This window comes from Hylobates moloch, unplaced genomic scaffold (genome assembly GCF_009828535.3).
Source record: "Hylobates moloch isolate HMO894 unplaced genomic scaffold, HMol_V3 SCAFFOLD_8, whole genome shotgun sequence".
Classification (NCBI taxonomy): Eukaryota; Metazoa; Chordata; class Mammalia; order Primates; family Hylobatidae; genus Hylobates; species Hylobates moloch.
This window is the reverse complement of record NW_026652283.1, coordinates 103,508,448-103,652,626: the sequence shown is the minus strand read 5'-3', so window position 1 is coordinate 103,652,626 and position 144,179 is coordinate 103,508,448. Positions and strand designations below refer to the sequence as shown.

General features: G+C 38.3%; 3 protein-coding genes and 1 pseudogene across 10 annotated transcripts; 3 read left to right on the top strand and 1 right to left on the bottom strand.

Annotated features, from left to right (window-relative positions):
- Window positions 1-22,745: 22,745 nt before the first annotated feature.
- On the bottom strand, window positions 22,746-90,293 carry NGLY1 (N-glycanase 1). 4 transcript variants are annotated; one of them, XM_032162268.2, is made up of 12 exons: window positions 90,103-90,292; window positions 85,425-85,539; window positions 70,797-71,042; window positions 57,444-57,609; window positions 43,955-44,177; window positions 41,689-41,810; window positions 40,371-40,516; window positions 38,238-38,348; window positions 36,756-36,920; window positions 33,253-33,438; window positions 23,825-24,002; window positions 22,746-23,440 (listed from the first exon to the last, which is right to left on the bottom strand). In XM_032162268.2, the coding sequence occupies exons 1-12, from the start codon at window positions 90,234-90,236 to the stop codon at window positions 23,265-23,267; spliced, it is 1,968 nt and encodes a 655-aa protein (XP_032018159.1). In that variant the 5' UTR covers window positions 90,237-90,292; the 3' UTR covers window positions 22,746-23,264. The 4 variants fall into 4 exon arrangements, 3 of the variants coding, with proteins under 3 accessions (XP_032018159.1, XP_032018161.1, XP_032018160.1); XR_009214455.1 differs by lacking the exon at window positions 22,746-23,440 and adding an exon at window positions 32,011-32,136 and having other exon boundaries at window positions 23,876-24,002; window positions 90,103-90,293; XM_032162270.2 differs by lacking the exon at window positions 23,825-24,002 and having other exon boundaries at window positions 90,103-90,293.
- Window positions 55,832-56,239, top strand: LOC116473734 (large ribosomal subunit protein eL32-like). The gene has a single exon (XM_032758383.1). It carries the CDS (start codon window positions 55,832-55,834, stop codon window positions 56,237-56,239), a length of 408 nt encoding a protein of 135 aa, XP_032614274.1.
- Window positions 60,396-62,052, top strand: LOC116473733 (transcription initiation factor TFIID subunit 9B-like; annotated as a pseudogene).
- A 261-nt stretch (window positions 90,294-90,554) lies between the features above and the next one.
- Window positions 90,555-101,162, top strand: OXSM (3-oxoacyl-ACP synthase, mitochondrial). 5 transcript variants are annotated; one of them, XM_058442310.1, is made up of 5 exons: window positions 90,555-91,534; window positions 92,211-92,262; window positions 96,554-96,791; window positions 97,639-98,649; window positions 100,720-101,162. In XM_058442310.1, the coding sequence occupies exons 4-5, from the start codon at window positions 97,670-97,672 to the stop codon at window positions 101,120-101,122; spliced, it is 1,383 nt and encodes a 460-aa protein (XP_058298293.1). In that variant the 5' UTR covers window positions 90,555-91,534; window positions 92,211-92,262; window positions 96,554-96,791; window positions 97,639-97,669; the 3' UTR covers window positions 101,123-101,162. The 5 variants fall into 5 exon arrangements, with proteins under 5 accessions (XP_058298293.1, XP_032018164.1, XP_032018163.1 ...); XM_032162273.2 differs by lacking the exon at window positions 92,211-92,262 and having other exon boundaries at window positions 90,555-91,140; XM_032162272.2 differs by lacking the exon at window positions 92,211-92,262.
- Window positions 101,163-144,179: the final 43,017 nt, after the last annotated feature.

The following is a 144,179-nucleotide window of genomic DNA, read 5'->3' as shown; positions in this document are numbered from 1 at the left end:
CTTTTTCCAGCTGCATGCCAGACCAACAATAACCAAACTATTACTACTCCCTCAGGAAAAGCAGGAATGTGAAAATAGAACAGAACTGAAATCTATTAAGATTCATATCCATAGGAGTTTCTTATGAGGCTAACAAAATACATTAGAAAAACTAAGACCAACTGTAGTGCAACCCCCAATCTTTAAATTGCTCAGAGGTTGAAAATTGCTTAGAGAAAAAGCCTTCCTTTTTCTCCACAACCTCGCCAGCATCTGTTGAATTAATTAGAATTTCCTTTTGGGTGAAGAGAACACAGTTTAACAAAAACTATTTGCTGTTTGGATTTTGGAAGAGAAACCCAGTAATCTATTAATATTATGCTTTGGAGAAAAGTAATAAAACCCATTCATGATTTGAATCCTTAAGATTTCAAAACCTCTTTTTATTTAATCAGGGGCTCTGTGCTTAAAATGCTGTGAATACTGCAAAGGAGGGAAAAGGTAAAGCTGCACTTCCTGCTCTTAAAAACTAAAACATCTATCCTAGACATGTTGTCTGTATGTTGTTTCAACCTCATGCTAGGGCTCTAAAAAACCGGAATGGAAAGTTGTTTTCTTTTAACTTTTAAGTTTAGGGTACAAGTACAGGTGCAGGATGTGCAGGCTTATTACATAGGTAAAGGTGTATCATGGGGTTGGTTGTACAGATTATTTCATCACCCTGGTATTACACACAGTATCCATTAGTTATTTTTCCTGCTTCCCTCCCTCCTCCCACCTTCTACCCTCTAATAGGACTCAGTGTGTGTTGTTCCCCTCTATGTGTTCTTGTGTTCTCATCATTTAGCTCCCACTTATAAGTGAGAACATATAGTATTTGGTTTTCTGTTCTTGCATTAGTTTGCTGAGGATAATGGCTTCCAGCTCCATCTATGTTCCTGCAAAGGACATGAGGACATGATCTCATTCTATTTTATGGCTGTATAGGATTCCATGGTGTAAATGTGCCACATTTTATTTATCCAGTCTATCATTAGTGGGTGTTTGGGTTGATTCCTTGTCTTTGCTATTGTGAATAGTGCTGCAATGAACACATGCATGCATATGTCTTAATAATGAAACGATTTGTATTCAATTGGGTATATACCCAGTAATGGGATTGCTGGGTTGAATGGTATTTCTGTCTTTAGGTCTTTGAGGAATCACCACACTGTCTTCCACAGTGGTTGAACTAATTTACACTCCCAGCAACAGTGTAAAAGTGTTCCCTTTTCTCCACAACCTCGCCAGCATCTGTTATTATTTTTTATTTTTTAATAACACCCATTCTGACTGATGTGAGACAGTATCTCATTGTGCTTTTGAATTGCATTTCTCTAGCGATCAGTGATGTTGAGCTTTTTTTCACACGATTGTTGGCTGCATGTATGTCTTCTTTTGAGAAGTCTCTGTTAATGTCCTTTGGCCACTTTTTAATCTTTTTTTTTCTTGTAAATTTGTTTAAGTTTCTTATGGATGCTGGATATTAGACCTTTGTCAGATGCATAGTTTGCAAAATTTTTCTCCCATTCTGTAGGTTGTCTGTTTACTCTGTTGGTAGTTTATTTTGCTGTGCAGAAACTGTTTAGTTTAATTAGACCCTATTTGTCAATTTTTGCTTTCATTAAAGTTGCTTTTGGCATCTTCGTCATAAAATCTTTGCCCGTGCCTATGTCCTGAATGGTATTGCCTAGGTTGTCTTCCAGGGTTTTTATAGTTTGGGGTTTTACATTTAAGTCTTTAATTCATCTTGAGTTAATTTTTGTATATGGTGTAAGGAAGGGGTCCAGTTTCAGTTTTCTGCATATGTCTAGCCAGTTATCCCAGCACCATTTATTGAATAGGAAGTCCTTTTCCCATTGCTCCTTTTTGTCAGGTTTGTTGAAGATCAGATAGTTGTAGATGTGCAGTCTTATTTCTGGGTTCTCTTTTCTGTTCCATTGATTTATGTGTCTATTCTTGTTCGAGTACCATGCTGGTTTGGTTACTGTAGCCCTGTAGTATTGTTTGAAGTTGGGTAGCATGTTGCCTCCAGCTTTTTTCTTTTTGTTTAGGATTGCCTTGGCTAGGCCAGGTGCGGTGGCTCCCACATGTAATCCCAACACTTTGGGAGGCTGAGGCAGGTGGATCACAAGATCAGGAGATCAAGACTATCCTGGCTAACACAATGAAACCCTGTCTCTACTAAAAATATAAACAATTAGCCAGGCATGGTGGCACACGGCTGTAGTCCCAGCTACTCTGGAGGCTGAGGCAGGAGAATCGCTTGAACCCGGGAAGTGGAGGTTGCAGTGAGCCAAGATTGCGCCACTCCACTCCAGCCTGGGTGACAGAGCGAGACTCCATGTCAAAAAAAAAAAAAAAAAAAAGTATTGCCTTGGCTATTTGGGATCGTTTTTTGTTCCATATGAATTTTAAAATAAATTTTTCTAATTCTGTGAAGAATGTCAGTGGTAGTTTAATGGGAATAACATTGAATCTATAATTTACTTTGGGCAGTATGGCCATTTTGATGATATTGATTCTTCCTATCCAGGAGCATGGAATGTTTTTCTATTTGTTTGTGTAATCTCTGATTTTGCAAAGTATTTTTCTTATCTTTAAAAATATTGATTGTAATCCCAGCACTCTGAGAGGCTGAGGCGGGCCTATCATTTGAGCCCAGGAGTTTGAGATCAGCCTGGGCAACATGGTGAAACCCCGTCACTACAAAAAATACAAAAATTAGCCGGTCATGGTGATGCATGCTTGTAGTCCCAGCTAATTGGGAGGCTGAGTTGGGAGGATGCTTTGGGCCCAAGAGGTGGAGGTTGCTGTGAGCTGTGATCGTGCTGCTGCACTCCAGCCTGGGCGATAGAGCCATATTTTGTCTCAAACAAACAAACAAAACATTGAAAAAACCTATTATGAGAGAATGATCATCATAGAATGTCGCTGAATTGTAGAAAATAAGATGCCTTAACTTTTGGTGCTTTGAGAGGTACTAGGTTGGCAGTTTAGGTGTCAGTGATGAACTATTATTAATACATATTTAACAACCAAAATACCCAAATGTGAGTGATGTAGATTTTCTGGAGGAATCCCAGTCCACTCTGCCTTGATGTAACAGAAAATCTCTCTGGTTCTGGGACCTTCAAAGGTATGTGTGCACACTTGGGGGAAGAGGGAACCTGTGGCCCCTGCCCAAGAGGCTTCTTGTTGAATGACAGACAACTAATGCCTTATTGGCATTGCCCAGGAATTGGCAAGCCCAGGGATAAAGTTCTGTTCTGGATTGCACAGCTCACCATTCTTTACTTGGCCCAAGCAGAGAGGAAAGTTAAAATCCTTACAGAGGAAGACCTAGATTGTGTTAGGTGTTGGCAGGAGGAAGTGGTAGAACATATATTTATTTTTATTTCCCCAGAATTGGCATGCACTCAGCAAATGTTTCCATAAATTAAATAAACTAATTTTAGTGCCCATTTTGCTGTTAACTTATTGTATGACTTCAAGCAAGTGATTTTTGCTTAAGCCTCAGTGTCTCTAACTTTACAGTTGGTATAACCCCTGAGATAACACCTATGAACAAATTTATAAATTCTAAAGCTCTATGCACATGAAAGGATGAAAAATAAGTTGACTGTTTTTTTGTTTGTTTGTTTTGTTTTGAGACAGGTTTTCACTCTGCCGCCTGGACTGGAGCGCAGTGGCGCAATCTCAACTCTGCAACTTCTGCCTCCTTGGCTCAAGCAATCCTCCCACCTCAGCCTCTGGAGTAGCTGGGACTACAGGCACACAGCCACCATGTCAAGCTAATTTTTGTATTTTTTTTGATAGAGACAGGGTTTCAACATGTTGCCCAGGCTCGTCTCAAACTTCTGAGCTCAAGCAATCCACCCACCTTTGCCTCCCAAAGTCCTGGGATTACAGGTATGAGCCACTGCACCCAACCAGTTGTCTCTGTTTTGCTTCTTCTCAAATACCGACAGTTATTAAACATTGTCAAAAACACAGTGCTAATATTTTCTATGACTTTCTTCCGATCTAAAAGCTTCTATAGCTTGTGAAAACACACGTTCTTGCTCATAGGCTAAAGCTAATTTCATTATAAAATTTTTAAAATGTGGCCTTAAGTGTCTTTGTTTTTTTCAGAGTTGAACGTTATAAAAATTTTTGTTCACCTTAGTTTTAATTAAGATGCATTTTCTAGGCTGCTCCGCAAAAACTCATTTAACACATAGTGTAGTCACCTACATTTCTGCTGTTAATTCTTAGTTCTGACAACTATAGCTGTATCTACTACTTATAGTCTATTACTGTTATAAATTGAATACTTATAACGTCCACAGCACTGTGCTTTGGGTTTTATATATATTCTCTACAATCTTCATAACAACTCAGTAAGGAAGATATTATTCTTTTTCTACACATGCAAAAAGAGACTCTGAAAGGTAAAGCGACTCAGCCCAGCTAAGAAATAATAGAGCCAGGATTCAGCCAAGTCTGGCGTACTTCAGTGTCCTTGGTCTTTCTGTTATGTCAGCTAACTGACTTCAAACATATTTATGGAACATAGCCCACTGGTAAATTAGAGTCTATATATATGAATGTCAGAACTACCAATTCATTTTTAAGAAGAAAAGGAAGAGGAGGGATGGGGGAGGAGGAGGAGGAGGAGGAGGAGAATGAACAGAAGGGGGAAGAATGAGGAAGATGAGGAGGAGGAAAACCACTGTAATATGTAACTTTTCCAAAAATCTTTACTAAATGTGCCTCAGATTACCACACTTAATGCCCTTCATTGTTTGGTACAATCAAATGAACAGTATACAATCATTCTTTTGACATTTTCTAATTCAAATAACAGCCTTGATAGTACTAAAATAAAGCAGGAAAAAGCTTCTACAGTGCTCCTTGTGTAAAAATAATCTTTAAAAGATTTTAAAGATAATTCCCACCATCAAGCATACAAAAGAGGTCCCTGAATCTTTCACCTATTACATCATCTATCTCTACTGATTCCACTTCAGCAGGGAATAGCTTGTTTAGTAACTATTGTTGGGTCTTTGCAGATTCTGCTACAGGTGTCTTGTGCTTAAGAATGAGTAACTTCTTCTAGTATTACCACACTGGCTGGAGGCAAAACTCTTAAGAAACGTGAAGTAGAACTTGGCTTGAAGCCCTTTGAACATATAATTACTCTCTAAATTTCCAGTCTACACAATAGCATTTTACAGTAGCAACATCAATCCAGCACCGTGAGAGAAATGTTAAACTTAGCTTATGGGTAAAAATAGTCTACATAGCTTAAAAAATTATGCACATTTTAAATAAGTTTGAAACATAAGCTAACTTCCTACATTTCTTTCCAGTCTTTGGAATATGGGCAATTTGACACTCAGCCTACAATTAGAAAATATAGAATGCGCAATCAGAAAAGCTAAAAAAGCTAACTATGAATCAAAGAAATATGTATATTACACTTAATTATTCAGAAGTTAATTATCCAGAATCATCCAATATTAGCCAGACCATTCAAATCTTCTTCATTTCCCTCATTTTCAGTCACTGATCAGCAAGCTGTGCACATTTCCAGGAGTACTTATAAAAATTAAGTTAAGAGACAAGGAGACTCTCTTATCAGCTAATATTTAGGGCCCTAAAACCTAGGTAAAGAAATAACAGCAATGGGCCTGGCGCGGTGGCTCACGCTTGTAATCCCAGCACTTTGGGAGGCCAAGGTGGGCGGATCACGAGGTCAGGAGATCGAGACTACGGTGAAACCCCGTCTCCACTAAAAATACAAAAAATCAGCCGGGCGTGATGGTGGGCGCCTGTAGTCCCAGCTACTTGGAGAGGCTGAGGCAGGAGAATGGCGTGAACCCGGGAGGCGGAGCTTGCAGTGAGCCGACATCGCGCCACTGCACTCCAGCCTGGGCGACAGAGCAAGACTCCGTCTCAAAAAAAAAAAAAAAGAAAAGAAATAACAGCAATGGTTATCAACTGGGGTAATTGAGAGGATGTGACACATCAGAGCACCCTAGGAATTGTCTCTACCAATTCATTTGTTTTGTTCAATTTGTAAATTTGATTATGTGAATCATTTTAATCTTGGCTACATAATTATTCTAAAGTAGATATTAAGTCTTGCTTAAATTTAATCACAATTTTTGGAAATCCTAAATGGGGGCAGTGGGGAAGAGGAGAAAATACTTTCAGTTCAAATGCAAACATTTAACATTTCATTTGAATTTTCTCTTCAATATAAAGTGATTAAACTGTATGCTCAATGTATTCAGCTGATTTACAAACATTTATGCTATAGCCATAAACCCTAACGTTACAATCCTGTTTAGTAATGGTCTTGTCCATGAGTAGCTCACAGACAGATGATTGGCAGGTCGGCTGGGTCTAAAAATAAAACAATGAGAAGAATAGTTGAGTATCCACAGGGAAGTAGAAAAATAACAAGACTGATTTTCCAGTGAGGGTTATGGAAATCAGTATCTTCAACTTAAAGACACACATTGTGAATGATTTAAGTTTTAATGAGGTGCAAGTTAGATTGTGACTCTGAATTACTTCATAAGACAGAAGTGTAGTTAAAGCTTTAATCACCTTAGTTTATTTCACTGCCAACAATCATTTTACAATACCACAGTGCATTTAATAGTGGAAATGAAAACAACCCAGAAGAAATACAGTACCAGAGTCATAAGTTCAAACTTAAGGACTCACATGAGTGAGCTAAAATAAAACTAAAATGTCACATTTTGAAAACCAATCAGTGAGTCTGCCCATCAGGCACTCAACATTTCTGGAAGACCTACTATGTGGTAAGAATTGAACCAAGATTTTTCTTGTGGAGAATGAAGGGGGAGTTTGAACTGAGGATGGATCTGATTAAATAAATATTTCTAGAAGATCACAGGTCACTTTGCAGTAACATGTAGAATATATTGGAAGAAGGAGATACTAGAGCACAGAAGCCAATTAGGAAGGGATGAAGGCTTGGGCCATGTTACAGAGTTAGAGAGGAATGAGTGGAAGAGAAATATTTTAAAAGAAGAATCAACAAGGTGGACCTCATAAGATTTCATGATGTAAGTTGGCATTATTGATAGAAATAGGAAAGATGGGAAAGGGAATCTCTTGCAGTTGAGCAGGTAGATTTTGGGTTGGTGTGGAATATCTTCCATTTAAGATGATGGTAGTTCATCTAAATGGTTGCTGGATCAATTTAATTTACCATAAGAACCCAAAGTATATGTGATTTCTTCATAATGTCACCTACTATAATTTTATGCAGTGATGAGGCTGAGTTCGAAAAGATGCAATCTATTAATTGTATTTTTACACATTTATTTTCTATTAATTAATACTAGTCAGATATAACACTCACTGCAGAAAGCTGAGATTTTACTGTATCTTTGAAACCTACTTTCTTATACAATGAATGTTGTCTACATCTTATCAATATATGAACTGTAAACAGATTCAAACTTTGCCTATGTTGAATCTGTTTGTCAGGAGATTGGGGTCTAAAACTATCTTGCACAATATTGAGTCAATCACAGCATGACACAATCTTTAAAACAGTTCACAGAGGCTAGTGTGTTCAGCTCATTGTGGATCTCTAAATTCTATGCTTTCATGTAAACAAGCTGTAGTCCAGAACCACCAGGCCTGCACTTAACCATCGGGCTCTATTTTAATCTCACTTCTCCTTCAAAATTACTGTCTTCCTGAAATGCCAAACGTATCTATCACAAATTACAGAAGTTCTTTCCAATTCTCCTGATACTCCTTTATCTTTATGGTACATGAAATTAAGCAATAGATTACTTTTTGTTATTTAAGCACACAACAAGTAGGAAACAAGGAGATCAGGAAATGGTATATTCAATGCTTTATATGTTTAGAATAGTTAACAAAATTGAGATTCAAATATAAAGAACATCTCGGCCGGGTGTGGTGGCTCATGCCTGTAATCCCAGCACTTTGGGAGGCTGAGGCGGGCGGATCACCTGAGGTTAGGAGTCCGAGACCAGCCTGGCCAACATGGTGAAAACTCTGTCTCTACTAAAAATACAAAGTTAGCCAGGTATGGTGTCACGCGCCTGTAGTTCCAGCCACTCAGGAAGCTGAGGCAGGAGACTCACTTGAACCAAGGAGGTGGAAGTTGCAGTGAGCCGAGATCGCACCATTGCTCTCCAGCCTGGGCGACAGAGCAAGACTCCGTCTCAAAAAAAAAAAAAAACAACAAACAAACAAACAATCTCTGTACTAATCATACATGAACCATAAAATCCAGCCAACTTAATTTATAGTAGTGTAATGCTGTTTAAAAACTCTTGCTTAAATATTTCACACCCTAAAAGTGTTAGTCCCATACCAAGAAGTAGAGTAGTTCCTTGAATGCTGGGGTTGCATCCTCAGTTTCCACTATAGTATTTGAAAATAGGAGGTATCCAGTAATAAAAGCAGCAGGGAGGGAAGAGTATAATGCCTTGGTGACAGTCACAACAAATTAGTGACTCTCTAAGATGTTATTAATGAATGGAAAACTGAACTGCAGCTATATCATCTCAGGACATGTTCTGGGTATTTTGATTTTTTAAAAAAATTGCAAATAGCTGATTATCTTGCCATTCATTGTTTCTCTTAAAAAAAACTTAGTAAAAACAAAACCACAAAGTAATAAAACCACTAAAAATCCAGCAGGCAATTGGTTTGCTTCCAATTATAATGCATCTAGATAGTTGATTACTATGCAGTCATAAAAAATAATGAAAAACATATTATGATTCACATTTAAATTACAGAACATTATGTATAATGCAATTTTATTTTTATTTTAAAAAAGATGTATTAATTTAAAAATTGTTCCTATCTTAAGATAAATATGTATTTTGGTAAAGATACATACCAGAATCCAATCAGTGATTATCTCTTAGCAATGGGATTACAGGTGATTTTTAAAGTTTTGCTTCTCTGTATGTTATTTTTTTCTATAGTGAACATGTATTATAAGAAAGATAATTATAAGAAAAAATAAAATAATTAAATTGTCTTAAAATTTATAAACCCCAGAGTCACAGATGCATAAAAATAAATTTTAATTGCTTTTAAGTTAATATTTACTGCATGTTATTTAGGATGAACAATTTCTTCAGAATCTGATTTTCTCGTTACATTTTTGGAAATAACTGCAAATTTACAAAGAGATGTTATGGCTGAAGCAAGTATGAATAAAAAGAAAGGCATCTACACCGGAGCAGCCAAGGCTGAATTTCGGGAAGGCGAGGTTTGACCAGGTCTGGCCCTCCAGGAAGAGAGAAGGTCAATCACAATGACCACTGCCATTCATTGAATCTTACTGTATCCAAGCATCATGCTAATGCTTTACATAAAATATCTCTAATCCTCACTACATTCTTGAAAAGTTGGAGTTATTATCTCATGTATCATATAACAAAACAGACTCAGAGAAGGAAATTACTTAAAGCTATACAACTATTTAACAAAGCAACTCCACTAGACTGACGGGACATTAGTGAGACCAAAGCAAGAAGGCAAATTAGTCCAGGTAAAGATGGAAAGATGCTGATAAGCCCTGAGTTTCATTTCAACATTCCTTTTAATCAATGTTTAGTACAATACTACTAGGCCAATGGTTGGTCCTTCAATAACCTCCAACAACAGGTAGGGCCACAGTTAAAATCATTGACACAACACATGGGAGAGCAAAGTATTTCATATGAAGAAAAGGTGCATTGGGTTTATCCTGATGACACAATGGTGGGAGGGCAACCAGTGAGGGAGAAAGGGGGATGCTTGCAGCTAGCTCAAGGAAGTGTGCAAAATGCATAGCCTGTCTAAATTATTCAATACTCACAGTGAGAGATGGTAATGAATGGTAATGTGTCCTCCTTGTAACCAACATCTGGCAGGTAGAGGTGAATGTAGACAATAAGGCTACACCAAATTGTCAATCATTTCACTGTTATTTTCTTTGGAATTAATCACTATCTAAACATCTATCTATCACTATCTAAATATGTGTATATTTTGTTTAAAAGTCATCTCTCTCTCTCTAAAATATAAATTATATGAGAACAGGGGGTTTTGTCTATTTTATTCATTGCTATATTCCTAGTACTTAGTTCCTGACACAGATTAGACTGTCAATAATAACTGAATGGTTGAATCAACTTTATGATGAATGTCGAGCTGGCTCCTACACATTCGTTAACAAGAAGCTTGTCATATGAAAGACTGGATTGTGTTGGAGAACAGCAGTCAAATATCTGCATAGAAATGAAACCCAGATGGCCAATATGTGAAACTCAGACATCACTGAGATATCTGCCTGCCTGAAGTCGAACTGTGGGAGTCCTTTAAGTCTAGGTTGATCAGTAAAACTATGAGATATATTCAGTTCTGTAAAAGGCATAGTGAAATTAGAACAAAGACTCAAAATTGAGCTTTGGTAAAAGACCTCAGTTAGGCAGGAAGAACTGAAAGATAGATAAGAATTGACCATGAAAAAAAAGTTTTAAGAAAGTTGTGGTATGTGCACTGCTGTCAAGCTATCCCAGTGATGATTTTAACCATACATTTTAATTTAAATAACATACATGGCAATTTCAATATAAGATGATCACTCGTTCAACTGATTAGGGTACAGAAAGCCAAGTTGAATTATGCTGATAGATTCAATCAGAAGAGGAACCAGAATGCAGGTTGAGAGATATAGTCCCCCTGACTGAGGGAGAATGAAGAAATATCCATGTATCTGAGACTACTACTTAAAGGCTAACATAAAGAAGAGCTCAAAAGTGGATCTTCAATAACATTTCACAAATTTGTACAATAATCTACAGCACAGTGGATGCAAAATTTTTAGAGTTTGTCCTGGAGCTAAACCATTAAATATACCCCAAAGGAGTCACAGTTTCCTGGAGAGGCAGGGAATCCACTTTGGATTATTTTAATTCTGTAGTTTATCTGCTTACTGTTTGCTGCCTCTTACTATGTCCCTCTTGGGTGCTGTGCTAAGTATAGTAGGGGCAACAAAAAAGAACAGAACACAGTCCGTAACGGGCTTGCCATCTTGTGTTTCAGCAGAATGAATGGGTAAAAGACAAACTATATTGGGTTCAAGATGAAATATGATGCAAAGAAATGGGCACAGTTAATCGAAGACACCATTTTTCTTTCTCCCTCCTTTCTTTTCTCCTCTTCTCCCTTTGGAGGTAACCCTCTGTTCTAAATCAGTTGAGAGAAGAGAACCAGAAAAAGCTGAAGCTACTCCTTTTTCAAGTTAAAAAAGCAACCAGCACATAATGACTCAAGGGAAATTACAATAAAATACAAAAAAAACCCCACATTAGTAAGATATTGGTAAAAATGAGAATGAGACAGGTTAGAAATTAGAGACTCTTCCAAATATTAAACACTGGTCAAGGAATTACTAACTTGTGTAACCTGTGCCAATGTGTTAACTCTCTGACCTTCAATTTCCTCATTGTAAAAATGTGAGCATTAGGTTAGAACAGCAGTTCTCAAATGTTTGTCCATTTAAGAATCAGGGAGTTGTTAATAAACTACATTCCCTAGCCTCAGCCAAGGATTCTGACTTGAAACCTCCTACATGAGACTCAGAAGACTGCATTTTAAACACACCGCTCATATGGTGTGATGCATAGTCCTTGCTCTGGAGAACACTGTCTGAGAGATCATGCACTGTGCAAAGCTCCATTAAAAAATGAAAATAGCAGAAATATTAACTACACATCTTGTAATTTCTTTTCTTCCTCTTTCTATTCATGTATTCCCATTGTAATACATTCACAAATAGTTTACAGGAGGAATTATTTCATAAATAGAAGTATAATTTAATCTGTATGCAATTTCTTCTGCAGTGAAATAAAAATTATACTTTTATCAGAAAATGAGGCTTAAACACAACACTGCATTCAAACTAAGAAAAATAATTAACTCACAGTCACAAAGCAAAATGAAGTTTCCAAAAGATTTCATGAGTTACAGTTTATGATGTGGAGAGGAGTTTGAGCTACCGAATGGAAAATGTTTTTATTCTCCCACTGAAAATGTGTTTTAGGAGTCATGGTTATTTAATATGTATATATTAGGCATTCATGCAGCTCCTGTGTGCATCCAGGGACTGGCATGGAAGTTTCCTACAGAGAAGTGGAAGGAGAACAGGAAGTGAAGCATCCTGATCCTCAGGAACCTTGTGACTGCTTCAATGTAGACACATAACTCCCATACGTGGAAAAAGTGGTACTTGAGTTTGTGCTTTATCCTTTGGGTAACTTCTCTGCTACCTGGTATTTTCAGGCTAATAGTATTTTATTTTGAAAAATACCATATTTTCCTTTAGTGGCAAAGATACCTGGCTTGATTGCATGACCATTCAGTGCTAACACTCCTCATACTGTCAGATAATTTGGATCCAAGTGAAATTACCATCCTCATTTCCTCAACTATGAATTTTTTGAAATTCAGCTACTTAATGATTCATTTCAAAAAGCTCTCCTGCTATCATTCCCCCTCAGCATTTAATCTGTTTCAAATTTAAGTTTACAAGGAGTTCAAGAGCTTTGATGTTTCCATATTTATTAAGTGAAAATCAAAGACTCTCTTTGCTTTTTTGAATTTTTTGTGTCTGAAAGGGATGACATAACATTTCAGATGATAGTCTTTCTGACCAAGGAATTCAGCATGAAAATGCCTTCCTTTTCAAGCATTTACTTCTCTCTAAGCCTAAACATTCTCCAAATTATAAGCACATTGCCACCAAACATAAAATTTTATTCAGTGTTGTATTTCAAGGACTCCAGGAATTTAGCACACTTTTTTTTTTGCTACCAGAAACCACTGTCCCTTTTCTTCTCACAAAGCCCTTTTTCTAGTTAGATTGGCTTCAGTGCTTATAAAGAGGTAAAAGTCAAAAGTTATCTTTCTAAATAGATCTTGTAGAGAATATGGCTTTGTTGTGTTGTTTCTAACAGAAAATAATTAATGAATTTAAAAGATGGATCATATATGGAGAAAATATTATAGAAATATATAACAGACAAAAGATTAATGTCCAGAGTACATAAGGACCTCCTAAAAACCAGCAAGAAGGACAAAGAAGAGAAAAGAAAAGAAAGCAAAATATTTGATCACAGAACAGAATGCCCAAATGATCAATAAATGTGAAAAGATACTCAAACTCACCCATAATCAGAAAAAAAAACAAAGCAAGTAACAAAATACTATTTTACACAGATCATACTGGCAAAGATTATAACGTTTAACAAAATACTGCATATGGCCAGGATGTAGAGAAGCAGGATTTGAGTAAATTAGCATTAAACATTTTATAGAACAATTGGCAATACATTTGAAAATATACATATCCTATGACCCATCAGTTATATTTCTAGGAATATATCCTAGAGAAACTTTGCACTTATCCACAAGGAGATAAAGCATTAGCTGTGATACTAACAACTGCTTGTAATAAACACTAAGAATATCTTAAGTGTCCATCAAGTCGATAAGGGAGAAATAAACTGGGGTACTGTTAAATGATGGAATCTATGCAGCAGTTAAAAGGAGTTATCAAGACCTATATGTATCAACATGGACATAGAAAATGAATAAAAAAGCAAGTTGCAGAACCTTATGTACTATATATACTATTTATGTAGACTTAAAACTATACGAATCAACATTGTATATTATTAATATATGTATATAGCGAAAGATCACAGAATAAACAGAATTCCTGATTACAAGTGCCTCTGTGGAAGGTAGAAGAAATGGGACTGAAAGAGGGTCCGGCCGGGCGCAGTGGCTCATGCCTGTAATCACAGCACTTTTGGGAGGTTCAAGACCAGCCTGGGCAACATGGTGAAACCCTATCTCTACAGAAAAATAAAAAATTCGCTGAGCCTGGTGGCGCGTGCCTGTAGTCCCAGCTGCCTGGGGGGCTGAGGCAGGCAGATCACTTGAACCCAGAAGGTTGAGGCTGCAGTGAGTCCAGATTGTGCCACTGCACTCTAGCCTGGGTGACAAAGTGAGACCCTGCCTAAAAAAAAAAAAAAAAGGAAGAGGGTTGATATGGTTAAGCTTTGTTCCCCCACCCAAATCTCATCTTGAATTGTATTCCTCAGGTGTTGAGGGAGAGACCTGGTGGGAGGTGATTGGATCAGGGGTGCAGTTTCCTCATGCTGTTCTTGTGATAGTGTGGGAGTTCTCACGAGATCTGATAGTTTTATAAACGGTAGTTTCCGTTGGGCTTTCTCTTTTTTTGAAGCAGTCTCACTATGTCACCCTGGCTGGAGTGCAGTGGCGACATTTTGGCTCACTGTAACCTCTGCCTCCTGGGTTCGAGAGATTCTCCTGCCTCAGCCTCTGGAGTATCTGGGACTACAGGCGCGCGCCACCATGCCGGGCTAATTTTTGTATTTTTAGTAGAGATGGGGTTGACCAGGCTGGTCTCAAACTCCTGGCCTCAGGTGATCCGCCCGCCTCGGTCTCCCAAAGTACTGGGATTACAGGTGAGAGCCACCGTACCCAGCCTCCCTTGGGCTTTTTACACTCTCGACTGCCGCCAGGTAAGGTATGCCTGGTTCCCCTTTTGCCATGATTGTAAGTTTCCTGAGGCCTCCCCAGCCATACAGAACTGTGAGTCAATTAAACCTCTTTTCCTTATAAATCATCCAGTATCAGGTAATATCTTTATAGCAGTGTGAGAACCGACTAATACAAGGTTCCATAGGAGATTTCATCTTTATATGTGCTGTATTTCATTTTTCATTAGAAGATGAAGCAAATAAAACAATGCTAATATATATTACTTGAGTGGAGAGTGCACTGGTGTATGTCATATTATTCTTTGTACTTCTTTGTATTTTAGTTATTAAAACTAAAATAAATAATAGCAGGAAATAACTGAGGGAAAAAACAAAAATACTAATGACAATTCTTTTAAACCATGAGAGTGCTATGGTGGAGCTAGCCAGCTCTGCAGAGCTAGTTTCACAAAATGCAGTGATGATATTTACAAAGCATTCTGAGAATTACTCACTGCAAGAATCCAAAGACAACTACAAAGATTGGGAATATTTGTTTCACAGAAAATTGAAAGTTGAGAAAAGGTACAAGTTATATAAATTAAGACATACAAATTGGTGAGTCTCCTATATTTTGTATTTGATAAGAGTAATGATTCTTACAATCTTATGTAGCTTATTGATGGAGTCTAAGTTTCTACCAATTCAAAGACAACAACCTCCCCAAAAGCTAATCAACATGTCGAATCATCTTAAGAATTTGTAATATGAAACAATTATGTTAAACTTGACTAAAATATATACAAAACAGTACATTCCTTTAGAGGCAGTCACAAACTCTAACATGTACAGGCAGGTAACTTTCATGAGTAAAGTGATTACAGGTGAAAATGAATGAATATGTAAATAAATTCAACCAATTTAGTCCATCTTGGATTTTATAACGTTGGTAAACAAGGGAACAGAGGAGTATTTCTCTAGGAACACTGGTGTAAGTCTTGGGGTAAATGGTGACTGACGCTAGGCTTCAGCACTGGAGCCAGAGACAGGGATGTGGGGTTTATGGTGAACAGGAAGTACAGGTCCTATACTGGTCCTGTCTTAAAGGGGGCATGGGTACTAGCCAACTGCTTCCATACAGGAATTATGAACCACAGTGTTGCTACATAATCTGATTTTTCGATATTAGCTAAAAAATCCAGATTTTATATTAATCTACCAATTTTTAAATGTTAAAAAAACTGGAGATAAGTCAAACTGTGAATTACATATTGAAAGAAATATTACACAGATGTACAAAGAATGAGGAAGCTCCTAAAATACTGAGGTAGCATGACTTCCATGAAATGCTAAGTAAAAAAGGCAAAGTGCAAAACAGTGTCTGAGTATAGAGTAGTGTCTACAGTGATGGAAAGAGGGAGAAATGCTTTTTTATTTTATTTTCAAAATGGGAAAGATGGAAGAATAAATCCAAGCTAATAAATATGGTTACCCATGAGGGTGGGATGGGTGGAAGAAGGAAACGCAGAAGGAAGAAAACAGAGTTGGAAGCAAACTTCTGTGCTTTGATATACAGTTTTCACTTTGGAATTGTGTGTGTGCTTTATATAAGAAAGAAGTAAAAAAAGAAAATCACTGAAACAAATGAACCTAAGTATTGAGCAGGGAGTGAGGGTCTGAGGGTCTGCATACCTGATGCCCAGGAACCCCATGGTAAAGCTCATGGTTGGCATGCCATGCCCACCACTTATACTGTCCTGCAGTCAGCCCTCCCACCCAAGGGAAGGGTCTGGCAAAAAAATACGTCATCAGTGAGAAAACCCAGGCCAGTTACCTGTTATTATCAGTTTAGACCTTAATTATAAATATGGTGGATCAAACATTTAAGGAAAACATAAAAGAGAACCAAGGTGAACAATGTGATATAATTCAAGAGAAAACAGAAATATTTCAGTAACAAGAGACTTCTAGAATAGTTCTAATTAGTAATCTCAAGAGATAGAGAAGATAATACAATCATCAAGTGCAACCTGATGTTTAGAAAAGCAATCATAAAGAGTTGGATACTAGCCAGGCGCGGTGGCTCAAGCCTGCAATCCCAGCACTTTGGGAGGCCGAGGCGGGCGGATCATGAGGTCAGGAGATTGAGACCATCCTGGCTAACACGGTGAAACCCCGTCTCTACTAAAAATACAAAAAAAAAAATTAGCCAAGCATGGTGGCGGGCACCTGTAGTCGCAGCTGCTTGGGAAGCTGAGGCAGGAGAATGGCGTGAATCCAGGAGGCGGAGCTTGCAGTGAGCCGAGATCACGCCACTGCACTCCAGGCTGGGCGACAGAGCGAGACTCCTTCTTAAAAAAAGAAAAAAAAGAGTTGGATATTAAATATGATTATCAAAACAAAGAACCCATCCAATAGAAAAAGGTATGAGTGTGCTTATACATAAATTCAATTTTGCATATTGTAAACATATTAACATATAATTATATATAATACATATACATAGACAATTTAAATACAAAACAAAAATGGCCAATGAATATTTAAAAACTGTTTAACCTCACAAGTCAACAGGGAAATGTAAGTTAAAACTAGATACTTTTCACAGTTCAGAATGGCAAAAGTAACATTGCTATTTGGAAATCTAATGATGTATAAACAAATCACTCAGAAACAATGTCTTTAAAAAATCATTTATTATCTCTCATGGTTGCTGTGCATGTATGAGGAATTCATCAGTGGTTTGGCTGGGCAGTTGTGACTTGGGGTGTCTCATTCCCTTGAAGCTACAGTTTTTAAGGCTTGACTGGGGCAGGAGAAACCACTTCCATGACTGGCAATTTGGTGCTTGTGATTGGAGGCAGGCCTCGGTTCTGCTCCACAGATCTTCTGGAGTGTCCTAGTGGCATGGCAACTGGCTTCTTCTGAGAGACCAGTTCAAGAAAGCCAAGGCTTTTACGTCCTAGCCTCGGAAACACCACATGATTACTCACTATATTCTATTGGACACATGGGCTAGCTCTAGTTTAGTATAAAAGGGACAACCCAAAGGGTATGGAAGCTAAGAAGCGGGGATCTCTGGTGGATGGCTACCACAACTGCAATATTCAGTTTTGGTAAGAATGGAAGGAAATCGGTGTCCTCAACCACTACTGCTGGGTGTGTAAATTATCTTTAGAGGGCAATTTGACAGTAGCTAGTGAGATTTAAAATGCACATATCTTTGCATGTATTTTATGTAAAAGAAATGTGTATAAGGATGCTCATTGTAGCAGGGCTTTTAATAACCAAAAAAAGGGAAAAATCTAAATATCTGTAAATAATAGAATGGATAAATTACGGAATTCTGTGAAGCAGTTAAAAATAAATGTAGCATATCCATGACTGACCAAGGAATGATTTCTAAGACACACTGTTAAAAAAACAAGCGGGGAAAGGATATACCTTCATTTACATAAAAAAGCAAAGACATGAAAACTGTGTGTCTATATATGTTTGTGTGTATACATATACAGACATGAAAATCCACAGGAAACCTTTGGAAGGACACATGTAAAATTTTTGGCAGTTAACCTGGAAAATAATATAGAGCATGGGAAGTGGAGGCAGCACTTTTACTTTATAATGTTTTGTTATATCATTATAAAACAATTTTGTTATGCCCAGAGCAAGTCTTCAGAAAACTAAGAGAGAAGAGAGCAAGGTCACAACTTCTGAGTCTGTTTTCACTGTGGCTTAAGAAATAGGAAAGGGATGTTGGATACACAGCCATTAAAATACTGGCTCCCACTTAATTCTTCAGTTTCATCACCTATAAAATGGGGATAAGATACAGTATCTACTGTACAATGCCATCATGATCAAATGAGACAATGAAAGTCACTGGCACTTATGAAAAACTCAAAAAGTGGTGACTATTGGTTTAGGTCTATTCTAAATCTCTTATCAGAAATAAAACTGTTTTGGTCAATATGTAGAATGTAACTGAATATATGCTAAGAGAAATAAAACCAATCATGACCTGTATTGGCTTCCTCTTCTTCTTCTCCCAAAAGTATTTAAGGAAGGTGTGCTACCTGGATCTGTTACTAGTTTATGAAGAGTGTATCTGCTGGTACTATAAAATCAAAACACATCTTATTGTTGTAGAGGAAAAAAAGTCTTTAGAAAAGCTTAACTATGGTTAGAAAAATCAATTTCAATTATAACACCTTCTCAACTTGAACATTTCTATTAAAGTTTCTATATTTCAATAACTTCTAATTTCAATTGTAATACCTTCTCAACTTCAACATTTCTATTAAAGTGTCTATATTCACATAACACCTATTAAAACAGCAACCTACTTACAGGTCTCTGATTCTATAAACTTGCAACTTGATAGATGTAGAAATGAATCTTGCCTACACCACTGATACATTGAATTGTCAGGACAGGTCATTTCCCTTCTCTGGGCTTGAGTTTTCCTCATTGAAAAGTAAGAAATCTGGGTTAAATTATCTCTAACAACCCTTTCTATCTCAAAAGTGTTCTATGACGAAGTGTTCTCTGGCCCTCCTTTAATCAGAAGCACTATTTTCCTTGTGAATTGATCAAAGCATCAGATGTACTTCTCGTTCACCATGAGAATGTGGTTTCCAGCAAAGGACTTTCTTAAAAATAAAACACTGCAACAACAAGCAGTGTCTGTGGAATTCATCATGCTGGGATCTGACCTGAAACCAGGTTATAGATTGTTTTTAAATCATGTGCAACGGCAGTGGAAAGCTTATTAATCAAAGATCCTAAATAAAATGTACCTTAATATTGGTCGCTTACTGAGGGGTTTGTACTATCTGCCATTCTTTGCCTAAGTTACTTTTCCCTTACCAGTTTACTGTCACTTAACTTTTCACATTATCAAAAACTGTGTTGCCCCATACCTTCTGTACCATTTCCAAACTTTTCTGTATAATTAAATATCTACTAACATATATTGGGTAGGCTCAGGGTTGAAAATCTCACGAAATATATTTAAGAAAAGTGTTTTTGGCCAGGCGCAGTGGCTCACGCCTGTAAATCCCAGCACTTTGGGAGGCCGAGGCGGGCGGATCACGAGGTCAGGAGATGGAGACCATCCTGGCTAACACGGTGAAACCCCGTCTCTACTAAAAATACAAAAAATTAGCCGGGCGTGGTGGTGGGTGCCTGTAGTCCCAGGTACTTGGGAGGCTGAGGCAGGAGAATGGCATGAACTCGGGAGGCAAAGCTTGCAGTGAGCCAAGATTGTGCCACTGCACTCCAGCCTGGGTGACAGAGTGAGACTTGGTCTCAAAAAAAAAAAAAAAAAAAAAAGAAAAAGAAAAAAAGTGTTTTACTTTTAGGTCTTTAATCCATCTTAATTTTTGTATAAGGAAGGGGACCAGTTTCAGTTTTCTGCAAATGACTAGGCAGTTTTCCCAGGACCATTTATTAAATATGGAATCCCTTCCCCATTGCTTGTTTTTGTCAGGCTTGTCGCAATGGTTGTAGATGTGTATTTTTCTGAGGTCTCTGTTCTGTTCCATTGGTTTATATGTCTGTTTTAGTACCAGTACCATGCTGTTTTGATTACTCTAGCCTTGTAGTATAGTTTGAAGTCAGGGAACATGATGCCTCCAGCTTTGTTCTCTTTGCTTAGGATTGTCATGGCTATATGGGCTCTTTTGTGGTTCCATATGAAATTTAATTTTTTCTAATTCTGTGAAGAATGTTAATGGTAGTTTGATGGGACTAGCATTGAGTCTATAAATTACTCTGGGCAGTATGGCCATTTTCATGGTATTAATTCTTCCTATCCATGAGGATGTTAGGTTTTTCCATTTGTTTGTGTCCTCTCATTTCCTTGAGCAGTGGTTTGTAGTTCTCCTTGAAGCAGTCTTCCACATCCCTTGTTAGCTGTATTCCTAGGTATTTTATACTCTTTGTAGCAATTATGAATGTGAGTTCACTCATGATCTGGCTCTCTGCTTGTCTATTGTTGGTGTATAGGAATGCTTGTGATTTCTGCACACTGATTAAACCTAGGCAATACCATTCAGGACATAGGCATGGGCAAAGACTTCATGACGAAAATGCCAAAAGCAATTGCAATAAAAGCAAAAATTGACAAATAGGATCTAATTAAACTACAGAGTTTCTGCACAGCAAAAGAAATTATCATAGAGTGAACAGGCAACCTACAGAATGGGAGAAAATTTTTTCAATCTATCCATCTGACAAAGATCTAATATCCAGAATCTACAAGGAACTTAAACAAATTTACAAGAGAAAACAACCCCATCAAAAAGTGGGCAAAGGATATGGACAGACACTTCTCAAGACATTTATGTGGCCAATAAACATATGAAAAAAAGGTCAACATCACTGATCATTCGAGAAATGCAAATCAAAACCACAATGAGATACTATCTCATCCCAGTCAGAATGGTGATTATTAAAAAGTCAAGAAACAATAGATGCTGGTGAGGCTGTGGAGAAACAGGAATGCTTTTACACTGTTGGTAGGAATGTAAATTAATTCAACCATTGTGGAAGACAGTGTGGTGACTTCTCAAGGATCCAGAACTAGAAATACCATTTGACCCAGCAATCCCATTGCTGGGTATATATACCCAAAGGAATATACATCACTCTACTATTAAGGCACGTGCACATGTATGTTTACTGCAGCATTATTTATAATAGCAAAGACATGGAACCAGCCCAAATGCCCATCAATGACAGACTGGATAAAGAAAATGTGGTACATATACACCATGGAATACTATGCAGCCATAGAAAGGAATGAAATCATGTCCTTTGCAGGGACATGGATGAAGCTGGAAGCCATCATCCTTAGCAAACACAGGAACAGAAAACCAAACACTGCATGTTCTCACTCATAAGTGGGAGTTGAACAATGAGAACACATGGACACAGGGAAGGAAACAACACACACTGGGGCCAGGCGGGGGGTGGGGTACAAGGGGAGGGAGAGCATTGGAACAAACAGCTTATGCATGCAGGGCTTAAAACTTAGAAGACGGGTTGATAGGTGCAGCAAATCACCATGGCACACATATACCTATGTAACAAACCTATACGTTCTGCACTTGTATCCCAGAACTTAAAGTAAAATGAAAAATATGTATATATATTGAAAAGTATTCCAAAAAAAAAGGGTGCAACTACCTTTTCTCTTTGACAGTTCAACTCTATAGCAACATAAAACATTTGAACTCGAATACTTTTTTCTGCTTAAAGCCACAGTAAAAGTTGGAATGCATCCATTCAGTTGAGCTCCTACATTCTATTACCATCTTTATAAAATTGCTTGAAAACTTCTAGGTTTTTTCATGCTGGTTAACAGATTAGTCCATATGATCATCAAAATACTCACTGTGCCAATAGCAGACACCACAAGACAAGTGTCAAGTCCTTCCAATCTTAAGTACTTGGCCACTATAAGTTAAAATTTCGAGTCTGAGAGTTCCAGAAAACTTTCTTATGGCTCATGCCTGTAGTCCCAGCTACTTGGAAGGCTGAGGTGAGAGGATCGCTTAAGCCCAGGAGTTCCAAGCAGCTTAGGCAACATAGCAAGATCTCATCTCTCAAAAGAAAAAAAGAATAAATATAAGACCTTTGTTTCAGGATCTTATTATATATTTTATAATACATGTCATGTTCTATTGAGTGGCACAGGGTGAGACTCTGAGTATGCCTTTTTCTTCTATAAAGAGTTGAGAACTCACTTTGCAGAATATCACAAAGGAATCTGGGAGGCTTGGGGCTACGTCTTTTTCACCACTGCTTCCTCCACAGTGCTATCACAATGCTTTGTACATAAATGCTTAATAAATGTTCACTAAACTCGAGACTGTTATAGAGAATATACACAAACCTCTTGATATATAGATACTGTATAATATAGTTACATAGTTTCAAAATCAAGAATATTTTATTCAATGAGGTAGATAAAAATATAACTCAAAGGTTAAGGCATTTTCAAAATGTCCACATATTATGGAATTTAAAATGTATCCTAGTTTATGTTGTCAATGTTAAATGTTTTCATAACTCATATCTATTCAAGTATTTTTCAATGTTTAGAAAAAAGACTTTTATTTAGCCAAAATAACCACTAAAAAGATGTAAGGCAAAATAATTCATTTTATTTCTTAAATGCCTGCATATTTATAATCATATAAATTTTCATGCATTATATAACTTGATACTGTACTTTCACATTAATTAAAAATTAAAAATATTAGGAGACTCTAATTCAACCACTTCTGAAGAAATGAATGGCTGATCAGAAAATGTCAAATTACTATCATAAGCCCAAGATTTTACCATAATCATGAATCGCATTTAATCATGATTATCATTATTTAACTTTTAAAACTATACTTACAGTTTTTAGATTAAAATCCCATATTGGGTCAACAAGACTTTACTCCAAATTATAGTCACATATGGAAGAAAGTTTTTTATTCAATATTTTATTATAGTCCACGTACAAAGATATTTTCATGAGGGTTACATGATGGATAGCTAGCAAAAGAAATATGCTAGCACGGGGTGGTAACTGCCAACTAAGCATGCACTGAACCAACAGACTACTTTAGTAAGTCCTTGATTATTGCCAGCTTTTCTATAATGTTCAGGTTCTCAAAAGTCACTGAATTTTATAATTATCTCCAAACAACTTTCTTCATGGTCATTTAAGCTTTGTCTAAACAGCTGAGTGTGTTGCCAAGCGACATCACCATCTCCTCTGCTTAATTCTGCTTCCAAAATAACTTCAGTGGCACCAGAAAAATCAGCATAGGAGTGAAGATTGTTATCTGTTAGAGGGGAAAAAAAAAATTAACATTTTGCTTTTGGTAATTTAAAGGGCATAGATTGTTTTGAAATGTATTTTATATAGGCTGATGTATAAGTTAAAATAAACCCTTAAAAATAAATACAAATTATTCTTTATGGAAGAAATGCGTCCTTTGAAACAAAGAAATGATTTTTTTCCTTGCATTTGTATTTCACAACAGAAAACATCAGCCTTTCTGTTACAATGGGATCACACACGTTTTATTAAAAAAATTTTTTTTTTTTTACTGAAATAGTATCAATAACTCTTAGGTGCAAAAAAGAGCTACATCTCAAATAAGTACAATTGGTCTTCAGAGTGGTATATATATATTTCGTGACTAATTCTCCAGGCAAATGCTTACCGCCTGTCAGTTCTACTCGTGCTGTATCAGATCGCAATTTCCATTCTATTGTTCCGGTCTGAAAAGTTTGACTACTTGTTCTAATAGAAATGCTATCTACTTTTAGGCCAACTGACCCACACTCAAATTTCCAGGAAATATAAGCAAAAGATGATCCTTCCTTTCGGGCCAAATATACCTATAAGGAGTAGGGATGGGGAGAAAGGAACTGTCAGAAAAAATGAAATAGTACAGAAAACAAACTTAGTGAAGAATATTACTGTCATAGGGTAGTATGTACAAATGGTTATTTAAAAACTAACTTTTCTCTGTTGAAAAGGTCCTTACTGCTAACATTTTTTTTGGCAATTTTTCCCATAGCATCTTTTACCCTAGAAGACAGGTATTATTTGAATGCAGATGTCCCCAAAAAGTGCAATTCTAAAGGACTGCATACTAACCAAATTTTGGTAAATCATGTACTTTTATATTAAGAAGTTCAACTCTTTAAAATGAAGAATCCTTTTAAATGCAACTACTCCTTAATTTTTATTTCTTTTCTAAGTCTGGATTTTCATATACGCTTTCCTAGCGTGACGTGGTATGCTATAGCCTCTAAATCGAGAAAAAGCTGAGCAATTGCTAACTAATGGTTTAAAAGGTGATATCCATGCTCACTTCTCTAAATAGCATGCTCCCTGTTCCTTCATCAACGCCCTCTAGCACATTAAATATATACTATTTAAGGCATCTAAGCCTACTGGCTGCTTCCAGCTCATCCCCTCTCATACTTTTATCTACACTCCTCAAAACATTGCCATGAAAACTGACATCCACAGCCTTGGTCTTTCACAGGTCACTCTATTCAACCATGCTCAAACTCTTAAGACTGACTCTTCAGTCATTCATCCCTTACGTCTGAATTCCCACAAAATTCTATGTATTTGTTTGAAATAATTGTTGGAAAGAAACCCCTTCCTCACTAATACTGCACTTACTACTACAGTTTGGACTTTACACTCATCTTAATGCAACTGACTACTGTTGTGCAATTCCAATTGCTCTGATCATATGTTTATTTTCAAGTGTATTATTTTAGACACAGGGTCTCACTCTGTCACCCAGGCTGGAATGCAGTGGTGTGATCATAGCTCACTGCAGCCTTGAACTCCTGGGTTAAAATGACCTTGTTGTCTCAGCCTCCAACTACCATGCCTGGCTAATTAAAAAAATGTTTTTAGAGGCAGGGTCTCATTATGTTGCCCAGGCTGGTCTGGAACGCTTGCCTCAGTCTCCTGAGTTGCTGAGATTATAGGTGTGAGCTACCATGCCTGGCTCTGATCAGATTAATGTTTTAAAATCCCACTCTCTTTACGTCATCTGCCTGGTCTGAAATGTACATACAGCAAGTACTTGGTTCTTACATTAAGTCTAATCTATTAGCTTTAAAAATCCTCCACAATTAGGCTGGGCGCAGTGGCTCAGGCCTGTAATCTTAGCACTTTGGGAGGCCGAGGCAGGTGGATCACGAGGTCAGGACATCGAGACCATCCTAACACAGTGAAACCCTGTCTCTACTAAAAATACAAAATATTAGCCGGGCTTGGTGGCGGGGCCTGTAGTCCCAGCTACTCAGGAGGCTGAGGCAGGAGAATGGTGTGAACCCAGGAGGCAGAGCTTGCAGTGAGCCGAGATTGCGCCATTGCACTCCAGCCTGGGCGACAGAGCAAGACTCCGTCTCAAACAAACAAACAAACAAAAAAAAAAAAAAAAAAAAAGAAAATCTTCCACAATTTCATCCCACCTTGAATTGCCAATGCTCCTTTTAATTTTTTTATACTATACTCCTTTATACTGCCCATACTCTGACCTACCTTCATCAAATCATAAGCTCTCTGGGGGCACAGTTTCTGGATTCATAAAAGCATTTAGCGCCAGACGTGATCACTCACACCGGTAATCCCAGCACTTTGGGAGGCTGAGGCAGTTGGATCACTTGAGGTTAGGAGTTCAAGAGCAGCCTAGCCAACATGGTGGAACCCCATCTCTACTAAAAATACAAAAATTAGCCGGGCATGTTAGTGCACACCCGTAATCCCAGCTACTCAGGAGGCTGATACATGAATATTGCTTGAACAAGGGAGGCAGAGGTTGCAGTGAGCGAGATGGTGCCACTGCACTCCAGCCCAGGTGACAGAGCGAGACTCTGTCTAAAAAAAATAAATAAATAAAAACATTTAGTAAATATTAAGTATTTAAGATCTGTATACAAATATATATATATATATATATTCATGTTAGACTTGATCTTTTTAGAAACATCTAACTCATACTCTAGCTCAGGGGCAAATAGTTGAAAGTACCATATAAAACACATCTGCCATGGAATATCCTATTACACGTACTATTCTGTATTCTGATCTTTACTCATCAAGTAAAAATATCAATCGCCGATAGTATTCTCATCACCATCTATTTGACAACCAACCTATAGCTATTTTTCTTCCAGGTATGCCCATTAATTTAATCTGAAAATTTTTAGAATCAGTGAGTTAGAGATTATATAACAACTGAACAATCACTCTCCAAAGAAAATGATCTTAAACTACTCAGAGTAGGTATGTATAGCCAACTGTTCTTTGTTGTTGACAAACCTAGATGTGGAACTGTCAATTGCTCCACTCAAGTTTGGACAACGTCACTATAACATCCTCCGATGTTCATATATATTCCTACTGCATGCTCCTCTTACAGCCATTTGTAAGGAGGACGTGGGACTCAGAACTCCACCGGTGTTCCCCGGGAGTCATTAGTTTCACCCATCCTAAACTATTAGGCATCTGGGTTACACACAGGTTAATTGCTCCTTTAAAGTAATGGCTAGCAAAGGGGGATATCTGGGAAAGAAGAGCCAAACAGAGAGGTTACTGGAAGAAAGGTGAATTAAAAGAACTAAAAGAATTGAGGAGAGTAATCTTAAGACATAAATATTAACAGACATACTCAAATTTATGTCTCAATATGCATTTCTGTATCTTGTATCTTTTCAGAGCTCACTAGATTCAAATGTCCCTCAAAAGTGTGGGTATAAAATATGATAGGCTGAAATTAGGTTAACTTCAAATCTAGCTTACTCCAATAACTGCCTTAATTATATTGTGTGGGTCTGGGTCAGAACTGTGCTTTTAACTGTTTAAGAGAAGGTTTATAGTAGCTGTTGAACATGCCTGACAACATTTATTAAAGCCTTAAAATTTTCAGTCCTAAAGGCATCATCAGCTTTTAAGACTCTAAAGAATAAGATAGAGTTAATGATTTAATACTTAAACGTTTCAACATTCAAACATACTATGAGCAAAATAAAAAAGGTCTCTTATGTTAAAGAAACAGTATATGGAGATAAAACACCCTATTTATATAGAAAATTCCTATCATCTTTTTTGCAAAATATATTCTGTCAAAGACTCATTTTTAGAGGTGGTAGAAAGTTACCAAGAATATGTATACTCAGTTTGGTAAATTAAAATGTACTAAAACAACAGAATTTATAAAAAACCTCCAACTCTGGTCCTGTCTATGTTATAATACGAACACAATCAGTAACTATAATTTATTTAAAAGGAAAAAAAACCAAATATTCACTTGTTTAGTGTAGAGAAAAAAATTTTTGTTTACAACTGTTGTTTGTTCCTAACATCATGAGTTATTTGATAGACATATTTTTGCCTGTTGGCTTTAAAAAAGTTTTTTTAAATTTATTGTGTGCATTCTATAAGCTCGGTTTTGTAATTTGTAGGTCTTGAAAAGGTGAGTGTTGCTATCCTACTTTAGCAGGAGTGCTAGTAAAGTCAGAAATCATGGAGGTTTTCTCCTGTATTCTATATATACCACCCAACCCCTCCTCCCACCAGTGACCCATCCTTGGTCCTTGTTGATGTCTGTAAGCACATATGGGCATATACAACCTTTGGGTGAGAACAAGACCTGTGTGTCTAGGGTTTAGGCATAAGCCATACTATTCACAATGTATAAAAATAGAACATGTCCTTTAGGTTGTGGCTGTGACCACTATTTTCAGGACTGAGAACAATTTGCATGTTGGCTTTATGTAACTAATATTCTACAGAAGATCTTTGCTCAAAGATTTTTTGATTACCACATGTCAGGCTGCTATGGCTCCCTAGAGGTTCAGTTTGTACTATATTGTTTAAAGCTCTTCTTTAATACACTCTTAAAATTATTGTTCTACTTAGGCTGCTAAAATTCACTCAAATTAAGTTCACCATACAGCAGGCACCCTGAAGTCCATCATTCCCACAGATACCCAGCAAAGCAGTTGTATTTCAAGGGATCTTAACTTGTTGCTGGTAAACTGGTACTTGCAATGAGTCTTATTTTTGGTTATTCCATTTTAACTTGAAAATCAAACATGAATCCACTCCTAGTTCCCACTGTATTTAAATATTTCTGTGTATATTTCCAATTTATTCCATTTGTAGAATCTGGATAGAATTTTTAAGATTTCCATGTATACTACCAATTTATTCCATTTGTAATAGGAAACTTTCATGGTTTCCTATTACACAATTGCAAGGTAATCAAAGTATCTGGGACCTGACAATTATTTACCTCTCTAGTCTCATTTCTCACTATTCTCCTCCATATTCTCTACTTCTCACTCTTTCCTGAATATACCAGATGTCTCTCACCTCAGTGCTTTGGAAGACACTATTTCTCATGTCCCCAAACAACCTCCCCTTCCATATCCTGTCCTCATACTAAGAAACTCTCCCTCTTCCTCCTCTCCAAAAGCCAACTCAGATATTACTTCTTCTGCAAGGCCTTCTCTGACTCATTGTGATATTATGATATGTGTATATGTATCTCCAGATTTTCATTCATGGTTCCTGGCTCATAACTCCCGTAGCCTTTATTACTTCTAAGGCAGGCCATGGAAACAAAATATACTCTCATCTCCCCACAACTTGCTTTCTTGGAGCTGACCATAAATAACTTATCTGACCTACCTTGTCTGATTGTGGGTCATAAAACCCCTATTTCCGAAAATGTCCTGTTCCATACCCTGGAGGTAGAAATGCTGCACAGAGAGACCAAGAAGAATCTGAACAGACAGGCTTTGCTGGGTTTTGTCAGGCTGTTAGTATCAGATCACACCCTTTTTGTCCAATCATATTTCTACATTGTTTTTATGGTTATGAAAATCCAATGAAGACTCCATAAAAGGCCTATGAGGACAGGGTTTGGAGAACTTCTGGAGAGCTGATCACATGGAGGTTCCTGGAGGGTGGCGCACCCAGGGAGGGCAGAGGGGCTCCATGTGCCTTCCTATACCTTGCCCTGTGCATCTCTTCATCTACATCCTTTGTAATATTCTTTATAATAAACCAGTAAACATGTTTACCTGAGTTCTATGAGTCACTCTAGCAAAATTAATTGACTCCAAGGACAGAGTCATAGGAATCTGATTTATAGCCAGTTGGTCAGAAGCACAGGTAAAACAAACTAGAGCTTGTGATTGGCATCTGAAGTGGGGAGGGGACAGTCTTGGGGACTAGGTTCTCAACATTTGGGATCTAATGTTATCTCCAGGAAGATCATGTTGGAATTGATTGCATTAGAGGTCACTCAGCTGGTTCTGCTGCAGAATTGCTTGCTTGCTTATTTGGGGGAACCCACCCCTCCACATATTTGGTCAGAGGTCTGAGTTGATTGTTGTAGAGAGAACAGAAAAAAACAAAACAAAATACTTGTAGAGTGAACAAAACAAAACAAAATACTTGGGAGTATGAGGTTTTTTTTCACGCAGATTCGGGGTGATAGTGGCTCTTGTTTCTGTCTTCTTTCTCTCAGTATCATAAACACATACTCTTCTAACCAATCCCATTAATCCAAACAGTTGACCCACGTCTTTCACTTTACCAGCTGATATGCACCTTGAGGCTTGCCTCTTAATTCATCATTACATCTGACTGCCAAGCACAGTATTTGACAATGTGCGTATTTGCTGAGTGCTGAATGAATTCTTGACATAATGCCATGCACCCGCCCCCCACCCCACCAAAATGCTAAAATGACTGTAGTGACAAAGAGAAGGATAAAAGTCATCAAAATCAAAAAGTATTCTAAGACCATCCAAAGGACACTCAACAAAGTGAAGTTTTTACAGTATTCTACATAGCCCTAGGGTGATGCAGAATTTATGCCACATACATTTTTACATTCACCAATCTTTACTAAACACTTACTATGTATCGGGTACTATGCCAGATACATGAATACTGAGAGTACAAAAGTGAGTAGAAAAAGAAAAAGTCTCCTCGAGAATTGTTTACAATCTAATGTAAACATTATTAGAGAAAGAGACAAATAATTTATTTTCATATCTATTTGTTGAATACACGTCATGAAAGAGAGGTATATGGTACAATGAATCTATAAAGAGGGAAATGGATTCAGTTTGCTGGGACCTGAGGGAGTAAGGCTTGGGCCAAGTGGTAAGGTTAAGAATAAATTAATCAAAAAAGAGAAGTATAGGAGGTTCTGTGAAGAAGGGAGAAGGGGCAATATATCTGCAATGCAGAGAGCAAGGGGTAGCACAGTGCAAGGCAAAGCCAGAGAAGAAGGCAAGGACCAGATTTGGAAAAGACGTGGAGCTATGTCTTACTCTAAGAGCACTCAGTTAAGGATTAAGTTTTTGTAAATGTTTCTTTAGTGATAGCATGGATCACAGCTTTGAAAAGATTAGGACAGATGGAGATTAGTTAGAAAGCTATTAATACTGCTTTTATCAAGGTGTTATCACTTGCCTCCCAAAAAGCATACTGGTCTTCTTGATTTAGTTTTATATTCTTTTCAATTCAGATATTATTGAACAATGTTATTTGCTAAATAGCAAATTTTAATCTTTGTGCTCCTGGGAGGATACCTCTTTGAGAGGTAAAGAATCTATTCTAAAACTCTGAAAGCAGGCTGCATGTGATCTGCCATGATACCTGGTTGGAGATTACTGAGAAAAAGTGTGGTGAGAAATAGGTTTACTATTCAACAGAGCTAGAAAATCCCTAATTGGGGGCGTGCTAGTACAGAACCAGAAATGCTGATTTAGATGGAATACCCAAGTTATAATGACAATTGTTACTTCTGAGTTATCACTCTCTACAAGTAAAGATTCTAGTATTTTTCTTCGTTTGATACTAAATATATGTAGCTAGAAAGAAATTCATTCAACTTAAAAAAAAATGGTACCCTTCATAAAAGTATATTAACGCATATGCTTTACTTGAATAGGGGTGTGTTTTCCATTTAATGGCCTTTGTCTATCGTTTACATTATTTAAATCTTTCTCATACTATAGCCCCTCTCTGGCTAAAATGTTCTATTTGGAGATCTTGAAACATGCCACGTACTCCATGCCTTTTTTTTTGTTTGTTTCCTTGCGTGATGAACACCTACTCAACCTTCAGCGTCCAGCTCAAATGTCGTCTGCTCAGTGGAGCTTTGCCCAACTCCTACAGCCAAAGCTAATTACTTCCACCTCGCTGTTTCCATAGCAATGTGTTGATATCCTTATTACAGCACCCTGCATCATGGTTAAGACGGCAGTTTATGCTTTGGCTTCTGCTTTTAGATCGTGAGGTCAGGAATCATCTTTTTGTTCATGTAGCTGAGAATAATGCCTGGCACAACAGTACAAGTTTGCTGATGAACAAATGAGTGTATAAAACAAAGAAGAAATACTCCATACAGTAGTTCTGTTTCTTGGCATATCACATCTTCTGTAACACATCGCTATTTTCCCCATCATTACTACTTTACTAACATTGCTGGTTAGGAGGAAACACATGATTTTTCTCCATTTTAGCAAGTATAGACTAGTCATTGGATAAAAAACACTTTTATTCTACCTTGCTTTCTGTTCAGAGAAATTCTTAGGCTAAGGATAGTCTTCTAGAAGATGTTCATCCTCTCTCATCAACTGTACAACTAATTACAGATATCTTGAAATTTTAAATTTTATCTCTATTTTTATGCATTTCTTTAGCTAAAGAAGAAAATTCCAAAATTTAGAATAATCCTTTAAGTTATTAATACAAAAATACCTCAACTTTTTTAGTATTAGACAATGTGATATAAATGGAGTATTTCTATGTTTAAGCAGCAAGATAAGTTTTTGAATAAAAACTTACGATTGCAAAAGAGAAAAGTAAAGGCCGGGCACGGTGGCTCACGCTTGTAATCCCAGCACTTTGGGAGGCCGAGGCGGGCGGATCACGAGGTCAGCAGATCGAGACCACGGTGAAACCCCGTCTCTACTAAAAATACAAACAAAAATTAGCCGGGCGTGGTGGCGGGCACCTGTAGTCCCAGCTACTCGGAGAGGCTGAGGCAGGAGAATGGCGGGAACCCGGGAGGCGGAGCTTGCAGTGAGCCGAGACCGCGCCACTGTGCTCCAGCCTAGGAGACAGAGCGAGACTCCGTCTCAAAAAAAAAAAAAAAAAAGAAAAAGAGAAAAGCAAAGACCTTATCTCTGTATGTCTGGTAATTTGATTAATGCCTAGTACAGTGACAGCATATAACAGATGCTCATAAACACTAGCAGCTGTTTATATGTGACTCACTTTTTTCATCTATCCAATATATTTTATAAGTGAACAACTTCCCACTCAAGTATCTTGGTAAATTAACTTTAAAAGCTTCCTATAAGTTAATTAATTCCTATGAAAATCTATCAATAATATGATCAGATCTCCTGAGGTCATGTGAATAGCTTTAAGTTTATTTTGGTGTGTTTCTAAGGAGCAGGCAGTTTTAAAGCAAAGTCTCTTATTTGTTACTGATAGCATGTGACAATAATATGCAACTTGGTATAAATGAACTGCTACAGTCCTAACCTCTACTTAATTATTTTTTTAAGATATAGAGAATAACCAATATTGCTGCTCAACCATCCACATTCTTTGAAGTGAATGCCTGTTAGATGTTTAGCTTTCTGAAATTTTGAACTAAATCTATTATACTCCCTAAATAGCCTGTATTTAATGGGCAATCAATACACATCTGTGAAGGAATTAATTCACCATATACTATATGTGTATATATATATATATATATATAGTATCAAATAGAATATATATGTATATACATCCATGCAAAAATCAGTCACATGGATTGATCATATTTATTTTTCCCTATGAAATAACTAAATTCATCCTCTTTGATGAAAACAGATACTTTCTTGATATAAATGCAAGAATTTCTAGTGGACTTTTGATTACACATTGGGGACAGAATTTTCTTTTCCAGGTTATAGGATTACTAAAAATAAGTTTGATATATCAGTTTTCATATTTTACACAACTGAAAAATGAAGCCAATCTGTATTTGTTTAAACAATGACAAAAGTTTTACGGTTTTATGCATTAAGTTACCATGTGCCAGTCTGTTTCAACTTTTCTGAATATAGATTCCATTTTCCACACACCATTCTCCCATCCAGAAATGGTTTGATTGTTATTTGAAACTCGAACATAACGATCTTTCACAATATTATAACAAAGGTGGAGCTGTTTAGAAATCTTCTCATTTTCACAGGGAATAAACAAGGTTTCTTTTCTCTTAAAAAGAAAGCAGAATTAGTTTTTCAACATTATGAAAGATGTAAAAAAGAAAAAAGAGAAATTAGTAAGCAGAGTGGAAAGAGAATCCTTCAAAACTGAAAAGAAAAAATTGGTGCCATTGGAAAATTTGTAAATTGTTTTATAAATTAAATATAATCAGTATGATGTTATTATAACTCTAAACATTACTAGAGACAAAAACAAGAAGTATGAGCTCTGACTTATATTTTTGTGATTTTGCATTCAATGAATTCATTCATTTTTATTGTTTTCTACCACCACCACTATCCCCTACTTGGACTTCTACAATTGTCTCCTGAAGCTGACTCCCAGCTTTCAACTCTTACCTCTCCTATCCATGCTCCACATAGCAATGAAAATGGTTTTTGAAAAAATGTAAACTAGGATATGTCACTTTCCTGCTTAACTCACTTCAGTGACTTAAACTCCAAGCTCTTTACCAAGGCTACCAGGACCTTATGTGATGGTTCACCTTGTTTGCTTCTCCAACCAGATCTCCTGTTACTCTTCCTTTTCATTTCTATACTCACATCACATTACTTTTCCTTTAGTTCCTCAAAAAGGTCCAGCTCATTTTGCCTCACGGCTTTGACACATGCTGCTTCCTTTGTCTAGGATGCTTTTCTTTCTACTCTCCATATACTTGATTCTTTCTCATCCTCAGTCCTCAACCATTTCCTTACTGTCCTTTCCTAATTCTGTAAGCTAGGAGAGCAGCTGAGAGGTATAGCACGAAATAGTCTTCTGCATGTGTAAAATTATTACAAAAGCTCGTATTTTAACCTTAAAATCCCAGGCAATCTTTGCATTCTAGTCCAAAATAGCATTAATATTTTATAAAATATTTTAATTCTAAGATTAAAATAAAACTTTTCTTTCTGGAAATGATAGCACCAATGTTCCTTCTGTTTCCAATTGATTGCGAGGTTAATTCCAAAAGTATTTAGGATTAATGTTTTTCTATTTACTTTTAAAACAAACATCCATTTCTAAAGGAAAAAATGATTTCTTTTTAAATCCATGGCCCTAAAATGGTCTCCAGCAATTAAGAAACTTAAAAAAAAATTTCAAAAGGGAAAACAATGTGGTATGCAACCCAATTCATATTTTTAAAGTTAATCAACTTCCATGCCATGCAAGAGGTAGCACACCCATGCATAAAAAGAAATGAAGACCTAAATAATATCCATGTTTTAAATTGAATACAGCTGTGAATTAAATTAGCTCTTTTTAACTGGCTGTATTTAGATTTATACTTGTAACACACTGCACTGGCAGTGATTTGAATTATTTGTTGAATTTGGATCTTGCAATCCTATGGCTGAACCAACACTTTTAACTGCCTGATACAGACGATGGGATAAATTAAAAAGCAAACATAAAATTTATTAGTGATAATTCACTCCTTTAAAACATATTCTGTTACTAGAGAAATAAGCTGCAACAATGGCAAATTTAGAAAAAGTAGACAAATAAAATTTTAATTTGTTTGGAAATGCTTGATATTGATATTGTGAAGAGTTATTTTTCTTTCAAGCATTTTTCATTGCAAATTTCCTAAACATTTATATTAAATGCTCTCCAGTGACTCAACTTTAGCTCCCTAAGGGCAAAGGACAGTCTATTATACTGTCCTAATACCCGTTACAAAGTCTAGCACACTGATTTTTATCTAGTCCCTTAACTTTAGGACCTACCTATGAAAATTATATTTCCAGTGTTATTTAATTTTGGAAGGTTATCATGTGATATCTTAAAATAAGTTTTAATGTAACAGTAATCATGCCACCAACAATTTCTAGCCAATATCAGATATATGCAAGCATATACCAAGAAATAAACACTTTCATCAGCTGAATTCCCCAAATTCTGTATTTTCCCCACTCCATAAAGTTTTCATCTGGAAAGGAAAAAAGTAAAACAGCATTCTTTTAAGTGCATTAGAATCTCATTTTAGGCTGGGCGCGGTGGCTCACGCTTGTAATCCCAGCACTTTGGGAGGCCGAGGCGGGTGGATCACGAGGTCAGGAGATCGAGACCATGGTGAAACCCCGTCTCTACTAAAAATACAAAAAATTAGCCGGGCGTGGTGGCGGGCACCTGTAGTCCCAGCTACTCGGAGAGGCTGAGGCAGGAGAATGGCGTGAACCCGGGAGACGGAGCTTGCAGTGAGCCGAGATTGCACCACTGCACTCTAGCCTGGGCAACAGAGCGAGACTCCCTCAAAAAAAAAAAAAAAAAAAAAAAAAAAGAATCTCATTTTAAAAGACCTAAATAAGCACTTCACAAAAGAGAATGAGGATATCCAAAAGTTTAAAGAAAAGGCATTCAACATAATTAGTCATCACCAAAATGCAAATTAAAATCACGATACTACTATATGCCACCAGAACTGCTAAAATGAAAAAGGTAGACAATACCAAGTGTACACAAAGATGTCGAAAAATTTCATATACTGCTGGTGAGAGTATAAGCTGGCATAACCATTTTGAAAAATTGTTTGGCAATATCTACTAAAGCTGAATATACTCATACTCTATTACCTAGCAATTCTACTCCTAGGTATACATCCAACAAAATGCCTAAACATATTCACTGAAAACACGAATATAAATGTTCAGAGCAGCACCATTTATATCAGCCAAAACTAGAAATAACCCAAATAGCCATCAACAGTGAAAAATTACATTCATACAATGAATTACACAGCAATGAGAATAAACATACCATACATGTCCCAACATGTATCTCACTGACACAAAGTTGCACAAAGAAGCTATATACAAAACAGTATGTGCTATATGATTCCATTTATATAAAGCACAACAACAGGCAAAACTAATATATGATGTTAGAAGCCAGAATAATGATTACTTTCAAGGGTGTAAGGCAGTGGGCAAAGAAACTCACGCTTGCTTCTACGGTTCCAGCGATCTATTTCTTATTCTGGTTGGCGATTACATGGGTGTTAAATTTGTAAACATTCATTAAGCTGTACATTTATAATTTGTGCATTTTCTTGTATATTCTTCAGTAAAAGTTATACTGCACTAAAAATTTACATAAAGTAAAAAAAATTTTCAGTCCCATTTTAAAAATGCTTTGCTAACTCTTACACATGATTATGCTATGTAAATCAATTACTGGTTCTCTTCAAATGTTTGCATTTTAAAATAATTACTCTCAAGTTAACTAAAAGGTCATAGTCAATGCAGTTGGAGCATAGTATAGTAAGAGCATAGTATAGGAAGCAGGAAAGTAAAAGGATCATCATGCTAGAATGAATTAAATACCTGTAGACCCATTTCACCTCGGGCTACTCTCCAAGCCACTGACCCAGATATTCTTCCCCCAAGTTCTCCAGGTTTAGGGGTTTTGGGAGATATAAATTCAACAAGCTCCACAATTATCCTCTGGAGAAGTTCTTTCCTTCTGTTTTCTGACAAAAACAGTTGCCTCTGTAATTCATGTTTTTTAAAAAAGTTGTTAAGATTAGGGGAATGTATAGGTCCGTCTCTAAGCAAGAATATACTTAAAACACTTGCATTTTAAGAGGTCTTGAAACAACTATTGAATTTTATTTTCAAACATATATTATTCAGAAAATAAAAAGGACACTGTGGAAAACTTAAATAATCTTATAAATTTTATGTTGGGAAATCATTTAACACCTATTTCCAACTCTCCATGAGCTCTACTGTCCTAGATTTATTTATAATGAAGGTAGCAACTTCTGATAGACTGGCTTGTGTCAGAATGTCTTGCTGAGAAAAGCTAGAAAAGGCAGTGGAAACACACACACAGAACACTCACATATAAACACCTGTTTGAATCCAACAGAAAGCTGCAAAGGCAGCCAAAACTTCAGAAGTCAAGATTCCAAGAGAAGAAAAGAATTGAGGTGAAGGGCACATACTGCACCTGTTTTCCCTTCTAGTCATTTGTCAATTATTAAGTGGCATGAGAAGAGGCTGAGAAGCCAAGGACAAAATAGTGACTAAAGTGCTGGAAATCAAAGCACAATTTTTAGCAGAATCACAGTGCTGGGGTAAAAATAAACTGAGGGTCAGAGTCTTCTACTGCAAGGGGGTCTAGCAAATACTCCAGGTTTTCAGGTAGAGATCTCTGAAGGGCTACACATTAGGAGTAAGTGCAGATTCAAAATAGACTGAAACCTCACCTGGAATCATAATCACTGATTAGATTAATGTGCTCTGCCCTGTTCTGCCTGCTCCAGCAAAACTCATTGCTTATTTTTTAATTTATGAAAAAACCCACATGTATAGAGTTAAAATTTTAACACTATCAAACGGGTATAAAATAAAAATTGAACCTTTCATCTTGGAACCCCAGTTCCTCTCCTCAGAAGTAGTCATTGTTAATTTCCTGTGCCTTGCTTCAGATATTTCCTCACATGGACGTGGGTGTGTGTGTGTGTGTGTCTGTGTATGTACACACATACTACATAAATATGAGTCTGTGTCATATCCAAGGCACAGTTATATTGATAAATAAGACAACACACTTTTTGTCAGGTACTATCAATATCAAAATTTTGTTTCATACAACTTTGAGATGAGACAGTTTAATCCAAAATAACTCATAATATTTAAAATGGTCCTCAAAATTTTCAATGAACAAAAATAACATATTAAAATATTCTTGCTTATAAAACAATGCTACTACTTTAAGAATTTCAATAGGCTAATAAATGGCTATTCTTGATTACATAAAAAATGTCAACTCTTCTTTCAAAAAAGATAGCCACCCCATACCTGCTTATTAAGCCCATTAATAGTTTCTCGAAGTAATGCTTCTTTAACCTTAGTTCTTCTGGCAATCACCTCTTCATGTTTACAGGAATATCGCCAAGTGACATCAACTACCTGAAACAACAGAACACAAATACTTAACAAGATTACAACCATCAACCTTTATTTACTAAATACCTAGAATGCATGTAATTTTTAAATGCAATTTTTTTTTTTTTTTTGGAGACGAAGTCTCGCTCTGTTGTCCAGGCTAGAGTGCAGTGGCGTGATCTCAGCTCACTGCAGTCTCACTTCCCAGGGTCAAGCGATTCTAGTATCTCAGCCTCCCGAGTAGCTGGGACTACAGGCATGCACCATCACGCCTGGCTAATTTTTGTATTAAGCACAGACGAGGTTTCACCATGTTGGTCAGGCTGGTCTCGAACTCCTGACCTCAGGTGATCCACCCACCTTGGCCTCCCAAAGTGCTGGGATTACAGGCATGAGCCACCACGCCCAGCCTTAAATGCAATTTTTAGAATACTATCCTTTGTTTACAATTTAAAAGCCATGGGGCTGGGTGCAGTGGCTCATGCCTGTAATCTCAGCACTTCGGGAGGCTGCGGTGAGCAGATCACCTGAGGTCAGGAGTTTGAGACCAGCCTGGCCAACATGGTGAAACCCGTCTCTACTAAAAAAAAAAAATCCAAAAATATTAGCCAGGTGTAGTGGCATGCACTTGTAATCCCAGCTACTCAGGAGGCTGAGGCAGGAGAATTGCTTGAACCTGGGAGGCAGAGGTTGCAGTGAGCTGGGATCATGCAACTGCACTACAGCCTGGGCAACAGGGTGAGACTCTGTCTCAAAAAATTAAAATAAAATAAAACTTAAAAGCCTGTAAAATAAACTGAAGAGAATACATCACTTATTCATTCCTAAACAGTTGATAAGTTTAACCAGAAATGCTATGATAAAAAAGTGAAAATTTCAGACCATTACCTTTTAAAATTTATCTGCAAAGCTGAATCCACAAAATTCAACAAATAAAAATTTTATCCATTTTTATTGTATTAAATTTATATTATAGAACTGATTTTTCATACAAGTGGAAAGACAATTCAATGGAGAAAAAATAATCTTTTCAATAAATGTTGCTAGAACAATTCATTATCCATATGTAAAAAAAAACTTCATACCTTGGATCATATAAAAAAATTAACTCAAAATGGATCGCAGACATAAGTGTAAAACTGAAAATACAAAACTTCTAAAACAAAATATAGGAGAAAATTATTGTGACCAAGGGTTAGGCAAAATTTCTTAAATATAACATCAAAAGGCACAATCCATAAAACAACAAATTGGTAAACTGAACACCAGTTTCTTCTCTTCAAAAGTTATTAAGAGCATGAAAAGACAAACTACAGATAGGGAGAAAAACCTTTGCAAAGCACATATCTGATAATGGACTTATATAAGAATACATAAAGAACTCTCAAAACCCAACAGTAAGAAAACATAATACCCAATTAAAAAAAATAAGCAAAGGGGACATATGGATGGTAAGCAAACACATAAAAAGATGCTCAATATTATTTGTCATTAGGGAAGTACAAATAAAAACCATAATGAAATGCCACTACACACCTATTAAAGGGGATAAAATTAAAAAGTCAGATCATACTAAATGTTAGCAAGGACATGGAGAAACTGGAAACTCTCACATACTGCTGGCGAAAATGTAAAATGGCACAATCACGTTGAAAAACAGTTTAGCGGTTTCTTAAAAAGTTATATGTATATCTACCATATAATGCAGCCATTCTACTCCTAGGCATTAAGCAAAGAGAAAAGGCAGCATATGCCCATATAAAGACTCGTGTGCCTGAATGTTCATGGCAGCTTAATTTGAAATTGTGAAAAAAACTGGGAACTACCCAAATAGCCATCAACAGGTGAAATGGTAAACTATGGCACATCCATACAATGAATACTGATTTGCAGTGATGATTTCAGTGTATACAAATAAAACTTATCAAACTGTACAATTTAAATATATGCGGGTTATTGTATGTTAATTATACGTTCATAAAACTGTTAAAAAAGAAAAAAATATATTTTATTTTTGGAAAAAAGTTTTTTTCTTTTATGCCCTACCTCATCTTTTGAAAATGCTATGACATAGGAAAGCTTCTTGCCCCATCCTATTTCATAGAGGAGTGGCTTGTCACAGACATCTTCACATGCATCACAGTGTAGCCACCGCTGCTGAGAAGGAGAATAGACTTCTGTCCAGACATGATCTACTCAAATAAAAGAGAGCAATGGAAAAAAGACAATGAAATCAGAATGACTTCCAATAACTATATACAAACTCCTAAGGATCATAAAGTAATGCGTAATACTCTGAATTTCAGTTAATAAGTGCATTTTGTGGCACATGGAATTTTAGAATACCTGTATTAATTTCTGTCTCTTTGAAATCCTTAAAAATGTTTTTCCAATCTCCTTTAACGTGGTCAGTTTTAGGCTTAATGTGCGTTATAACTCTTAAGAAGGTAGACATATTAAACAGCAGCATAAAAAATATCATTCTGAGTTTACCACCATGAAGGAGTTAATGCCACTTTTGAAACTACAGTCTCTCTCTCTCTGGACTTTAAGGCCCAGAACCAGCAGGGAGTCTAATAGAATCTCTGGTCAATATACACTTTATATTTGATTTTAAGAGAACACTAACTATTAAATGGAAGGTTTCATTTAATTATTTAGAAAATGGAAACACAAGGAAAACAACTTTTTAACATGTAGACCACACAAGTCATTTCTAAATAGGGACAACACAAATATCACATGACTTTTATTATTTTTGTATACTGTGCTTTAAGTTTACAGTTTACTAATTTTTTTATAGTAATCCCTATAGCAATGAAGATTTCTATGGCACATTATTACATGTTTTTATCCATATATAAATAGCATCACTATAAATGCCATGGTAAATTGCTAATAAAAGAAATAAGACCTAGTGTTTGATAGATCAATAGAGTGTTTACAATAATCTACTGCATATTTCATAATAGCTAGAAGAGAGTAATTCAAATGTTTCCAGCATAAAGACAAAGATTTAAGATCACAGGTATCCCAGTAACACTGATTTGCTCTGTACAATTTATATAAATGCATTAAATTATTACAAGTATCCTCCAAATATGTACATCTATTATGCATCAATAAAAATAAAATAAAGGGGAAAAAAGGAATATTTATAGTGCAAAGCACCAGGCACAGTGCTAGGTGTTTTATAAAACTCTCGTGATCCCTTCGAAAAAACCTGGAAGGTTGGTATTATCACTGTTTTACACGGCAGACTGAGAAGGCCAAAAAGTAACAGAGAATGATGGGCTCAGAATGTAAACCCAAACCTGTAAGCCTGCAAAGCCCTAGTACCCTCTGCTCATTCCACATTCTGTACCTGTGTAATCCCAAACATAGCGAGCTTCAAACCCTAAAGCTCGGCAGCACAGTGTAAAACAATTGGCCCACTCGCCACACCGTCCACATCTTGTTTCCAAAAGTTTCTCAGGGTTATTATATCTGGTTTAAAAAGAAAAAAAAACTTTGATTTATTATCAAAATCAAGATTTTTAAGAGAATTTACATTATCTCTATGCTAAACATAAATGTTTCTTTCTTTTTTTTTTTTTTTTTGAGATGGAGTCTCGCTCTGTCACCCAGGCTGGAGTGCAGTAGCGCGATCTCAGCTCACTGCAACCTCCGCCTCCTGGGTTCAAGCGATTCTCCTGCCTCAGCCTCCAGAGTAGCTGGGACTACAGGCACGTGACACCAGGTCTGGCTAATTTTGTTTGTATTTTTAGTACAGACGGGGTTTCACCGTGTTAGCCAGGATAGTCTCGATCTCCTGACCTTGTGATCTGCCTGCCTCAGCCTCCCAAAGTGCTGAGATTACAGGCGTGAGCCACTGCGCCTGTCCTTTAATTTGTTTTTAAATATTTATTTAGAAATCTAGACCATATGAGGCACAATGTTAGAATATTTGGTGAAAAATAATTAAACAGTAGTACTGCTTTCAAGGTATTCACAATACTGAGGAAAGGAATGAACACAAATAATTTAAATATATGGCAGAATGTGATCAAACAATACAACAGGTCAGATTTAGTGTTTAATATATGGCAGAATGTGATCAAACAATACAACAGGTCAGAAAGTGGCTGGGGAGGAAAGCTTTTATTTGATCTGTGTTTTGAATAATGTAAGATTTGGACAAGCAATTCTCTAGGAAATTTGCCTAAGGCATTAACACTAAAGTGGTATAACTAGCTCACTGTATTTAAAAAGTAAACAACTTTAACCAATTACTCAACAAAAATTTTAGCTTAGTTTAATTCAATTTTACCTAAAATATTATCTTTCTAATAATCATTTTGATTAAAATTTTACTCTTTTGAAGTATTTAAAGGTGCCTGCTAATTTGGAAGTTGTTTTTTGGGATCTATTTGTAACATTCTTTGCAGAAGTTACTCCAATTATAAAATTATCAGACAATTCGAGAACACTAAATTTTGCATTTTGTGTTGAGATGGGTTTTGAACTGATAGAGCTGAGCAGGAAAAGTGCTGCAGCTGAGCAGAGAGGTCAGCCACGTGCTTTGGAAGGAAAGGAAACAGTGACATAAATGAATGGGTTCTGTGATGACAAGTCTGTTAAGCAAATGCTTAACAAAGCATTTCTTAGACTAAATAAATGAATTTAGAACTTAGGTAATTAAATTTTTGTGTGTTTTTTTTTTTGAGAAAAACTCTCACTCTGTCGCCCAGGCTGGAGCGCAGTGGCACAATCTTGGATCACTACAACCTCTGCCTCCCAGGTTCAGGCAATCCTCCTGCCTCAGCCTCCCCATATAGAGAACAGCTAGAGGTTAAAACAAGCACATAATTAGAAACTATGTCCTAAGCTAAAAAAATTAGATATTTTTAAAACGTGGTATCTTCTCTTGACTGATAACACAACCAAACTTTATAAGCATTGCCAATTCAGAAAATCTGAAAACAGGCTTATAAATTGAAGAATGGAAATAAATTTAAAATTTAAAATGTCCTCAGTTTAAAATTTAGAGATATGAGGAGTAGGTTAGGTTGGGCAGGGGAAGCACCTAACTAAAACAAACTTCTGCTATTAATACTGATAATAACAATGCTGACTATTGTGAGAGTAAATACAATTATGTGTTTAAAATAATCATCCGATGATAATATGGAAGGTAAAAGTATACTTCAGCATTATTATCAGTATTATTAGTTATCAGACAGTTAAAAATTAGGAATTAAAAGAGTAATACAAGATTTATAGTATTAAACATGTTATGATTATACTCAAGTTATACTTTAGAACAAGAGTCAACAAATTTCCTATAAAAGATAGATGGTGAATATTTCAGACTTGTGGGTCGTATCATTTCTGTCACCATTATTCAACTCTGCTTGTTGCAGCATAAAAACAGACAATAAGCAAATGAATCAGCATGGTTATGTTCTAATAAAATCTTACTTACAAAAACAGAATGTCAGCTGGATTTAGCCTGCCAGCCACAGTTTGCTCACCTGTGTTTTAGAGGAATATATTTCTGATAATTAAATATTAAAAAGTTTATTTAGTAAAAACTCTCTTCTAACTATTTCATTAGAGATTATTTTGACTTTACCGTCCAGGGCACCCACCTTGGGAATCGATTGCTGAACTGGCAGGCATCACAGTAATGATCTTCCACTTTCTTTGCACCCCACTTCAGCTCATCATCATTGGGCAGTAAAGATCTATCTCTAGACCTAGTCTGTCCACCACATTTGCTGCACAAAATGTTATTCACCCAGTGAAAAAATTCTTCCTTAAACCAGTGCAAAAGCTCCAGCAAAAGAAAATCCTCATCACTTATATTAGTACCTGAGAAATTAAGGGAGAACCAAGTAAGAGCTAAAGCTGACAAAATTTAAACTATCCACACATATTTATTCTCCAATACGAACCTGAAAAACATGAAAACATAAGATGATTTTAAAGGTTTTCACTAGTAAGAGGAAAGAAGAAACTGTCATTTATTATGCACAAGGCTGAAATACAATGACACGTATAACTGCACATTAAAAACAGCAGAACATTTACCATTTTATATCCTCTAACTGACACTATGCATTAACAAATGAGCTGAACACAATGACCTCTTAGGGAACTACAGTCAGTTAGGAATTGATCCTGAAGTACAAGGGAGGTAGAAAAATAAATTTGATTTTGAAAAACATTTAAAAATGGGATACATTAAATTTGTTATCAGGTATATACACAAGTAAACATGAAACAATCACAAAAGGCAGAAATCACAGAATTCCAGACATTTAAAAAATCATCCTATTAGCCTATTAGGGCTTCAACTGTACAATATAATCCATCCATGGATACTCATCCCCAAAGACATAAAAACACAACCATATCTCTAGTATATGTAACAACCCTAGTAAGTTATAACATGACAGATAATATACCCACTTTTCCATAAACAGATCTCTCTTGATCACATTCAAGACAATGGTATCTCTGGCAAGAAGGGAAGGAGAGGGAAAATCAATCTTAAAAACACATATAGGGGGTTCTCTTCTCTATCTTTAATGTTTTATGATTAAAATAGAGTGATAATAAAACATAAATATGAAGGACACATATAGCAAAACGATAAAATCTAATAAAGCTTGATGTTGGTCATAGGTGTATATTATACTTTGTTCTTATATTTATGTTTGATGTATTTCAAAATAAAAAACTACAGAGAATGTAAAAAGGCCAGAAATATTTATGTTCCTGGAGGGAAAACTCAATATTTCTAAAGTTGATAACCTTCCACAAATTAATCTATGATTTAATACAATCCCAATTAAGATTATAAAATATTTTTTCATAAAATTTGACAAGCTAGCCAGGCGTGATAGCTCACACCTCTAATCCCAGCACTTTGGGAGGCCAAGGTAGGCAGATCACCTGAGGTCAGGAGTTCAAGACCAGCCTGGCCAACATGGTGAAACTTCGTCTCTACTAAAAACTACAAAAATTTTCTGGGTTTGGTGGTAGGCGCCTGTGATCCCAGCTACTCGGGAGGCTGAGGCAAGAGAATCACCTGAACCTGGGATGCAGAGGTTGCAGTGAGCCAAGATCATGCCATTGCACTCCAGCCTGAGTGACAGAGCAAAACTCTGTCTCACTAAAAAAAAAAAATTGACAAGCTAACTACAAAATCCCATGGGAAAGAGAAAATGCACAAAATAGCCAACACAACTTTGAATAAGAATCATGAGGTAAATTTGCCTACCATGTATCAATACATATTATAAAACTCTAATAATTAAAACATTGTGATATTAGTGAAGAATAAACAAACAGATCAATGAAACAAAAGAAAGGGTCCTGAAAGACAGATTTCTAAGCAAATGCACAGTACTGAATAAAGGTAGCATTTTAAAGCAGCTCTAACAGGATGGACTGGTTCAATAAATGATATTAGGACAAATACCTATCTAAGTATCAGATCCCTACTATAGTTCATTAAAAAAAAAACTCTTTCTCTGGAATACTATAAAAGTAATAATAGAAGTTTATAGGTGAATATGTTTATGTTTATGACTTTGGGTTAGGGAAGGTCTTAATAAGCAAGATACAAACTGTAAAATCAATAATGAAAAAAATTAAATTTTCTTATGTTACAAATAAAAACTTTCGAATTTCAAAAGCTACACTAAAGAACCCTGTTTGGAAAAAACTGTAACATGTCTAACAAAGAAAAGATAAATTTCTGGCCAGGCACAGTGGCTCACGCCTGTAATCCCAGCACTTTGGGAGAATGAGGCGGGCGGATCACCTGAGGTCAGGAGTTGGAGAACAGCCTGCCCAACATGGTAAAACCCTGTCTCTACTAAAAATACGAAAGAAAAAAAAAAAATTAGCCGTGCGTGGTGGTGGGTGCCTGTAATCCCAGTACTCAGGAGGCTGAGGCAGGAGAATCACTTGAACCTGGGAGGCGGAGGTTGCAATAAGCCAAGATCGCGCCACTGCACTCCAACCTGGGCAACAAGAGCAAAACTCCGTCTCAGAAAAAAAAAAAAAAAAAGATAAATTTATAAATACATAAAGAACTTCTATAAATCAGTAAGAACATTAAGAAACCCATTAGAAAAATTCACAAAGTCCATAAAATAAATTCAATACTTTAAGTGGAAACAAATATTCTTAGACACTTCTAGTATAAACTGGAAGGCAATTTGTCAGGATCCATTATAATATAAAAGTATTACACACACTTGACATTTCAGTATCTATCCAAGAGAAATACTTGTGCATGTGTGGCAGGAGACATGCTTTACAAGAATTCCACTGTGGTGGCATTTAGAACAGAGAAAATGGAAACAATCTCTATGTCCATCAATAGGGAATTGTATAAATAACAGTATATGTACAATCAAACACTATGGATTGTGTTTGATTGTCCAATACATATTTGTAAATGAAAAACACCAAGGAGCTGAATATATATGAGATGATAAATTTTACATAAACCCCACACAACTTAAACTATTTTTACAGATAATTATTTACAGGTATAAATATCCAGGACAAGACCACGAAAAGGAACAGAATTGAATGGCAGGGAGAGTTTGGCGTTTCCCATATAATATGAAAGCTTTCCAACAGGAAGATATTCATGAATTAGTTACATTAAAAACAAAGTTTTAGAAACAGAGGACTGTCATTCTCCTTCTCAGTCTAGTGCCTACCATCCAGCAGCTACAGTAATCTTTTTAAAAGTACAGGCCAGATTATATGACTTAAAAAACCCTCCAATGGGTTTCCGTCTCATTTAGAATAAAATTCAAAGTTCCAACTCTTGTTCTTTCAGCTGGCCCCCTGTCGTAGGCTAAAAAATGGTCCTCAGAGGATATCTATGTCCTAATCACTGTAGCCTATGAATGTAGTTACCTTCTGTGGCAAAAAAAAAAAAAAAAAAAAAAGAAAGGTCTTTGCAGATGTTATAAAGTTAAGGATCTTTAGATGGGGAGATTATCCTGGATTATGTGGATAAATCCAAACACAAGTAACCTCGTAAGAAGCAAGTAAACGGAGATTTTACACACAGAGAAAGCAAAGTGAAAATGGTACAGCAAGAGATTTGAAGATGCTGGCCTTAAGACCGGACTGTTGCAGCCACAAACCAAGGACTGCTAGTAGCAACCAAAAGCTGGAAGAGGCAAAAAACAGATTCTCCCCTCCAAAAGGAGCGTGGCTCTGGGGATATTTTGATTTCCCCCTGCGATAATGATTTTGGATTTCTGCCTTCTGGAACTGTAAAAATAAATTTCTTTTTATTTCACCAAGTTTGTGGTAATTTGTTATAGTAGCCCCAGGAAATTTAAATACCCTCTTACCTCTGACCTCAAACCCTATCTCCTCCTGTCTTGTTCACTGGCTACAGCCACCATGCTCTCCCTGCCATCTCTTAAACTTGCCAACCTCACTTCCACCTCAGGAGGCCTTTACAGTTGCTCATGCCTTCTACCTAAAAGGGAAATCACTGCTTTTTAGAGAAGCCATCCCTGAAAATCTTATATCAAACAGCATCTTACTAGTCGTCACTCACTCTGTTCTCCCACTGGTCTTCCTAGCACTTTTCACTAGTGTGTGTGTGTGTGTGTGTGTGTGTGTGTGTGTCTCTTACCATAATGGTAGGTACTTAAATTTTGTTCACTGCTATATCCCCAACACTTAGTGTTCTGCTTGCTATACACTAGATGCTTAATAAATATTCGAATGATGAAGGGATGAACAAACATGCCTCAAAATATTACTTAGAATTGTAATTGTTCACCAAACAGTCATTATCAAGACCAAGAAGAAAGGAAAGGAAAACAGCATATTTGTACTTCTGTTACATACTCCAGGTATAAATCAGCACGTTTCCAGCTCAAAGTATGACCATTAAATAGTAACACCCAATTAAGGGTCAGTGTTCCTCATTTAAGCAATATCCTTAACTAGTGGCTCAGAGAAATAAAAGTAGATTCCTGTATGATGAAAGCTCAGAAATCTCAGAGATAAGGGAAGCCTGATTTACATGCTAAATTCTGTGAATACTGGGTTTATTTCAAAAATATAATTAAGATTTCAAATTTCTAAAGTTACTATCTTCAAAAATACCATATAAACATAGATTTCTAGTAACTTATCAGTGACAAAATAAAATCAACAGGTTTAGGCCCTAATTCCATTCTCTGAAAACCCCTTCAATGTACAAAAGAGAATGAGAAAATGGGTAAAAACATCAGTAGAGGTAGCCTCATCCATGTTCTCCATCTCGTATCTTATATACAATTTAGTAGGTCAAGATATATTTTGTTACCACTTTTCAAAAATGGGTTCTTCCTCCTCTAAAAAGGTGTTTTACCTGTATCTGGAACATGCAATCATGACAAACCTTCAGTCTACCAGGCCAAAGCTATCAAACCATGCTTCCCTATCTCATTTGGCAGTGCCACAAGGTCCCCATTTCTGCATCAAACCAAAACACTTTCCGCAGTCCATAGACCCAGAATATGATTTTGTCTGGAAAGGAAAAAATAGTCCACTGCACTAATGAAAGAAAATCACCAACTTGGCCAGTGGGGGCTTCATCATCATCTCAGTGCCATTCACTCACTGGGGCAGAGACTGATGGTGGCCATATAATATCCACTTGACATTTCTTCCTCATTTATAGCATTTCAATTTTGGAGGGATGACAATGCACCAGCTAAAAAACTACAGATCCCAACTTCCCTTGCAGCTAAGCGTGGCTAAATGACTAAGCTTCATGTGACTCCAAGGAAGACTACTTTAAGAGAAAAAGCTCAAATTAGAGATAAAACCTTTATGCTTTTTCTCCGTTTCTTCTTCCTGATGTTTGGTCTGGAAATGTTAATGGCTGGAGCTGCAGCAACCATTTTGGACTACGAGGTGATGTGAAGGATGGAAAACATGTACATGCGAGCCGAAAAACCGAAGGCACCTAGGTCTTTGATGATTAGCTCCAGACTGACTACCTCCATATTTTCTTACATGAGAAAATAATCTGTAAGCCACCAGTCATTTTACTCATAGCACAACCTAATCCTGATTGATATACTCATTATGCCTACCTTACCACTTATTTCACTATATGTTTAAGATTCCTTCACTTGTTACTCTTCCTCTTCCCATATCCTGTTGTGTTTCTAAAATATCGCCATCCAATAGAATTTTCAGCAATAATGGAAATAATTCCTATTCCTACTGTCCAGTAGGGTTGTCACTAGCCACTTGTGGTTATTGAGTAGCTGAAATGTGCTGAATGTGACTGAAGAACTTGATTTTTCATCTCACTTAATTTAAATGTAAATATCCACATGTGGCTAGTGCAACACTGTTTTCTAGAACCTTTGTAATCCTACCTCTCCACCCTGTCCTCTCAATTTTAGCAATCTCATTTACCTGCATGGCTTTACCTATCATCCTTAAGTGTATTTCAAGGCTTGACTTCTTATCGAATTTCCAGGCCTATGGTTTCACTTTGCAGTCCAGATAGTAGGCACCTCAACTCACTCTTCCTTTCCCTTCAAAACCTGTTTCTACTGACTCCTTTAATTTCCTAGTTGCCTAGATTCAAAGTTACCCAGTCATCTTTGACATCTTCCTTATATATACATGATGCCTTATCCTATCGACTGCAAATTCCACATATTCTATAACCCCAACAACTTTCACATCCATCTTCTCCCTTGTAATCTCAACCCTTTGTTCACCCTCTTATCGCTTACGTATATTAGATTACCATTGTGTTTTAATTTTTCTCTCCTTGTACTCTTTTGATTTTAATCATTTCACATACTAGATTAATCTTCCTTAAATACAGTCTGGTGTCACTCACGCAAAGTTTTGATAGTCAATCCTGCTGAATTACCTATTCAAGAATACCTGAGAAATCATTTTCTGCTTTCTGATGAATAAGGTTATGTAACATTTCTGCTATATGTTCAATTATAGTCACAATATAACACTAGTCTTTTGGCCAAGACATGTGTTTCCTTTGAATTTCTTTGGTCTTTACTATTTCAAACCTTATTAGAAATATGCTTTGTTTCATTTTACTGCTAATTTCTTTTGAAAACATTAAAAATGAACTTGGTATACACTGCTCTGTCTGAAATTCAATGTCCACCAAAATATGGTTTCGCCTACTTGATATTCCACTGCTTTATATACACCCTACCCTACACACAGTCTAACTGTATTATTCATTGTTCCCAAATAGAGGCTGTCCTTCTCTGCCTCTATGCATGTTGATCACTACACTTGCAAGAAAATCCCCAATCCCTTAGTATGTATTTTGACATATTTTATAAATCCCACTCATCCTTCGTGATCTTAAAAAAAAAAAGCCCAATCTTTTACTGATTTTGCTGTCATTTCTTTCCTATTTTAATTAAAACTTTTTAAGTGTGAAAGAATATATACATAGATCTTAAATACACATACTCCAATGTGATGAAGTTACTGATAGTTTATCTTCTCCCTATTTCCCAAATTTTCTACAACCCCTGTACTATATAATTAGAAAGAAAAAGTGCTGGAGCAAATGTTAGCAGGGAACATCAGTAGATTTTTATGGGAAGTGAACTTTAAGTCTTAGCTAATGGACTTGAAGGATTCTTGGTCCACTGATAAGACCATTCCCACTGTGAGGACAGATGGACAAATGCATCAGGATAAACATAACATTCACCTAACTAATGCTCTTTATTGTCGATTTTTGCTCCTTGAGCAATTTCCTGGTTGTTATTTGCCTAGAGAGAGAAAATATGATGGACACAAACAGGAACATTCTGTCTCTATGCTATTTCTCACTGAAGTTTATTCATTTAGCAACATAATGGTTTTTTTTTATTTTTTGAGACAGAGTTTCGCTCTTTTGCCCAGGCTGGAGTGCAGTGGCACTGTCTCCACTCACTGCAACCTCCGCCTACCGGTTTCAAGTGATTCTCCTGCCTCAGGCTCCCGAGTAGCTGGGATTACAGGCATCTGCAATCGCAAATTAGCCCAGCTAATTTCTGTATTTTTGGTAGAGATGGGGTTTCACCATGTTGACCAGGCTGGTCTACAACATAATGTTTTAAAAATTATACATTACATTTGTTGGACTCTGCTTTACACTCAGTTGATCTGTATATTTGAATTCTCATCTTCTATTCAGCTGCTTCTTAAGGCAAGGCTATATTATTATACTGTCTCTCCCCTGCAGGGCCCAGCCCAATGACTCAAACACAAAACATGTTCAGTAAGTACCTGATAAACAGGCATTTCTATAAGCCATCATATAAAGGACCACAGTACTCTGAAGCTGGACAGGGCCTGTATAATCACATATTAATAAGCATTCTTATTGTACACACAGGAAAAAAACTGTTAATACAAGAACAGAACAACTGTCTTAAGGTTAGCAGGCCTGTAACAGAAGTAAATCTAAGGCCCATGCCAGTCATCAAAAATTTAAAAATGGCATAGTGTAATATTTTTAAAAAGACAAAAATTACCAAAATACAATGGGTAGCAAAACATAAAAATGACATATGTGAAAATTGATCAAATGGTCAAAAAAGGAAGAGACACACATAGTTAAGCCTTCAGAGGGATTTCTGGTTTCAGCTTCCAGTTTCTACCAAGCAGAGATTAATACTCCCACCTTTAAAACAATAAAAAGCTCAACTGAAATCAGTGACTTTTCTTGAACCCATTAGAGAACTGAGGTCACAGAGTGAACTATCACCCCAAGATCCAAAAAGATAGACAAATATAGAGAATCACAGCCAAAATCTGCTTACATGGAACAGAAGTCACTAGAGCCATAAACTGGTAAGGACATTTAAATAGCAATTTTGACAAACTGCTGGAAGCTGAGTATGGACTAGCTTGGTAAGAAATTCAGTCTTGGGAGAGGTCCCCACACTTTTGTGCATTTTGTCTGCAGGAAGCCCACCAGGTTTTCACAATGAAGAACCAAGAAAAATCCTTTGTGGCCCTAGAAAAGACAGGAAGAGTAAGAATTGTGATGTATACCCAGAGTGTTCTTCACAATTAAGGCCTACTCTCCAGGGAAACAGATTTTACCAGAGTCTTCTCTGAACTGGGGGAAGGACATATATTTCCCTGACTCCAGCCCCTTGTAGCCTTCTTGTCTCACCTATGGGGGTAAAAAGGCTAACAAACACTTGTGAAAGGCACAGGCCCAGAGATATAGGCCCACTAAAATAACTGAGATTTAATCAAAAGATTACAGAACCTTCTCCTTGATACCTTACCATCACACCAATAGGGCTCCAGTATAATAACAATGGATTACAACTAAATGAACACCAGGCAGGACAAATGCAGACTCTAGGGAGGAGTTCTTAGGGAAGCCTAAAGACAATTGGGGAGATGACAAGAACACTGGAAGAATTTGAAGCCTCTGACATCTACGGCTATAGCAAACATGAAAACAATTCTAGTTAGATTAATTCCTAGCTAGATTAGCATAAAACCTTACATGAAAGGCCTGTTTACCTCAGTTCCTATTATCCAGTACATCATGCCCAGCTTTTACATGTTACTATTTCATTTATTTTTAAAAATTATCATTCTTATTTCTACATGAAGAAACTGAGTCATAGAGATTAAATTACTTGCTGAATGATGCACAGGAAGCAGCAGAGCTGAATTTATACAAAGACAGTTGACTCCAAAACCTACTCTTAATCAATAAATAATGTCTCTCTACTAATAAAATTGAGTCAATGGCCTATTCATATGAATTAATTCTGAATATGGTTTCTGTTAGATTCACATTAAAATTCACTAATTTAAATTCACTAATGATGCTATCATATATTCTGTGGGCTAAAGTTCTACTTTACCTAAAAATATTCACACACCAATAATTAAACTGCAAATACATATTCAGGTTAAAAAAAAGTTTTTAAAAAGAATGTTCAAAAGACTTGAATAAACATTTCTCCTTTGCCCACTTTTTGATGGGGTTGTTTGTTTTTTTCTTGTAAATTTGTTTGAGTTCATTGTAGATTCTGGATATTAGCCCTTTGTCAGATGAGTAGGTTGCAAAAATTTTCTCCCATTCTGTAGGTTGCCTGTTCACTCTGATGGTAGTTTCTTTTGCTGTGCAGAAGCTCTTTAGTTTAATGAGATCCCATTTGTCAATTTTGGCTTTTGTTGCCATTGCTTTTGGTGTTTTAGACATGAAGTCCTTGCCCACGCCTATGGCCTGAATGGTATTGCCTAGGTTTTCTTGTAGGATTTTAATGGTTTTAGGTCTAACATTTAAGTCTTTAATCCATCTTGAATTAATTTTTGTATAAGGTGTAAGGAAGGGATCCAGTTTCAGCTTTCTACATATGGCTAGCCAGTTTTCCCAGCACCATTTATTAAATAGGGAATCCTTTCCCCATTTCTTGCTTTTGTCAGGTTTGTCAAAGATCAAATAGTTGTAGATATGCGGCATCATTTCTGAGGGCTCTGTTCTGTTCCATTGATCTATATCTCTGTTGTGGTACCAGTACCATGCTGTTTTGGTTACTGTAGCCTTGTAGTATAGTTTGAAGTCAGGTAGCGTGATGCCTCCAGCTTTGTTCTTTTGGCTTAGGATTGACTTGGCAATGCGGGCTCTTTTTTGGTTCCATATGAACTTTAAAGTAGTTTTTTCCAATTCTGTGAAGAAAGTCATTGGTAGCTTGATGGGGATGGCATTGAATCTATAAATTACTTTGGGCAGTATGGCCATTTTCACGATATTGATTCTTCCAACCCATGAGCATGGAATGTTCTTCCATTTGTTTGTATCCTCTTTGATTTCATTGAGCAGTGGTTTGTAGTTCTCCTTGAAGAGGTCCTTCACATCCCTTGTAAGTTGGATTCCTAGGTATTTTATTCTCTTTGAAGCAATTGTGAATGGGAGTTCACTCATGATTTGGCTCTCTGTCTGTGATTGGTGTACAAGAATGCTTGTGATTTTTGTACATTGATTTTGTATCCTGAGACTTTGCTGAAGTTGCTAATCAGCTTAAGGAGATTTTGGGCTGAGACAATGGGATTTTCTAGATATACAATCATGTCATCTGCAAACAGGGACTGAACAGACACTTCTCAAAAGAAGACATTTATACAGCCAGAAAACACATGAAGAAATGCTCATCATCACTGGCCATCAGAGAAATGCAAATCAAAACCACAGTGAGATACCATCTCACACCAGTTAGAATGGCCATCATTAAAAAATCAGGAAACAACAGGTGCTGGAGAGGATGTGGAGAAATAGGAACACTTTTACACTGTTGGTGGGACTGTAAACTAGTTCAACCATTGTGGAAGTCAGTGTGGCGATTCCTCAGGGATCTAGAACTAGAAATACCATTTGACCCAGCCATCCCATTACTGGGTATATACCCAAAGGAGTATAAATCATGCTGCTATAAAGACACATGCACACGTATGTTTATTGCGGCACTATTCACAATAGCAAAGACTTGGAACCAACCCAAATGTCCAACAACAATAGACCGGATTAAGAAAATGTGGCACATATACACCATGGAATACTATGCAGCCATAAAAAATGATGAGTTCGTGTCCTTTGTAGGGACATGGATGAAACTGGAAAACATCATTCTCAATAAACTATCGCAAGGACAAAAAACCAAACACCGCATGTTCTCACTCATAGGTGGGAATTGAACAATGAGAACTCATGGACACAGGAAGGGGAACATCACATTCCGGGTACTGTTGTGGGGTGGGGGGTGGGGGGGGCGGGGACAGCATTAGGAGATATACCTAATGCTAAATGACGAGCTAATGGGTGCAGGAAATCAACATGGCACATGGATACATATGTAACAAACCTGCACATTGTGCACATGTACCCTAAAACCTAAAGTATAATAAAAAAAAAAAAAAAAAAAACATTTCTCCAAAGAAGATATTCAAATGACCAATAAGCACATTAAAAAAATGCTCAATATCATGAATTAGGAAAATGCAAATCAAAACTACAGTGACATACCACTTCATCCCCATTAGCATGGCTACTATTGAAAAATCAGAAAATATTAAGTGTTGGTAAAAACGGGAAATTAGAACACTTGTGCACTGTTAGCAGGAATGTAAAATGATACAGTCACTGTGGAAAACAGTATGGTGGTTCCTCAAAAAATTAAAAATAGAATTGCAAAAAGATCCAGCAGTTTCACTTGTGGGTGTATACCAAAAATAAGTGAAACCCGGATTTCAGACTAAAGTATTTAAACAGCCATGTTCATAGCAACATTATTCAAGATAGCCACAATATTGAAACAACCCAAGTATCCATGAATGAATGAATAAATGGATATGCAAAATGTGATATATACATACAACAGGATATTATTCACCTTAAAAAGGAAGGAAGCTCTCTCCTCCTCAGCACTGCCTACACAGGTGGCAGCCATCTCCTCTTCAGCATCATGGCCACCCTCAGACCCCTTGTGAAGCCCCAGATCATCAAAAAGAGAACCAAGAAGTTCATCCAGCACCAGTCTAACCGATATGTCAAAATTAAGTGTAAGTGGCGGAAACCCAGAGGTATTGACAACAGGGTTCATAGAAGATTCAAGGGCCAGATCTTGATGCCCAACATTAGTTATGGGAGCAACAAAAACATAAAGCACATGCTGCCCAGTGGCTTCCAGAAGTTCCTGGTCCACAACGTCAAGGAGCTTGAAGTGCTGCTGATGTGCAACAAATCTTACTGTGCTGAGATTGCTCACAGTGTTTCCTCCAAGAACTGCAAAGCCATCATGAAAAGAGCCACCCAGCTGGCCATCAGAGTCACCAACCCCAATGCCAGGCTGCACAGCGAAGAAAATGAGTAGACAGCTCATGTGCATGTTTTGTGTTTAAATAAAACTGTAAAAACTGCCAAAAAAAAAAAAGAAGAAGGAAATCCTGCAACCTGTTACAACCTAGATGTATTAGTTTGTTCTTATGCTGCTATGACGAAATACCTGCAACTGGGTAATTTATAAAGAAGAGGTTTAATTGACTCACAGTTCTGCATGGCTGGGGAGGCCTCCCAAAACTTACAATCATGGCAGAAGGCAACTTTTCACAGGGCAGCAGGAGAGAGAATGAGTGCAAGCAGGGGAAATGCCAGATGCTTATAAAACCAACAGATCTCCTGAGACTCACTCATTATCATGAGAGCAGCATCAGGGAAACCACCCCCATGATTCAATTACCTCCAACTGGTCCCACCCTTGACTCATGGGGATTATAAGGATTACAATTCAAGGTGAGATTTGGGTGGGGACACAGAGCCAAACCATATCACTGGATGAACCCTGAGATTCATTATGTTCAGTGAAATAAACCAGTCACCAAAAGACAAATACTGTATGATTCTACTCATATAAGATAGAATAGTCAAAATCACAGCGACAAAGTAGAATAGTCGCTGCTGGAAGCTGGGGAAGGATTACTATTTAATGAGTATAGTTTCGGTTTTACAAGATAAAAAAAGCTATAGATGGTGGTAATGGCTGAACAACATTATGACTATGTTTAATAACACTGAATTGTACACTTAAAAATGGGTAAGATGGTAAATTTTGTTATATGTATTTTACCTCAATTAAAAAGTTGAAAAAAAAGGTGATATGTGCCCATGAGGTATATGCAATAAAATTATACTATTATTGTACTTCTTAAAAAATTCAAATTGAAATAGGTAAAATATTTATAATGTATAACACTGTAAAACAATGTATAACAGCAAAAGGCACTACAACTGTCCCTCAGTATATGCTGGGGATTGGTTCCAGAACCCCCACCTATACCAGAATCCACACATACTCATGTCTCACAGTCAGCCCTGCAGAATCCATGTATATAAAGAGTTGACCCTCCGTATATGGGTTTTGCATCCTGTGAATCCACATTAGGTTTAAAAGAATCCACATATAAGTGGACCCATGCAGTTCAAACCCATGTTGTTCAAGGGTCAGTTGTATTTCACTATTTTCTGTTTATTTAGCAATGATCTACATTTAGCAATAAATGATTATGTAAAGCTACTACCTTTATCCAATTTTCTAGCTCTTGATAACTTTTCTTGTGATTTCCTGTTTAGTTCTTGGACTGGAATACAAGCCAATGCTTTCTCCTGAAGAGCAGGATTTTCATAGACCAGCACATGCTGAATGTTGGACTGAAGAACTTCTAGAATGGCTGAATCAGCAGTAACCTAATAGGAAAAAAAAACTGAAATTAACTTTTCACTATATGCTACAAAAATAATATATAATAAAAAACACTGTGGTTTTATGATTTTACAGATAGAAGGGAATGTATGGATTCACTTAAATACAATAATTATACCCATAAACTTCATAACATCAGTATTAGGAGACAGCCACATTTGTGTCAGAGCCTAAGATCTATTTTTTTCCCTTTGTAAATACTATTAAGGATATATTTAAAAAAGGATATGCAGAATTCTTGAATACAAGCGTGGATCAATACAGAGCTCTGACCTATGCATCTAATGGCCCCTTCCACTTTAAATCCCTGTAATGTACAGCAGTAGCAAAAGAGGTGTGCTTTTAAAGAATCAGGAATTTTGAGAAATTCCTGAAAGAGAAAAGGCAAATATGAAAGGGCTAAAGGAAGAAACCTCCAGAGAGGATGGTGATGAAATGTAAAAAAACTTTCCAAAATAATCCCAAGAGCAGAGAAGCCACAGGATCTACAGAATAGGAAGTGTCCTCAGAGCAAGCATTAGGGAGAGTGGCTGGAGTCTGGAGGAACAGCTAATTATTTTGGCTTCTCCCTCCTTGTCACCTCATCAACAAAGAGGTCTGCTTCTGAGCAGTGAGTGTGCATGCTTAGAGTCACAAAAGGAAAGGGGAGTAACCAAGCTCAGAACTGTTGCCACTGGTACATCCCATTGTGCAGCATGTACTGCCCTTCTCCACAGCTGTTAGAAGCAAATGCAGTATTCACAGACAAGCTGGCAGGACCTCCCAAATACATATGGATCTATAACAACTGTGGGGGAGATGCATGAGAATCAGTATCAGAAGAACTAATCCTGTAGCAATGACAGCAAATACAGAAAAAACTTCAAAAACTTTTAATAGTATACTATATTCAGAGAAAGACTCAACTATAGATCTTGGATATAAAAATTTTATTTATTTATTATTATTTTTTTGAGACAGAGTCTCACTGTGTTGCCCAGGCTGGAGTGCAGTGGTGAGATCCTGGCTCGGTGCAACCTCTGCCTCCTGGGTTCAAGTGATTCTCCTGCCTCAGCCTCCCGAGTAGCTGGGAGCACAGGTGCCGCCACCATGCCCAGCTAGTTTTTGTATTTTTAGTAGAGACGGGGTTTCACCATACTGGCCAGGCTGGTCTCGAACACCTGACCTTGTGATCCGCCCGCCTCAGCCTCCCAAAGTGCTGGGATTATGGGCGTGAGCCACTGCGCCTGGTTAGATATAAAAATTTAAACATTAAAATAAAGAAGAAGCCAGGCACTTTGGGAGGCCAAGGTGGAAGGATTACTTGAGTCGGGAGTTCTAGGCCAACCTGGGTAAATACAGCAAGATCCTATCTTTAAAAAAAAAAAAAAAAAAAAAATTAAGTAGTCACGCGTAGTGTTGTGTGCCTGTAGTCCCAGCTACTCAGGAGGCTAAGGTGGGAAGATCGCTTGAGCCCAGGTCAAGACTGCAGTGAGCTGTGATTGCCCTACTGCACTCAAGCCTGGACAATGTAGTCTCAAAAATAAAGTAATAAGTAATAGAAAATAAATCATATAAAATAAAGAAGAAAGCATCCCTCTTTCTTCTTATTCATGTAGAATAAACACGGCTAAAGAGTGATCAGTCAATTAGTAACCAAAGGCATTTTCTGAGAATGAGGATAAAAAGAACAAATAGACATTGAGGATAAATCCAAAACTTCTCACATCCAGTTAAGGGAAATTTCAGAAAGACAGTAAAAACAATGGAAGAAGGCAACTGCTCAAAAAAATAACAGAAATAAATTTCTCATAGCTGAAGAGCTAGTATGTATGGAAAACAAAACAAAAACAAATACTAGGCATATAATGGTGACATTTTATGATAGCAAGGCTAAAAACAAAATCCTAAGAGTCTTCAAGTAAGAAGAAACATTACACGCAAAGAAAAAATTATTTGATATCAAATATTTCATTGGAAACAATAAAGCAATTTTTTTTTTGAAAATCTGAGGGAAAATGATTAGGAACACAGAATTCATTCCCAGTCAAACTAATCACGTACAGGGGCAAAATAAATACATTTTCTGATATGTAACAATACAGAAAGAATATCACTCTCAAATCCTATCTAAAAGAATTATTAGGAAAGTTACTATAGCCAAAAAATATATATAGCCTACATAAATTTTTAAAAATAAATACATACTTGGGAGTAGGATCTAAATAAAAGCACCAGTACAAGTTTCGATTGATATAGATAATCACAATTGGAAAGCAAAATCTCAATTTTTTTCATAAAAAAGGTAGCGAGGAAGGGAGCAGAACAGAGGTTCTTGTCTTATGGTAAGATGTTGGCAGAAAAATATAAAATTAAAAACTTGCATTACAGATTTCAGGTCAACAATTAAAAGACTAAAAAGATTATATTTAACTTCCTAACTCTTAAAGGAATAAACCTATTATAGAAAAAAACTTGATCTAAACAAAACAGGGTGAAAAGAAAAAAAAGCAAGAACATAGACAACACAAAATAAGATATCAGAAATAAGTTTAAACATATTAGCAATTAGAATAAATGTGAATGGGTTAAATGTGCATATTGCAAAGTAGAGACAGGTCGATAACAACAAAAAACCAATACCAAATACTTACATGTCAGGCACTGTATTAAGCACTGGAATGTGTGCACAAGACAGACATGATCAATTTAAGGTCTATGGGGAAAAGGTATTAAACAAATAATAACAGAACCACCACAGTAACTCAAAAATATTTGTCTGTGTGTGAATGTGTTAGATACTGGAAAAATAATGGAGACCAAAATAGATATGGCTATTACCCTCAAAAAGCAAGTAGTCTATGGATACAAAAACAAGCAAGTACTGATAAACAATGTTCATTTACTCAAATATTTATTTATCCTTTATTTGCTAGGTGCTGGGGATATAATGGTTAAAAATTAATCATAGGGATAAATATTATTAAGCCAATATATAGCATAAAATGAGACTTTACAACAAGGTCCTTGAACCTGAACTTCTTTGTGGCAGAATAGGAAGGATGAGAAGAAGCTAACAAAAAGGGAAGGAAAAGACCATTCCTGTCAGAAGGAACAGCACAAAGGTAGCTGGGGATTGCTTAGCATATTTTGAAGGATCAGAGAGATCAGTATTTAGTACCCAGGGAACTAAGGGGAAAGTGGTGGAGAGATAAAGATCTTTCTGGTCACTTTTCATTGCAATGATAAGCCATTAAAGAGACTTAAGCAAGAAGAGTAAAACGATCTGATCTGTTTTCAGAATATCACTTTAGCCACTATGTAGAGAAAGCAGGTATCAGAAGACCCCATGGGGGACTACTGCAGAACTCCAAGATCGCTGGTGGTTTAAATTAGGACAGTTTTACAACCGGTAGGAAAAAAAAGCAAATGGATATGAAAAGAACTTAGGAAATAAAATCTGTAAGTTTTGGTGACTGTACTATGAAGTCAAGAGTATTTGGAAAAGGAAAAAAACACATTAGAGATGATTCATTTCACAGGTGTTTTTTGTTTGTTTGTTTGTTTTTTTAATATGAGCAACTGGGTCAGCACTTGAACCACTTGCAGCAGGAGAAAAACCATGAACTGACCAACTAAGTTAAAGACTACCAATAGGCTCTCTCTCTGGATAACGAGTGGCTGGATAACATGGAATCGGGCAAGATGGCACTTCTCAAGAACGCTCCTAGGGATGCCTTGGTGATGGCACAGATCTTGAAAGATATGGGAATCAAAGACTACAAACCAAAGGTTATAAATCAAATTTTGGAATTTGCTTTCCGAAATGTGACTACAATTCTGGATGATGCAAAAATTTATTCAAGCCATGCTAAGAAACCTAATGTTGATGCAGATGATGTGAGACTGGCAATCCAGTGTCGTGCTGACCAATCTTTTACCTCTCTTCCCCCAAGACGTTTCTTACTGGATATTCCAAGGCAGAAAAATCAAACCCCTTTGCCACTGATTAAGCCATATGCAAGACCTAGACTCCCACCTGATAGATACTGCTTAACGGCTCCAAACTATAGGCTGAAGTCCTTAATTAAAAAGGGGCCTAACCAAGGGAGACTAGTTCCACGATTAACTATTGGTGCTGTTAGTAGCAAACCTACCACTCCTACTATAGCGACCCCACAAACAGTGTCTGTCCCAAATAAAGTTTCAACTCCAATGTCAGTGACAAGCCAAAGATTTAACAGTACAGATTCCACCTTCTCAGTCCACACCTGTCAAACCAGTTCCTGCAACAACTGCAGTTCAAAATGTTCCAACCAATCCCTCAATGATTGGGCCCAAAAACATACTTATTACCACCAACATGGTTTCGTCATAGAACACAGCCAATGAAGCAAACCCACTGAAGAGAAAAACATGAAGAGGATGAAGACAATGATACTATGTAAGGAATTATAGTCTAGTCTAGATGCATTTCAAAAGGAAACCTGGTTTTGAGCCCAATATACTTAACTAGAATATTCTAGATCTTCTCATTTTACCTTAAAAGACTGCAGTATTTTTCATATTAGTTAAAACTGTTAGATCTCTTTAGTAAACATACAAATTATGTTTTTCATTAGGCTTCAGTTACAAACAGTTAAGTACTTGTTTCTTAATAGTTTCATTAATGTTGAGTTCTTATATGGCAATTCTGTTTTTGAGACACTTTTCTGCCTTCTATCACTGACAGCAGTACCTAAGTTTCAGGTTCCGCAGCCTGGTCAGCAGATTTATCTTTTACAGCATAATTTCTAATCTACATTTAAATATTTTATTTTATAAGGTAATGTAGCCACTTTTATTGTCACTAGCTTTTTTATTTTTACCAAATCTCTCAATTTATGAAACATTTTTGGAAAGGGTGGATTTAGAGGACAGATTCTAAATCCATTTTGAATATATTTGTTTCTTGGCCTTCCTTAATTCCCCAGCTGAACTGCCTTTTTTTTTTTTTTTTTTGAGACAGAGTCTCGCTCTGTCGCCCAGGCTGGAGTGCAGTGGCGCAATCTCGGCTCACTGCAAGCTCCGCCTCCCGGGTTCACACCATTCTCCTGCCTCAGCCTCTCTGAGTAGCTGGGACTACAGGCGCCCGCCACCACACCTGGCTAATTTTTTGTATTTTTTAGTAGAGACGGGGTTTCACTGTGGTCTCGATCTCCTGACCTCATGATCCGCCCGCCTTGGCCTCCCAAAGTGCTGGGATTACAAGCGTGAGCCACCGCGCCCGGCCTGAACTGCCTTTCTAAATCCCATTCATTTTCTGCACCTACCCCATAGGCTTGTTTCTCTCCATTGTTCTTAAATGTAAAAGACCATACTTGGAATTTAAAAAATATCATTCCTGGTAATACAGCTCAGTGTCATTTTCACATTTTTGAAACATTCGCTACATGCCTAATGTTTTGTGATTCACTTTAACCTGATGGTTTGCATTTGCTGTTTTTCACTCTGTGCCAGAACAGTTGGGTTTTACTCCTTAGTTTTTATGCCTGTTGAGCTTTCTGTGCTTTTGACAGGTAGTTTTGGGTCAGTTACAGTTTTAGTCTTGTATTCCAAGTTGATAACTCTACCATATTTCACATTTCTAAATTTAACAGAGATGCCATAGGTTAAAATTTGTTTTGATAAGTAATTACACCGGACCTAGGCAAAACCACTGAAGAACAAGTGTTTTCTTCCTTTTTACCACATACATATATGTTTTGATCACTGCTGCTTGAGTCCTCCAATTGGTATAATTCAGATCACGTTTTTAGCTAGTTGCTGAGGATATCACATATAAGATGGGATCAAACGTGAAAGTAAGACACTAATGGTTCTCCATCCTCTAAAAGGCCAACAAAGAAAACAAACTAGTGTGATGTGATGTGACTTGCATTTATGTGCACTCTGCATTGGTTTCCCAACAACACTGTAATATTACTGAACACTTTCCTTGTTTTCCTCTTACACACATCTTAAAGTCATATTTGGAAAGATGGCAAAACTTTTGAGAATATAAACAGACCTGTTTTGTTTTTCTTAAGTTCCACATCTATTTGCAGAATTTTGTAAAATAAATGTTCATATCATAATTTAGAATTTATAGCCAAGGATCCTCAAAACAGAAGTTTCATCTTAGGATAGTGTTTGATATATCTAAGAAAAAGTCCAGTAACAGAGAAGAAATGTCTCAAATGTCTCATCAGTTTTAGAGTTTTTTGATATTAGGGAAAGATAATAGAAAAACAGGTAAAATGTATAAAAATAGACCTGATCAACATCATAGGAGATAAATATTTGTTATATAGCATAGGATATCATTACTTGAATGTTCTGAGGAGGCAGCAAGTCAAAAGGCCTAGGTTCTAGTCCTAGCTCCATCATTCACCAACTATGTGACCTTACTTCACCTCTTAGCCTTGCTCTCAATAGTAGTAGGAAAGTAACACCTACCCTGCCTACCTCACAGGGCTCTTGTAAGGGTTCGATTGGTATACATGAAAGTTCTTTCAAAACTATATAATACTATATGACTATAAGGAAATATTAATGTATTTGTTCCAAGGTTATTAATAAAAATTTGAGATTAAAAGAAAAAAGACTACCAAATGGTAAAAACCAACTGAAAAAAGTCAATTAAATTTGGCAACATGGAAATCACTGATCATAGTAAGAATACAGTCTAACAATAGCATTAATAAGGAAAACAATTTGCAAGAGACTGAGTCATACAACTGATGTGCAACAGTGGGCTGGCTAATCTGTACCAAACGAGCTGTACGAGATGGTCCACGAGGATGTGGATAGAAAGTATGAGAATTTCTATTTATATTTTGTCCGACAAGTAAAACAATTAAGTTATAATAATATTTACTATCTGAATTAACAGTGCCTCCCTCACAAACTGGAGAAGCTACCCTGAGGTAAGAGAAAAAAATGTCATAAAGTCAAAGGGTTAACAGTGGCACCCGCACTCCTACTTCTGCAGCTGTCATGTGACAAAGTTGTGCAGTTCAAATGTGCTGGGTTAAGTGGAATTACAGATTATATCGTTTTAACTAAATTAACCCTCAATCTAGCTTAAAAAGATTACAAAGAACTCTAGGCCCTGAGGCTAATACTAATAATAAAAGCACACATTAACAAAGAGAAAATGGCTGGGCAAACACATCATCTGCTTTTTTAGCATAAGCACTTCAACAGCTACATTTTAGTGCAAAAAAGAAAATCACTAACAGTCTAATGCGACCTAACAAAGCCCCTTAAATTCAAAATTATCAAGACTATTTTAAATATGGATTTGTATACATTCATTAGATAATATAGTATTAATAAATTTTTTGGTGGGGTATGGTGGCTTATGGCTATAACCCTAGCACTTTGGGCAGCTGAGGCAGGCGGATTGCTTGAGACCAGGAGTTCCAGACCACCCTGAGCAACATGGCAAGGTGGCAAGACCCTCATCTCTACAAAAAAATAAAGAAAAATTAGCTGGGCTTGGGGCACACACCTGTAGTCCCAGCTACTGGGAAAGCTGAAGTGGGAGGATCATTTGAGCCTAGGAGGTCAAAGCTGCAGTGAGCTGTGATCATGCCACTGCGTTCCAGCCTGAGCGAAAAAGCGAGACCCTGTCTCAAAATAAATAAATAAATTTTTTTGAATTAAACATATTATTTACTATTTAGATCCTCTTTACATTGTTTTATAATGTGTACAGTATATTGTCATAGTAGTACATGTATATAACATATAACAAATGAACAAAAAAATATATTGACAATATGTGTTCAAAAATATTTTTACTGATAGAGCGTGTAATTAAAGTATGGAGACCCACTAGAAAAGTATGTAAGAAATAAAGATGCAACAATGAGTACTGGAAAGAGGAAGTGAGAAAGACAGGGCATGGAGGACTAGGGATATTTGTATGTCGCCTTGTTTCTAAGATAGGAGAGCTTAAATGTAAAGCTCTTAAACATTAACCTGCTTGTTAAAAACGTAGATTCCAAACTTCACCCCTCTTCCATTTTGATTCAGCCAGCCTGGAATTATGTTCGGAAATTTGCATGTGATGCCAGTGGAACAACCTTAAATGAAAACTGGCCTAAAACAAGGTTTAAATGCCACTAGGAAGATTCCCCAAAAAAGAACAGGTCCAAGATGGGGCACCAAGATTCCATGGTGAACAGAGGAGAAGGGATACAGGGAGAGAGGAGCAACTGGCCTTTATTAAGAGCAGACATGTTGCCTCCACTACAGAAGAGATGGGTGCAACAGCTGACAAAAGAAATGTAGAGTTGGTGGTGACAAGTCCGGGGAATTCGCCATGGAAACAAATATGCTCCTTTACTAGGATTAGTATAGAAACAGAAAAAAAAAAAAAAAAGAAATGTCTCCATTTTTATTTGAAAGAATTCATATTAAAATGAAGCACTTACAGTGTCTCATTTTATTTTTCTTAAATGCAGACATTCATTTACCAAGAAGGTAAGAATTCATCCAGAGTATTTTTATTTTCAATTTAATTCTTTTCAATCTGGAAATTACCTCATTCATTGTAGTTTTAATGGCACTAAAAATATTTTAAACAATAAAGTTTATTTTCTTGCCTTATTTCTTTACATATTCATTGGCACAACTCTGAAAAAACTAAGTCATAAAAATAGAAGGTTGCTGATTACATGGTGATTACAGCAGCTGGGTAACCATGTACTAATGCTACATAAGGCAGCAGTTAATTGAGAGACTAAAGTTACTTAGAGTACAAATGGAAGTTTAAAATGTGAAATCTTTTGGTTTTAGATCAAAGAGATTTTTCCTTCACTAGTCATACTTCCAATTATTTTGATTTCTGATATGAGACATATTTAAGACTTCATAAGAAAAAAAGTACAATGTGTATAATTTTGTCAAATCATGGGAATTAATCAGTGGAAGTTAGATTAGCAAATTCACTTCTTTAGTTAAAAAATAAAAAACAAAACAAAACACACACACACACAACAAATCAAGGCTTGAGCCTACTTGCCCTCTCTTTAATTTTATGCAACGCTTTATTTTGAGGCTTTAAAATTTAGAACCTGTTTCTAGACAAAAAAGTTTTGTTATTTTAAATGTTTTAAACAACTTGTGACTTCAATAAACTTATTTATTTTTTTAATTTTTTTTAAATTTTATTATTATTATACTTTAAGTTTTAGGGTACATGTGCACAATGTGCAGGTTTGTTACATATGTATACATATGTAACTTATTCATTTAAAGAAAAACTTTTCTATTTACAAAGGTAATACATGTTGCTTCAAAAATATTTCAGAAAATACTGAATAGTATAAATAATATGAAAGCACCCATAATTTCATCACTCAGAGTACATTATGGTTAAGATGTCTGTGTATGGCCTACCAAACCTTTAAAAAAATGAACATATATATATGTATGTGTGTGTGTCTATTTCTAATAAGAAAAATCAAAATATTACACATATACAGACAACATATGTTGTTTAATTTTGGAATTCTCAGTTTACCTTTTTTCCATATAATAATGTTATTCATGTCAAAACAGACCACATCTTCATTTTTAACAGACGCTAAGTATGCTGATATAAGGCTACAATGTAATCCCCTATCAAAGGGCATGTAGGTATTAGTTAACTTTTAAGAGTGGTAGGTTCATGAAAAAGAAAGTGGATGTTTAAATTTTATGCTCAAATAGGTTTCTTCTCTTACAAAGCTAGCACATAGGCCGGGCGCAGTGGCTCACGCCTGTAACCCAGCACTCTGGGAGGCCAAGGTGGGTGGATCACCTGAGGTCGGGAGTTCGAGACCAGCCTGAACAACATGGTGAAACCCTGTTTTACTAAAAATACAAAAATTAGCCAAACATGGTAGCCTGTAATCCCAGCTACTAGGGAGGCTGAGGCAGGAGAATCACTTGAACCCAGGAGGCAGAGGTTGCGGTGAGCTGAGATTACGCCATTGCACTCCAGCCTGGGCAACAAGAGTGAAACTCCATCTCAAAAAAGAAGCTTGCACACAGATCTAGACTAAGACTAAGAGGTTGCCTTATTGTTGGTTTATGAGATAAAATTAGTTTTAAAATTAACTAGCTTGTTTTATTATTTATCATTATCTGATAATATATGACTTATAATTTCAATGAAATAATCACAAATTATGATAATTGGTTTAAACACATACCCATATATAAATTGGCAGTAATTTCTAGAGTGATAAAGAGTTGATGAAAAGTTCCTAACAATTTCATATACATACTCAAAGTAGTCATGTGCTAAATAAAAGCATACATTTAGATTAGCTGAGTAAAAAGTACTGAATGTATATTTTAAGCATATTAAACTTCAGAATCACATTTTCAACCTAAATAAAGTTGCAAAGCTGGAAACATAATGCTTCTAACATTCTGAGGTACCATGTCGTTGAAAAACTGTCCTTGCTGTTTTGAATCTGCTTTTGGAAGGCAATGGGTATAAAAATAAAGGATTATCAGAAAGTTACTCCCATTAGGAACACTAAACACTTAGCATGTACAACCAGCAAGTTTGAAAATCAATTAAGTCATTAGGGAAATAAAAATTAAAACCAAAATGAAATACTACTTAACAACCACTAAAATGGGTATACTAAAAAAGACAGTAACAATGGTTGGTGAGGATACTAAGAAATGGGAAGCCTCACGTATTTCTGATGATAAAGTAAAATGATATAATTTTGGAAAACAGCTTGGTAATTTCTTAAAAACATAAATATAAACTTACCATACAACCCAGTGGTTCCACTCCTAGGAATCTACTCAAGAGAAATAAAAACATATGTCTACACAAAAATTTGTATGGGAATGTTCACAGCAGCATTATTCATAATAGGCAAACATGGGAAACAACCCAAATGTCTATCAACTGATGAATGGAAACAATATGTGGCATATCCTTAAAATGAAATATTATTCAACAATAAAAAGGAACAAAATACTGATATATCCTACAATACGAAGAACTTCAAAAATGTCACACAAAGAGCCAGAAACAAAAGATTACATACTATATAATTCTATTAACATAAAATGTCCAGAAAAAGTAGCAAGATTAACTTTCCAACAATCACCACCACTATCATCATTTATTGAATATCAATATATTCCAGTATTTTGTCTCTTAAAAGCTTACAGGCAAACGTCAACATCAGTGACTATCATCTTGACTCATACATCAACATTTTACTTGATACAGTTTAAACCAAAAAAAAAAAAAAAACAGTTATAAGTTCACTAGGACTTATCTAGTTTATACACAGGTTAAATGCTTTAAAAAATATCTCTCTGGCTCCCTGACTTTAGTACATTTTAATTCTCAGTATCTCCACTCAAAATGGGCAATGTAGAAGAAAACTGTCAAATTCTGTAGTATAACAACCAATGATTAAAGCATAATTAACAAAATACTTTAAACAAATATATATATTCCAGTGACCCACAAATAATCAAGAGTTGTCTATGAAAAACAAGATTCATTCTAATTTCTCTCAACTTCTTTAATACAGAAATGTTTTGTCTGAAGGACTAGAGTAGTAAGAATTGATATATACTAGCCTACTAATAGCATATATCTTTGAGAAAGTTTATTTTCTTCTACACTAGAATGTGTTTTGACAATAGAATGACATTCCGTTTTTAGTGTAGTGTTTAGAGGCTTTCTGGTGACTGACAGGATTTTAAATACCTGGAACTATATCTGAATTGTAAGGTTAAGAACTAAAAGTGAGTGTGGTGGTTCACACCTGTAATCCAGCACTTTGGGAGGCCAAGGCAGGTGGATCACTTGAGGTCAGGAGTTTGAGACCAGCCTGGCACACATGGAGAAACCCCGTCTCTACAAAAATACAAAAAATTAGCCAGGTGTGGTGGAGGGTGCCTGTAATCCCAGCTACTCGGGAGGCACAGGCTATAGAATCTCCTGAACCCGGGAGGCAGCAGTTGCAGTGAGCCAAGATCACGCCATTGCATTCTAGACTGGGCAACAAGAATGAAACTCCATCTCATAAAGAAGAAAAAAGAAAAAATTAGCCAGGAGTGATGGTGCGTGCCTTTATTTCCAGCAACTCAGGAGGCTGAGGCACGAGAATCACTTGAACCTGGGAGGCAGAGGTTGCAGTGAGCCAAGATTTTGCCACTGCACTACAGCCTGGACAGAATGAGACTCTGTCTCAAAAAAAGAAAAAAAAAAAAAAAAAGAAAGAAAAGGAGTTTAAACAAGATTCAGAAAATGTGAATGGCTTTCCTGAGTCAGGACACTAACAAAACACTACTTAGCCCAGGAAAGAGATATTTTGTCAAATAAAATGTTTGCAAGCTTTTTTGCATTAACTATGTGCATTTTAAACTGTAATACTGCAATTAAAAAGATAAAGTACGAAATCTTAAAAGATATATTCTAACACTGTAATTGGAAAATTCCTAAGAAAAGGTGTTAAAAGCCAAGAAAGATGTTAAGTGAGCTTCTGCAACTGTACCAACCTTAACTGCAAAACTGATGAAGACCTAAGGTATTCAAAATGGAATGCACATGATCTCAGGGAGAGGCATAAAAATCCGTTGAGGTGCTTGTTAGACTTACAGAAATATCAGAAGAATTTTTCTGACAGTAAAAACTTAGGAGAAGAATACGTAAGGACCTTGGTCAAAAGAGATTTTTGTAAACAGGATAATTTCCTATCAAATGGAATCATTTCAGTTTATCAAGAATGCCTGTAAGTTTGACTTTAGATCTTCACAAGTATATATGGTGTATACCAATAACAAAATTTCACTAATTTGCTAGCATCCACTATCATTAAATTAATGCATTCTTAATTACCTTAAACCTAAAGAAGCTTTTTTATTGAATTAAGGTATTGATAATGGTTGTGCTGTTGGAAATAACCCCCACAGTGAATGACAGCAGGTACAATTTAGATCAGAAGTATTAATGCAGCAGAGGAAATTTGACAATTTTTTAAAGAGTTGAAGAAATTTGGATGTTTTAGAATTATAAGAACCAAGAATAAAATATGGGGCATAAATTCAGGAATAAATCATAACACATTCCAAAGCTTTTGCTGTTTCAACACTTTGAAAGAAACAGTTAAAGAATGTTTAATTCTAATATTACCGTTGAAGCAGATGGTGGATCTGATGACTGCCCTTGACGGTTCCTTGTGTGCTGGTTTAACCCACTGGGATTTGAAGTTGGTGTTGTAGGAAGCTGGGTACTGGCTGCAGGTTGCTGAGATGACTCTACTTTGTGGCTCTTATTTGAGCCATCCAATCTGCTACTTCTCTCTATGGCAATCAGGTCACGAATTTTTTGCAGCTGCTCCACTGAAGCTTTTTTAGGAAAGATGAGATGTGTTTCTCCCTGGAATTTATAAAATTAGAAAAAATGTGAACCTTTGCTTTATGTAGTCATTCTTTTGTGTGTGCACACACACACACACACACACACACAGAAACATATAATGAAACCAACAGTATAGAATGCATGCTTCTAAAATCATACTGTATTCTTACCATTATGGTTCTTTTTAAATACAGCCTAAGGTAAATAATGCCTAAACATAAACCAGAAAATTAAAAAAAAATTCATCTCCTTTTTGGCATTTAATCCTTAGCCTATTTAATGTGGTTCAAAGGACTTTCAGGAAAAAGTATTTGATCTTCTAGAAACAGTAAGTCAGAAGGCCTCATAACGGTTGCAAAAATGCATATTCCTATCCTCTCTGCAATAGTATATGATACTACTATTCTCTATGAAATTCCCTGTGAAATAATAATGACAGCAGAGATACAGCCATAGAAAAGAATTCAGGGTCACACAAAACCAACAAGAAGTTATCTAACAACCTCTGAATCTTGTTAATCTGAGTCTTTAAAGAATAGCTACATGATTAGAATTCTGTGTATGCGGTCCACCAATTTTTCCAAGATAACAAAAAGTACACCCTGATAGTCAATCCAAAACTATGGATGGTTAACAGTCACAGGAAGGTAATCCAAACAAAACAGAAGAAATAAAAATCATGTATTTGAGTAGTGATTCATTTAAAGAATACCTATAAATATGCTAAGAATGCTTTAAAATAAAATGCTACAACAAATTCTATAATGTAAAACAGTAAATTACAAAACAAGAAAAAAGGTGAAATGAAATGACAACGTATTTGATCAAATTTCCATGTATTGAAAAGAAACAATGTTAAAAACAGTAATTTCTCCAACCGCAAACGAGATAAAAAGTTGTAGCTGGGCATAGTGGTGCACGCCTGTAATCCCAGCACTTTGGGAGGCCCACATGGGCAGATTACCTGAGGTCAGGGGTTCGAGACCAGCCTGGTCAACATGGCAAAACCCTGTCTCTACCAAAAATACAAAAATGAGCCCGGCGTGGTGGCAGGTGCCTGTAATCCCAGCTACTTGGGAGGCTGAGGCAGGAGAATTGCTTGAACCCGGGAGGCAGAGGTTGCAATGAGCCAAGATAGCGCCACTGCACTCCAGCCTAGGCAACAGAGCAGGACTCAGTCTCAAAAAAAAAAAAAAAAAAAAAAAGAGTTGCAACAGCATGCAGTACACAGACCTGCAGATCATGAGCATTTAAATTAAACTCTAAAATTGACAATATTACTGTATTTCCCTGGTGATGGCAGACCTACAGGAATCACCTGAACAAGACATTATTCAATGACATGAAGGTCAATTCCATCTGAATCCTTTTTAAGAAGCTGGATTAGACCAGCAAGCTCCATGTACGATTCATAATTGCTATAAAAAAGACAACTACAATGTATTGTCTTTGTGTGTTCTAAGTACTGTGCTAGCCATTTTTTTCTTTGAGGCAGGGTCTCCCTCTGTCACCCAGGCTGGAGTGCAGCAGAGTGATCAAAGCTATATCCTCAAACTCTTGGGCTCAAGCGATCTTCCATCCTCAGCCTCCCGGTAGCTAGGACTACAGGTGCATGCCACCACACCTGGATGATTTTTTTTTTATTTTTTGGAGAGACAGGGGTCTCAATCTTTTGCCCAGGCTGGTCTCAAACTCCTAACCTCAAATGATCCTCCCACCTTAGCCTCCCAAAGCAAAATGCTAGGCATTTTAAATACATTATGTCAAGTAATACAACTACCCTGAAAAGTAGGTATTAGATTAATACTCACTGTTTTTTTTTTTTTTTTTTTTTTTGGAGATGGAGTTTTGCTCTTGTTGCCCAGTCTGGAGTGCAGTGGTGTGATCTCAGCTCACTGCAACCTCTGCCTCCTAGGTTCAAGGAATTCTCCTGCCTCAGCCTCCCGAGTAGCTGGGATTACAGGCATGCGCCACCACGCCTGGCTAATTTTTGTATTTTTTAGTAGAGACAGGGTTTCACTACGTTGGTCAGGCTGGTCTCAAACTCCTGACCTCAGGTAATCCACCCACCACAGCCTCCCAAAGTGCTGGGATTATAGGCATGAGCCACCACGCCCGGCCAATACTCACTTATTATATGAAAATACAAAGGCTCAGGGAAGTTAAACAACCTGCTTGAAGCCACAGAACAACTGGCAGAGCAGGGATTCAGACTCCACGACCTTAATTGTTATGCTATAAATGACTCCATCTTCAACTGAACAGAGACCGAAACCCATGAGCTTGCACAAATAGTTGAAGGCAATGAGCAAAGAACATTTGTACAACTGTAATGATTAGATGACTGGCACAAATTGTAACACAACGACTTTTTCAACATTAGAAAGAATCTTCTCATATCTAGGAGGAGGCCTAGGAAGAGAAACCAGACATCTGGTTTAAAACCAAATATGAAGGCATCTGATCTCAAACTATTACTGGAACAGCACTGAGAAAGGCAAACAACTCCATGGACAGAGAAGGAAAAAAAGCATGACAGGTTATTTAGATGTAGGTCTCAGTCCACAACTCAGAGAGGGCCCCAGTAGGACAGATATGCTGCTCATGCCATGCTCCCTTCCCTTCAGTCTCTTTACAACCAGTTCTAAAAGAAGATACAATTATGGCCAAAGTGTCTATATCAAAAAATTTAACCAACAGCACTGTTATTATCATAAATGGACAAAATTATAAGCTTAATGCACTAGATGTAATAATATTTTAAGAAATCAAAAAGAGGCCAAGTGCGGTGGCTCACGCCTGTAATCCCAGCACTTTGGGAGACCAAGGCGGGCAAATCATGAGGTCAGGAGTTTGAGATGAGCCTGACCACCACGGTGAAACCCCGTCTCTACTAAAAATACAAAAATTGGCTGGGCGCAGAGGTAGGCGCCTATAATCCCAACTACTCGGGAGGCTGAGGCAGGAGAATCGCTTGAACCCAGGAGGCAGAGGTTGCAGTGAGCCAAGATCATGCTACTGCACTCCGGCCTGGGCGACAGAACTAGACGCCGTCTCAAAAAAAAAAAAAAAAAAAAGAAATCAAAAAGAATTCTAGTATTTAACAAATTTGTTTCTCAAGGCATTTTTGTTGAGACAATTCTTATTACAGGATATGTAGCAAACCTGACCCTGACCACTAAATGCTGAAAATATCGTCCAGTCAATAAAACAACCCAATTGCCCTAGCAAATTTCCTATGCTCATCTTTAACAGGCTGAAGAAAGAGGTGCAGGTGGAGGGGGCAGATATGGCTCCTGGTGGAAAACTACTCCACTGAGATAAACTGTAGGGTCACATATCCATTTGGATCCTAATCGTTTTCATTTCAACGTCACTCTCAGAAACTGTCATAAAAAAGAATGCAGCCTCAGAGACAAGTGGGCCTAAAAATATCCAGAATTTTAATATACAGCTGAAAATTTTGGGATAGGTCTTAGGGTCATACTCCATTTTCAAAAGCCCACCATGCTGGGAAAATTAGATATCCATAGGCAGGGGAATGAAACCAGACCCCATCTGTATCTTACCACATATAAAAATCAAATCAAGATGGATTAGAGGCTGCGCGCGGTGGCTCACGCCTGTAATCCCAGCACTTTGAGGGGCTGAGGCAGGTGGATTGCTTGAGGTAGTGAGTTCGAGACCAGCCTGGCCAACATGGCGAAACCCTGTCTCTACTAAAAATATAAAAATTAGCCGGACGTGGTGGCAGGTGCCTATAATCCCAGCTACTCGGGAGGCTGAGGCAAGAGAATCACTTGAACCTCACTGGTTGCAGTGAGCCAGGATCGCACCACTACACTCCAGCCTGGGCGACAGAGCAAGACTCCATCTCAAAAAAAAAAAAAAAAAAAAAAAAGATGGGCCAGGTGCGGTGGCTCAGGCCTGTAATCCCAGAACTTTGGGAGGCCGAGGTGGGTGGATCACCTGAGGTCAGGAGTACAATACCAGCCTGGCCAACACGGTGAAACCCCGTCTCTACTAAAAATACAAAAAAAATTAGCTGGGCATGGTGGCGGACACCTGTAATCCCAGTTATTTGGGACACTGAGGCAGGAGAATCACTTGAACCCGGCAGAGGCTGCAGCGAGCAGTGACTGTGCCACTGCACTCCAGCCTGGGCAACAACAGGCGAAACTCCATCTAAAAAAAAAAAAAGATGGATTACAGAATACAGACTTAAGTGTAAGACCTTAAAGTATAACCTTAAACTATAAGACTACTAGAAGAAAATATTGGGAAAACACTTCAGGAAATTGGTCTGGGCAAAGATTTCATGAGTAAGACTTTTTTTTTTTTTTTTTTTTTTTGAAGCAGAGTCTCACTCTGTTGCCCAGGCTGGAGCACAGTGGTGTGATCTTGGCTCACTGTAACCTCCATTCTGCCTCAGCCTCCCAAGTAGCTGGGACTACAGGCGCCCGCCACCACCCCGGCTAATTTTTTGTATTTTTAGTAGAGATGGGGTTTCACCGTGTTAGACGTGGTCTCGATCTCTTGACCTTGTGATCCGCCCACCTTGGCCTCCCAAAGTGCTGGGATTACAGGCATGAGCCACGGCGCCCGGCCTCATGAGTAAGACTTTAAGAACACAGGCAACTAAAGCAAAAATTGACAAAAGATATCACATCAAATTAAAAAGCTTATGCACAGCAAAGGAAAGAACAAACAATGTGAAGAGACAAACTAGAAAGTGAAAGAAAATATGCGCAAACTATTCAAATGACAAGGGATTAAGAACCAGACTATAAAAGGAACTGAAACAACTTAATAGCAAAAAACAAATCTCATTTAAAAATGAGCAAAAGAGGTCGGCGCAGTGGCTCACGACTGTAATCCCAGCACTTTGGGAGACCAAGGTGGGCGGATCACTTGAGGTCAGGAGTTCCAGACCAGTCTGGTCAACATGGTGAAACCCCATCTCTACTAAAAATACAAAAGAATTAGCTGGGCATGGTGGCGTGCACCTGCAGTCCCAGCTACTCAGGAGGCTGAGGCAGGAGAATCACTTGAACTTGAGAGGTGAAAGCTGCAGTAAGCTGAGATTGTGTCACTACACTCCAGCCTGGGCAATGAAGTGGGACTCCATTTCAAAAAATAATAAATAAAAATAAAAATAAAAATGAGCAGAAGATCTGAATAGACATTTCTCAAAGGAAGACATACAATTGGCTAACAGGTGTATGAAAAAATGCTCAACATCACTAATTATCAGAGAAATGAAAATCAAAACCACAATGAGATATTATCCTACTCCAGTTAAAATAGCTATTATCAAACAGACAGAAAATAAATGCTGGCAAGGATGCAAAGAGTCTTTATACATTGTTAGTGGGAATACAAATTAGTATGTAAACTAAGAAAATGAGTATAAAGGTTCCTCAAAAAAACTAAAAATAGAACTACCATATGATCCAGTAATCCTACCACTAGGCACATATCCAAAAAAAGGTAATCATTTTTAAATGATCTTTAATTTTTTTAAAAAAATTCTTGTGCTAAATGTTTAAGCATTTTAAAATTTCTTTTATTTAATTCTATTTTTTTATTTCAATAGGTTTTTGGGGAAGGGGTTGGTGTCTGGTTACATGGATAAGCTCTTTAGTGGTGATTTCTGAGGTTTTGATGCACTTATCACCTGACTAAATGTATAGTCTTTTATCCCTCGCACCCTTCCCACTCTCTTCCCCGCTCCAAGTCCCCACAGTCCACTGTATGATTCTTAGGTCTTTGCATCCACATAGCTTAGCTCCCACTTACAAGTGAGAACATATAATGTTTGGTTTTCCATTCTTGAGTTACCTCACTTAGAATAATGGTCTCCAATCCTATCCACGTTGCTGCAAATGCCATTATTTCATTCTTTTTTATAGCTGAGTAGTATTCATAGTATTCCACTTTTTTGTTTGAGACAGAGTTTTGCTTGTCACACAAGCTGGAGTGCAATGGCATGATCTCAGCTCACTGCAACCTCCGCCTCTCGGGTTCTAGTGATTCTCCCCTCAGCCTCCTGAGTAGCTGGGACTACAAGTGCCCACCACCATGCCCAGCAAATTTTTGTATTTTTAGTAGAGATGGGGTTTCACCATGTTGGCCAGGGTGGTCTTCAACTCCTGACCTCAGGTGATCCACCCACATCAGCCTCTCAAAGAGCTAGGATTACAGCCATGAGCCACTACCACCTGGCCTCCACATTTTCTTCATCCACTTGTTGACTGATAGATTCCATATTTTTGCAATTGCAAACTGTGCTACTATAAACATGCGTGTGCAAGTATCTTCTTCATGTAATGACTTCTTTTCCTCTGGGTAGATATCCAGTACAGGAATTCCTAGATCAAATGGCAGATCTACTTTTAGTTCTTTAAGGACCCTCCATGCTGTTTTCCATAGGGGTCATACTAGTTTATGTTCCCACCAACAGTGTAAAAGTGTTCCCTTTTCACCAACATGTTATTTTTTTATTTTTTAATCATGGCCATTCTTGCAGGAGTAAGGTTGTGTCACACTGTGGTTTTGATTTGCATTTCCTTGATAGAGATGTTGAACATTTTTTCATGTTTATTGGTCATTTGTATATCTTCTTTCGAGAACTGTCTATTCATGTCCTTAGCCAACTTTTTGATGGGATTTTTTTTTCTTGCTGATTTGTTTGAGTTCCTTCTAGATTCTAGATATCAGTCCTTTGTTGGATGCCTAGTTTTGTGAAGATTTTCTCCCATTCTGTGGGTTGTCTGTTAACTCTGCTGATTATTTCTTTTGCTGTGCAGAAGCTTTTCAGTATAAGCTCCATCTAGTTATCTTTGTTTTTATTGCATTTGCTTTTGGATTCTTGGTCATGAAGTCTTCATCTAAGCCAATGTCTAGACCGGTTTTTCTGATGTTATCTTCTAGAATTTTTTATGATTCCAGGTCTTAGATTTAAGTCTTTCATACAGCTCCAGTTGATTTTTGTATAAGAGATGAGGATCCAGTTTCAATCTTCTACATGTGGCTTGCCAATTATCCTAGCACCACTGAATAGGTGTCCTATTCCCACTATGTTTTGTTTGCTTTGTTGAAGATCAGTTGGTTGTAAGTATTTGGCTGTAATTTCTGAGTTATTTATTCTATTCTATTGGTCTATGTGCCTATTTTTATGCCAGTACCACACTGTTTTGTTGACTATAGTCTTGTAGTATAGTTTGAGGTCAAGTAATGTGATTTCTCCAGATTTGATTTTTGGTTAGTCTTGTTTTGGCGATGTAATCTGCTTTTAAAAATTTTAGGACCGTTTTTTCTAGTTCTGTGGAGAATGATGATGGTATTTTGATGGGAATTGCATTGAATTTGGAGATTGCTTTTGGTAGTATGGTCATTTTCACAATATTGATTCTACCCTTCCATGAGTATGGGATGTGTTTCCATTTGTTTGTGTTGTCTATGATTTCCTTCAGCAATGTTTTGTAGTTTTCCTTATAGAGGTCTTTCATGTGGTTGGTTAGGTATACTCGTAAGTATTTTATTTTATTTATTTATTTTATTTTATTTTATTTTATTGCAGCGATTGTAAAAGGAGTTGAGTTCTTGATTCTTAGCTTGGTCGCTGTTGGTGTACAAATAGTGCTACTGATTTGGGTACATTAATTTTGTATCCTGAAACTTTACCGAATTCATTTATCAGCTCTAGGAGCTTTCTGGATGAATCTTTAGGGTTTTCCAGGTATATGATCATGTCTTCAGCAAACAGCAACAGTTTATTCCTCTTTACCAACTTTGATGTTCTTTATTTCTTTCTCTTGTCTGACTGCTGTGGCTAGGACTTCCAGTACTATGTTGAATAGAAGTGGTGAAAGTGGGCATCCTTGTCTTGTTCCAGTTCTCGGGGGAATGCTTTCTACTTTTCCCTGTTCAGTACACTGTTGGCTGTGAGTGTGTCATACACAGCTTTCACTACCTTAAGGTATGTCCCTTCTATGCCAATTTTGCAGACCTGTCTAGTGCTGTCAGTGAGTACTGAAGTCTCCACTATTATTGTGTTATTGTCTATCTCATTTCTTAGGTCTAGTAGCAATTGTTTTATAAATTTGGGAGCTCCAGTGTTAGGTACATACATATTTAGGACTGTAATATTTTCCTGTTGGACTAGCCCTTTTATCATTAAATAATGCCCCTCTGTCTTTTTTTAATTGTTGCTCTGAAGTCTGTTTTGTCTAACAATAGCTACTCCTGCTGGCTTGTGGTTTTCATTTGCATGGAATATCTTTTTTCACCCCTTTACCTTAAGCTTATGTTAGTCTTTATGTATTAAGTGAGTCTCTTAGAGACAGAGAATACATGGTTGGCAAATTCTTCTTCATTCTGACATTCTGTGGAGCATTTAGGCCACTGACATTCAATGTTAGTACTGAGATGTGAGGTACTATTCTAGTGATCATGCTAGTTGTTGTGTGAATACTTTGTTTTTTCCATTATGTTATTTATTGTTTTATAGGTTCTGTGAGATTTATGCTTTAAGGAGGTTATAATTTGGTGTATTTCGAGGTTTTAGTCCAAGATTTAGAGCTCCTTTTTAGCAGTTCTTGTAGCGCTAGCTTGGTAGTGGCAAATTCTCTTGGCATTTGTTTGTCTGAAAGACTATCTTTCCTTCATTTATAAAGCTTAGTTTTGCTGGATGCAAAATTCTTGGTTGACAATTATTTTGTTTAAGGAAGCTAAAGATAGGACCCCAATCCCTTCTGGCTTGTAGGGTTTCTACTGAGAAATCTGCTGTTAATCTGATAGGTGTTCCTTTTTAGGTTATCTGATGCTTTTGCCTAAGGGCTTGTAAGATTATTTCCTTTGTCCTGACTTTAGACAACCTGAGGACTATGTGCCTAGGTGATGATCTTTTTGAGATGAATTTCCCAGGTGTTCTTTGAGCTTCTTGTATTTGGATATGTAGATCTCTAGGAAGGCCAGAGAAGTTTTCCTCAATTATTCCGTCAAATATGTTTTCCAAACTTTTAGATGTATTTTCTTCCTCTGGAACACTAATTATTCTTGGGCTTGGTCGTTTAACATAATCCCAAACTTCCTTGGGGCTTTGATCATTTTTAAAATTCTTTTTTGTCTTTGTTGGATTGGGTTAATATGAAAGCCTTGTCTTTGAGCTCTGAAGTTCTCTTCTACTTGTTCAATTCCATTATTGAAATTTTCCAATGTATTTTGCATTTCCCTAGGTGTGTTCTTCACTTCCAGAAGTTGTAATTGTTTTTTATTAGTATTATTTATTTCTCTGGAGATTTTTTTTCATCCATATCCTGTATCACTCTTTAAATTTCTTTAAGTTGGTATTCATCTTTCTCTGGTGTCTCCTTGAGTAACCTAATAACTGACCTTCTGAATTCTTTTTCTGGCAATTCAGAGATTTCTTCTTGGTTTGGATCCATTGCTACTATGCTAGTGGGATCTTTTGGGGATGTTAAAGAACCCTGTTTTGTCATATTACCAGAATTGTTTTTCTGGTTCCTCCTCATTTAGGTATAGACTATGTCAGAGGAAGGATCTGGGGCTCAAGGGCTGCTGTTCATTCTTTGGCCCCATGGGGTGCTCCCTTGATGTGGTGCTCTTCCCTTCCTCTAGGAATGGGGCTTCCTGAGAGCTGGACTGCAGTGATTGTTATTGCTCTTCTGGGTCTAGCAACCCAGTAGAGCTACTGGGCTCTGAACTGGTATTAGAGAGTATCTGCAAAGAGTCCTGTGATGTGATCTGTCTTCAAGTCTCAGCCATAGATACCAGTACCAACTCTGATGGAGGTGGCAGGGGAGTGAAGTGGACTCTGTGTGGGACCTTGGTTGTAGTTTTGTTTAGTGTGTTGGTTTTCTTGAATTCCAGGTGTGCTGGCAGTAAAGCTGTCATGCAGTCGGACTCAGGACTTCTGGTTAGCCAGGATGTTACAGGTGGTGGATTAGCTGTTGTTTTCTCCTTTCTTGGGGCAGAGTTGTTCTTTAAGGAGTTGCTGTAATGGTTTCAGTTGGTTGGCCTCCAGCCAGAAGGTGATGCTTTCAAGACAGCATCAGCTGCGGTAGTATCAAGAAGATATAAGCTTGCCCTAGGGTTGCCTGGATAAGTATTTGGGTTTCTCAGGCAGTGGGCAGGGCCATAGAGTTCCCAAGAGATTATGTCTTTTCTCTTCAGTTGCCAGGATGGGTTGAGAAAGACCATCAGGTGAAGGCAGCGTTATCAGGCATGTCTGAGCGCAGACGCAGACTCTCTTTGGGTTGGGCTTGTTGTGGCCGCTGTGGGGGATGGGGGTGTGGTTCTCAGGCCAATGGAGTTATGTTTCCAGGGGGGATTACAGCTGTCTCTGCTGCGTCATACAGGTCACCAGGGAAGTGGGGGAAAGCCAGCAATAACAGGCCTTACCCAGCTCCCACGCAGCCAGAAGGGCCAGTCTCACTCCCACCATGCCCCACCAATAGCACCACGTTTATATCCAGGCAGTGTATGCAGGGCTGAGATTTTGCCCCAGGCTACAAGTCTCCCCACTGAGAAAGCAATCAGGGTTTTCAGGCTTCACCCCTCTCCGTCTGCCTTGGCTTCTGTGCTTGTATCTGCAGTATCTGCATTTCCCATGTGCCACCTCCCCTCCACATGGAACAGGAAAATCCGTGTTCAGCTGCAAGTTTCTTTCTCCCTGTGGTCTTTCCCCAATTCCACTGGCAGCCCTCCCCAAGGACCCCTGTGAGATAAAGTCAGAAATGGCTTCCTTGGTGGCCAGGAGTGCCTGCAGGCTCTTCTCGCTGCTTGTTCTACTTTTATATTTCGCTCAGCTCTCTAAATTCATTTCAGCTCTAAGTAAGGTTAAATCCTTCTCCCGTGATCTGGATTTTCAAGTTCCCCAGTGGACTTTCCCTCTCTCACACTTCGGGCACTCACAGGTTTTCCTCTGTCTCATGGAATTTGCAGCAGCAAGCTGCTTTTTTCAAAGGGTCTGTGAATTCTTTTGGTTTTCCTGGTATGTTCCTGTGGTCGTTCTCAGAGCAAAAGTTCACGATGTGAGTTTCCAGGCACTGTTCTGTCAGTCCAATTGGGAGCTGTAAGTTAGTCCTGGCTCCTATCCACCATTTTCCAAAATCAGCATATTGAAGAGGTATCTGCATTCCTATGTTTACTGCAGCATTATTCACAATAGCCAAGATATGGAATTAACCTAATTGTCCATCAATAGATGAATGGATAAAGAATATGTGGTATCTATACACAATGGAATATCATTCCACCATAAAAAAAGAACAAAACCCTGTCATTTGCATCAACATGGATGGAAATGGAGGGACATTATGTCAAGCAAAATAAGCCAGAATTCAGAAAGACAAATAACACGTGTTCTCATTCATATGTGGGAGCTAAAACAACTGATCCCATAGAAGAAAAGAGTGACTGTAAAAAGATATTACAAAATTAAATAAAAATTTTAAAAAATAAAGAAGAGTGGAATGGCAGTTACCAAAGGCTTGGAGGGATAGAAAGGACTGGGCAATAGAAAGAGATTGGTTAATGGGTACAAAATTATAGTTAAATAGGAGGAATAATTTCTCATGTTCTATAGCACAATACGGTGACTATGGTTAAGAACAATTCATTGTACATTTCAAAATAGCTAGAAGACAGAATTTTGAAAGTTTCTAACACAAAGAGATGATAAATGTTTGAGATCATGGATATTCCAATTACTCACATATGTTCATTACACATTTGTATGCTTGCATCAAAATATCACCTGTACCCCATACTGTACAACTATTATGTATCCATATAATTATTCTTTAAAAAGTCCACCAACTTTCTTTTTGGTGGTAGAGTTCAAGTCCCGAGGTGCAATGTCTAAGGCCGAACAGAAACTTTAAGTATAAATTAGTCATATCAAAACCTGTTAATCTTTTCTGAAATTGTGACTCCATTTGCATCAAATACTTCTACAAGTCTCAGTGAGGCCTGTTATTTGGCACTGGAGTGACCAGTACTGGTTTGCCTGAGACTGAGGGGTTTTCTGGGATGTGGGACTTTCATTGCTAAAACCACGACAGTACTGAGCAAACTGGAATGGCTGGCTACCCTACTTGGCACTCAAATATTTGGTGAATGAAAGACAAATCTAATTCTATTGAATATGTGACACTTCGACACGAGAAATGGGTAGAGTCTTCAGTTGTCATTTACTCAATTTTCCCAACCAATCTGAATCTTGAAAATTGGCATTTCCTTGAAAAAGGAATCTTAAATTCTTTATGTTCAGATACCTGTGTATCATCTATAATCAGATGACACCATAATTTATACCCCCCGCCTAATCTCTCCTTTGGGGTTGTAAACTCATATATCCAACTGCTTACTTGACATCTTTACTTGAATATTTAACAGCAAATTGGTCACAATTGTCCAAAGATAGGTGTTGGTTTCTCCCCTAAAACCTGCTACTCTCCAAGGCTTCTCTATCTCAATTAATGATCCTCCCATCCAATTAGTTGCTTAAACCAAAACATAGGTAAGTCCCTGATTCCTTCCTTTCCCTTATATCTTACATCTAATTTACCAGTAAGTCCTGTTGATTCTGCCACAAAAAGAAATCCTGGATCCATCTACTTCTCTCCATTTCCACCATCAGTACTTAATTCAACAAATCTTTATTGAGTACCTAACAGTTGTAATGCATCAGCATTATTCCAGGAGCTGGCAACACAGGGAACAGAAATGACAAAAAGCCCTGCCTTCATGGACTTTATACAGACCACTACCATTTCTTATTTAGACTAATGTAATAAGCTTTCTAACCGGTCTCCCTGCTTCATCCCTTGTCCCCATCCCACCACCTCCAGGAATTCTCTTTACAGCAAGCTAGAATAATCTTCAAAACTATTTTTCCCTACTTAAAACTTTCCAGGCTGGGCACGGCGGCTCACGCCTGTAATCCCAATACTTTGGGAGGCCAAGGCGGGCGGATCACCTGAGGTCAGGAGTTCGAGACCAACCTGACCAACATGGAGAAACCCTATCTCTACCAAAAATAGAAAATTGGCCAGGCATGGTGGCGCATGCCTAGAATCCCAGCTACTTGGTAGGCTGAGGCAGGAGAATCGCTTGAACCCAGGAGGCGAAGGTTGTGGTGAGCCAAGATTGCATCGTTGCACTCCAGCCTGGGCAACAAGAGTGAAATTCCATCTCAAAAAAAAAAAAAAAAAAAAAAATTCCCAATGGCTTCTCATCTCACTTAGAATAAAGTCTAAGTCTTTGCCGCAGTCCTTAAGACCCCACGTGTCCTGGTCTCTGCCTCCCTATGCAGCTTATTTCTGTTTCAAGGTTACTTCTGCTGGAAATCCTTCACACACATTAATACTTCTGCCTGAAATACTCTTACCTGAGAGTTTCAGGTACCTGACATGTTTCAAGTCACAGCTCAAATGTCATCTCCTCAGAGAGGCCTTCCCTGACCACTGCCTGCCATGCAAAGTACTTTTTATTCTATTACCTGGTCTTATTTTCTTCTTTGCACTCATCTTGTTTTCACATCTACTGGCTGTTTAATCTACTAGAATGTAAGCTCCATGTGAGATGGGATTATATCTACTACTTTGTTCACTACTGTTACTTCAGGGCCTGAAATGGAACCTGGGGAGGGAAGCAGAGAGGCATGAAGGAAAGTGAATCTTACATAGCGGCTCAGCCTACCTCTTTAACAATTTCTACGACTGCCTACTCTGACGACCACTGACTACTGAGTCTCTGTAACTTGTTCAAGTTCTTTCAATGCTCTACAAAGGAGAACTAGTTAAGGATATAAACATAAGGAAAATTCAGAATCTTAATAACTACTTTCGATGTGTCATAAAATTAAACTACACCACAAGATTCCAAAAGATAACACCAAAATATTCATTTGAAGTAAAAACAAAAAAAAAACATACTGAGACTCCTCTCCTGTCACAGAAGAAACCCCTTCTGTGTGGCAGCTGAACTCAGTTTTTCTGTTTACTTCAGACTCTTTTCATTTCCTACTACAGACAGGTAGCTAGACTCTATTAGTATTCATGTGTGCTCACAAATCATGTTTCAGCTAAAAGCCTAAAGTGAACCACATTTGGTCCTTGGGTTGCATGTTTGACCCTTATTCCAAAGAATTGAGACTCGTAAGAATTTCTCTGTGGAGCGTTGTTATATTTTACTGAAATTTTAAACTATACTTGCTGTGATTTTTAAATGTCCAATCAGTGAAGAAATAACTACTTCTACTGATTCCTAAAATGATAAATTAAAAAACATTATCTTATTCAATTATTCACCAACATGATAATGACTGCTTTGTGCGTGAACAGGGGAGAGGAAATCCTTGAACATACTTACCTCTTCAAAGCCCATTTCAAATAAACATTCAACAGCTCCTCTGACAGGCAAGAGTCTAGTAGAAAAGGCTGTGTTTCCAATCCGGATAGATCTATATTTTTCATCATTAGGGTTTCTGACAAAAAACAAAAGTTTGATTATATATTAAAAAACCAGGTCATAGTTCTTCAAAGACTTTACTTTCGACAAACATGACCTAGGTATACCTTTATAGTCACTTGATTTTCTTTCTTCCCTAAACCAATGGTTGTTTTTACTATAAGTAAAAACAGTAAATTACATTCTGTGCTGCTAAGTTTAAGGTATATATTTTTTTGAGATGGGGGGGTTTCTCTTCAGTTTAAGATACATTCTTTTTTTTTTTTTTTTTGAGAGAGGGGTCTTGCTCTGTTTCCCAAGCTGGAGTGCAGTGGCGTGACCTAGGCTCACTACAGCCTCCGCCTCCCACGTTCAAGCAATTCTCCCACCTTAGCCTCCCAAGTAGCTGGGATTACAGGGGTGTGCCACCACTCCCGGCTAATTTTGCATTTTTTAAGTAGAGACAGGGTTTCACCATGTCGACCAGGCTGGTCTCGAACTCTTGACCTCAGGTAATCCACCTGCCTCAGCCTCCCAAAGTGCTGGGGATTACAGGTGTGAGCCACCGCACCTGGCCCAAGACACATTCTTGACACAGACAGTATGGCAATAAAAGGAAGACACAAATTTCTTTTACCATAATTAAGATTTTGAATACTACACTTGGGACAAGTAACCAGCACATGAAAAGTTTTGGTTTGAGATTTTTAATTACTTTGATAAATCAGAATTGTTTAAAAAAACATTAAAAGCATGTAAGGTTAAGATAATCATAGTATTATATTCAAAAGACCCTCAGAACATAGTTTAGGATGATAAGTTTCATATCTGACACCAACTGCCTTAAAGTGATAGTGAGTTCTTTAAGTACTATGTTAAGAAGAATTCTGAGGCAGTATCTAGGATCCATAGGAAGATGTACTTCCATAAGAAGCCATCTGCCTGGGGTATGGTATGGTTAGTAGGCAAATGCTAGCAAATGACTTATCAACTTTGTCCTCTCTACACATGTTCTCTAGGTATTCTGACGTAAAAACAAAAGCAAAACCCAAATATTTTAATTTTATAAGTTTTAACAGATTTTGCATTTGTTTTTCACCAGTCAATTGCCTACTGGCCAAAGTGTCATAAATACTAAATGAATGTTTTTAAACTTTTCCCTAATTTCAAAAATCATAGAAGTTTATTACAGAATATTCAGAGACAAAAGCTCTATTTATTTGCTATTCAAAATGTCCACAGATTGGTGCTAATCTACAAATTATTTGCTACCCATACACAAGTAGTACAGAAATTTTTTGTTTGTTTACAAGGGCATAAAAATGAAGCCAGGAGAACAGAAATTGAATGTTCGGTATATAGCAATTTGATATTGCCATGAAATTTTCAGTGTATTTTACAAAAGTTATAGGTCCATAAGGGATTGGAAATTAAAACAAAAACATTGTTCGTTACTATATGTAATTTGAGAATCACAGATGGTTGTGAAATAAAAAGAAAATTTTATTCTCAACTCTTTATTCTGTGTATTAGATTAAGGTTTCTCAGTCTTAGCACCATTAACATGTGGGGCGTTTTCTCAGTGGAGTTTCCTTGTGCACTGCAGAACATTCAGCATTCCTGGCTTCCATGCTACACTGTCTCACAAGTGAGCCTCTCTATCACTTAAGAAAACTGAACTATAAAATAATCCTACATTTATCAAACCTAGTTTTAGATAAATGAGGCATCTTTTCCTGACACTCAATGTATTTCACAGGTTGATAAACATGTCAGTACCACCAGGATGATATATCCTGCAGGTTCAAAACTGCTTGAGCTATTTTAATCTATTCTTTTCCTCACAGCTTTCAGATCTCTACATGCTTGGTCTTTCTCTGGGCTAATTTTCTAGTTTCTTCCTTCTTTCACAATTGTTTAAAAATTCTTATACACATCAGTTCTCATATAGTTTGTTTTTGTTTTGTTTTTTAAAAAACAAAGTCTTGCTCTGTCACTCCGGCTAGAGTGCAATGGCGCCATCAAAGCTCATTGCGCCATCAAAGCTCATTGCTGCTTAGAACTCCTGGGCTCAGCAATCCTCCTGCCTCAGCCTCTGAAGTAGCTAGGACGACAGGTGAGCCACCAAGCATGGCTAATTTTTTTTTTTAAGAGATGGGGTCTCACTGTGTTGCCCTGGCTGCAATCCTTCTACCTGGGGTGTCCTAAAGCCCTGGTATTACAGGTGGGAGAGCCACTTTGACTGGTCTTTATTATTTTGATACACGTTGTTTCCATTTAACTACTGATATACAATATAGATTTTCTTCTTTAGTTTCTAGCGAGCATTTTTTTTTTTCTTTTTTGAGAAAGGTCTCACTTTGCCATCAAGGCTAGAATGCAGTGGCATGATCATGGGCTCAAGCCAGCCTCCCACCTCTGCCCTCCAAGTAGCTGGAACTACAGGTGTCTGCCACCACGCTTAGCTAATTTTTTAATTTTTTTGTAGAGATGGGGTTTAGCCATGTTGCCCAGGCTGGTCTCAAACTCCTAACCTCAAGCAATCCGCCCACCTTGGCCTCCCACAGTGCTGGGGTTACAGGCGTGAGCCACCGTGCCCAGTGAGCAATTTTATTTTTATATCATCTCTGGACCTCACATTAATCTATTTTTCTCAGTAAAATAATACTGCAAACAGGCTCCAGCAATGACAGTCACATCCAGTTCCTCAAATTCTTTTTCTTATTAAGTATGTTGAGTAAACTGACCGTGGTTTTGTGCACAGACTGATACCAAAGGCCTGACCCTGAAGCCCTCAAAGACTTAAAGGGCTGTAGGGACATTAGACTTCAAACCCATCATATCCTCTTTCCTATCCTTGGAAAAGCAACGCACGAAGGCTTTCTTAAACTCTTAACTTCCCAGCATTATTCCAGTGTGTCCACTATTCTTTGTGCTCATTGCCACACCCCTCATCTTTCAGAATCTTGAACCCGGGAGGCGGAGGTTGCAGTGAGTCAAGATAGCGCCACTGAACTCCAGCCTTATCAAAAAGAGCAAACTCCGTCTCAAAAATGAAAATCAGAAACAAGCCATTAGTAAACACTCATAATGAAGATTATGATGCTAAATGTCATTATTTGCATGCAAAGGTTTCCTCCTCATACTAAACTTCAGCATTTTGGGGTTCACTAGATTTAAAGCAGAAGTGAGTCTCTCTTTTCTGACTAGTGGGGTTTTAAATAGCCTGGTGGCTTTCCAGGTGGTCTCAGCTAATGGGCTCTGGAGAATCCAGCCTATCAGTTCATTTATGGAGTCCCTTGGCATCCTTGTACTGTGAAGAGCTGTAAGGCCTCAAAGAGTAGAAAAGGTGAGTTGAGAAGGTGTCACAGAGCAGGAAGGTGGTCCCCACACAGGTCACAATTACGTAGCTGTGAACAGGCTACATGTTGCATCTTTCATAGTATCTGCCACAAAATAAGGGCTCAATATATTTTCCCTTCAATTTACTTTAAAAATCATTACCATTGCCTAAATGAAATATTACTGACATGGATTTTAAAAACTGCACACGTAACTAATGTCTAAAATTGGGTCACATGAAACCTATAACCTTGAAACTGAGAAGAATTTCCTTTTAGACTTCATGACAATATACCTAACACTTAATACACCAGGGGCTGAGGGGAACAGAGAACCTAATTAATCACGGTGACCTGATAAATGAGGTAACACCACTAAAGCAAGCGGCGCTCCTTTAACCTCAGTTCCATTTCCCTCCCCCCTACACCATGTCCCTCCGTTAAGACACATCATTTGATCTGAAGAGTTGAGGTGGGTACTTATTCAAAATGAATAATCAAACTTGCCTCCCAATTCCCAAAATCTACACGGTCCCTTAGACCTCTAGAAGTGCAATTTTGCTGAAAGGAGAATGAAGCAAATTACTCTCATCCAAGGCGATTACTTCCACGAATTCTTAAAGGGTTATGTTATATAGTACAATCCAGGTATTAATATAAAAACTGTAACTTCAAAATACTATAATGTTTCAATCAACAAAAGTGGGCGGAAAAAAACATTAAAAATTTTAAAACCCACCACTTCAGAAGCATATGCTTTAGTACTCGGATAGTCTCAACATGGGACGAAAACATCACTTTGTCAGTGAGTAACTTCTGATAAGTATGTGGAAATGTAAGCCACTCCGCTCGAAAAATGCACGCAGGGGGAATGACACGCGCGGTGCGGTTACCGCTGTGTCCTGATACCTGAGGCCGTTAAACGACGAGAAGAGCGGCAGTGTCTGCAGCACGCCTTCCTACCTCTCCTCCGCCCACCCCGCTTCCGGGACTCCAATTCACACGCAGCACCCCGACTGCAGGTGCCAAGTCACAACTGCAAAGAAACTTCCTTTTCTAGAGCGGGGATGGGACTTGGCCGGGTCCCGAGGCCCCTGGCCGGCGGGCTCGGACATTAGGAGCAGAACCAGCTCCAGGTCCCGGTCTGTCCGGGCGTCGCTGCCCTCTGAAGCTCAGGCCGGACGCCCCAGTCCCTGGCCGAACAAGGCGCCGCGGCCCACCCACCCCGGTACCCGCCGTCCGACCCCGTTGCCCTGCACCTGAGGATGTTGTCAGCATAGGTGAGCAGCAGCTTGGAGGCCTCCAGAAAGGTCTCCGGAGTGTTCTGGCACAGCTCGGCCACGGCCGGGGACGCCGAGCCTGAGGAGCTGCCCAACGCCGCCGTCGCCGCCATGCTTGAGCGCCAGCGGCCGCCGCCGCCCCTCGCGCTCCGCGTCCCACACTGAGCAGGCGCCTCAGCGCGCAGCGGCTACCGCAGCCACCGGGAGGGGCGGGGTCCTCGGCCGGCAGGGGCGGGGTCAGGGACCTGGGTCAGCAGCCTGGGAGCTCGGCTGGGAGCTACGGCTGCCCCTTCGGGAGGGGCGAGGGGCTGTTCGGAAGAAGGTGGGGGGCCTCGGCCGGCAGGGAAGAGGTACTTCGACCCAGAGTTGGGGCCTGGTCGTACAGCTTGGGAAGGGGTTCTGCAGGGAGAGGCGGGGCCTAGGCGCCGAGGCTGAGGGGTGTGGGCCTGGAGGAGGGGGATGTCCAGTCCTTTAGGAAGGAAGAGCTCGGCTGGAGGGGAGGCCGGCTTTGGTCTGGAGGTATCGGGCGAATGGTGCTGGCACGTGCCTCTCAGAAACTCGGATCCCTCTGCGCCCCGGGGCCAGCCTAATTGATCCAGCTATTAAGGTGGAGAGACCGCATGTACCTCCCTCCTTTACCCACAAATAAAACGACCTTAGAGACTTCTCTTCGCAGATTGTCAGAACGTTCTACATAGATGTAGACGAAAGACCCCAGAAGGAAGGAGCAACAAACGTCAAAAACAAAACCATGGCTGTAAACTGCTGGGTTTGTTACATGGATTCTTTTCAGAATTTGGCTAATGACTGAAAATCTAAGTTCCAGCTCAACTAGTATATGATTCCTCTGTAAGGAAGTGTATTTTTAAACCATAGGTTGCAACATAATAATGGGTTGTGGATTCGGTTTACGGCGTGGTGACCAGCGTAAAACACATGCATAATATTTGCGCAATATTATAGAATGTCGGGGGCGGGAAGGGAAGAGAATAAAAATTTGCATCCCACACAGTAAGGGTAAGTATTATTTTGTGACTTGTTTTTTAGGTAGATCATGTGATCAAGGTATTTTATTCCTCTTAGAAGATGCATCCCTAACTATTTTAATCCAGTCTGCCCCACCATGTCCTTGAAAGTGTACTGTACCAGTGGCTTCCTTCTCTGCAGAAATTCCTTTTCAACCTCACCAAGTATTTTTCTTGACTTTATTTCTTAAGATAAGTGATTTGCCTGAATAACCTCTTTTAAATTTCTTGATGTTTCATTTGTTTGCTTTTAAGACTTGAAATTTTCTTCCAGAATCTACGAACAAGACCCTAAGCTGTGCCATCCACTTCAATGACTATTCGTCTCCCAGACATAGGCACGCTTTTAATAAATATGTAGATCTTTGGACCAGCTTCCAAGTACGGTGTGTTCAACAAATAGTAGTATGTTGCTAGCTTCTGTAACTAAAATTTTCAGTGGCTTAACACAAGAATAATTTCTTTCTGGCTCATGTAACAGTTTAATAATGCAGGTGTCATAATGTCAGTGGACCCAGTCTCCTTCCATTCCTTAGAACAGGGGTCAAGAAACATTTTCTGTAAAGGGCCACATAGTAAGTGTTTTAGGCTTTGTGCTATTTAACTCTGCCTCTGCAGTTGTAGCTCACAGACAATACTTGAAAATAAATGGGCATGGTTGTGTTCTAGTGAAATTTTATTTACAAATCCAGGCAGCCTGCTTGGACAAAAAAAAAAAAAAAAGTCACACCTACTTTTAACCACATGAGCCCATATAGCATTTTCTCTACCATATCATTGCTAAGAGTGAGGCCTCATCAAGGAAAAAAAAAAAATCGCATAAAAAGATAAAAGGGGAGAGTCTGGGAAATGTAGTCTCCTACAACTACACAATGGATTGGGGGCTTGGGTCTGGGGATATAGCTATCACAAAATTTATTCCTCTTAATCTGGGTTTCTTTTTTCCATTGATACATTTATTTATCCTTTACTAATTATATGAGAATAATATATATTATACAGTATTTGTAACTTTTAAAAATGCAACAGAACTTTTTTTTTTTTTTTCAAATAAAATTTTAGGGGCTGGACATGGTGGCTCACACCTGTAATCCCAATACTTTGGGAGACCAAGGTAGGTGGATCGCTTGAGCCCAGGAGTTCAAGACCAGCCTGGGCAACATGGCAAGACCCCATCTCTACAAAAAAAAAAAAAAAAAAAAAAAATCACAGGAAGATTGTCTATATACAAAACACCAAAGTGGAAATGCTCTGGTATTGAAGCAGAGGTGTCAAGTGAAGGGCAGAAAGCTGTCAGCTCAGGCTTCCCCCTGACAGATAGAATGGTCATAGGGGTACTTTTATGGGGGAACAAAATGACTTTTTTCTCTTCATAATAGTTTGTTTCCTCAACTAAAACGCTATCTCACTGTAAGTTATCAATAGTTTTGTCTTCCCTATTTGATTAAAAGTCTCTCGTGCCATCTGTCTCAGACTGCTTTGCACACGGCAGGTACTGAATAAAGAGTTGTTGGTTAATCACTTAATGTAGTCACACAATAGTGAATCACTCTACAAATTCCTGAAAGACTTCAACTCCTCTCCTTGCTAATGGTTTTTATGGAGGTTAACTTTTTAATATCACCAAACTAATTGTGGGAAAAATTTAGAGAGTTCTTTCTTTTTTCTGTTTTATTAAAGAATAGTGTTAGCCAGGTGTGGTAGTGCACGCCTAGAGTCCCAGCTACTTGGGAGGCTGCGAGGCAGGAGAATTGCTTGAACCCAGGATGCGGAGGTTGCAGTGAGCTGAGATCGCCCCACTGTACTCCAGCCTGGGTGACAGAGCGGGACTCTATCTCAAAAAAAGAAAAAGAAAAGAATAGTGCCATGATATGTCAACTCTAAAAATGATGTTCTTATCTTAATAAAGGTGAAATCCTGAAAATAAAATCTTCATTTTGGAACAAAAATGAATAAATAAATAAAAGAACAAGAATTTCAATGCTGATTTAGTACTAGACCATTCTTTGCTTGTTTGAAACAACGATGGGTATAAAAGTTAGGGTAGCTTATTCAGCTTTTCTAAAGGAAATGGAAGAATTAGAATATCTGCAACTTGACTGAAGTGGAGGAAGCATCCAAGAAAATGAGAGACAAAGTCCTTATTATAATGGATTCCCTTAATAGCTTTATAAATGGTGGTATTCAAAAGAGATTATAGTTACTCAAGAACTTTAACAGAAGTGTTGCTGAAGAGTTATTTGGAAGGACTTAAATTTCAGATGATTTTTTTAAAATGGTGATTTCTATTACTTTATGGACTGTACATTGTTGTCACAATATTAAGGCTATGGCATTGGTTTTTGCAAAAGTCATTTGGTGAGAAATGCACAAAAAGTGCATTCGTACTATCAAATGTAAGGATAAATGTTGATTTATTCATTCATTCATTCATTCTTCATATATTTATGAAGGGACTAGTAGTTGCTCAACACTGTGAAGGAGACAAGTATGATCCCTACTTTCATAGAAGTCATAAGTTTAGAGCAGTGGTTGGACAAGCAACAGCAGCATCAGCAGGAAACTTGTCAGGAAAACAAATTCTGAAGCTCCATATTTAAAGATGGGACCCAGCAATCTGTGTGGTAACAAGCCCTTCAGGTGATTTTGATACACAGTAAACTTTGAGAACTACTAGTTTAGAGGGAGGAAAATTTCACTGTGGGCTGCAGTTTCAGTGAGGGGGGACAATTTGAACAGAAGCCTTAAATTGAGAGGTTGAGGTGAGAAAGGAGAGGACTTGCTAGCTGTGAGAGACTCCCCACCCTCCTTAAATCATGTACAATATCCTAGTAATGTTTCCTTCTCAACATCTTCTGCATCTCTCCTCGCCATTGCCTTCAGAGCCTCCTCGTGTTTCATCCATTCTTAACTTTCTTCCCTGTGTCCATTTTCATATCCTTCCAACCCACCCTGCTCATTTGTGCAACAGTGATCTTTCTAAAGCACCCATCTGATCATGTTGTTCTCCTGGTAGAAAGTTTTCTGTGGCTCCCTCTATCCACATTCTAAAGTCAAATGGTGTCAGGAACCAGTCTGATAACTTAAATATTTTAACTGGCTTAGTTCAAGACAAAGAGGAGTAAGAGAGACTCCGGTGAAGGGAATGAGAGAGTTTACCATGTCCTTTCTAGAGGAGTTTAGAATCAATAAAAGAATGTTGCACTCCAAATTATACCATGAAGGCTAGCATATGCTCTCTGAACTATGGGATTAAACCCAAAGTCCTCAGTATGATACCCCAGGCTTTTGTGATCTGGGCCCTGCCTTACCCTCATGCTTTTACTGTTGCTTTGTCCCATACTTCAAATTTGACATGGGCCACATACTTAGCTGTTTGTGGAAGATACCATGACACTTCATTTCTCCAGGCCTTTGTTCTACTCCTCCTGCTAGGATGCCCTTTCCCACCCAATTTACTAGACAAACATTCATTTCCAAGATGCAGTTCAAGGATCCTTTCTCTGAAGACTTTTCTGACTTTACGAGGTAGCACGGACCTCATTGTCCCTTTGGTATTATAATAATTCCACTATAGCACCTGTTTAAATAGTTTGTACTTACTTGTTTCTATGGGTGTCTCCCTTTACTAGACCATGAACTTCTTGAAAGCAAGAACCATACCTGTACTCATTTTTGCATTCAAACTTCAAGCATTGATAGGAAGAAAATGAATAGTTGTTGAAAATAGCAGAAGCACAGAGATGAGAAAAGTTAGGGTCAATCAAGACATGTATAGTGAAAAAATCAGTTTGCTGGGTGGAAAGCTCATTTAATAGAGAATGGGAGCCATAACTGGAAAGATAGTTTTGAATCAGATTACAAAGAATTTAAGGCAAACCTAGGAAGTCTTAATAGGAGGGTAGGATAAGCAGAGCCCATTTGAAGATTTTGGTGCAAGAAGACACGATGGAATTGTAGCAGGAAATATGGTACCAAATATGTAAAGCCATAAAATATCATAAAATTTCCCACCCTTTTCCAGATCAAAGAAAAGGTGATAAGAGGTAGGTACAAAAATGATGGTCTTTTTACTTTTCTGAAAGATTTTAATTTGTCACCTCTTAGCCAAGATGATTTTGTGATATTACAAAAGAAATAGCACATTAAAACTGTATGTTTCATATGAGTTCAGCTTCAGAGAAAATATTGTAGGTATTTTCACACTATTAAAGACAGCAATGAAAAGAGATCAAGTTTAGGCACTTATTCATCAGTGTTGTTTTATAACCACATGTGTTTGTTTTAATTCTTCAAGTAACTCTATTTTGTCACTGAATGAGGATCATACTAGAGGTGACTGGTTAGGCCTGGGACAAAGGTCAAACTGGGCTTTGCTGAATTATTTTAAACAAAATAGATTTCCAAACTCATTTAAATCCAGGACCAACCTGGAATGCTAAGCTTGACTCACATTCTTCTGTAGGGGTAGGAAAGAATGCAGAGCACTCTACTTGGAAACAATGGCTTCAAGAGGCATTGCCCAGAAAAAAACATAAATATAACTAGAAGGTCCAGATGAAGATTCTATGCTCAACCATTTTTCCAAAGAAGAGCAAGGACAAAACTCACGCCTGGGATAGCATGTGAAAAACAGATGTTCAATGAATACCATCTTGTCGAATTTGTGCTTTTTTACATTTTCATGTTATATTTTCACTTTATCGATTTGCAGTCAGCTCTGAGCAAACAGTTAATGAATTTTTCAGACACTTAGAAACAAATGTCTCCATTGTGACAATGAAGACAATTTTTGAGCACTGTCTCAAATCTGGTGATAATTTTTAAGTGAAAGGAAGTTTATTAAGAAAGTAAAGGAACAAAGAATGACTACTCCATAGGCAGAACAGCCTGGTGACAACTTTTAAAAAGTAAAAACTTTATTACAAAAACATTTGTTTATTGTAGAAAAGTTTTATTAAATAAAGCTAAGCAAAAATGAGGGAAAGATCACAATCAGTATACATCTTGCAGACCTTTAAAGAATTATTTTTTTGAAAAAAACGGATACATACTGTTTTGTAACTATGTCTCCTAACAAATATTCTCAATATCTCATTAATAAACATTCACCTGTAGAGTTATTTTAAACGGCTGCATGGCATTTGGATGTACCACAAGACTGATAACAAATTTCCTGATGTTGGCCATTTGGTTAGTTCTACTTTACTCACAATTACTAATAACGTTGCGAGCTATAGCAATAACTTAGAGACTGCAGTAATTTCCTTAATTCTTTCTTAGAATTCCAGTAGAATACGATGGTGTCCCTTCTCCGACAAAAAGTATTATTTGGGCATTATCACTGCCAAAGAAAAAATGCCGTTTTGATGAGTGAAAATGCTATCTCATCGCGTTATTTGCAGGTCCTTGATTATCGGCGAGTCACTGAGGTTCCGAGAGGGGTGTCTCGGCTAAGGCAAACAGCGACCCAGCCGCCTCCCGCTGTCTGACCTCCGCCAAGGTGACGCGGCTTAAAGTCAACCGGCGGAAGGGGAGTGGAACGGGACGCGTGCGTGGGAGCGCGCATGCGCGTACGTGCGTGTGCGCGTGCGCGTGCGCTCGAGAGCGTCATCGTCTAGGACGGTGTTAGCCCTGTTACAGGTATCGCTCGCTACCCTCCTCCTTCGCCCCTGCTTTCCTCCTTTACATTCAAATCAAGTCGGGGTTGAATTTCGAGAGGGGAGTCCGAGGACCTGGGGCCTGATTTCTTTTTCTCTCGCCATGCTTCTTCGGGGTGTGTACATGTGTGGTGGTGCCTGAGAGGCGGTACAGGGAATGGCTACACCCTTTTACTCCCGCCCCTGGCCTTTGTCGTACCCTTGAAGTCATCCACCAGTCCTAACCCCTCCTTCCACAGATGATTCAATTGGAGAAGTTTAGAGGAGTGGAAAGACTTGTCCCCTTCCCCCAGTCGCAAGCTTGGTCACAGAGTCTATTGCCAACCCATGTATCCAGACGCTCAGTCTAGGCCTCTTGGCCCTGGGTGGCGTTTTGAAAATGCTGGTTATCCTTAAGTATTGAAGATTGATAAAGCCCACTTACTTACTTACTTTAAAGAATATGCCCTGAAATGTGTTTTCTGTGCCACTGACACCAGAAATGCCATTTAGAAGAAGTTATCAGTAATCCTGACAAAGGATGCTTCCTGCAGCACATATCAGGCTGGAGGTGCCTTTATATTTTTCATTGAATTACTGTTTTGGTGAATCGAATGAATCATCAATTAATTTATTTGTCTTCAAATGTCTGAGGGCACTTACAGTCCAAAAAAGGAGATAAGTTTAAACAGGTAGTTTGATGTTAAGGTATAAATTGAGATTATATAACATTTTCCCCGGGTTCATTAGTAGCTCATATCAAGCACCCAAAGGAACATCTTGGATGTTTTTCCTTAGGCCCTTAAGCTATTTAAAATAATAACTCCTAGGTGTGTTGCGGTCTTTTACAGGAATGTGTTTCTGATCATCTGAATCTTAATCATGTCCAACTCCCTGCAAAATTTCCTGAAAATTACAAGCACTCATCTTCTATGTTCAAGATTATGCCAACAGTTAACAAGAAGTAAAAGGAAGTTTTTCGGAACTGTGCCAATATCCGGATTGCATAGGCGAGTTGTCATTACAGGCATTGGCTTAGTGACTCCTCTTGGTGTTGGAACTCACCTGGTTTGGGATCGTCTTATCGGAGGAAAGAGTGGAATTGTTCCACTGGTTGGTGAAGAGTATAAGAGTATCCCTTGCAGTGTTGCTGCTTATGTGCCAAGAGGTAGTGATGAAGGTCAGTTCAATGAACAAAACTTTGTGTCCAAATCAGATATCAAGTCCATGTCTTCTCCCACCATTATGGCCATTGGGGCTGCAGAATTAGCCATGAAGGATTCTGGCTGGCATCCTCAGTCAGAAGCTGATCAAGCGGCTACTGGTGTTGCAATTGGCATGGGAATGATTCCTCTTGAAGTTGTTTCTGAAACTGCTTTGAATTTTCAGACAAAAGGTTACAATAAAGTTAGCCCGTTTTTTGTCCCTAAGATTCTGGTCAATATGGCAGCAGGCCAGGTCAGCATTCGATATAAACTCAAGGGCCCAAATCATGCAGTATCCACAGCCTGTACCACAGGAGCTCATGCTGTGGGAGACTCTTTTAGATTTATAGCCCATGGTGATGCTGATGTGATGGTGGCTGGAGGTACAGATTCTTGTATTAGCCCTTTATCTCTTGCTGGGTTTTCCAGAGCCCGGGCTCTGAGCACAAACTCAGATCCCAAGTTGGCATGTCGACCATTTCATCCAAAGAGAGATGGTTTTGTAATGGGAGAAGGTGCAGCTGTGCTGGTGCTGGAAGAATATGAACATGCTGTTCAAAGAAGAGCCCGGATCTATGCAGAAGTTTTGGGCTATGGACTCTCAGGTGATGCTGGTCACATAACTGCCCCTGATCCTGAAGGAGAAGGTGCCTTAAGGTAAAGATGGGTTATTGCCTTCAAAATAGGTCTCCAAATAAGACACTTTATTGGGAATCCCAAATTAGGGAAAATTGTAGTGTCTGGCCTTAGTGTACAGTATCTCTATTGTTTTTCTGTTTTAGACTAAACACGATTGTTTAATTCTTTGCTTAAGACATTTGAAGTATTTCAAAGCATTCGAACGTCCTTAAAAAAAACTGCGTTTGAGTTAAAGCCAGTGGAGTTGTGGAAAAGACCACGTGTGTCTTTGCCAACTTTTCACGCCTCCATTTGTGCTTAAGCATCAGTGTGCTCCCTCACAAAGTCCTCCTCTTTGACCCTTCATCAGACTTGGAAAGTAAAGTCAACCTGTCTAGATGTGTCTGGTCTTTGCTCCATTTCAACAGGGCTCTGTTCTTTTCAAATCAGCACTTCTCAAACTATAATCACCTAGGGATCTTATTTAAAATGCTGATTCTGATTCTGTAGGTCTAGGGTGGTGCTTGAGATTCTGTTTTGTTTTGTTTTTTTTTAGAGACAGGGTCTCTCTGTATTGCCCATGCTGGTCTTATCTCACTGCAGTCTCTAACTCCGGGGCTCAAGCACTCCTCTCACCTCAGCTTCCTGAGTAGCTGGGACTACAGGAATGTGCCACTGAGACCAGTTTTCTTTTTTTTGAATTTTTTTGTGGAGATGGGGTTTCGCTTTATTTCCCAGGCTGAGAGATTCTGTAGTTCTAACAGGTGATGGTGATACTGCTGGTTTAAGGACTACATTTAAGTTAACTGCTACAGATTAGTGCATTTAAAATGAAAAAAAAAAAAAAAAAAAAGCCCCTGATAACGTGTTAATAGATAGCTAATAGTTTAGCTTTCTTAAATCATACTATGTTTTACTCAGTTAAATTAGCCAGAGTTAGCAACCTTTTCTGTAATGGGAAAAATATAGTAAATATTTTTGGCTTTGTGGGCCATGGAGTCTGTTGCAACTGATCAACTCTGCCATTGTCATGTGAAAGCAGCCGTAGACAGTATGTAAATGAGTGGGCATGAATGTGTTCCAATGAAACTATTTACAAAAATAGGCATCTAGCCAGGGCCATAGTTTACCCACCCCTAAATTATATGTTTGAATTGTATTTGTTTTTGTTTCTTTTTCTTTTTTCTTCTTTTTTTTTTTTTTTTTTTAATAGAGTTGGGGTCTTGCTATGTTGCCAGAGCAAGAGCTGGTCTCAAACTCCTGGCCTCAAGCAATCCTCCTGCCTTGGCCTCCCAAAGTGCTGGGATTACAGGCGTGAGCTACCATACCTGGCCTACTTTTGGATTTTAGTGAGTAGTTGTTGGTGCTAAAAATGTCAAGTATAGTAACAAAATAGATGAAGAAATGGTTGTGTTCACAGGAAACCTTTCAGCATACTTCAGATTATACTCTGAGCTGGCTGTTAAGAAATATACACACATACATGTATATTTCTCTTAGGAACTAAAAGAAGATGACATCCAAAACGTTTTTAGAGGTCGTTTTAGATATAATTTTTACTCTTAAGTTTGTTTGGCTTAGCTTGCCTTTGTAGTTTTTTGTTTAGAATTCTTATAGCCTAAATAAAGAGGATTTTGAAAGGTTATTTGAAACAATGAAACAGTAGATTATTGGGAAGTATGCCAAGTTTTTAATTTAAATGTGAAAGAAAAATCATAATTCTCGTAAAAAATTGCCACACTTCAAAAATCCCTAGAATAAAAATTATTCTAGTCTTGAGTCAACATGGTATTTTTTCCCCAAGGAAAAATGCCAATGCAAATAAATGAAATTATATTTTATTTGAGATTATACAATCTTGCATTGGCTTGTGTGTTTAACTCTTGGTGATGAACCAGTCCAAGGTAGTGAGTGTGACTCATTATTCGCATATAGATGGCATCCTAACTCACATGGTAATCCAAGATAGTGTTCCGTTACTAGAGCAAGGGATTTTTTTCGTCCAGTGTACTTGGATACCTACATTTGTTTCACATAAGCCATACAGATAAGGAGACTTTTGTTAAAATTAAACTTAGTCCTGATAAATGTCTTTTCTTGTTTTATTAGGTGTATGGCTGCTGCTTTAAAAGATGCAGGTGTACAGCCTGAAGAGATATCCTATATCAATGCACATGCTACTTCCACACCGTTGGGAGATGCTGCTGAAAACAAAGCTATCAAACATCTCTTCAAAGACCATGCATATGCCCTTGCAGTTTCCTCAACTAAGGGAGCAACAGGACATCTGCTGGGAGCTGCAGGGGCGGTCGAGGCAGCTTTTACCACATTAGCTTGTTATTATCAAAAACTACCACCTACTTTAAACCTGGATTGTACAGAACCAGAATTTGATCTCAACTATGTTCCACTAAAGGCACAGGAATGGAAAACTGAGAAAAGATTTATTGGCCTCACCAATTCCTTTGGTTTTGGTGGTACTAATGCAACACTTTGTATTGCTGGACTGTAGAACAAATCATTTGTAATTAAATACTGATTTTTAAATGTTATATGTGAAGAAATTATGTATTTATGTATTGATACCCAGATATCCTTTCTGTTAGGGTTTCTCAACCTTGGCACTATTAATAGTTGGGTAAGATAATTCTTCGTTGGGAAAAGGGGGATCGTACTGTACATTGTTGGGTGTTTAACACCATCCTGATCTCTTCCTTATCTATTCCAATAGCATTCTCTTCCCCAGTTGTGACAACCAAAAGTGTTCCCAGATATTGCCAAATGTTTTCTGGGGGACAAAATAACCCCACCCCTCCTGCATCCAGCCACCTATGAGAACCATGGATCTATATTTTCCTAATACTTTAGGTCAAACAATTTTCTATAACATTTGACCTCCTGTCCCTTTTAACTCCTCTTTGCTAGGCAGGGTTGCTATACTGTAGTACTCCAGGCATACCATTCCCATACAATATATAGGAAGGAATATAACAAAGTTTGCATCAGCATTCTTTGGGTAAAACTGTCAGCCAGTAATGATCTATTTACTCCTTATACACCTAGCCCTCTTTTCTTCATATTATCCATACTGTAATTCAGTATAATGAAATTTCTCTAAACTCCAAGGCATCAGTTCTCTGAAAGAAGAAACTGAAATTGATTTGACATTTCTTATTCTTTTTGTCTTTGTGTTGGCATCTAGTGATTAACGGAGATAAAAATCTTTGGGACGTGGAGCAGAAATTGTTCGTCACTCGGGCCACGTCCCCTTGGGTTTCCTCTAACTTTTTTGAAGCTTTGCTGGTTTCCTATGTTTTCCCAACATCCTACTACAAGTGTTGGTGGTTCCTCTACTTCTCTGCCTTGTTTTCTCTAACACCAAGGGATCTTGTTCATCCCCCGCAGCCTGAAAGTGTTGGTAGGGGGAAGGGAACACATTCCCCAGAGGCAATATTCAACCAATGAGGGATGACAGTTGGTGGCTAAGTGCCTCAGCCTCCTTTCCGAAGGGTATCTATAGTTCTCCACAGTTCTTCAGAGGGTCCCCAGTGAAACGGAACTTTAGTTACCCACAGCATTAGCTAGCTCTAACACTCCCTTCACTGGCTTTTATTTTCCCTTTCCCATCCTCCCTGATTTTTAGTCTCGTTCCCAGAAATCATCTCCCAACAAACTGCTTTTTCTCAGGTTCTCCTTTCTGGGCAACTCAAACTAAGGACTTTTATGTTGTAGTGGGGGTTCATATATCAACGGGAAAGAGCGAATAGGGAATAAACAGGGTGTGTGTATTTCTGCTGAAATGAATAGTTTCCTACATTGCAATAGACTGGACACATTGCCTGCCCACTGACTTTGACTATAGTACTTTATCCCCTTTATGCCAAAGACTCCAGCTGTGTGCTCACATAACTATAATCAGTTTTAATTTTCATGAGCACACATTTATTCATTCAACTGAAGTCTGTTGGGTGCTAACATAGACCTGGCTTTGTACTGGTCACCAGTGATGAAGAGAGTGTGTCAGAGAAGATTTCCTAAAGGAAGCTGAGGCTGTAAGGGTGAATGGGTCTTAGCCAGGTTGAGGGAGAAGATAAAGAAGGGAGGGTATTCCAGTCAGGGAATTCAATGCAGAAGGTTTAGAAGTCAGAATATTTGTACTAAACATAGGTACATATACCCTGAGATGGATTAGGAAATAATGGCAAAAAATCTGGAAAGGTAGGTCACAAATAACTACAAGTTTTGTTCAAGGCAGTAAGGGTAATAGGAAGCCATTTAAGGTTTGGGATGGTGTGATGACTTTGTAATGTGTCAGTTTGATGAGGCTGAACTACATTTCACAGCATTCCCTTTATTGTATGTTCTTGGTTAGGGTGGGCCGTAAGAAATTCTTGTGGGAGATTTGGAGGATAGAAGTGAAGCAGCCGCTGTTTTGTAGCTCATGCATGTTGCTTAATCTCCTAGCTCATCTTGGTGTGAGACTGGCTGAGTCTTCAACCGCTTCACCTTTCCCTGGATCCTCTGGCAGTTTCCCTGACTCCTGGACCAGGTGTGTGTTTAGTTCCATGATAATGAAGGACCTGACCTTCTGCCCCATACCACCAAAGTCAGAGGCCATAAGAACTGACAGATTCCTTTCTGTCACTTTGTTTGTGGATTCCATCTCGTTACTGGAATTTACATCCATCTTCCCTTCCCAACTGCCTGCCCTGTGGACTTCAAACTCCATCATCAGAAGATGACAGGTGAACATAACTGCATGACAGAAACTTTAACCAGTTCTCACAATTGTGTAACTGGTTACACAAACTGTCAAATCCCTATAACAGATATCTAAATATGTCTTAGTGGCTCTATTTCTCTGAGTCAACACCGACTGATACATGTGAAGAAGAAGGGGTTATTGGGGGTGACATAATCATATTTTCTTTTAGAAACATCACCCCGGCTGCAGAGTGAAGAACAGCTTGGAGGGAAGCTTGATTCCCATAAGGGAATACAATCAGATGGTATTGCAAAATGTAGGTAAGAAAAGATGGTGGCCTGGATGAAGAATATTTTGACCCAAGTTTCTTCCAAAATTGAAAATCATGTGTTTTTAAAAAATCAACTTTACCAGGGCATAATTTATATATCAAGTACATTTATATGCCATTTTAAGTGTACAGGTCAATTAATTTTGATAGAAGTATGCACACACATAGAACCACCACCTCAATCAAAGAACATTTCTGATACCTCAAAATTCTTTTTGTCCCTTTGCAGTCAGTGCCCCTAGCTCCAGAAAATCACTGAAGAGCTTTCTGTTACTATAGGTAAGATGTACTTTGCTAGAATTTTAAATAAGTGGAGTCATACAGAATATAACCTTTCGTGCCTGCCTTCTTATAATGTTTTTGAGGTTTATCCATGTTATTGAGCGTGTCAGTAATTCATTTCTCTTTTATTGCTGAATTTTAAAAATTATCTCTCTCTTTTTTTTTTTTTTTTTTTGAGATGAAGCTTCTCTCTGCTGCCCAAGCTGGAGCGCAATGACGCGCTCTCAGCTCACTGCAACCTCTGTCTCCCAGGTTCAAGCAATTCTCCTGCCTTAGCCTCCCGAGTAGCTGGGATTACAGGCACCTGCCACCACACCCGGCTAATTTTTATTTATTTAGTAGAGATGGGGTTTCACCATGTTGACCAGGCTGGTCGCAAACTCCTGACTTCAGGTGATCCACCCGCCTCAGCCTCCCAAAGTGCTGGGATTACAGACATGAGCCACAATGCCTGGCCCTAAAAATTCTTTAATCAGTAGAGATACCCTTGACTTTTACTCTTTCCTTAGTCCCTACTTAGCTTGTTTTTTAACTTTTTACTGTCACTGTTTTTTTAAAAAAATGAATATGTATTGCCTTTTGAACAGAAAAAAGACAGGATTTTTAAAAAATTATATAACCAAGATAGTTTCTAAAGCAAAGAATTCTTCCGCCCCGAATCACAAATATACAAGGGTTTAACAAAGGACCTACACACACACTTGCACACACACTTTTATATGTATTATTTAGATTACCAGAAATACTGCTAGAAATTTTAGAATTTCCTGTGGTTTAGTGCCATGAGTATACAACGAGTTTTGGATCCAAATATCCTAACCTTATCCCCAGGGTCTTTATATGTAAGGAAGAAATAAAACTTAAGATAAAAATAATAACAGTTGATTCATATGTTTGTTCAGGTCTTCAGAAGCAGACATCAAAACAGAAATTTCTATGCAAGAAATTTGTTGTGAAGGATAGAGATTTCTATGCAAGAAATTTGTTGTGAAGGGTGAGAGCAGGAGAAGGCAGAGAGAGCCTTCCTTCCCACAACTAGGAAGGAGAGGGGCACAGGAATGAAAGAGGATTGGGTAGGAAGGGTGTCAATCTGAAGTGCCATTCTAATACAGTTTTGGCCAGGCTGATGGGCAGTTTCCAATCAAAATCTCTTGTTAAAGGAGTTCCACATCTCTCCAGAATGGGCCTGCATTAGGACCCATACCGTGTGTGGTCATTGGCTGTGAGCTGCCCAGGCACAGCAGGAGATCTGAACTGTCCATTTTTCATGGCCATTATAATCTACCCCTTGCACCACAGAGATCTGTTTCTCCAAGGAGGTTCATGGGACAGCTCCTTCATGGTTCCTGTGGGCCTCTCTTTCTGAGGAAAAATATAGATGAGGGTAGTTAGTAGGATAAATAATAGCCTCAGAGGCTGCAGTTGGTCTCAGGTCCACAAATGCTATTCCTCCTCTCTCTAATCCACTATTCATTCTAAATTCCCCTTGCCCTCAGCTATCATCTCTTCAGGCCTTCAATCCTCAGGAATGTAAGCCCTTGGCAATCATACCATTCCCTTTTCAGACAGTAGCTGCTGCCTGTATCATAGAGCACTGGGATCCGGAAGCAAGGAAACGCCAGGAGTTACCCATGTAGATCACGTAGATTCCACATATATTCTGCCTGTCCTAATTGTGTGAACACAACACTACCTTCTCCAGCGGATTAGGGTCAACTATCACAGTTGGTATGTTGACTTTATGGTTCCTGGGCACAAGAACTCCAAAGTGTCCTAGTGGCATCTACATCTTGTTGTTCAATGTAATACTTGTGTCTCCTGGCAAGAATGCGTATCCTTTGGAGACCAAGACTTCCAACTTAAATAATTTATTTAGCTTTAATAAAATCTTATTTAGTTGCAGAATACATCTCTGCAATGCCCAGAATTGCAAAATAGGAAGTATGAAATTCCTTATTGTGATTGAATCACTGGAAATGACAGTAAGTGGGGCCATTCATGTTTTCCAACTCCCTTTGTTTCTGAACTTACATGTTATTCTTATTGCAGACTTAGCCCCATATAAAAGTTTTTGATGTAAGCATGTGCTGCATCTTGAGGGTGGCACCACATCCAGTCCGAACTGCCACTGAGCTGTTGATTCAGGTGTGCCTTTAGGAGGCAGTTCCAGCTTCTTTGAGGCTGGCTGCTTCTGGATGACATGATATGTGATACAAACTGTGGAACCGTGGTCATAGGGCCATCTTATTTGCTGTATAATAGGTCCCCCTGCTCAGGTGCTATGTCATAAGGGATTCCATCCCTGTGGATTATTTATTCCATAAGCTTGCAGATAGTGGTGCTGGTTGAGGCTCTGTGGGTAGGAAAGGCAAACCCACATCTGAAATAGGTATCTATCTATACCTATGAAGATGAACCACAGGTACTTCTTTTTGAGGTAGGTTGGACACTCAGAGGTAGCAGTAGTGAGATATCTTGGTAAGTGGAAGTCCATATTGTTGAGCCCACAGGTAGCCTTCATTTCTGCCACTGTAGCCTCTTGATTCACATGCCTTTCATGTAAGTTATATGGCAGCCAATAACAAAGGCTGGCTACCGTCAATTGGCAAAGTTATTTTGTCTACTTGGCTATTTAGTTCCTCTACTGTGATGGATACTTTCTGATCGGTATAATTGTGTGATGCAGGAGTCTTTATCCTTCATTAAGTGTCTATATGTCCATCCACATGCCTGTACTCAAGATATTGTTCTGCTCTTTCAGTCCTTTTCCTTCTAGACTCCTGACTAAAGGCCAGGCCTTTGGACACTGCCCAGGAATTTTTATATATTCTTACTTCTTGGGCCACTTCTACTGTATGAAGTGAGTGACCAGATGAAGCTCTGCCTATTGAGAAGATTTTTCCTTCGCAACATCTTTCAAGGCTACCCCTGAATGTGGCTGTGATGCAGCTGCCATTCATTTTCTACTTGAACTACTGCAAGACATCTTTAGGAGGTAGAATCAACAGGATTTGGTAATTGATACCTTTACTTTCCCCACCTAATTCCTTGCTTCTTAATCTTCCCTATTCTCCATCCCCACCTAGATAAATTCCACCAGAGGAGAGATTTTTGCTACTTCTTTCACTGCTGTAGTTCCTGTGTCTAGAACAGTACCTGGCACTAACTTGGTCTCAACAAACATTTGATGAGTGAACAATGAATGAATCTCAGTAAATTGCTCCACCAACCACACAGAGCTCAGATCACAAGACTAGTAAGAATCATCCTTGATTTCTCCCTTTTCCTCATTTGCTTTCCTAATCCTTCAACAAATCTAGCCAATTATATTTTCAAAATATGCCCTGGGTAGTCACTGTTCTCCATTTCCACCACTGTTATCCTTTCTTCTCTGAACTGCAAGCGCCAACTTTTTGGTCTTCCTGCTTCCACTCTCCATTGCTTTCTAAGTATTATTCATTCTTGTAATAGCTGACAAATTGATCTTTTTACGATATAAATCAGATCATGTTATTTCCCTGTTGAAAATCTTCTGATGGCTTCCCATTTGACTTAGGTCGAATTCAAGCACCTTACCAAGGTCTATGACACCTCACAGGACCTCCCCCTCTAATCTCACCTCATACTGCTTGTGTTCAACCTGTGCTGGTGTATCAGCATGTGTATCCTCAAAAACACCAAGCTTATTTCTGCTCTTGTATGGAACACATTTTTATTTATGTGAAAATTATCTTCCTCTTTCTATTTGAGTCTCAGTACAAATATCTCTTCTTGAGAGAGGCCTTCTCTAGCCACCAATTCTAAAGTAACCCCTTGTCTTCCTTCCCAATCCTTCTCCATCCACATCCCAGTGGTGTTATTGAACATCTCTTTGCTTTTCCAGAGTAAAATGGGAGAAATGGGAGATTGGGCTTGATAAGCCTGGATCTAAATCACTGTCACTGAGCCTAATTTTTCTCATGAAAATAGATTCAATCTGTAAAATGGAGTCAAACCTGTTTAACAATGGTTTTGAGACTCAAATCCAGTTGCTCAATGTACTAAACATAATCTTCACATCTCTTTCACTATTAGAAATTATCTTTTTTAAGGAAAAAATATACATCTTTAGGGCTTTTTTCTTCTCTCTGGTAGTATGTAAACTTCATGGCAGAGAGATTTTATCAACCTTGTGAACAAGAATGATATTCCTAGAACTCAGCAAAGTATGTGGCACACACATGTGTACACACATATACATACGCACACAAGCACATATACCAACAAAAACAACAATTTTCATTCCAACAGTAACTGAAAATATCTGTGTTATAAGAAGGACAACAAAGAGGAGAATTTCATCCATGGTTTTAGAAAAGTAAGAGAGCTATTGTTACTGTCAAGAATGAGTGCAAGGAATGGACCTTAGCGCCATAATTAGTGGAGGCACTAATGATCATTCTCTGTCTAGTTACTTGAGACTCATGTTTGATCTTTGGTACCAAAGAAGAATGGATGATGGTTATGTTGGTAATTTCTTTAGAATTGCTTAGCACAAGCAATATATCTTGAATTCTAAGAGACTAAATATGTTATCTTGAACAAAACTGCCTCTAGCTTAGGAATCAGCTAATTTATTTTTTTTTTTCTGTAAAGGGCCAGATGGTAAATATTTTTGGCTATGTGAGCCATATGGTCTCATTTGCAGCTTCTCAACTCTGCCCTTATAGTGCAAAAGCAGCCATAGGAAAAAAATACAAAAACAAATGGGTATGGCAGGTTTTGGCCTTCAAGAAGCCAGATTTGCCCAATGGGCTGTATCTTTTGACTCTTGCTCTAACTCTGCAAGGAAGTACATTCTTTGAAATGTTTAGCCGGCTAATTTTTCTGTGTCAGTGGAATATCCAGAAATTTTGCAGTGTAAGATTAGACAGCTGAATTTTGGTACTGTAATAATAATATCAATTATAACACCACCACCACCACCATAAATAGCTAGTGTTTATGTGCCAGGCATTGTTTCAAGCGCCTTTCTTAATATCAGCCCATTTAATTATCACAAGAGCTATGTAATTTAAGTAATATTGTTGTCCCCATTTTATGGATAAGAAATCTGAAGTGTAGTGAGATTAAAAAACTGGTCCAGTCACACAGCCAAAGACTGGCAAAGCAGAGACTGAAAACTGTCTTCTGACTCCAAAGAGCAGGTTTTTAACCTCATGAATATACCACCTTCCCGCAGAGCAATCACTGATATCTTACAGCAAGGGGCAGAGCTAACTCTTTGGGACCCTGTTCTGAGTTGGGAGAAGGAATGATTCAAATTTGATTGACCATCTCATTTTATTCCTTTAGAAAAGAAGAAAGTTGTGATCTGTTTTGTTATTGCAGTTACTGACAAATAATTTAAGTGGATAAAGTCTGATAACCAAATCCCAACCTAAAAATTAAAATGATTCCTCTCTAGGTATAAATATTCTACTCTTTTCAGGTTAATGGTTTGTGAATCTTTATTTATAATTTTTTAAATATTTTATCACAATACTTTAAGGGAAGGACTCTTTAATTTACAGGTAAAAACACCAGTGGTATATTTTTACGCATATAAAAATATCATAGGTATTTAATATATATAGTATTTATACCATAGGTAAAAGCACAGATACTATATAATATGTGCTCATATATGCTCATTTTAAAAATGTAAAATAGTGCAGAAGCTATGTCAGTCCTTTCTCCACATCCCTGACCGCTTGTTAGTAACACTGTGCAACATCACAGTGAACTAAAATATGTGTTGCCATTTTGATCTAGTCTAACATCAGCAAACAGCATATAAGAACTTTCTTTATCCTTTCATTGCTTAATTCTACCATGGCCAACCTCTGTTAAAGGTGGTCTGGTAGTGAATAACCTACCCGAAGATCTGTTTGCTTTTCCAGAGTGGTGCGATGGGAGAAATGGGAGAGTTGGGCTTGATAAGCCTGGATCTAAATCCCTAGCACTGGGCCTAATTTTTCTCATGAAGATAGAGTCAATCTGTAAAATGGAGTCAATATATTACCTGTTTAATAATGGTCTTGAGACTCAAATCCAGTTGTTCAATATACTAAATATAATCCTCTGTACAAAGAGTGGATATTCTATTTAAAGAGTAGTGTGTTGTTTTTCATATTAACGAATTACCCAGGAGCTTGATTGCTAAGTACAGAAAAATGTACTTTTTTTATTTTATCATTTGTATATATTTATATCAATTTATTATTATTACTACTACTATTATTATTATTGTGTTATCCTTGTGACCTAATTTTTTCTTTTTTTGAGATGGAGTCTTGCTCTGTCACCCAGGCTGGAGTGCAATGACTCAGTCTAGGCTCACTGCAGCCTCTACCTCTTGTGTTCAAGTGATTCTCCTGCCTCAGCCTCCCAAGTAACTGAGACTACAGGTGCATGCCACCATACTTGGCTAATTTTTGTATTTTTAGTAGAGATGGGGTTTCACCATATTGGCCAGGCTGGTCGTAAACCCCTGACCTTGTGATCCACCCACCTCGGCCTCCCAAAGTGCTAAGATTATAGATGTGAGCCACCGTGCGCAGTGTGACCTATTATTAAATGGAGAAAAGCTTTGTCCAGGCAAAAAGAACCATATACAGACTTTAGGAATTTCCCCTTAAGTAAGCAGTCTAAGGCATTGAAATATTAACAAAGAAGCTTATGAAATTCCTTCTGTAGAGATGAAAGGTTAGAAAGCTGCCTTTCCTGGCTAGCTTATGCCCACCCCTTTTTAGCAGTAGGGGTGGATTAGAGGACCTCTCAAGGTTCTTTCTAGCTATGGTTTTGTTTTTTGATGTCTACTTAAAGATTATGCTAATATTGCTGATGTGAAATCCTTTGTACGCAAGGATGGTTGAAAACACTGGCTCATGATCTGAATCTATGCCTGCCTGGTTAAAACTGTATACTTAAATTAACAGGGCTCAAATGCTCATGTTTTATACAAGCCATTGGGTCTTTTTCTTCTTCTCAAGATTTTTTTCTTAGTTGTCTTCTGTTCTAAAGCAAGAGGGAGAAGGTTGATAAAAATGCATTCAGTTATAGAAGGAATTAGATTATTTTAATAACTAAGCTCAGTTATATTGTGGTTCACAAAAATGAATGAATAATAATGTAGAGTGCAAAGATCCAGGAGGTAATCCCCTAGATAAGACATTGCTGGAGCAGCATATTAACTAGAAAAGAGCCATTGTTAGAGGAGAGCAGAGAGAGAATTCTCCAAATCTGTAAATGTCTTGTATTTAACAAGTAACTTGTATAATACTTAAAGAAAATAGGCTCTGGAGCTAGCCTGCCTGGGTTCAGATACTGGCTCTGCCCCTTATGCATTCTGTGACCTTGGGAATTTATTTAACCTCTTTGTACCTTGTGTTTCTCACCTGTAAGTGGGGGTGATAATAGTACCGTATTAGTCAGGGGTCTCTAGAGGGACAGACTAATAAAATATACATACACACACACACACACACATATATATACACACACACACACACACGCACACACACACATATGTAGTATTAAGAGGAGTTTATTAAGTATTTATTAAGTTTAGTAAGTATTATTAAGTATTAACTCAATGATCACAAAGTCCCACAATAGGCTGTCTGCAGGCTGAGGAGCAAGGAGAGCCAGTCCGAATTCCAAACCTGAAGAACTTGGAGCCTAATGTTCGAGAGCAGGAAGCATCCAGGATGGGAGAAAGATGCAGGCTGGGAGGCTAGGCCATTTTCTCTTTTCACATTTTTCTTCCTGCTTATATTCTAGCTGTGCTGGCAGCTGATTAGATTGTGCCCAGTCAGATTAAGGGTGGGTCTGCCTTTCCCAGCCCACTGAGTCAAATGTTAATCTCTTTTGGCAGCACCCTCACAGACACACCCAGGATCTGGTTGTGTCTTTGATTATATCAGTGCATTGTTTTTGCAGTGATTATATCCTTCAGTCCAATCAAGTTGACATTCAGTTACACAAGAACCTATTTCTTAGGGCTGTGGTGAAGATTGAATGAGTGAGTACAGGTAAAGCGATTAGCACAGTGCCTCGAATATAGTGTGCTTGATAATAGTGATTAATTCAAGATATTAAGTATTATCGTGTTTTATTGTGTTTGACTTTTGTTTTTGTTTCTTCACTTTTTATTATGGAAAGTTGCCAAAACATCCAAAAACAGAGAAGTGCTGTATAATAACCCCCCCATACTCATCAGCAGTTATCTATCTATTCACGGGCAATCATGTTTTACCTAAATGCCTACTCCTATGTGATTATTTTGAAACAGATCTCATACATCATATTATTTCATTTACAAATATTTCAATGTGTATCTCTAAAACAGAGGTAGCAAACTATAGCCCAATGTCTGTTTTATAAGTAAAGTTTTCTTATAATTTAGTGAAGGGTTACAGAATAAGCCACTATGGCATGAACATTATTTTGAGCTGAAAGCATTTGAGAATAAGTTTTTTTTTATTTCCTTCAACTTCCTTGACTGCCTAAAAAGCCTCTCAAAAGAGCTCAATGTTCATAAATTCCTTTTCCAGGGAATATTGACTCTTAATACTAGGGAGAAGCTGGCACCACACCTAACAAACTGTCACAAAACTATCCTGTCTTCCATATAAAAGCCCATTTATCTTTCCTAAAAGTAATTTATTTTTCCATGAATACCCCCCTCCACTTTTCCCCGTTAAGATAGTATATAAGCCACAAATTCTAATGGCCACCTCAAGTCACATTTTCCTATGAACTCCCATTTACATATGTGAGTAAAAGTCTATCTTCTCTCTTGCGAATCTGTCATTTGTCAATTTATTAATAATTCACAGGCCTCCAATCACTAAAACTAAGAGGAAGTTTTTCCTCCCTGTCAACAGCTATGCTCATTCATTTACTTACTGTGTATAGCTGTTTTTATACCATAATGGTGGAGCTGAGTAGTTGCGACAGATACTGTGTGGTCACCAAGCCTAAAATATTTACCATCTGGCCCTTTATAGAAAATGTTTGACAATTTTTACCTAAAAGACAAACAGACTCTCTTTCTCCTTTAAAAACATAACCATAGTCACTTTTACACCTAAAAATATTAGTAATAATGCACTGATATAATCAAATACCCATAGTCACTTTTACACCTAAAAACATTAATAATAATGCATTGATATAATCAAATACCCATGGTCACTTTTATACCTAAAAACGTTAATAACAATGCACTGATATAATCAAATACCCAACTGGTGTTCAAATTTTCTCAAACGCCTTATACGTTAAAAAAATGATTTATTAAAAATTGGGATGCAGGCTGGAAGCCGTGGCGCATGCCTATAATCCCAACACTTTAGAACACCAAGGTGGGATGATTGCTTGAGGACAGGAGTTCAAGACCAGCCTGGGCAACATAGCACTCTGTCTCTACAAAAACTTAAAAAAAAAAAAAAAAAAAGCCAGGTGTGGTGGTGCATGCCTGTAGTCCTAACTACTTGGGAAACTGAGGTGGGAGGATCACTTGATTCCAGGAATAGGCTGCACTGAGCTATGATCATGCCACTGCCCTCCAGACAGTGACACAGCAAGACTCTGTCTCTAAAACAACCACACAAACAAACAAACAAACAAAAACCAAGATCCAAAAGAGGTCAATACATTTGGAAGATGTAGCTCTGAAGTCATTTGAAATAGAAGAGAATCAGTCCTCTTTCCCCTTGCAATTAATCTGTTAAAGAAACAGGTCATGGCCAGGCGTGGTGGCTCACGCCTGTAATCCCAGCACTTTGGGAGGCCGAGGCAGGTGGATCATGAGGTCAGGAGATCAAGAACATCCTGGCTAACACTGTGAAACACCGTCTCCACTAAAAAAATACAAAAAATTAGCCGGGCGTGGTGGTGGGCGCCTGTAGTCCCAGCTACTTGGGAGGCTGAGGCAGGAGAATGGTGTGAACCCAGGCGGCAGAGATTGCAGTGAGCAGAGATTGCGCCACTGCACTCCAGCCTGGAAAACAGAGCGAGACTCCGTTTCAAAAACAAAACAAAACAAACAAACAAAAAAAACAGGTCATTTGTCCTCTAGAGTTTTCCATGCTTATATTTGACTGGTTGTAAGTCAGTGGTGTCCTCCATCCCTTGTATTTCCTATAAATTTGTGGTTAGAATTGGAGACTTTACTTGATTGAAGTTTACAGGAACACATACCATTCAAGGGTAATGTGTACTTCCATCAGGCAGCACATAATGTCTATCTGTGATGTTAGCAGACAGGCAGAGTTTTGACAAGTTCTGAATAAAAATCAGCAATGGAGGTGGTGCCCCTTTGAACAAGAGAAAGATCTGCCTACTAAAATATTGTAGAATTATTCAAATGTACCTTTATTTATCATGGCAGCTGTAAATAGGTGGAGATTAGCAGTCCTTCACAGGACACAAGCCTCTGAATTGTGCCCATTCTAATGACCTTTAAAATGTATCTGGGGCCAGGCACGGTGGCTCATGCCTGTAATCCCAGCACTTTGGGAGGCCAAGGTGGGTGGATCACAAGGTCAGGAGTTCAAGAGCAGCCTGGCCAATATGGTGAAACCCTCTCTCTACTAAAAATACAAAAATTAGCTGGGCATGGTGGTGGGCACGTGTAGTCCCAGCTACTCGGGAGGCTGAGGCAGGAGAATTGCTTAAACCGGGAGGCGAAGGTTTCAGTGAGCCTAGACTGCGTCACTGCACTCCAGCCTGGGCAACAGGGAGAAACTCCATCTTAAAAAATACAATAAAATAAAATAAAATAAAATAAAATAAAATTGAATAAAATAAAATATATTCAGAATCCATCCACTTCTTTTACTTCCCATGCTCCTGCTACCCTGGTCTATGCCACTGTCATCTCCTGTCTGCATCACTGCTGTTGTCTCTTAACAGGTCTCCATGCTTCTGTACTGGCTTGCCTACAACCTATTCTCAACCCAGCAACCAGAATAACTCTTTTAAAATCCAAGTCATGGATGGGCACGGTGGCTCATGCCTGTAATCCCAGCACTTTGGGAGGCTGAGGCAGGTGGATCACAAGGTCAGGAGTTCAAGACTAGCCTGGCCAAGATGATGAAACCCCATCTCTACTAAAAATACAAAAAATTAGCTGGGCATGGTGGCGGGCGCCTGTAATCTCAGCTACTCGGGAGGCTGAGGGAGAGAACTGCTTAAACCCGAGAGGCGGAGGTTGCAGTAAGCCGAGATTGCGCCACTGCAATACAGCCTGGGCGGCAGAGCGAGACTCTATCTCAATAAATAAACAAATACACAAATAAATCCACGTCATGTCACATGAGTACTCTGCTTAAAACATTCCTATTGTCCCCATATCATTTGAATAAGTACAAAAGTCCATACCATAGCTCACAAGCCCTAAATAATCTGTGCTCACTCCTGCTCCAGCCTTGTTCATTTCTTTGTAGACCCTTAGATGCACCCATCATAAAGACCCCATTAGGGCCTTTGCACCTGCTATTCCCTTTGCCTTCTGTGGTCTTCCCCCAGACACCCACATGACTTATTCCCTTACCTCCTTCTGGTCTTTGCTCAAATGTCTTCTAAAATATTCCTAGATGTCTTCTAAAATATTCCTAGTCTGGGAGCCGGGCGTGGTGGCTCACGCCGGTAATCCCAGCATTTTGGGAGGTCGAGGCAGGCAGATTGCCTGAGCTCAGGAGTTCTCGACCAGCCTGGACAACATGGTGAAACCGTATCTCTACTAAAATAGAAAAAATTAGATGGGCGTGGCGGCATGCGCCTGTAGTCCCAGCTACTTGGGAGGCTGAGACAAGAGAATTGCTTGAACCCAGGAGGCAGAGGTTGCAGTGAGCTGAGATCGCACCATTGCACTCCAGCCCGGGCGACAGAGCGAGACTCCGTCTCAAAACAAAAACAAAAACAAAAACAAAATTCCTAGTCTGATCCCTCTAGTAAATATTGCATTTGGACCCCTGCCTCCACACTACTGATTACTCTTAACCCACTCACTTTTTAATTTTCTAAGGCATTAGTCATCTTCTACCACCATACCTTTTAATTTACTTATTTATTATGTCTATTGTTTATTTTCTGTTTATTTTTGCCTGAAGGTCAGTTTCCTAATGGCCGGATTCTTTGTTTTGTTCACTAAATTATCCCATGTGCCTAAATCAATGTTTGGCACACAGGAGGTGCCTAAAACATAGTTGTTGAATGAGTGACTGAATTGCTATCACTTATACCTACAGAGAGAAAAGAAATGTATTTTATGAGCCAAAGGACCTCTGATCACCCCCTCCCAAATACTGTGTGTCTTTTTTCCTCCTAGGCAATCAGTCTGTGCCAGGTGCTGTGTGAAATAGTTTCCAAGTATTATCTCATTTAGTCCTTCAAAGAACCCTAAGAAAATAGGAAATTATTACTCCCATTTCCAGATGATGTAACTCAGGTCTAGGAAAGTTTAGCTCCTGCCCAAGCTCACATAGCTGGAAAGATGCAGAGCCGGGACTGGAACTCAAATATATCTGACCCTTAAATACCTGCCTTAAACCACAAATATAATACTTCCCCAGTGGATGGCATTGCTCTAAGCTTCATTACTTATGGCAATTTCTGTATTCAGTTATTCAACAAATATTTTTTGAGTGTTGACTACATGCCAGGTCCTTAGGATATGTCAGTGAACGGAACAAAGATCTTTGCCCTCACTGAGGTTTTACTACTTCTAACTCTTTTAAGAGATATGATTCAGGGCTAATATAGAAGGGGGCCGGTCAGTCTCCTAGAGGGAATGATTTTAGGGTCCTAGGAAGAGCTCACACTATAAAAAATTGCTCCCCTTCACGACAACTTGTCATAGTATTCTATCTGAAGTACCTAAATTAATAATATCTTTGGTGAGACTTCAAAGTTGCATTAAAGTGCATTTTTTTTTTTTCTGTTTAGGTTCATCACTACCTTATAGATGAGAAAACCATCTGTAATCACCCAGGATGATTTTGAGACATTCTCAAAGTCAGTAAATGGCAGAGCTAGGATTTCTGGCTCCAAATTTTGTACTCGTTATACTAGAGCAAACATCAGAAAAGAACACGATGAACTAAGTGGGATGGGGGAGTATTCCAGGCAGCCATATCTATAAGAGGAAAATTAGGAAGATAAAGGGAGCCTGGAAACCCCAATTTACCCACTGGTTTTCCCCAGAGCTGGGTAACAGGAACCTCTTGGTAGGACAAGAGGAATAAGAGAAGGTCAGTACTTTTGCAGGCCAGTAGACCAATTAGAAGAAATAGGAAAGGGGTGAAGTTGAGAGACCAGCTGGGTGGACTTTGCTTGGAAGCACCAGGATACTTTACTTCAAACTGATTTTCAGAGGGCACAGCCTCAAAGGGATCAAAGAAGGGTATAGAGAAAGTCACCTTGATCTGGTCCTTGTCCCTCTACCTTTCCTTGCATGGGACAGCTGGACCCAGCAGAACTCAAGTTATTATAGGTAACTTTACTGTGATTTAAACCAGAAATGTCTAATGCATGAGGACTCCATTAGTTTACATTCTAGTTTTTGGGTGTTTACGGGAGAAAGTGAGACAGAAAGAGACAAGGCTTTAGGTTAAAAAAGTTTCTTTAATTTCTGACCCTGTCATTTGCTACCCAAATTATTTAAGTTCTCTGAATACCATTTTTCTTATCTGTAAGAAAGAGTTAACAATTCTTACCTTGTAAGTATTTATTGATTAATTCATTAAGCATTTATTGGCATCTATTATATACAAGGAACTGTACATAATAGGTATTGTAATAATATAAGAATATATATATGAATATATATATGGCCTGACAATACTTGTTCAATAAATAGCAACTATTATTATTATTACCAGTGTGCATAAGTAATCAATAATAAGTTTGTTAGAATGGTAGTAGTACAAATATCACATCAGTTAGCCTTCCAACCATGATTCAAGAGTATTCCTGTGGAACTTTATCTGCCAGAGGGAAAGATTATTTTCCTCTCTAACTGAAAGCGCCACGTCTTTCCGCAATGCTTATGTGACTTCAAACAACCTTGGTCAGCTGTGTCCCAGAAGAAAATTAAGCTGGTTGCCCTGAATATCATTCCATTTCATGACGGTTGATATGGATTTGCTAATAATTTTCACCTGATAAGGAGGCAGTCAGTAGAAAATTAGAAATTTTAATGAAGATTCCTATTAGCTGTTCCTCACGAATATTGGGACTATAATCAACCCAAGATTCTTGGCAAAGCAATTCTCATTTCAATTCTCACAAGTAATTATTATTTAGTGTTTATATCGCTTTGTATTTTTAAAAATGTTTTCAATTACTTTTTTCATTACTCTTTGGGAAAAAAAAAACCCCAGACCATAAAACAAAACCCTTTCAGGTGTCTTAGCATGTTAATCTCCATTTCACAGATGGGGGAATATGGGACAGTTCCTAAGCAAATGCCAATATATCCTGTTATGCTAACAAAAATAGTGCAAAGTTCTCTCCTAATGGGTGGCTACAACCAGCACCTACGATTAAACAAGAAACATATTTAAACACACACACACACACACACACACACACACACACACACACACACACACGAAAAGATACCCTTGGGTCAATGCTTGTAATGCTCAGTGAGGAGAAAAGGCTCTCTGCATGACTTCTCTCCAGAAGATTTGTATATTCAATGAACTCGTAATGAAGATGGTGATTTCATCCCCTCTCTACTAGATTTCTGCCTTTAGAATCCCCATTTTCCTCCTTGCCTTCTTCTACTCTTCTAATTCAGTTTATCCATCAACTTCTGCTGTCTAACAACCACACAATTTCAGCTGCATGCAACCATAAACAATTGTTTCTGGCTCATGTACCTATAGGTTGGCAGGGCTGATTCTGCTCTATGATGAAAAGATAGTATCTATGTGGGGTCTGTTTTTCTACTAAGTGCAGTAATATAAGCTTTATGCATAAGCACATTTTAAGTCTTTTTTGATTGCACATCCCATTGGCCAAAGCAAGGCACATGGCCCCTCTCAAAGTTGAGGGGCAGGAAGCTTATTCCACCCACCATAAGGCCATAGAAAAGGTTTTGGATGTGTTTTTGGTGGGTGCTGAAGGACAATAAAATTCCACAGACACAGGCAACATCTTCCTCTTTTCCTCTTGCCTCATCCTTTCTCTGACTTTCCCTTTAGAGTATATCAGCATGTGCAAAACAGGATCACAGTAAGATACAGTCCCAGCAAGACCATGATCCCCAAGGAAGTGCCATGTTGACATGTGATACCCAGAGAGGCTACCCAGAAATTTCTCATTGGTAGTAGATTTGTAACTGAAATACTTCAATTTTTTTACCTCTATATTTAAACACTTTGCAATGTGACTTTAAAGATCTCCTTGTCAAGAGGCAGAGTCCATTTCCCTACCTCTTGAGTCTGCACTGACTGGTGACTGACTTGCTTTGGTTAATAGTATGCAGTGGATGTGATGGTATGTCAATTTCTGTGCCTAATCATCAAGGGCTCTTGTGTGCTTTTGCTCTCTCTTTTCTGCTACAAGGCGAATAAGCCTGATCTAGTTGGCTGAAAGGTGAGAAGACCATATGCAGCAGAGCTGAGACCTCCTAGCTGTCCTTGCTGGAGCCATTACTGATCACCCAGTCCATAGCCAACCTACCAGCTAACTGCTTACAGGAGTGTGGTCAGATCAACAACCTGCCTGACTCACCTACAGATATATGAGACATAATATATGTGGGTTTTTTGTTTTCATTTTTTGTCACTTGAACCATAGGAATTTTTTTTCTTTTTGAATTTCAACTTTTGTTTTAGATACAGGGTTACACGTGCAGGTTTGTTACATGGGCATATTGTATGATGCTGAAGTGTGGGGTACTGATCTTGTCACCAAGGTAGTGAGTACGGTACCAAACAGGTAGCTTTTTCTACTCACGCGCCCCTCTTTTCCTTCTCCCTCTAGTAGTCCACAGCGTCTTTTGTTCCTGTGTTTATGTCCATGTGTGTTCAATGTTTAGCTCCCACTTGTAAGTAAGAACATGCGGGATTTGAGTTTCTGTTCTTGTGTTAATTCACTTAGGATTGTAGCCTCCAACTGCATCCATGTTGCTGCAGAACACATGATTTCATTGTTTTTTTTATGGCAATGTAGGATTCCATTGTGTATATGTACCATATTTCCTTCATCCAATCCACCACTGATGGGCACCTAGGTTGATTCCATATCTTTGCCATTGTAAATAGTGCTGCAGTGAACATATGAGTGTATGTGTCTTTTTTTCTTTCCAGGGTCTTGCTCTGTCGCCCAGGCTGGAGTGCAGTGGTGCAATCTGGGCTCACTGCAACCTCCACCTCCTGGGTTCAAGCGATTCTCTTTCCTCAGCCTCCCGAGTAGCATAAGCCACCACGCCCAGCTAATTTTTGGCTTTTTTTTTTTTTTTTTTTTTTTTTTTGAGACAGGGCCTCACTCTGTCACCCAGGCTGGAGTGCAGTAATGTGATCTCGGCTCACTGCAACCTCCGCCTCCCAGGCTCAAGCAATTCTCCTACCTCAGCCTCCTAAGTAGCTGGGATTACAGGAGCTACATCACCACTGCCTAGCTAATTTTTGTATTTTTAGTAGAGATGGGGTTTCATCATGTTGGTCAGGCTGGTCTCAAACTCCTGACCTCAAGTGATCTGCCCGCCTCAGCCTCCCAAAGTTCTGGGATTACAGGCGTGAGCCATCTAGCCTTGCCCAATTTTTGGCATTTTTACTAGAGATGGGGTTTCACCATGTTGGCCAGGCTGGTCTCAGACTCCTGGCCTCAGGTGATCTGCCTGCCTTGGCCTTCCAAAATGCTGGGATTACAGGCATTTGAGTCACTGCACCCAGCCAAGTGCACAAGCCTTTTTGGTAGAATGATTTATTCTCCTTTGGGTATATACCCAGTAACGGGATTATTGGCCATATTGCCCAAAGCAATTTATAGATTCAATGCTTTTCTTATCAAACCACCAATGTCATTCTTCACAGAATTAGAAAAAAAAATTTCTAAAGTTTGTATTGAATCAAAAAGAAGCTGAATAGCCAAACCAATCCTAAGCAAAAAGAACAAAGCCAGAAGCATCACACAATCCAACTTCAAACTATACTATAAGGCCACAGTAACCAAAACAGCATGGTACTGGTGTAAAAACAGATATAAAAGCCAATGGAACAGAATACAAAACTCAGAAATAAAGCAACACACCTACAACCATCTAATCTTTGACAAGGCTGACAAAAACAAGCAATGGGGAAAGGACTTCATAGTCAATAAATGGTACTGGGATAACAAGCTAGCCATATGCAGAAGAATGAAACCGGACCCTTACCTTTTACTAAATACAAAAATTAATTCAAAATAGATTAAAGATTTAAATGTAAAACTCAAACTATAAAAATCCTGGAAGAAAACCTAGGAAATACCTTTCTTGACATCAGCCTTGGCAAAAAAATTTTGGCTACATCCCAAAAGCAATTGCAACAAAAACAAAAATCGACAAGTGGAACCGAATTAAACTAAAAAGCTTCTGCACAGCAAAAGAAACTATCAACAGAGTAAACAGACAACCTACAATATGGGAGAAAACATTCACAAACTATGCATCTGACAAAGGTCTAATATCCAGAATCTATAAAGAACTTAAACAAATCAACAAGCAAAAATTAACCCTTTTAAAGAATGAGCAAAGGGACATAAACAGACACTTGTCAAAAGAAGACATACAAGCAACCAAAAACGTGAAAAAATGCTCGTCATCACCAATCATCAGAGAAATGCAAGTCAAAACCACACTGAGATACTCACACCAGTCAGAATGGCTATTACTAAAAAGTCAAAAAACAACAGATGCTGGTGAGGCTGCAGAGAAAAGGTAATGCTTATGCACTGTTGGTGGGAATGTAAATTAGTTCAGCCACTGTGGAAAGCAATTTGTTTTGTTTTTAAGAGAGATAAGGTCTTCCTCTGCCACCCAGGCAGGAATACAGTGGCACAAGTCATGGCAGACTTAAACTCCTGGGCTCAAGAGATTCTCCTGTCTCAGCCATCAGAGTAACTAGGATTATAGGTGTGCACCAACCACCTGGCGTGTTGTTTTAAACCACTAAAGTTTAGGTGGTTTGTTAGGCAGATATACTAACAAAAATGATATGCAGAGGAGACAGGGAAATACTGGGTAGAAGAGGGTGGTTTCCTGGCAAAGGCCCTACCCTCAAGCCTGGATACCTGTGGCTCTAAGTGAGAACAGGCATTCCTGTTTTAATGCCCCCCAAAGTTGCCTTTTGGCCTGCCATGCCCCCATCCTGTACCCATATAAATCCCTGAACTCCAGGCTCCAGAAGCAGAAAAGGAGATGAAGGGATGAATAGATGAACAGCAGAATGGTGAGGCAGAGAAGAAGAGAAAAGAAGGAATGTTGGGAGGAATTTGGCTGGGGATGGTCAGAGAGTTGGCCACTGGATGGCCAAACTCCAGGGAAAGATCATCTTCCCCACTCCATCCCCTGTCCAGCTCCCCATCAGTCCTGCTGAGAGCCACCTCCACCACTCAATAAAACCTCCGTATTTATCCTTCAAGTCTGTGTGTGACCTGATTCTTCTGGGATGCTGTACAAGAGCTCCTGATACAGAAAGCTGTCATACTGGCCCCCTCCCTTTGCAAAAAGGCAGAGGGTCCAATGAGCTGGTTAACCCCTAGGCCATCCACAGATCGTAAGGCTAAAAGAGTGCACTGTAACACATGCCCACTTGGGCTTTGGGAGTAGCAGACACCTACCCCTATAAGCTGCTGTGGGGCCAGAGCCCCAAAGCACTTGCCCTGGTTCCTGCACCTGCCCATCTGCATGCTCTCCCTTCTGTAAGGGATTTGAGCTTGTGGTAGCCAAACAGAGAGTCACGTCCCTGTCGCATGTCCTGTGAGGGGTGGGGGGCAGGGAACTCTCCCGCTTCAAAAACAGCCTGGAACTTCCCACCTTGGGCTGCCTAGAACCATAGTATCATCCTCCCAGATCTTGCATATTCTTGGGGCAGGCTAGAGGTAATGAAAAGAAGCCTCCAAGATGCCTCCCCAAACCTGCATCTCCACTTTTCACATCTCCTGACTTTTCTACAGTTAAGCATTTAGAGTGGGTAGGCATTTCTTTAGGAAGATTATGTGATTCTAATTGATTTTGGAGCATGTGATTACTGACACAATAGAAAGGAAAGCAAAGCACAGTGTTTTCTGTTCAAGCTGTCAGATGCATTCCAATTTCTGTAACAATGATAATTAATCTTAGCTGGGTAGAAAATTCATTTTCTTTGAGGAATCAGTGAACTATAGAGAAATTTGTCAGTAACCATTGTTTGGGATTTTAGTTGCCATGTAGGAGGCACAATAATTTTAAACTGACAGCTAATATACCGAGAAACCAACCCAAAATGGAGAAAGTGATTTGGCATTATTGTGTATTTATGGAAATACGTGATAATGGGGCTGAAATCAAATAAAGCAGTAAGAAGCCTGATATCAAAGCTTTACTTTTTTCTCTTCTATTTTGTCAGCACTAAAATGCAATATAAAAACAGAAATGTAAAGAGATGAGTGTGGTGTTCAAACTTTTTACAATTATCAAACATATTTAAGAGCAAGACCTTTGGGGTTTGAGGAACACATTACTTGATGGAAGTGTCAGGAGTATGGCCCATATTTCAGTTACTCTATAATTCACCTGTAAATTTTCTGTGGTTTAGTGTTATGTTATCAGTATTTTTGTCTGCTCATAACTGAACTCAAATAGATTACTTTCACATTTGTGGGTGTGTGTCACTAGTTTTATGTTTACTAGTTTTATGATGCATTATTGTAGTTGAACTCTGGTACTGGTTTTAATTAGTCTATCAAAAGCAGTGGGGAATGTATGACAAATCAAATCTGTATAAAATAAGGATATAACAGAATGTTTTATACTGTTTTTATATACACTGATGAAGCTATTCATCTACTTTGAAAAAGTTTCTCAGTTCCGATGGTAGATTTGCACCATTCCATTCACACTTTGCCTCATGTCCCTGCAAAGGGGCAGAGATATTATTCCTCTTTGTGATATCATGGTCCAGCATATGTAAGCACATTTTGGGGTCATATCAGTCACTTTTGGGTGACAAGGGTATCAGCTTCCAGCAAGCTTCTTTGTGGGGGCAAAGAGAACATGAGGGATCCAGGCTTTCTTTCCCTACTGAGCCTTGCTTGTAAGTTTCCCCAGCGCAAAGCCTTTGCCTTCCAGTATTTCATGTGATGATTTGTAATTGTTTCTGAGCCCTGGGGCTTAACAGGGAGTTGATCACAAAGGGACTCACCCTGCATGACAATTCATTTTCAAATGACTCATTAAGGGAAGAAAATTAATATTGCTACCAAGAATGTGAGTGCAGCAATTTTTGTCTGTTTTATTTATTGCTCTATCTCGAGCACCTAGAACAGTTCCTGACATAGTAGTTGAAGCTCAATAAATGTCTGTTCAAGAAGTGAAAAAAAATTAGTAGGGGACAGAGACCAAGAGATTTAGATGGCTTCTCATACCAGCTAAAGAAACCCTTAGTAGTTTCCTTTTCTTTAGATTTCCTGGCAGAAGACTACTGCCTTGAGAGAAAGGGTTACTTACCAATTCTGAAGATAAAATGTGCTTTATGCTTTCCATCATCTTCCATTTATCTAAATCCCTTCCTCTATTCCAACCTATCTGTTAGGGTTCAGATCAAGTTCAACTCCAAAGCCAACATGAGGTCTTCTATAATTACCCTTCACTCATGATCTTCTTCTTATCCAAATACTCGGGATCCCTTGCGATTACTCTCTTATTAGAACACATGTGGCCAGATATGTCTGTGGAGTCATACAAAGCTTGATATGCCTGTCATGCAAATGGGTGGAGATGTTCAGTAAAAAATTCTATATATGTAGTAGAATTCATGAGGCAGAACTGGGCTGGAGATACAAATGTGGAAGTCATTAATATACGGGTAGTTATGAAAGTCACAGAGGATGAGATTACTCAGGGAGAAAGTCTAGAATGAGACAAGTCAAGAGTAAAGTAACACTTTTCAAAGCTGCATGTGCACACAATCACCTGAGTATCTTGTTAAAATGCAGATTTTGATCCAGAAGTTCTGGGGTGAGGCCCAGGATTCTGAATTTGCTTCACGCTCCCAGATAGTGAAGCTGCTTTTGCTTATTTACAGTCCACACTTGGAAAACCAAAGAGGTAGGTAATTGAAACTTGAGTAACAACACCATTTAAATAATAGACAAAAGGAAAAAAGCTACAAAGAGATTGTTAAAAAGTGGCAGAGATGGAAGAAGTCAAGAGAGATATTGGTGTCATAGAGTCAATGGTGGGAAGATTTTCAAGACAGAGGATGTGCCCAACTCTGAGATGCTGCTGAGAAACAGAAAGTTAAAGATAGAACAGGCTATGTTGGATTTTTCAGGGAAAGTATCTGATTATTTAGGGCAGTTTTAATGGAGTAAGAAGGACAGACTGCTTCAGTGAAAAATGCAGAGAGGGCAAGCAGTAGCAATAAATGGATGTGGATAACTTTCAAGCAAGAGAAATTTGAGCATGTTTACATGCTGAAGAGAAAGAGGAAGCAGAGAAGAAAAGGTTGAATATGCAAGAGGTGGAGTAGTTGATGGAGCAATTTCGAAGAAAATGGGAGGTGACTGGAATGAGACTCAGACAATAAGCAAAAAGGATAGGTCAAGAGTATCTAAGTTTAAAGGTTGAATTAGGAAACAGAATTTTAGCAAAATGCAATTCTTACTTGAGGTTTCCATTTCTCTGGGAAGAAAGATTAGGGTTGCTCGTGGAAAAATGTCTTAAAAAAGGTTATATACAAAGGTAGTGGCTTAAGGAACATGATGAAGATGTAAGTAGCTATTGAGGAAACAGGAAAGGGAATTGATCAGGGACAGGATTTCTGACTAGTACTGAGTTTCCACTTGAGGTTTAAAGCCTCGAATTTGTGATGGTACCAGTGCTCATGGTTATGTTATTTTCTCTGAGAGAGCTCAATAACCTGAGTGTAAGTGCTGAATAGGAATTTATATTTGTGTTTTCACAGGGTAGGCATAATAGTCCACAAGAAGTGTCTCAGATTCTTGGCACACAGGCTTGGGTGCACCCATATTCACCTGTAATAATGGAACTTGCCATTAAATCCCCAGGATGGAATTTTTACCCGGCTTATTGTACCAGTAAGTGGGGCTTTGGATGTAGGGGATCACTCTGGTTGTTAGCCCAAAAAGATATTAGGGAACTGCCACCAAAAATTACAAACCAAGATGTTTTATTTTCCAGATGATTACTGTTCAATACGGCAGCCACTAGCTAGCCACATGTGGCTACTGATAATTTGAGCACTTGAAGTGTGGGTAGTCTGAATGGAGATGAGCTATAAGTTAGTGTGAAATACATGTAGGCTTTCAAGACTTAGTACTAATACAAGTAAGTTAAGTATCTCACTAATAACTTAAAAATACTGATTACATGTTGAAATGGTAAGATTTGGGGTATATTTAGATTAAATAAAATACATTGTAAATTTTTTTCACTTTATTTTACTTTCTGAAATGTGGCTACTGGAGAATTTAAAATTACATATAAGGCTTATATGATATTTCGATATTGCTATTCCACATTATTCTCTTCTTTGGGTCAATTAATTTTTACTCTCAATTACTCTTTACTTCTCTTTGTTGTGTTAATCATTGTTTCAATGGCATAGCTAATCCAAATCTTTTCTTTCTACCCCAAGTCAGATTATAGCTGAATTCACCATCTACTTTTTGTTGGCTACCATTTGGAGGAGCAGTTAAAGCAATTTGGAGCAGCAATCCAAGGAGCATCCTTGCATTAGCTAGTGTATATTTGTCAGAAGTCATTTGAATTGGCAACCTGCCAGTTGCGCAAAAGCTAAAAGCCTGACCCAAACAATGAAACTAGTTTTTCTTCCTGTGTGCTGAGCTGATTCACTTAGATTGAAAATGGATTTCTCCTAACATTCATATAGTAAGCCAAAAGAAGGATTCTAACTGGCCCTGCTTAGGTCACATGCACATTCCTGAAGCAATCACTGGGGTCAGTAGTATGTGGCACTTGACTGACTCAGTTTGGGTCATCTGCCAACCCTGTGGCTAGTGGAAAGTTTGTTAACAAAAAGAACAGAGGAAAGTGTGTATACGGAGCAGATGAAAATAGTGGTCACTGCAGGCTACTCTAACCAGCCTGAAGTCTTCAAGCCTGAGCCTCTTAGTTCAGGGGAAGATTGAGCTCTCTCTTTCTCTCCTCGTTTGGTTTGTATGTCTGAGTTCAAGTAGTTTGGGATCACCCACACAAATATGTGCATCTGAGAGGAACAAATCATCCTGAATCGTAGACTGGACAGCCGGAAAACAGACCACTTATGCCTTTCCTGAATCATTTGCTGTACTTAACAGTCTATTCTATAGTATTTGAATGGCTTCACTTGGTAAAGGCATATCTGTAAATGCTGAGTAATTATATTGCTACTGTAGGCGACTAAGCCATTACCCACAGTAAGTTAGTTACGGCAGGTTAGTGTACAACCTGTCATAGAAAAAGACCCTTCACAGTTATCCTGTAATTAGTACATATTCGCTATAACTATTCCAGAAAAATGTCTCCTGGCCATCTTTAAGGAGAATAAAATCTCTATTATTCAAAATCATGCTGTAATCATCAAAAAACTTAATTCTTGGAGTTGGTCAAATGAGGTTCTGGGAGTTTACTTTGAAAGGAAGATAATCTAGAGATATGTGAAATTTAATAATTGTTCATCAGGAGATTTTGCTTTTCATTTATGGTTTTGCTTTTATGGTATGCTTTTCTTTACTTGTTGATTTTGGGATTTGAGGAAATAATCCATTAACAGTGGTTGAAAAAATGTGAGAATATCTTTCACTTTGATTTGTAGATAAATTAATTTTCATAGCCATTTACTGCCCTCAATGTTTTTCCCATTCATTACACCAATGCTGTGAGGAAGGTCTTGATAGAGAATGGAGAATCAGAGATACAGCTACACATGACAGGATATTTGGTGAATGGTGACTAAACAATAAAGAATTTCACATAAAAAGAAGACTGGGCTAAGCACGGTGGCTCATGCCTGTAATCCCAGCATTTTGGGAGGCTGAGGCAGGAGGATCGCTTGAGCTCAGGAGTTTGGGACCCACTTGAACAGCATAGTGAGACCTCATCTCTACAAAAAAACTTAAAAATTAGCCGGGTGTAATGTTGCATAGTTTCAGAAAAATAGAAGCATGATTTCCCCAGCTAAGCTGATCCAATAAAGTTCTGACTAAATCAGAGCTACCTGCTCAACTCACAGCCACTTGATCACAGAACTATGGCGCTAACCCACAGGCAGGTTAAGACTAAACACTTGTTTTTGTATGTCATTGAGGATTTGTGGTTGTTTGCTACGCAGCATTAATGTGGAAATAGGCAACTGATACAGTGGAATTTAACCATTTTTTAAATTGGTACTTGTATTAATTTGTAGTTTTTAAAGCCTTGGTATATTTTTTCTGGATATTATTTGAGGTAACAAATGCAGTCGTGCTGAAGTGACAACATACGTTAAAATTGGATAAAAGAACAAACAAACAAGCAAAAACCTCCTTACTAGTTTATTTCTTTTCTTTTCTCCTCTCCCTCCCTTACTTTCTTTCTTCTCTTCTTCCCTTCCCTTCCTTCCCTTCCCTTCCTCCTTCCCTACCTCCCTCTCTCCCTCTCTCCTCCTTGATGGTTTCTAAACCTGATTTCTAACTTTGCTTTTTGCATTTATCTTGGCTTTAAATATAAATATGAACATATTTTCAATAGTGAAAAAGAAGAGAATTATCCATTTACAGAAAGAAAATGGAAAAGTTAAATTACTAAAATCAAGGGCAAATTACCAAATTAGTGGACCAAATTTATTTGTAAAGTTAACTTGAAAGATGTTAATTTTCTTGCATTTTTTATCAGCTTCTTCAATCTTTCAAATGCTGTGTGATTTAAGTTTCTGACCACGATGAGCATTATTCTCAATAAATTTAGGGTCATGGCTTTGGATTTTATTTTTAATAATTGCTAAAACTCTTATTTGCCAATACCAAGGTTCTTTATTGGTTCTGGCTTCACATTTCTAGCTCTACAACTATTGGTCCATATTAATATTTCTGCTGAATGTATTCTATGAATAGAAGTTTTTGTCCTTTCTCACTTTAGACTTTAAAATGAGATAGTTAGCTCCTATAAGTTAAGCACGATTGAATTTCATTGCATATTCAATCCAATTATCCTAGAAATCCAGAGATAATCCTCAAACCTCATTTAAATGATTAATATCCCTGTTTCCTACAACAAGCCTTCCACTCAGAATTGTAATAAAGGAATAAGATGGACATTTTAAGGTTTTGCCTCCTTTCTCCTCGAAGTCATCACTTTTTTACTCTTTGAATTTATCAGTCCTGCTTCCTGACTTCTTTACCTTCCCTATCCAAACTCATGATCCATCCCTTCAGCCATATTTCTCACATCACCAAGTTCCTTCATCTGTTTATCCTTCTGCTGCACCTATCATGACAGCCCCGAACCCAGAGTAACCCAACTTTTCATAGGAGGATCTCATTGAAGGGCACATTTACCAGTCTCTTCAGGCCCTGGCTTTACTCTTATACCCAGCACTATTGACAGATGACTGGTTTTGAAGAGAAAAATAGCAATCATCAGAGCAGATATCCCTCAACATTTTTGTTTCTAATCTTCATGGCTATAGACTTTCTTCCTCTCATCCAGCTTCTATAATGCATTGGTTATTTTTCTAAAACATGATCACACTGATTAAAAATACTCAGTGGAACTCTTCTGCCTATAAATTCCAAGCATGGCATCCAAGGCTTTCGCAATCTAGTGGCCGCCTATTGTGTAGTTTTATTTTCTGCCTCTCAGCCAAGAGGTACTGAAAGGTAACTGGAAACTAGAAGGAACTGAAGGGGCAATCAGATAGAGCTGGCTGTCAGTAAAGGTCAGGTGAATGTGACAATTTGTAAGATTCCAGGCAGGTGCCATGTTCTAGGGGGCTCCACTCTGGAGGAATAAAGAAACAGTTTGAAAGTGTAGGGAAGTATCTTGGACTTGGCTTCCCTTAAAGCAGAACTTGAGATATAAACTTGTGTGAAATCTGTTTATTTGGAAATATAATCCCAGGAAGCAGGGGTGGAGGATGGAGGAATGCAACAGGGAAGGAGGAAAGCCAGTACAAGCAGTCATTATTGGGTTGGCCCAGTGCTATAAGTGTCTAGTTTTAGATCCAGCAGAACCTTGTGAGGAGTCTTATAAAATACACCGTTTGCTTGGGAAATGCAAGAAGAGAGACTTTTCTCATTGGTTTCTGTGCCCCATGGTCAAGGATGGCCTCACTAATGTTGACCCCTCTGTATACCTGGGCTAAGAATGCATGAATTCCATTTAAATTGGAAAAGAAGAAGCCAAATAGTCTCTCTTCACTGACAATAAAATTCTATCCAGAGAAAACCCCAAAGATTCTGCCAAAAGTCTACAGAACTCATGAACAACGTTAGTAAGGTTTCAGGATACAAAATCAATGTATAAAAATCAGTAGCATTTCTATATACCAATAATGTTCAGGCTGAGAGTCAAATCAAGACCATAATCTGATTTACAATAGCCACAAAGAAAATGAAATACCCAGGAATACAGCTAACCAAGGAGGCAAAAGATTTCTACAAAGAGAACTACAAAACTCTTCCGAAATAAATCAGAGACAACACAAATAAATGGGAAAATATCCCATGCTTGTGGATTGGAAGTCAATTTTTTTTTTTTTTTTTTGAGACAGAGTCTTGCCCTGTCACCCAGGCTAGAGTGCAGTGGCGCAATCTCGGCTCACTGCAACCTCCACTTCCCTGTTTCAAGCAATTCCCCTGCCTCAGCCTCCTGAGTAGCTGGGATTACAGGCACATGCCACCACGCCTGGCCAATTTTCTTGTATTTTTAGTAGAGATGGGGTTTCACCATGTTGGCCAGACTGGTCTCGAACTCCTGACCTCAGGCAATCCATCTGCCTCGGCCTCCCAAAGTGCTGGGATTACAGTCATGAGCCACTGTGCCCAGCTCTGCAAGTCAATATTGTTAAAATGGCCATAGAGCCCAAAGCAATTTGAAGATTTCTCAAAGAATTTTAAAAAGCTACCAGATTCAACCTTATTCCTATCAAAGTACCAATGTTGTTCTTCACAAAACTAGAAAAAACTATTCTAAAATTCATATAGAACCAAAAAAGAGCCTGAATAGCCAAAGCAATTCTAAGCAAAAAGACCAAACAAAGCTAGAGGCATCACACTACCCAACTTGAAAGTATGCTAAAAGGCTACAGTAACCAAAATGGCATGGTAGTGATACAAAAACAGACACATAGACCAATGGAACAGGATGGAAAAGTCAGAAATAAAGCTGTGCACTTACAACTATCTGATCTTCAACAAGGCTGACAAAAATAAACAATGGGGAAAGGACTCAGTATTCAATAAATGGTGCTTGGATAATTGGCTAGCCATATGCAGAAGAATGAAACTGGACCCTTATCTTTCACCATATACAAAAACTAACTCAAGATGAATTAAGAATTTAAATGTAAGACCTCAAGCTACAAAAATCCTAGAAGAAAACCTACGAAACACCCTTCTTGACATCAGCCTTGGCAAGAATTTTTGGCTAAGTCCCCAAAAGCAATTGCAACAAAAAATAAACATTGACAAATGGGACCCAATTAAACTGAAGAGCTCTACACAGCAAAACAAAGTATCAACAGAGTGAAAAGAATGTAAGAAAATATTTGCAAACTATGCATCTGACAAAGGTCTAATCACCAGAATCTATAAGGAATTTAAACAAATCAAGCAAAAAACAAGCAACCTCGTTAAAAAATGGGCAAAGGAGATGAACAGACACTTCTCAAAAGAAGACACAGAAGTGGCCAACAAACATTAAAAAAATGCTCGTCTTAACTTATCATCAGAGAAAAGCAAATCAAAACCACGAGATACCATCTCATACCAGTCAGAATGGCTGTGATTAAAAAGTAAAAAAATAGCAGATGCTGGTGAGACTGCAGAGAAAAGGGAACACTTTTACACTGTTGGTAGAATGTGAATTAGTTCAGCCACTGTAGAAAGCAGTTTAGAGATTTCTCAAAGGACTTAAAATGGGGCTACCATTTGACCCAGCAATCCCATTACTGGGTATATTTCTGAAGTAATATACATAATTATAGCAAAAAGACACATAAACTCATTATGTTTATCACTATACTATTCACAATAGCAAAGACATGGAATCAACCTAGGTGCCCATCAATGGTGAATTGAATAAAGAAGACGTGGTAGATATACACCATGAAATACTATTCAGCCATAACAGAGAATGAAATCAGGTCTTTTGGAGCAATATGTAAGGAGCTGGAGGCCATAATCCTAAGTGAATTAATGCAGGGAAATACTGCTTGTTCTCACTTATAAGTGGCAGCTAAACATTGAGCACACATGGACATAAACATGAGAATAATAGACACTGTGTAGTACTAGAGGAAGGAGGAAGGAAGGGAGTTGTGGGTTGAAAAACTACCTATGGGGCATGATGCTCACTGACTGGGTGCAATATACCCATGTAACAAACCTGCACATGTACCCCCTGTATCTAAAAGAAAAGTCTAAATTAAAAAAAAAAAGAATGTGTGAATTCCAAGTGATTTGGAAGACATCTTGGGCTAGCTTCAAAGGAATCTCTTGGCAGAAAGCAAGAGGTATGCAGTCTAGCTTAAGGCAAGATACAATCCATTTGCCCTGGCACAAGAAAGATCAAAGACTGCATAAAACTGCAGCAATGGCTAGAGTAAGAGATGGAGCCAAGAACATTTTGAAATGTGTACAAGATGGATCTGATTCAGGAGGTGACATACTAAGCCAGAGTCATTGAGGAAAACACACCTGAGACAATAAGAAGTCAAGCAGGACACAGCCAAGGCCTCTTCTCAAAACCTTGCTATGAGTCCCTGTTTCTCTCATCTTAATAACCAAAGTGTTTCCTTCCCTGACTTTATCTCATTTCCTGCTGTGTACCAACACACACATTCTCACCACACTGTGGCTCTCCTGCCTTAGGAAATTTGCACAGGCTCTTCCTGGAGCACGCAGGCTCTGCCTGGAGCAATCCTTATCTTTTTTTTTTTTTTTTTTTTTTGGGAAGGAGTCTTGCTCTGTCACCCAGGCTGGAGTGCAATGGTGCAGTCTTGGCTCACTGCAACCTCCGCCTCCTGGGTTCAAGAGATTCTCCTGCCTTAGCCCCCCTGAGTAGCTGAGATTACAGGCATGCACCACCACACCTGGCTAATTTTGTATTTTTAGTAGAGAGAGGGTTTCACTATGTTGGCCAGGCTGGTCTTGAACTCCTGGTCTCAGGTGATCTGTCCACCTTTGCCTCCTAAAGTGTTGGGATTACAGGCGTGAACCACTGTGCCTGGCCTGGAGCAATCCTTATTTAATGATGAGTGTTAGAGCTCTGGAGGTCTAACTCTTCCTTCTTTAGTGTCTTTGTTCCATGCCACTCTCCCAGAGGCTTACCTGATGACTTCATTAAAAATGCCACCCTGTTAGACTCCTAATGCCTGTCAGCTTTTCTTTCTCCCACAGCACTCCACTACCTTCCAACGGACTATAAAATCTATTTCCTTATTAAGTTTATTATTTATTTTTCTCTCACCCTTTGCAGAAGGCAAGATCCAGAACAGCTGGCATTTTTGACTAGTTTGTGGTGAATGAAACCCAAGTACCTGCAACAGTGACTGGCTTATAGTGGATGCTAAAAATCGTTTGATTTTTGAACAAGAAAATGCAACAGCAACACTATTATGGAAGCAATGATGTGAACTCTGCCTTTAGGGAAGGGCTCACAGTTATTCCCTTTTGTGCTTTTTAGGGCCCACACTGTCTGCAATCCAGTTAGTAGGAATACCAGCTGCCTGCTTCTAATTGGAGCATGTTCAGAGATGGAGTAGCATTATAACCACGACATTTTTTATAATGAAATTCAAGACTGAGCAGTGGTGAAGACCAAGTGGTTTGTCATCCTAACATATTTACATATGAAGAACCACAGCTGAGAGATTTTGAAATGAAGGCAAAATTTGTTCCAGAAAGGAAACTAACCATGATATGATTAGTATATATTTATTTAATATATAAATATATTATGATATTTTATATTTTTATAATATTTTAACTTACTGTATATCATCTAAGCAGTAGAACAATTACTTGTGGTGGGTAGAGATTAAGATTTCCACTTTAGAAAGAAATGTTTATTGATATATTTGTAGTTTTAAAAAACAAACTGAGCTAAATTCAGGTAACACAAAAAAACCATTTAAAGCGTACAATTCAGTGGCATGTAGCATACTCATAAACATTTGCAACTATAGCTTTTGTCTAGTTCCAAAAGATTTTTACCACTTCAAAGGGAAACCCTATACTCATTAAGCAGTCACTCTCCATTACGCTTGTCCCAAAGCCCCTGGAAACCACTAATCTGCTATATGTCTTTATGGATTTACCTATTCCTGATGTTATATACACGAAATCATATGATAGGCAAATTTTTGTGTGTGGTCTCTCATTCTGCATACTGTTTCCAAGGTTCATCCAGGTTGTAGCATGTATGAGTATTTCATTCCCACTTACGATCGAATAATTTTCTATTGTGTGATCTACCACATTTTCTTTATCCATTCATCATTTGATAGACATTTGGATTGTTTCTACTTTTTGGCTATTATGAGTAGTGCTACTATGACCATTTGCATACAAGTTTTTGTTTGAACACCTCTTTCAATTCTTTTGAGTATATATCTAGGAGTGGAATGTATATTTATGTTTACTCACTTTATTCTGGAAGCATATTTCCTGTAAGACACAAACATTTATTGGGGTGGTATTACATATATTAGGTAAATTGGATATTAAATAACACTAAGAAAAGTAAAAATATGGATAAGAAAAGAATGTTGAGATGAAAAAGTGAAAATTAGAAATGAAAATATGTAAGCCACACATTCCACATGCTTGCTGCAATTAGATTAAGAATTTGATTTGTAGGCACCTGGTAGATGCTGAAGGCTTTTCTAAGTAGGAAACAAAACCCAGAAGTAAAATGCTTCTGCCAGACATGAAACCTAAAAGACAGGTTTGACTACGTAAAAATGAAGAGTTTCTGTACACTAAAAGGAAAAAAACCAGAAGATAACTAAGAAACTGGAAGGAACTAGTTGCAATATTGGTAAAAAAAAGGTCAACACAATATGTAAATGGTACTGATAAATCGCTTAAAAATACAATGGAATATATTACATCAAAATGCAAGTAGACTTTTTTTTTTTTTAAAAAGGGTTTTTTTAGGGGAGGAATCTAATAGATTGGAAAAAAACGTAAAAGGATAGATAACATTTAGTCTTGCTAGCGGTGTAGGGAACAGGTCAATGTAAATCAATGTCATTAAAAGAAAATGTGGTATGTAGACACCATGAAATACTATGCAGCCATAAAAAAGAACGAGATCATGTCTTCTGCGGGAACATGGAGGGAGCTGGGAACTATTATCCTTAGCAAACTAACACAGGAACAGAAAACCAAATACCACATGTTCTCACTTATAAGTGGGAGCTAAATAATAAGAATTTATGAACACAAAGAAAGAAACAAAAGATACTGGGGTCTACTTGAGGGTGGAGGGTGAGAGGAGGAAGAGGAGCAGAAAATATAAATATTGGGTACTGGGCTTAATACCTGGGTGATGAAATAATCTGTAAAACAAACCCTTATGATATGAATTTATCTATATAACTCATACTCCCAAATCTAAAATAAAGATTTTTTAAAAAGAGCGTACATTGGTAAACCTTTCTTGGGATTGCTATGGTTTGAATGTTTGGCTCCTCCAAAGCTCATGTCAAAACTGAAACCCCAGTGTAACAGCATTAGGAAGCGGGGCCTGTAAGAGGTGACTGGGTCATGAGGGCTCTGTTCTAATGAATGAATTAATACATTCATGGATTAATGGATTAATAGGTTATCACAGGAATGGGTTAGTTATAAGAATGAGTCTGTTACAAAAGTTAGTTTGGCTCTCAGTGTACCCATCATGCCCTGTGATGCCTTCTGCCATGTTATAACACAGCATGAGGCCCTCACCGGATGCTGATAAGATGTGGCTCCTAATCGTAGACTTCCCAGCCTCCAGAACTGTAAGAAATAAAACTCTTTTCTTTATAAGTTACCTAGCCTTAGGTAGTCTATTATAGTGACAGAAAATGGATGAAGACACAGGGGAAACTGATAGCATGGTATTAGTGGAAGAATAGACATATAAGATCGGCATAGATCAATGGAATAGACTAAGGCACCCGGAAATAGACCCACATAGATCTTTGACAAAGGAGCAAAGGCAATTCAATAGGGGAAGAATAACCTTTTCAACAAATGGTACTGGAACCATTGTAAATCTATATGCAAAAAAATGAACCTAAACACAGACCTTACACCTTTGACAAATATTAACCAACAGTAGTGTTAACACTAGGGGAAAAAAAATCCTGAAAACACTAGGGATAAAAAAAAATCCAAAAACCTACCAGTGATAAAAGCATAGACTATCTACAAAAGAAAGAAAAACAGAATGATACCAGACTTCTCATCAGCAACTCTTGATGCATAAAACAAATATGGAATATAGTCAGAATCAATGGGAAAGTTCTCTGGACAGAAAGAAAATGATACCAATAGAACTTGTATATATGGCATCGAGCTATGAGAAGTATTGCATTGTTTAGCTTTGAAGTCTACACTTAAACCCAGAGAGAAAACTAGAATTTAACCTAAGTCTGGGGATGGGTGTACAGTAACATTTTAAGAAAGAGAAATGAAACCAGGGCATGCTCTGGGCAAAATGACTAGTGCATTCAGTCCTGGCTAAGCTTAATTAAGTAATGTGAGTTTGGATACCTATAATTTTCTCAGCTGGAGATTTATTCTCTTTATACCAATTGTGGCAGAGCAGTTACCAAAATACTCATTGAATCTCTGTGCCTTACTTTCTATAGAGCCTCTGGCAGCTGACAGAGTTACTTTACAGAAAGCCCCCCGGTCAGTGTGATAGTTCAGAGCATAACAGCTCCTTCTGCCATAAGACATGATTGAATAGAAAGCTTTTGCTCAAAAGCAATGTAGTTTAGCCTAGTCAGTTAATCAAAAAGTATAATGCTAGGAGAGGCAATTTCATCATGTGGAAAACTTTTGATGCATTATCTCATCTACTCGCCAAACGCAGTCTTCCAGTGAAAATCACCCCATATACTACCAGATGGAATTTTATGCAAGCACATGTAGAAGTGTGCCAGGATAGTAAAAGGAGAAATTTCAAAGCACAGCTGCCAGCTCTGCCTAACATAGGACTGGAAGAACCAAATTTATAAGCGGGTGCTTGCCAGACAGCAGACCTCTCAGCTAAGCCAATTATGTAAATGGGCCTTGAAGAATGATTTGTACCAGGAACAGATTGGGATGAAAGCCCTGCTCTTGCAAAGCCTTATCCTGGGTCTAGACTGTTTTAATATTTTTGCTTTCTCTCCAGTTTTGATTTGATTTGATTTTCCTGGGTTGTGGAGAAGTTCTCCCTCATCAAGCAACTGTGGGCATGCAGAGTAAGAACTTTGTTAAATGGATAACTTTCAGGAGGACACAGAATCAGCAGAAACAATGGAGTTTTCATTACTGTGGTATATTTTTAAGGTTAAAAAGGTAAGAATTCTGAAGAATTGATTAAACAAATTTTAAAGCAAAGAATCATCATGAACAGTGTTTTGTTTTCTGGTTTACTTGAAGCCAAATCAAATCCCAGGATATGATGATCATGAAACATTCCATTGAGACTGTCAACAAATTCCCTGTTTTTGTGTCTAGAAGTTATCTTGGCACCCCTATCATTGAAATAGACTGATCTTTATGACAGAAGAGAAATACAAATTCTAGAGAAGAGTTGGGACTAAAGAAGAAAAAAAAAAAATGTGTGCTCAACTTCAGGAGCTCCATCTTCAGGAATGAAAGGGGAAGGCGAGCAGAAAGCTGTACAAATTTTCAGACTGTGCTTGGTGCATTGTTCTTCTCAAGTCTCTTAATGGTTCAGAGGAGGCTTCCCGTTTACCCAGGCAGCTGCCCTTACCACAGTGTCAGTCAAATCAGCTCAGTTGTAGCTCCTGTCCAAAGTTTCATTAGGAGAAAGAGCTGCTTGCCTAAAAAAAATGAGGGAGCGGCCGGGCGCGGTGGCTCACGCTTGTAATTCCAGCACTTTGGGAGGCCGAGGCGGGCAGATCACGAGGTCAGGATATCGAGACCACGGTGAAACCCCGTCTCTACTAAAAATACAAAAAATTAGCCGGGCGTGGTGGCGGGCGCCTGTAGTCCCAGCTACTCGGAGAGGCTGAGGCAGGAGAATGGCGGGAACCCAGGAGGCGGAGCTTGCAGTGAGCCGAGATTGCGCCACTGCACTCCAGCCTGGGTGACAGAGCGAGACTCCGTCTCAAAAAAAAAAAAAAAAAAAAATGAGGGAGCATCACTGCCTGGACTGAGAACGACTTTAGGAACCTTAGTTCAGGGGCCACATGGTTGCTCGATTTTGTAAAAAACTTTTGTTTCCAAATATGTGTAATTTTATGATTCCCTTTTCTCTTTTCCCAGGTGTTTAGCCATAAAATTCCACTGAACTACAGTTGTTTTTAACAGCTCTTCTCCAGGAACACCAAAGGAAACAAAAAAAATAGAATGGGTAGGTACATCTATCAAACTACTAGAAACAATAACATAATTTATTAAGGTGCCCAATTATAAGTTAATATACAAAATCAGAAGATTTCTTACATGAACAGTAAGAGGTTTTATATAAGCTATACAGAAATTTATGTAGGAAATTTAATGGAAGAAAATCTTCCATTCATATTGGCATCACAAAATAAAATATCCAGAAACAAACTTGACCAAAAATGTAAAAGGCCTTTTGGAAGAAAACTGTAAACTCCACTGTGGGGCCATTAAAGAAGTCTTAAATACATAGATTAAATCCCTTGGTTTGAGATAATAAAACTCTCAATATTTACCGTGCTTTTGTCATTTAAATACAAATTGTGGACATTTTTACCAGGGCAACAGATGAGTTACAACCATCCTTTTATCAGTTGCACAGAATCTTATTGAATGGGTATATCCTACTTATGTCAGTTCTTAGTAGTGAATATTAGGTTGTTTCTAGATTTTCATATTAGAAACAATGTTAAAAGAACTTGCTCTTATTTATGTTTCTTACGTCCACACTAGTATTTAATACCTTTCTAGGAGCAGAAATTCCTGGCTCAAACAAACTGCCTTCCAAGGAGATTTACTAATACACATTCCTACTAATGCTGTTTTAGAATGCCTTTTTCTCCACATCTGTATGAACACTGAGTGTTCTCTTTTTAACACTTTTTTTCTCAATCTACTAGACTCCTTCTAAAATATATACTTTTCAAAACGCCTGCTTACCCTTCAATATATTGTCTTTTAAAAGATTACTTGTAGGCACTGTTTATGTATTGGGTTGGTGGAAAATTAATTGCGATTTTGCAAAAACTGCAATTACTTTTGCACCAACCTAATATTATATATGTTGACCTTGTGTTACCCATATTGCAGATATTTCCTTCGAGTTTTCTTGTTTTTTTTTTTTTATTATACTTTAAGCTCTACAGTACATGTGCACAACATGCAGGTTTGTTACATATGTATACATGTGCCATGTTGGTGTGCTGCACCCATTAACTTGTCATTTACATTAGGTATATCTCCTAATGCTATCCCTCCCCCCTTCCCCCACCCCACACAGGCCCTGGTGTGTGATGTTCCCTACCCTGTGTCCAAGTGTCCTCATTGTTCAATTCCCACCTATGAGTGAGAACATGTGGTGTTTGGTTTTTTGTCCTTGTGATAGTTTGCTGAGAATGATAGTTTCCAGTTTCATCCATGTCCCTACAAAGGACATGAACTCATCCTCTTTTATGACTGCATAGTATTCCATGGTGTATATGTGCCACATTTGCTTAATCCAGTCTATCGTTGTTGGACATTTGGGTTGGTTCCAACTCTTTGCTATTGTGAATAGTGCCGCAATAAACATACGTGTTCATGTGTCTTTATCACAGCATGATTTATAATCCTTTGGGTATATACCTAGTAATGGGATGGCTGGGTCAAATGGTATTTCTAGTTCTAGATCCGTGAGGAATTGCCACACTGTCTTCCACAATGGTTGAACTAGTTTACAGTCCTACCAGCAGTGTGAAAGTGTTCCTATTTCTTCACATCCTCTCCAGCACCTGTTGTTTCCTGACTTTTTAATGATCGCCATTCTAACTGATGTGAAATGGTATCTCACTGTGGTTTTGATTTGCATTTCTCTGATGGCCAGTGATGATGAACATTTTTTCATGTGTCTTCCAGCTGCATAAATGTCTTCTTTTGAGAAGTGTCTGTTCATATCCTTTGTCCACTTTTTGATGGGGTGGTTTGTTTTTTTCTTGTAAATTTGTTTGAGTTCTTTGTCGTTTCTGGATATTAGCCCTTTGTCAGATAAGTAGATTGCAAACATTTTCTCCCATTCTGTAGGTTGCCTGTTTGAGATGGAGTCTCGCTCTGTGGGCCAGGCTGGAGTACAGTGTTGTGATCTTGGCTCACTGCAAGCCCCGGCTCCTGGGTTCAAGTGATTCTCCTGCCTCAGCCTCCTGGGTAGCTGGGACTACAGGCGCTTGCCACCATGCCCAGCTAATTTTTTATATTTTTAGTAGAGACGGAGTTTCACTGTGTTAGTCAGGATGGTCTCAATCTCCTGATCTCGTGATCCACCCGCGTCAGCCTCCCAAAGTGCTGGAATTACAGGCATGAGCCACCGCGCCTGGCTTCTTGTTATCTTTGAGCATTTTCTTTTCTTTTGTTATACAGATGTTCTTCATTTTTATGCAGTCACACTTTTTTTTTCTTCTTTAGGTTTCATGGCTTGTGTAAAATGTTTTGCTTCTGGGTTTCATTTCTTAAAAGAGCCTTCCACATCTGCCAGGTACTGACAAATCAAATCCTCAACCTAACTATAGCCACCATGTGGAACCTGTGGCTATGTTTATGACCCGAGCAGCTTCTGCTCCAGGTAAGCAGATCTTGGCTATGAGTCAGTCTCTGGATGTACTTGTCTCTCTAGATTTCAGGGCAGTTATTTGCCCTGCTACCTCAGCCTCTGATGGGTCCAACTAAAGTCATGGATTTTCAGTTTGTTCAGCTTTTCTTATTGTAAGATGGGAGATAGGACTTCCAATCTTTCTATATAGCAGAGGTGAAACTAGAAGCTTTTTACTGTAAGTTATTTTTATTTAGGTGCTGAATGGTTTTATATAAATGCAAACAGGTCATGAGGGGTGGCATATCAGTAATTAATTTTGGATATGTAAAGTTTGAAAGAGCTTTTGGATAAACTAAGGAAAGATATCAAGTAAGTGATTAAAATGATTTAATATATATATGTGTATGTGTGTCTGTGTGTATATATCTACATGTGGGTGCATGTGTGTGTGACAAAGAGTCAGGGAAGGGGTTTGGGCTGGAGATAAAATTTTCTTTTCTTGTTTTTGATGTATTTTTTTTTTAACCTGGCAAGAATGAGAATTTGACAAAATTTCTGAGTTCACATAAGTATGGTATTTATTGTCTCTGGTAGTTTCCTAACATACTCAGCTAAAGTCCTTAGCACAGCCTGTAAGAGTCTAAATGATTTGGTACATATTATTACCCTGACCTCCACTTCTACCCTTATCCCCTTATTCACTGAGTTTAAGTCACACTGACCTCTTTACACTTTCATCAGTAAACACAGTTTGCTCCTGCCCTTATAGCATTTGCCCTTACTTTTTCCTCTGCCTGTAACAATTTCCCTCTGCCTACAACAATTTCCCCATAACAATCTTTCTTTATTTTCTTTAGGACTCAAAAATCATCTACTCAATGATACCTTACCGAAAATTGATACCTAAAATGCAACCACCTCTCTTGACACCTCATATTCCTCTTCTCCTTAGCATGTGTCACTATGTTGCATTCTCTAACTGAAATATATTGCTTACCTCCTATTTCTTCCATGAGATTGTAAGCTCCATAGGGAAGGAAACTTTTCCTGTTTGCTTCACCATATACTCAGCTTTAGGTCTATATTATAAAGGTAAAAAGAAATAAGCACAAGTAATTTTAATAATATACTGTATTTAACCAATTATAATGTCATTATTTCAACGTGTAATCACTACAAAATTATTAATGAGATAATTTACATTGATTTTTATGTCTTAAGTCTTCAAAGTCTGTGGTGCATTTACATTACCAGCACATCTTCATTTGGATAAGCCACATTTCAAGTGCTCAATAACACAAGTGGCTTGTATAGTAGAGGCTACTGTATTACACAGTGCTATGTACCATGTTAGGATTGGGAAACTTTTCTTAGGAGAAGTGGGATATTACTGAAGGATTTTAATTGGAGTTTAGGAGTGACATGATTACTTTTGCATAAACACAAATCACTGTGGCAGTGGAGTGGAGAATGAATTGGAGGGAATGAAGAGTTTATTTTATTTAGAGAAATTAAGAGGTTAAGAGACAGATTTGGGGCCCGGCGCGGTGGCTCACGCCTGTAATCCCAGCACTTTGGGAGGCCAAGGTGGGTGGATCATGGGGTCAGGAGATCGAGACCATCCTGGCTAACATGGTGAAACCCCATCTCTACTAAATGTACAAAAAATTAGCCGGGAGTGATGGCCTGTAGTCCCAGCTACTTGGGAGGCTGAGGCAGGAGAATGGTGTGAACCCGGGAGACGGAGCTTGCAGTGAGCCGAGATCATGCCACTGCACTCCAGCCTGGGTGACAGAGTGAGACTCTGTCTCAAAAAAAAAAAAAAAAAAAAAAAGATTTGCTGAAAGACAAACATAGGCACTTGAACTAGGGTGCTGGCAGTAGGGAAAGATAGAAAAGAGAAGTATCAGACATTTAGCCAGTAAATTCCAGGAGGCTTGACAATAATTGGATTCAAAATAGGCAAATCAACTTTATAAGTCAGCTAATAATGTGATCATAATAATCATTTGTCCCTGAAAAGTCAGAGAACAGGTTTTATTGAAATATTATTTTGAAGAATGTCACCTTTATTTCCAGATATGTGGAAATTGTGGAGTTTTGGGAGTATGTTGGCTATGGTGAACTTTAGTTTCTAATGGCCAAATGTAAATGGCTGCAGTTGTCAGCAGATGCAGAATAAGAAGTCCCCAGCTAATGTGCCCCAACACAAACAATGGTCTGGCAGCTGTTCATGAACAAAACTGCCTTTGTGGGAGCTTTGGGATCCAGATAAAAGGTCACAAAACCCTGGCGAAGCTCAAGACTGAGGAGAGGTGCTCTGAGAAGGCAGGTACATGCTCCAGTGGCAGGCTCACTGAGCATGATTCCCGCTATACACCCAAAGCAGCCCCATCCCCCCATGGATGTGGCTGTAGCCCTGCTTGGCTGCAGTGCTGCAACTAGCCCTATCCAGCAAGAGACCTGGGAGGAGCCACACCAATCTATGCCTCTGGTAACAGGCCTACTGGCCACAGACTGGACTGTGGACCCTGAAATGGCCCTGTGACTTGGCTTCAACCCTGCTCTACCACCAGTCTGGAGTCAGTGCTGTGTTCAAAGGGATCTTGTGAAACACACATGCTTACCCACACCCCTGGTAACAGGACTGTCAACTGTGGAACCAACTACAGACCAGGCCACAGCCATGTGACCTAGCTCTAGCCCCACTGGACTCTGACCAAAGAGGCAGTTCCATCAGTCTGAGAATGAGGCAGGAGAATGTCTTTACCTGCTGAAATCAGTCTATAAAAACAGGAAGAGGTGTTTGCTCCTTCAAGGGAGCAGATACAAATACAAAGCTATATGAATCA

What these genes read in the sequence shown, in the direction of transcription:
- LOC116473734 (XM_032758383.1), top strand. Translation starts at nt 55,832, where the DNA reads ATGGCCACCCTCAGACCCCTTGTGAAGCCCCAGATCATCAAAAAGAGA.
- NGLY1 (XM_032162268.2), bottom strand. Translation starts at nt 90,236, where the DNA reads ATGGCGGCGACGGCGGCGTTGGGCAGCTCCTCAGGCTCGGCGTCCCCG. An exon ending in TTAATGGGCTTAATAAGCAG is followed by an intron (nt 36,921 to 38,237) that starts GTATGGGGTGGC and finishes CATGAATTACAG; the next exon opens with AGGCAACTGTTTTTGTCAGA. An exon ending in GAGGTGAAATGGGTCTACAG is followed by an intron (nt 33,439 to 36,755) that starts GTATTTAATTCA and finishes TTTCTTTTTAAG; the next exon opens with AGAAAAGAAACCTTGTTTAT.
- OXSM (XM_032162273.2), top strand. Translation starts at nt 97,670, where the DNA reads ATGTCCAACTCCCTGCAAAATTTCCTGAAAATTACAAGCACTCATCTT. An exon ending in GAAGGAGAAGGTGCCTTAAG is followed by an intron (nt 98,650 to 100,719) that starts GTAAAGATGGGT and finishes TTGTTTTATTAG; the next exon opens with GTGTATGGCTGCTGCTTTAA.